The 126,593-nt window shown below is 36.1% G+C and overlaps 4 protein-coding genes and 2 long non-coding RNA genes across 8 annotated transcripts; 3 read left to right on the top strand and 3 right to left on the bottom strand.

Moving 5' to 3' along the window:
* Positions 1-9,206: 9,206 nt before the first annotated feature.
* Positions 9,207-28,767, bottom strand: LOC127105684 (uncharacterized). Of its 2 annotated transcripts, none has more exons than XM_051042885.1 (2): positions 26,918-28,767; positions 9,207-9,545 (listed from the first exon to the last, which is right to left on the bottom strand). In XM_051042885.1, the coding sequence occupies exon 1, from the start codon at positions 28,765-28,767 to the stop codon at positions 27,418-27,420; it is 1,350 nt and encodes a 449-aa protein (XP_050898842.1). In that variant the 3' UTR covers positions 9,207-9,545; positions 26,918-27,417. The 2 variants fall into 2 exon arrangements, with proteins under 2 accessions (XP_050898842.1, XP_050898841.1); XM_051042884.1 differs by lacking the exon at positions 9,207-9,545 and adding an exon at positions 16,867-17,169.
* LOC127105681 (uncharacterized) lies at positions 20,218-35,918 on the bottom strand. The gene is made up of 2 exons (XM_051042881.1): positions 35,380-35,918; positions 20,218-25,062 (listed from the first exon to the last, which is right to left on the bottom strand). The coding sequence occupies exons 1-2, from the start codon at positions 35,778-35,780 to the stop codon at positions 21,051-21,053; spliced, it is 4,413 nt and encodes a 1,470-aa protein (XP_050898838.1). The 5' UTR covers positions 35,781-35,918; the 3' UTR covers positions 20,218-21,050.
* Positions 32,920-35,022, top strand: LOC127105685 (uncharacterized). The gene is made up of 2 exons (XR_007795105.1): positions 32,920-33,416; positions 34,364-35,022. It is a non-coding gene; the product is annotated as an uncharacterized LOC127105685 (long non-coding RNA).
* Positions 35,919-37,450: 1,532 nt separating the features above from the next.
* LOC127105682 (uncharacterized) lies at positions 37,451-53,018 on the top strand. Of its 2 annotated transcripts, none has more exons than XM_051042882.1 (2): positions 37,451-37,534; positions 51,244-53,018. In XM_051042882.1, exon 2 carries the CDS (start codon positions 51,251-51,253, stop codon positions 52,598-52,600), a length of 1,350 nt encoding a protein of 449 aa, XP_050898839.1. In that variant the 5' UTR covers positions 37,451-37,534; positions 51,244-51,250; the 3' UTR covers positions 52,601-53,018. The 2 variants fall into 2 exon arrangements, with proteins under 2 accessions (XP_050898839.1, XP_050898840.1); XM_051042883.1 differs by lacking the exon at positions 51,244-53,018 and adding an exon at positions 48,621-50,395.
* A 12,922-nt stretch (positions 53,019-65,940) lies between these two features.
* On the top strand, positions 65,941-67,050 carry LOC127104180 (uncharacterized). The gene is made up of 2 exons (XM_051041381.1): positions 65,941-66,493; positions 66,605-67,050. Exons 1-2 carry the CDS (start codon positions 65,941-65,943, stop codon positions 67,048-67,050), a joined length of 999 nt encoding a protein of 332 aa, XP_050897338.1.
* A 54,542-nt stretch (positions 67,051-121,592) lies between these two features.
* LOC127105141 (uncharacterized) lies at positions 121,593-124,677 on the bottom strand. Its single transcript, XR_007794912.1, has 5 exons — positions 124,341-124,677; positions 123,697-123,917; positions 123,300-123,566; positions 123,040-123,197; positions 121,593-122,654 (listed from the first exon to the last, which is right to left on the bottom strand). It is a non-coding gene; the product is annotated as an uncharacterized LOC127105141 (long non-coding RNA).
* Between the last annotated feature and the right edge of the window lie 1,916 nt (positions 124,678-126,593).

Raw genomic sequence — 126,593 nt, 5'->3', positions numbered from 1 at the left:
AATATACATGATTTTCTCAGTTACTGGATTTTCGAAATAATCCATTTGTTCTTGAGGTGGGTTATTAACCGCAACTTCCTTGTAGGATGTAGTTTTATTAGAGGAAGAGGAAGCAATATCTTCCTTTTTTGCTGAAGATGCAGGTAATTGCTGCATTTTTCTACCTTTGTAGACGGTAGTCCAATCCCCTATTAGAGGAATGTTTGATTCTGGCTGGGGTAACATTTTGTTACTCCCTCTCCCACCACGGCCATAACCGCGGCCTCTACCCCTATATGGGGTCATCATTTTTTCCCTGCAAAAATTCACGGGTTAAATAATCAGCAAGTGAATTATTTTCACCTTTAATGTGTTGAATATCAAATTCAAACATAGATAATTGCGATTGCCAACTAGCAAAAATTTGCTTAGCAACAAGATTTTTAACATCCTTTTCAATAATTGATTTAGCTGAGCTACAATCAATTTTTAATAAAAATTTTTTGTTAAGAAGATCATCTTGAAATTTTGAAATGCATTTTATAATAGAAAGCATTTCTTTCTTGATAGTTGAATATTTTGCTTGTGTTGGATTCCATTTTCCAGAAGTAAATCTAACCAAAACTTCTTTGGATGTTTCAGGTATAACCTGTTTAAGAATTCCTCCATAGCCTAAGTCTGAAGCATCAGTTTCAACAATTTTGAAATACTTTGGATTAGCAAGAGATAAACAAGGCAAACATTTCACCTTATTTTTAATTCTTTGGACTGCCTGAGAATGTTTTTCAGTCCAAGGGCCAGGATTCTTTTTAAGCCTAGCATGTAATATTGCCGTATCTTTAGCTAGATTTTCATAATAATCTGCTATGTAATTTAGGCTACCAAGAAACCTTTGTAATTGTTTCTTATCTGTAATAATATTAGGGAATTTTGAAGCAAATTCAATACTTCTTTGTATAGGAACTATAGTTCCTTGGTCAATTTCATGTCCTAAAAATCTAACCCTTGTTTGAAAGAGTTTCATCTTAGGACCAGATATTACTAATCCATTATGCTTAATTAATCCTTTGAATATTTTCAAATGTTTAATATGTTGGTCTATAGTTTTTGAAAAAACTAAAACATCATCAATATAAACAATTATAAATTCTGTGTAAGGATTAAAAATATCATTCATAATATTTTGAAATTCAGAAGGGGCATTTTTAAGACCAAAAGGAAGGACATTCCATTCATAATGTCCAAAAGGTACGGTAAAAGCTGTTTTATACTTATCAGATTCATTAATCTGAATTTGCCAATAACCAGATTTCATATCAAATTTAGAGAAGATTAAAGCATTGTTTAATCTATCTAAAAGATCTTTTTTATTAGGAATAGGATATCTAATCCATTTTAACACTTTATTAAGTGGTTTGTAATTAATAACGAGTCTAGGAACCCCACGTTCCTTTTCTGCAGCATTATTGACATAAAAAGCTGTGCAGCTCCAAGGAGACTTGGACTTTCTTATTAATTTTCTCTCTAAAAGAGATTCTATCTCCTTTTTGCATAAATCCAAATACTCATGATTCATTTGAGCAGGCCTAGCCTTAGTGGGAATCTGACTTTCGTTAAAGTCATCAAGATAAGGTAAAGAAATAACATGTTTCTTTCTATCCCAAAAGGCATTAGGTAAATCATTGCATATTTCTTCTCTAAACTGTTGATCAATTAATTTAATTTGATTTTGAATTTCAGGTTTTTTAAGTTGAGAAGTGATGTTTAATAGATCCACTTCTTCTTTAAGAAAACAAATTTGTTTTTCTTTTTTAAGAAGAATATCTTTAACTTCATTAATCATCCTAGTATGAGGATCAGTAATAAATTCAAAAGTAATTCTTTTATTATTAATAATGGAAGTAATTCCCTTTTGATCAACATTAATCAAAGGCATAATTTTATGCAGAAAGGGAGTTCCTAATATAATTCTATGAGTTAAATTTTTTACAAGAATAAAGTGAGTGGGTAAACAAATATCTTTGTTACAAATATAAGCATTAGACAGTTTATAATTAACTGTGAGTTTATCTCCTCCAGCTTGGGTAAGAGATTGGGTAGTTTTATCAAAATATTTAGTGGGAATAATTCCTTCTTGAAGGCAGTTTAAATCAGCGCCACTGTCAATAAGGGCAACTTCATTTTCTAATATGAAATTTCTATTAATAACTAATGTTATTCTAACAAACCATTTTTGAGAAGTTACTCTATCAATGAGAGAAAGGAATCTATCACTAGGTGAAGGATTATTAGTGGAAGCTATTTCTTCAATTTTTGAATTATTGGACTCTAAGAAAGTAAGTCTTTGAGATAAACCATGGTTTTCTTTTTTAATTTGAGCTATCTCATTTTTTAAGAGATTTATTTCTCTATTTAAATCCATAATAGAAACAGGAGTTTCACGGATGTTAGATTGTCTAAATCTAGATAAAACCTCACTTAATTGGTAAGGTGCTTCTGTAGTAACAGGGGATTCTTTTCTAGAGTTTTCTTGGATTAGAACCTCAAGCATTTTTCTTTTAAGATTTGTATCAGAAATGGACTCTATAGCCTTTATAGCTTCATCCTGTTCTGAGGTTAAAACGTTTAACCCATTCATATCAACTATTGATTTCCAGTAATCTAATTGATTACATTGACAATTATTATTGTTAGAAGATTCAGAAGAGCAGTCAGAAGAGGATTCATAAATTATATTAATATCTTCTTCTGAAGAGTAATCTTCAGAATCAGAATTGAGAAGTAATACTTTCTCTAATTGAGAACGTAATTGTTCATCTTCTATTTCATTAAGAGCTTTTTTAGTCCAACATTGGTTGGCATAATGGCCAGATTTGCCACATTTATGACATGTTATGTCAAGCCTTTTGGCTTTTCTTTTACCTTTAGGGTCAAAAGATTTTTCTTTAGGTCTACTTTTATTGTAGTGACTCCTTTTCTTATTCTTATAAGAATTTTTATAAGAATTTTTTGGCTTATCCCTATAAGGTTTATTGCGGAAAATTTTACCTTTTTTCTTTTTATTATCTGGAGATTTTCCAAGATCAAAAGCAAATTGTTCGCAAAATTCACCAAGTTGGTGTTTCTCAGAAAGCTTTTGCTTTTTAAGTTGATTTCTAAGCTTTATGTCATTACATAAATTTAATCCTTCATTAACACAAGTACTAATTATTTGACCATAAGTAAGGTCAGAATAATTTATATTTATTCCATCATTTTTTTGTCTTAAAGATTGTCTAATTTTTTCAGAAAAGAAATGGGGTAATCCATCAATAAATTTTGCTTTCCAGTGCAAAGAATTGGGATTGTTTAATTGATAAACTCTTGAAAGAAAAGTATCCTTATACCATCTAAAGTGGGTAAGAGAAGGACACCTAAGGTTTTGGAGAAGTGTCTGGATCTTTTCTCCAATGGGGACATTGGTTCCTACAAAATGTTGTAAGATGGAAAGACATAGTGTATACACTGCATCTTCTTCTCCTGTGGTGGTCATAGCCACAACAGTGCTTGTACTAGTTCTTGGTTCGTTTTTTACGATTTTTTTGTGATTAAGAATCTCTAATTTTTGAGATTCAGTAAGATAATGGTCCCACCAGCCTCTAAGTTGGCCAACAAATCCTGTTGTTATAAAGGACGCAATTGAACTATCAGAATTTCCGTGTTGCTTACAAACAGTAGAGTACATGATCATCCTATGGATGGTGTCTATAATTTGTTTGTCATTAAGACCATCAACATTCCATTCATAAATGGCTTTTCCTGAATAAGAATTCTGGAAAGGTTCTGATTCCTCAAAAAGCAAATCTTGCGGTGAGGGACGCTTGTAATAATACTTTTCTATAGGCCTTGGGGAATAAACAGGGTTTATACTGTTATTATTATTAATTTCAATGTTACTAATATCTAAATTAGCAAACATATCAGAAAGCTGGTCAATATGGTTATCATTATTATCTTCAGAATAATCTTATAAAAACTTTGGTATCATCGCCTGGACTTGCCAAATATAAGGTATATTTCTTAATTTATCATGAAAATTAGTGGCTAAATTTATGTTGTGAGAGGTTGATTATGCTTAGACAAAACTAGGTGGGTAACTTTTTCTCATAATATATTATTAACTAGCAAACAACTTTTTCAAAGTGTTTTTAAAACTAAAAAGTGTTTTTAGTGTTTTCTTAAACATTCATCTTTTTTCCGGGGAAGGGAGTTGTTGATGATTTCAAAAAAGAAAATTTTTGCTAAAAACATTTTGACATCTTTGATTTGGGAGAAATCCTTCTATCCCTTCGGGTTGATAGTTAAACAATTTGTTGTTTGCTTAGATGACTTTTAATTGGTTGTTGTTTTAGTTAAAATTATGTTATGAATCCAAGTTACCTATTTAGATTTAACTTTGCGTATCAACCAATCACAACATTCTTAGCCTATTGCCCTATGGATTCTGATGATGATAATCATCAAAATAATTTAATAAAAAATGAAGAATTAATTGAATATCCAAAAAATATGGATAAACTCAACAGATGGGTTATACCCTCAGTTCCTTCAAATCAAATTTATAAATTTGGTAAGATAGATGTTTTTTCTCGTTTTGCTGTTAAAACTTTAGAGCAAACGATTCAAATTTCTAAAGAAACTCAGACAATAAAACTGTTAACTAAAAAAGATTTGAAACCTTTTAAAAATTATAATTTTATCCATATTGGATTGGTTCAAATTGCTTTAAAACCTTTAACATTATTGGGTTTAAATTCTAGCATAATGGCTTATGTTAGAGATGGTAGATGTAAAGATTTCAAACAATCTTTAGCTGCTATGGTTGAGACAAGTCTGTGTCATGGACCAGTTTACTTTGATGTCTCACCTAATTTAAATCTATCTTTATCTGATAAAAATTTATTAGATGCTATGCAATTAACAGTTCATACTAATGGTTATAATTTTAAACCTGGAAGTGAAATCATAGCAATATGCTATAGAATCTACTATAAGGTTCTTACTACGCTTAATCCTAAAGCAAAGCATTTATCATTTCCTGGAACCACTACTTTGGTTCAAACAAATTTATTAACATCCAATGTTGCAACCAATAGGTTAATAAAGTGGGATGAAATAAACTTCCCAGAGACATGGTCTCTCCCCCAGGAAATAGATCCTGAACCTATCCTTAATAGGGATATAGACCAAATTATTCAGACTACGGAAGGAGATTTAGAAATAAATTTTACTTCAAAAAGAATAACTAGAATACCCAGGTCTCTATCTGCTAGGCACTCAGTTAGTGAATTTTACACAGCTCCTAGCCAATTACCTAGACCTTCTACTTCTCAAATAAGAGAAGAAATAGAAGTCGTTGAGAATATAAGACTAAGCGAAAATAGAATTCCCCATGGAATTTATCAAAAACCTCATACTCCAAGAGTAGAATCACCTACTCAGTCAGATATGGATTTCCAATTATAATGATTGATTACTCCCCTGGCAGTAAGATGAGACAACTCATCAATGATGAGTTTCAACATGAGAGATACTCTCAATTTAGAAATTGGTTTTTTAAAAAATTTTCAAAACCTGAATTAGCCCAATTTAAAGATGAGTATTACACTCAAATGAACCTTGAGCAGGATTTCGTTCCTTTTGTTAAATGGTTTGTTAATTACTTCATAAATAAAAAGCAAGAAGAAATTCTTGTGTTACAAAGACCTTGGGAAAATATTAGAGGAGAAATAATGGAATCTCCTTTTCCCCCAGAACAAACAATAAGTTTGAATCAAAATACTGAAGCTACCCCTTACCTTAGCCTTCAGTTACAAAGAGTTGAACAAAGTCAAGTTACTCTTAAGGAATTAAATTCAGTTATCAGGTCTCAAAATTATACCAATGCTTATCTTGTTTGCTTAGGAGAACAATTTATCTCCATGGAAAAAGATCTCTTATCAATAAAAGACCTTTTAGAAAAGCAAATAGAGCGTCAAGATATCATTATAAACCACCTAAATAAATCAAAAGACCAAATATCCACATCCACTATTTCGGATGCTCCTATAGTGCAACCTCCTGTTTCCATAGAAGGATTTAAAATGGAAACCAATGGAGAAGAATTTGTTCGTATTTTAGAACAAAAATTAAAGGGACTTAATATCACTGTCATGTCCCATGAAGATTATTCTGAAGATAATAATGATAACCATATTGACCAGCTTTCTGATATGTTTGCTAATTTAGATATTAGTAACATTGAAATTAATAATAATAACAGTATAAACCCTGTTTATTCCCCAAGGCCTATAGAAAAGTATTATTACAAGCGTCCCTCACCGCAAGATTTGCTTTTTGAGGAATCAGAACCTTTCCAGAATTCTTATTCAGGAAAAGCCATTTATGAATGGAATGTTGATGGTCTTAATGACAAACAAATTATAGACACCATCCATAGGATGATCATGTACTCTACTGTTTGTAAGCAACACGGAAATTCTGATAGTTCAATTGCGTCCTTTATAACAACAGGATTTGTTGGCCAACTTAGAGGCTGGTGGGACCATTATCTTACTGAATCTCAAAAATTAGAGATTCTTAATCACAAAAAAATCGTAAAAAACGAACCAAGAACTAGTACAAGCACTGTTGTGGCTATGACCACCACAGGAGAAGAAGATGCAGTGTATACACTATGTCTTTCCATCTTACAACATTTTGTAGGAACCAATGTCCCCATTGGAGAAAAGATCCAGACACTTCTCCAAAACCTTAGGTGTCCTTCTCTTACCCACTTTAGATGGTATAAGGATACTTTTCTTTCAAGAGTTTATCAATTAAACAATCCCAATTCTTTGCACTGGAAAGCAAAATTTATTGATGGATTACCCCATTTCTTTTCTGAAAAATTAGACAATCTTTAAGACAAAAAAATGATGGAATAAATATAAATTATTCTGACCTTACTTATGGTCAAATAATTAGTACTTGTGTTAATGAAGGATTAAATTTATGTAATGACATAAAGCTTAGAAATCAACTTAAAAAGCAAAAGCTTTCTGAGAAACACCAACTTGGTGAATTTTGCGAACAATTTGCTTTTGATCTTGGAAAATCTCCAGATAATAAAAAGAAAAAAGGTAAAATTTTCCGCAATAAACCTTATAGGGATAAGCCAAAAAATTCTTATAAAAATTCTTATAAGAATAAGAAAAGGAGTCACTACAATAAAAGTAGACCTAAAGAAAAATCTTTTGACCCTAAAGGTAAAAGAAAAGCCAAAAGGCTTGACATAACATGTCATAAATGTGGCAAATCTGGCCATTATGCCAACCAATGTTGGACTAAAAAAGCTCTTAATGAAATAGAAGATGAACAATTACGTTCTCAATTAGAGAAAGTATTACTTCTCAATTCTGATTCTGAAGATTACTCTTCAGAAGAAGATATTAATATAATTTATGAATCCTCTTCTGACTGCTCTTCTGAATCTTCTAACAATAATAATTGTCAATGTAATCAATTAGATTACTGGAAATCAATAGTTGATATGAATGGGTTAAACGTTTTAACCTCAGAACAGGATGAAGCTATAAAGGCTATAGAGTCCATTTCTGATACAAATCTTAAAAGAAAAATGCTTGAGGTTCTAATCCAAGAAAACTCTAGAAAAGAATCCCCTGTTACTACAGAAGCACCTTACCAATTAAGTGAGGTTTTATCTAGATTTAGACAATCTAACATCCGTGAAACTCCTGTTTCTATTATGGATTTAAATAGAGAAATAAATCTCTTAAAAAATGAGATAGCTCAAATTAAAAAAGAAAACCATGGTTTATCTCAAAGACTTACTTTCTTAGAGTCCAATAATTCAAAAATTGAAGAAATAGCTTCCACTAATAATCCTTCACCTAGTGATAGATTCCTTTCTCTCATTGATAGAGTAACTTCTCAAAAATGGTTTGTTAGAATAACATTAGTTATTAATAGAAATTTCATATTAGAAAATGAAGTTGCCCTTATTGACAGTGGCGCTGATTTAAACTGCCTTCAAGAAGGAATTATTCCCACTAAATATTTTGATAAAACTACCCAATCTCTTACCCAAGCTGGAGGAGATAAACTCACAGTTAATTATAAACTGTCTAATGCTTATATTTGTAACAAAGATATTTGTTTACCCACTCACTTTATTCTTGTAAAAAATTTAACTCATAGAATTATATTAGGAACTCCCTTTCTGCATAAAATTATGCCTTTGATTAATGTTGATCAAAAGGGAATTACTTCCATTATTAATAATAAAAGAATTACTTTTGAATTTATTACTGATCCTCATACTAGGATGATTAATGAAGTTAAAGATATTCTTCTTAAAAAAGAAAAACAAATTTGTTTTCTTAAAGAAGAAGTGGATCTATTAAACATCACTTCTCAACTTAAAAAACCTGAAATTCAAAATCAAATTAAATTAATTGATCAACAGTTTAGAGAAGAAATATGCAATGATTTACCTAATGCCTTTTGGGATAGAAAGAAACATGTTATTTCTTTACCTTATCTTGATGACTTTAACGAAAGTCAGATTCCCACTAAGGCTAGGCCTGCTCAAATGAATCATGAGTATTTGGATTTATGCAAAAAGGAGATAGAATCTCTTTTAGAGAGAAAATTAATAAGAAAGTCCAAGTCTCCTTGGAGCTGCACAGCTTTTTATGTCAATAATGCTGCAGAAAAGGAACGTGGGGTTCCTAGACTCGTTATTAATTACAAACCACTTAATAAAGTGTTAAAATGGATTAGATATCCTATTCCTAATAAAAAAGATCTTTTAGATAGATTAAACAATGCTTTAATCTTCTCTAAATTTGATATGAAATCTGGTTATTGGCAAATTCAGATTAATGAATCTGATAAGTATAAAACAGCTTTTACCGTACCTTTTGGACATTATGAATGGAATGTCCTTCCTTTTGGTCTTAAAAATGCCCCTTCTGAATTTCAAAATATTATGAATGATATTTTTAATCCTTACACAGAATTTATAATTGTTTATATTGATGATGTTTTAGTTTTTTCAAAAACTATAGACCAACATATTAAACATTTGAAAATATTCAAAGGATTAATTAAGCATAATGGATTAGTAATATCTGGTCCTAAGATGAAACTCTTTCAAACAAGGGTTAGATTTTTAGGACATGAAATTGACCAAGGAACTATAGTTCCTATACAAAGAAGTATTGAATTTGCTTCAAAATTCCCTAATATTATTACAGATAAGAAACAATTACAAAGGTTTCTTGGTAGCCTAAATTACATAGCAGATTATTATGAAAATCTAGCTAAAGATACGGCAATATTACATGCTAGGCTTAAAAAGAATCCTGGCCCTTGGACTGAAAAACATTCTCAGGCAGTCCAAAGAATTAAAAATAAGGTGAAATGTTTGCCTTGTTTATCTCTTGCTAATCCAAAGTATTTCAAAATTGTTGAAACTGATGCTTCAGACTTAGGCTATGGAGGAATTCTTAAACAGGTTATACCTGAAACATCCAAAGAAGTTTTGGTTAGATTTACTTCTGGAAAATGGAATCCAACACAAGCAAAATATTCAACTATCAAGAAAGAAATGCTTTCTATTATAAAATGCATTTCAAAATTTCAAGATGATCTTCTTAACAAAAAATTTTTATTAAAAATTGATTGTAGCTCAGCTAAATCAATTATTGAAAAGGATGTTAAAAATCTTGTTGCTAAGCAAATTTTTGCTAGTTGGCAATCGCAATTATCTATGTTTGAATTTGATATTCAACACATTAAAGGTGAAAATAATTCACTTGCTGATTATTTAACCCGTGAATTTTTGCAGGGAAAAAATGATGACCCCATATAGGGGTAGAGGCCGCGGTTATGGCCGTGGTGGGAGAGGGAGTAACAAAATGTTACCCCAGCCAGAATCAAACATTCCTCTAATAGGGGATTGGACTACCGTCTACAAAGGTAGAAAAATGCAGCAATTACCTGCATCTTCAGCAAAAAAGGAAGATATTGCTTCCTCTTCCTCTAATAAAACTACATCCTACAAGGAAGTTGCGGTTAATAACCCACCTCAAGAACAAATGGATTATTTCGAAAATCCAGTAACTGAGAAAATCATGTATATTGATGATGAAGATATAAAGATAAATCCAAATGATGGTTGGTCCATCAAAACTAGATACCTCGAATCAAGAGGATATCCAGGTCTTCATGGAAAATCTAGGCCCAACCTAGAAATTCTCCTGACTGTTACCGAATCGGTAACAATTACTCACCATTACCAAAACAATAATCCTGAAAGTTTTATAAACTTCAGTAAATGTCACATTAACAAAATTTTGTTACCAAGAGAATGGGGGCTCAACCCAAATGCTGAAAAAGCAATAAGAATTGCGGAAGGAAAGTATATTTACTTTAATTATTGGGACTATGTCCAGGCTTTCACTCAAGCCTTTTATTACCAAAATCCCAAGAACAAGCATTCTTGGTTTTTCTCTATTAATGAAGAGATGGTTAATAAACCCATACCAAATTGGTTTTATGAATGGTGGGCTAAACTTGGTCCATCTTTGGAAATTCTTCCTACAGAAATTCTTAACTTATATAATCCATGGTGTGATAATAGTCCCCTTATTGTAAATATTTTATCTGATAATTTAATCACTGGACAATGTCCATTATTGTTCTTTATTAAATTTCAGATTCCATGGATATGGAGATGGACAATCACCATATCAAGAAACAAATTCAACATTCCCATTTTAGAAAGAAATTTCTTTTATAAATGGTGGAACAAGATTAGTTCAGAAGATGTCAAAAATAAAATTAAATTAATTGAAGAAGAAATAGCTGGAGACCAGAACAATAAGGTCAAGGAACAAAGCTCCCAACCAATGTCTATGGGAAACTTGAAGAACTTCTTCAAGAGAAAATATCCCAATGAATCAGAAGACGAAATTATGGTCAGAATTTTGGATCATATGAAGAACCAATTCTTCTCTACTTTTCCATCGAAAGCATCAAAAGATGAGGATTCATCTATGAAGACAAGCTCTTCCATGGGATCAATGGATTCCCATAATTTTGAAGGTTTAGCAGGAGAAGGTCAAGCAGATGAGGCTACTGCAGAAGATTTCTGGGATGCCATGATTCAATCTTTGAAAGAAAAAAGAAAAGCAAAGAATTAATTTGTGACCTTGTCTAAATATAATGAAGTAAGAATCAATAGACAAAAGGTGAAGGACAAGAAATAATAGAAGAAGAATCTTTCCAAAAGAAAAAGGACAAGAGAATCTTATCTTGTCTTTAATAATTTCTAAGCATAATTGCATGCATTTTCTATCTTTTGTAAAAGACAAGGGAAAAAGAATCTTATCTTGTCTTTAATAATTTCTAGGCATGCATTAGTTTTGTAGTTTCTTGTTAATTGTTGTGACGATGGGGCCCCAAGTGTACCCGACAATAATTATACAAGTTACCGGCTATTGTAAGTTTTAGTTACCGGCTTAAATAGTAAGCCTTTTCTTCCCTATATAAAGGGATTTAAGTTTCATTTGTAAAAACACCTTCGAAGAAAAAATATAAAGTTTCTCAAAATATTGTCTATACCTTTTTCTATATAAACATTCCGATCCTGCTTCCGCTTATAAAAACTTTGGTGAGAGGTTGATTATGCTTAGACAAAACTAGGTGGGTAACTTTTTCTCATAATATATTATTAACTAGCAAACAACTTTTTCAAAGTGTTTTTAAAACTAAAAAGTGTTTTTAGTGTTTTCTTAAACATTCATCTTTTTTCCGGGGAAGGGAGTTGTTGATGATTTCAAAAAAGAAAATTTTTGCTAAAAACATTTTGACATCTTTGATTTGGGAGAAATCCTTCTATCCCTTCGGGTTGATAGTTAAACAATTTGTTGTTTGCTTAGATGACTTTTAATTGGTTGTTGTTTTAGTTAAAATTATGTTATGAATCCAAGTTACCTATTTAGATTTAACTTTGCGTATCAACCAATCACAACATTCTTAGCCTATTGCCCTATGGATTCTGATGATGATAATCATCAAAATAATTTAATAAAAAATGAAGAATTAATTGAATATCCAAAAAATATGGATAAACTCAACAGATGGGTTATACCCTCAGTTCCTTCAAATCAAATTTATAAATTTGGTAAGATAGATGTTTTTTCTCGTTTTGCTGTTAAAACTTTAGAGCAAACGATTCAAATTTCTAAAGAAACTCAGACAATAAAACTGTTAACTAAAAAAGATTTGAAACCTTTTAAAAATTATAATTTTATCCATATTGGATTGGTTCAAATTGCTTTAAAACCTTTAACATTATTGGGTTTAAATTCTAGCATAATGGCTTATGTTAGAGATGGTAGATGTAAAGATTTCAAACAATCTTTAGCTGCTATGGTTGAGACAAGTCTGTGTCATGGACCAGTTTACTTTGATGTCTCACCTAATTTAAATCTATCTTTATCTGATAAAAATTTATTAGATGCTATGCAATTAACAGTTCATACTAATGGTTATAATTTTAAACCTGGAAGTGAAATCATAGCAATATGCTATAGAATCTACTATAAGGTTCTTACTACGCTTAATCCTAAAGCAAAGCATTTATCATTTCCTGGAACCACTACTTTGGTTCAAACAAATTTATTAACATCCAATGTTGCAACCAATAGGTTAATAAAGTGGGATGAAATAAACTTCCCAGAGACATGGTCTCTCCCCCAGGAAATAGATCCTGAACCTATCCTTAATAGGGATATAGACCAAATTATTCAGACTACGGAAGGAGATTTAGAAATAAATTTTACTTCAAAAAGAATAACTAGAATACCCAGGTCTCTATCTGCTAGGCACTCAGTTAGTGAATTTTACACAGCTCCTAGCCAATTACCTAGACCTTCTACTTCTCAAATAAGAGAAGAAATAGAAGTCGTTGAGAATATAAGACTAAGCGAAAATAGAATTCCCCATGGAATTTATCAAAAACCTCATACTCCAAGAGTAGAATCACCTACTCAGTCAGATATGGATTTCCAATTATAATGATTGATTACTCCCCTGGCAGTAAGATGAGACAACTCATCAATGATGAGTTTCAACATGAGAGATACTCTCAATTTAGAAATTGGTTTTTTAAAAAATTTTCAAAACCTGAATTAGCCCAATTTAAAGATGAGTATTACACTCAAATGAACCTTGAGCAGGATTTCGTTCCTTTTGTTAAATGGTTTGTTAATTACTTCATAAATAAAAAGCAAGAAGAAATTCTTGTGTTACAAAGACCTTGGGAAAATATTAGAGGAGAAATAATGGAATCTCCTTTTCCCCCAGAACAAACAATAAGTTTGAATCAAAATACTGAAGCTACCCCTTACCTTAGCCTTCAGTTACAAAGAGTTGAACAAAGTCAAGTTACTCTTAAGGAATTAAATTCAGTTATCAGGTCTCAAAATTATACCAATGCTTATCTTGTTTGCTTAGGAGAACAATTTATCTCCATGGAAAAAGATCTCTTATCAATAAAAGACCTTTTAGAAAAGCAAATAGAGCGTCAAGATATCATTATAAACCACCTAAATAAATCAAAAGACCAAATATCCACATCCACTATTTCGGATGCTCCTATAGTGCAACCTCCTGTTTCCATAGAAGGATTTAAAATGGAAACCAATGGAGAAGAATTTGTTCGTATTTTAGAACAAAAATTAAAGGGACTTAATATCACTGTCATGTCCCATGAAGATTATTCTGAAGATAATAATGATAACCATATTGACCAGCTTTCTGATATGTTTGCTAATTTAGATATTAGTAACATTGAAATTAATAATAATAACAGTATAAACCCTGTTTATTCCCCAAGGCCTATAGAAAAGTATTATTACAAGCGTCCCTCACCGCAAGATTTGCTTTTTGAGGAATCAGAACCTTTCCAGAATTCTTATTCAGGAAAAGCCATTTATGAATGGAATGTTGATGGTCTTAATGACAAACAAATTATAGACACCATCCATAGGATGATCATGTACTCTACTGTTTGTAAGCAACACGGAAATTCTGATAGTTCAATTGCGTCCTTTATAACAACAGGATTTGTTGGCCAACTTAGAGGCTGGTGGGACCATTATCTTACTGAATCTCAAAAATTAGAGATTCTTAATCACAAAAAAATCGTAAAAAACGAACCAAGAACTAGTACAAGCACTGTTGTGGCTATGACCACCACAGGAGAAGAAGATGCAGTGTATACACTATGTCTTTCCATCTTACAACATTTTGTAGGAACCAATGTCCCCATTGGAGAAAAGATCCAGACACTTCTCCAAAACCTTAGGTGTCCTTCTCTTACCCACTTTAGATGGTATAAGGATACTTTTCTTTCAAGAGTTTATCAATTAAACAATCCCAATTCTTTGCACTGGAAAGCAAAATTTATTGATGGATTACCCCATTTCTTTTCTGAAAAAATTAGACAATCTTTAAGACAAAAAAATGATGGAATAAATATAAATTATTCTGACCTTACTTATGGTCAAATAATTAGTACTTGTGTTAATGAAGGATTAAATTTATGTAATGACATAAAGCTTAGAAATCAACTTAAAAAGCAAAAGCTTTCTGAGAAACACCAACTTGGTGAATTTTGCGAACAATTTGCTTTTGATCTTGGAAAATCTCCAGATAATAAAAAGAAAAAAGGTAAAATTTTCCGCAATAAACCTTATAGGGATAAGCCAAAAAATTCTTATAAAAATTCTTATAAGAATAAGAAAAGGAGTCACTACAATAAAAGTAGACCTAAAGAAAAATCTTTTGACCCTAAAGGTAAAAGAAAAGCCAAAAGGCTTGACATAACATGTCATAAATGTGGCAAATCTGGCCATTATGCCAACCAATGTTGGACTAAAAAAGCTCTTAATGAAATAGAAGATGAACAATTACGTTCTCAATTAGAGAAAGTATTACTTCTCAATTCTGATTCTGAAGATTACTCTTCAGAAGAAGATATTAATATAATTTATGAATCCTCTTCTGACTGCTCTTCTGAATCTTCTAACAATAATAATTGTCAATGTAATCAATTAGATTACTGGAAATCAATAGTTGATATGAATGGGTTAAACGTTTTAACCTCAGAACAGGATGAAGCTATAAAGGCTATAGAGTCCATTTCTGATACAAATCTTAAAAGAAAAATGCTTGAGGTTCTAATCCAAGAAAACTCTAGAAAAGAATCCCCTGTTACTACAGAAGCACCTTACCAATTAAGTGAGGTTTTATCTAGATTTAGACAATCTAACATCCGTGAAACTCCTGTTTCTATTATGGATTTAAATAGAGAAATAAATCTCTTAAAAAATGAGATAGCTCAAATTAAAAAAGAAAACCATGGTTTATCTCAAAGACTTACTTTCTTAGAGTCCAATAATTCAAAAATTGAAGAAATAGCTTCCACTAATAATCCTTCACCTAGTGATAGATTCCTTTCTCTCATTGATAGAGTAACTTCTCAAAAATGGTTTGTTAGAATAACATTAGTTATTAATAGAAATTTCATATTAGAAAATGAAGTTGCCCTTATTGACAGTGGCGCTGATTTAAACTGCCTTCAAGAAGGAATTATTCCCACTAAATATTTTGATAAAACTACCCAATCTCTTACCCAAGCTGGAGGAGATAAACTCACAGTTAATTATAAATTGTCTAATGCTTATATTTGTAACAAAGATATTTGTTTACCCACTCACTTTATTCTTGTAAAAAATTTAACTCATAGAATTATATTAGGAACTCCCTTTCTGCATAAAATTATGCCTTTGATTAATGTTGATCAAAAGGGAATTACTTCCATTATTAATAATAAAAGAATTACTTTTGAATTTATTACTGATCCTCATACTAGGATGATTAATGAAGTTAAAGATATTCTTCTTAAAAAAGAAAAACAAATTTGTTTTCTTAAAGAAGAAGTGGATCTATTAAACATCACTTCTCAACTTAAAAAACCTGAAATTCAAAATCAAATTAAATTAATTGATCAACAGTTTAGAGAAGAAATATGCAATGATTTACCTAATGCCTTTTGGGATAGAAAGAAACATGTTATTTCTTTACCTTATCTTGATGACTTTAACGAAAGTCAGATTCCCACTAAGGCTAGGCCTGCTCAAATGAATCATGAGTATTTGGATTTATGCAAAAAGGAGATAGAATCTCTTTTAGAGAGAAAATTAATAAGAAAGTCCAAGTCTCCTTGGAGCTGCACAGCTTTTTATGTCAATAATGCTGCAGAAAAGGAACGTGGGGTTCCTAGACTCGTTATTAATTACAAACCACTTAATAAAGTGTTAAAATGGATTAGATATCCTATTCCTAATAAAAAAGATCTTTTAGATAGATTAAACAATGCTTTAATCTTCTCTAAATTTGATATGAAATCTGGTTATTGGCAAATTCAGATTAATGAATCTGATAAGTATAAAACAGCTTTTACCGTACCTTTTGGACATTATGAATGGAATGTCCTTCCTTTTGGTCTTAAAAATGCCCCTTCTGAATTTCAAAATATTATGAATGATATTTTTAATCCTTACACAGAATTTATAATTGTTTATATTGATGATGTTTTAGTTTTTTCAAAAACTATAGACCAACATATTAAACATTTGAAAATATTCAAAGGATTAATTAAGCATAATGGATTAGTAATATCTGGTCCTAAGATGAAACTCTTTCAAACAAGGGTTAGATTTTTAGGACATGAAATTGACCAAGGAACTATAGTTCCTATACAAAGAAGTATTGAATTTGCTTCAAAATTCCCTAATATTATTACAGATAAGAAACAATTACAAAGGTTTCTTGGTAGCCTAAATTACATAGCAGATTATTATGAAAATCTAGCTAAAGATACGGCAATATTACATGCTAGGCTTAAAAAGAATCCTGGCCCTTGGACTGAAAAACATTCTCAGGCAGTCCAAAGAATTAAAAATAAGGTGAAATGTTTGCCTTGTTTATCTCTTGCTAATCCAAAGTATTTCAAAATTGTTGAAACTGATGCTTCAGACTTAGGCTATGGAGGAATTCTTAAACAGGTTATACCTGAAACATCCAAAGAAGTTTTGGTTAGATTTACTTCTGGAAAATGGAATCCAACACAAGCAAAATATTCAACTATCAAGAAAGAAATGCTTTCTATTATAAAATGCATTTCAAAATTTCAAGATGATCTTCTTAACAAAAAATTTTTATTAAAAATTGATTGTAGCTCAGCTAAATCAATTATTGAAAAGGATGTTAAAAATCTTGTTGCTAAGCAAATTTTTGCTAGTTGGCAATCGCAATTATCTATGTTTGAATTTGATATTCAACACATTAAAGGTGAAAATAATTCACTTGCTGATTATTTAACCCGTGAATTTTTGCAGGGAAAAAATGATGACCCCATATAGGGGTAGAGGCCGCGGTTATGGCCGTGGTGGGAGAGGGAGTAACAAAATGTTACCCCAGCCAGAATCAAACATTCCTCTAATAGGGGATTGGACTACCGTCTACAAAGGTAGAAAAATGCAGCAATTACCTGCATCTTCAGCAAAAAAGGAAGATATTGCTTCCTCTTCCTCTAATAAAACTACATCCTACAAGGAAGTTGCGGTTAATAACCCACCTCAAGAACAAATGGATTATTTCGAAAATCCAGTAACTGAGAAAATCATGTATATTGATGATGAAGATATAAAGATAAATCCAAATGATGGTTGGTCCATCAAAACTAGATACCTCGAATCAAGAGGATATCCAGGTCTTCATGGAAAATCTAGGCCCAACCTAGAAATTCTCCTGACTGTTACCGAATCGGTAACAATTACTCACCATTACCAAAACAATAATCCTGAAAGTTTTATAAACTTCAGTAAATGTCACATTAACAAAATTTTGTTACCAAGAGAATGGGGGCTCAACCCAAATGCTGAAAAAGCAATAAGAATTGCGGAAGGAAAGTATATTTACTTTAATTATTGGGACTATGTCCAGGCTTTCACTCAAGCCTTTTATTACCAAAATCCCAAGAACAAGCATTCTTGGTTTTTCTCTATTAATGAAGAGATGGTTAATAAACCCATACCAAATTGGTTTTATGAATGGTGGGCTAAACTTGGTCCATCTTTGGAAATTCTTCCTACAGAAATTCTTAACTTATATAATCCATGGTGTGATAATAGTCCCCTTATTGTAAATATTTTATCTGATAATTTAATCACTGGACAATGTCCATTATTGTTCTTTATTAAATTTCAGATTCCATGGATATGGAGATGGACAATCACCATATCAAGAAACAAATTCAACATTCCCATTTTAGAAAGAAATTTCTTTTATAAATGGTGGAACAAGATTAGTTCAGAAGATGTCAAAAATAAAATTAAATTAATTGAAGAAGAAATAGCTGGAGACCAGAACAATAAGGTCAAGGAACAAAGCTCCCAACCAATGTCTATGGGAAACTTGAAGAACTTCTTCAAGAGAAAATATCCCAATGAATCAGAAGACGAAATTATGGTCAGAATTTTGGATCATATGAAGAACCAATTCTTCTCTACTTTTCCATCGAAAGCATCAAAAGATGAGGATTCATCTATGAAGACAAGCTCTTCCATGGGATCAATGGATTCCCATAATTTTGAAGGTTTAGCAGGAGAAGGTCAAGCAGATGAGGCTACTGCAGAAGATTTCTGGGATGCCATGATTCAATCTTTGAAAGAAAAAAGAAAAGCAAAGAATTAATTTGTGACCTTGTCTAAATATAATGAAGTGAGAATCAATAGACAAAAGGTGAAGGACAAGAAATAATAGAAGAAGAATCTTTCCAAAAGAAAAAGGACAAGAGAATCTTATCTTGTCTTTAATAATTTCTAAGCATAATTGCATGCATTTTCTATCTTTTGTAAAAGACAAGGGAAAAAGAATCTTATCTTGTCTTTAATAATTTCTAGGCATGCATTAGTTTTGTAGTTTCTTGTTAATTGTTGTGACGATGGGGCCCCAAGTGTACCCGACAATAATTATACAAGTTACCGGCTATTGTAAGTTTTAGTTACCGGCTTAAATAGTAAGCCTTTTCTTCCCTATATAAAGGGATTTAAGTTTCATTTGTAAAAACACCTTCGAAGAAAAAATATAAAGTTTCTCAAAATATTGTCTATACCTTTTTCTATATAAACATTCCGATCCTGCTTCCGCTTTTGAGAAACTTTATATTTTTTCTTCGAAGGTGTTTTTACAAATGAAACTTAAATCCCTTTATATAGGGAAGAAAAGGCTTACTATTTAAGCCGGTAACTAAAACTTACAATAGCCGGTAACTTGTATAATTATTGTCGGGTACACTTGGGGCCCCATCGTCACAACAATTAACAAGAAACTACAAAACTAATGCATGCCTAGAAATTATTAAAGACAAGATAAGATTCTTTTTCCCTTGTCTTTTACAAAAGATAGAAAATGCATGCAATTATGCTTAGAAATTATTAAAGACAAGATAAGATTCTCTTGTCCTTTTTCTTTTGGAAAGATTCTTCTTCTATTATTTCTTGTCCTTCACCTTTTGTCTATTGATTCTTACTTCATTATATTTAGACAAGGTCACAAATTAATTCTTTGCTTTTCTTTTTTCTTTCAAAGATTGAATCATGGCATCCCAGAAATCTTCTGCAGTAGCCTCATCTGCTTGACCTTCTCCTGCTAAACCTTCAAAATTATGGGAATCCATTGATCCCATGGAAGAGCTTGTCTTCATAGATGAATCCTCATCTTTTGATGCTTTCGATGGAAAAGTAGAGAAGAATTGGTTCTTCATATGATCCAAAATTCTGACCATAATTTCGTCTTCTGATTCATTGGGATATTTTCTCTTGAAGAAGTTCTTCAAGTTTCCCATAGACATTGGTTGGGAGCTTTGTTCCTTGACCTTATTGTTCTGGTCTCCAGCTATTTCTTCTTCAATTAATTTAATTTTATTTTTGACATCTTCTGAACTAATCTTGTTCCACCATTTATAAAAGAAATTTCTTTCTAAAATGGGAATGTTGAATTTGTTTCTTGATATGGTGATTGTCCATCTCCATATCCATGGAATCTGAAATTTAATAAAGAACAATAATGGACATTGTCCAGTGATTAAATTATCAGATAAAATATTTACAATAAGGGGACTATTATCACACCATGGATTATATAAGTTAAGAATTTCTGTAGGAAGAATTTCCAAAGATGGACCAAGTTTAGCCCACCATTCATAAAACCAATTTGGTATGGGTTTATTAACCATCTCTTCATTAATAGAGAAAAACCAAGAATGCTTGTTCTTGGGATTTTGGTAATAAAAGGCTTGAGTGAAAGCCTGGACATAGTCCCAATAATTAAAGTAAATATACTTTCCTTCCGCAATTCTTATTGCTTTTTCAGCATTTGGGTTGAGCCCCCATTCTCTTGGTAACAAAATTTTGTTAATGTGACATTTACTGAAGTTTATAAAACTTTCAGGATTATTGTTTTGGTAATGGTGAGTAATTGTTACCGATTCGGTAACAGTCAGGAGAATTTCTAGGTTGGGCCTAGATTTTCCATGAAGACCTGGATATCCTCTTGATTCGAGGTATCTAGTTTTGATGGACCAACCATCATTTGGATTTATCTTTATATCTTCATCATCAATATACATGATTTTCTCAGTTACTGGATTTTCGAAATAATCCATTTGTTCTTGAGGTGGGTTATTAACCGCAACTTCCTTGTAGGATGTAGTTTTATTAGAGGAAGAGGAAGCAATATCTTCCTTTTTTGCTGAAGATGCAGGTAATTGCTGCATTTTTCTACCTTTGTAGACGGTAGTCCAATCCCCTATTAGAGGAATGTTTGATTCTGGCTGGGGTAACATTTTGTTACTCCCTCTCCCACCACGGCCATAACCGCGGCCTCTACCCCTATATGGGGTCATCATTTTTTCCCTGCAAAAATTCACGGGTTAAATAATCAGCAAGTGAATTATTTTCACCTTTAATGTGTTGAATATCAAATTCAAACATAGATAATTGCGATTGCCAACTAGCAAAAATTTGCTTAGCAACAAGATTTTTAACATCCTTTTCAATAATTGATTTAGCTGAGCTACAATCAATTTTTAATAAAAATTTTTTGTTAAGAAGATCATCTTGAAATTTTGAAATGCATTTTATAATAGAAAGCATTTCTTTCTTGATAGTTGAATATTTTGCTTGTGTTGGATTCCATTTTCCAGAAGTAAATCTAACCAAAACTTCTTTGGATGTTTCAGGTATAACCTGTTTAAGAATTCCTCCATAGCCTAAGTCTGAAGCATCAGTTTCAACAATTTTGAAATACTTTGGATTAGCAAGAGATAAACAAGGCAAACATTTCACCTTATTTTTAATTCTTTGGACTGCCTGAGAATGTTTTTCAGTCCAAGGGCCAGGATTCTTTTTAAGCCTAGCATGTAATATTGCCGTATCTTTAGCTAGATTTTCATAATAATCTGCTATGTAATTTAGGCTACCAAGAAACCTTTGTAATTGTTTCTTATCTGTAATAATATTAGGGAATTTTGAAGCAAATTCAATACTTCTTTGTATAGGAACTATAGTTCCTTGGTCAATTTCATGTCCTAAAAATCTAACCCTTGTTTGAAAGAGTTTCATCTTAGGACCAGATATTACTAATCCATTATGCTTAATTAATCCTTTGAATATTTTCAAATGTTTAATATGTTGGTCTATAGTTTTTGAAAAAACTAAAACATCATCAATATAAACAATTATAAATTCTGTGTAAGGATTAAAAATATCATTCATAATATTTTGAAATTCAGAAGGGGCATTTTTAAGACCAAAAGGAAGGACATTCCATTCATAATGTCCAAAAGGTACGGTAAAAGCTGTTTTATACTTATCAGATTCATTAATCTGAATTTGCCAATAACCAGATTTCATATCAAATTTAGAGAAGATTAAAGCATTGTTTAATCTATCTAAAAGATCTTTTTTATTAGGAATAGGATATCTAATCCATTTTAACACTTTATTAAGTGGTTTGTAATTAATAACGAGTCTAGGAACCCCACGTTCCTTTTCTGCAGCATTATTGACATAAAAAGCTGTGCAGCTCCAAGGAGACTTGGACTTTCTTATTAATTTTCTCTCTAAAAGAGATTCTATCTCCTTTTTGCATAAATCCAAATACTCATGATTCATTTGAGCAGGCCTAGCCTTAGTGGGAATCTGACTTTCGTTAAAGTCATCAAGATAAGGTAAAGAAATAACATGTTTCTTTCTATCCCAAAAGGCATTAGGTAAATCATTGCATATTTCTTCTCTAAACTGTTGATCAATTAATTTAATTTGATTTTGAATTTCAGGTTTTTTAAGTTGAGAAGTGATGTTTAATAGATCCACTTCTTCTTTAAGAAAACAAATTTGTTTTTCTTTTTTAAGAAGAATATCTTTAACTTCATTAATCATCCTAGTATGAGGATCAGTAATAAATTCAAAAGTAATTCTTTTATTATTAATAATGGAAGTAATTCCCTTTTGATCAACATTAATCAAAGGCATAATTTTATGCAGAAAGGGAGTTCCTAATATAATTCTATGAGTTAAATTTTTTACAAGAATAAAGTGAGTGGGTAAACAAATATCTTTGTTACAAATATAAGCATTAGACAGTTTATAATTAACTGTGAGTTTATCTCCTCCAGCTTGGGTAAGAGATTGGGTAGTTTTATCAAAATATTTAGTGGGAATAATTCCTTCTTGAAGGCAGTTTAAATCAGCGCCACTGTCAATAAGGGCAACTTCATTTTCTAATATGAAATTTCTATTAATAACTAATGTTATTCTAACAAACCATTTTTGAGAAGTTACTCTATCAATGAGAGAAAGGAATCTATCACTAGGTGAAGGATTATTAGTGGAAGCTATTTCTTCAATTTTTGAATTATTGGACTCTAAGAAAGTAAGTCTTTGAGATAAACCATGGTTTTCTTTTTTAATTTGAGCTATCTCATTTTTTAAGAGATTTATTTCTCTATTTAAATCCATAATAGAAACAGGAGTTTCACGGATGTTAGATTGTCTAAATCTAGATAAAACCTCACTTAATTGGTAAGGTGCTTCTGTAGTAACAGGGGATTCTTTTCTAGAGTTTTCTTGGATTAGAACCTCAAGCATTTTTCTTTTAAGATTTGTATCAGAAATGGACTCTATAGCCTTTATAGCTTCATCCTGTTCTGAGGTTAAAACGTTTAACCCATTCATATCAACTATTGATTTCCAGTAATCTAATTGATTACATTGACAATTATTATTGTTAGAAGATTCAGAAGAGCAGTCAGAAGAGGATTCATAAATTATATTAATATCTTCTTCTGAAGAGTAATCTTCAGAATCAGAATTGAGAAGTAATACTTTCTCTAATTGAGAACGTAATTGTTCATCTTCTATTTCATTAAGAGCTTTTTTAGTCCAACATTGGTTGGCATAATGGCCAGATTTGCCACATTTATGACATGTTATGTCAAGCCTTTTGGCTTTTCTTTTACCTTTAGGGTCAAAAGATTTTTCTTTAGGTCTACTTTTATTGTAGTGACTCCTTTTCTTATTCTTATAAGAATTTTTATAAGAATTTTTTGGCTTATCCCTATAAGGTTTATTGCGGAAAATTTTACCTTTTTTCTTTTTATTATCTGGAGATTTTCCAAGATCAAAAGCAAATTGTTCGCAAAATTCACCAAGTTGGTGTTTCTCAGAAAGCTTTTGCTTTTTAAGTTGATTTCTAAGCTTTATGTCATTACATAAATTTAATCCTTCATTAACACAAGTACTAATTATTTGACCATAAGTAAGGTCAGAATAATTTATATTTATTCCATCATTTTTTTGTCTTAAAGATTGTCTAATTTTTTCAGAAAAGAAATGGGGTAATCCATCAATAAATTTTGCTTTCCAGTGCAAAGAATTGGGATTGTTTAATTGATAAACTCTTGAAAGAAAAGTATCCTTATACCATCTAAAGTGGGTAAGAGAAGGACACCTAAGGTTTTGGAGAAGTGTCTGGATCTTTTCTCCAATGGGGACATTGGTTCCTACAAAATGTTGTAAGATGGAAAGACATAGTGTATACACTGCATCTTCTTCTCCTGTGGTGGTCATAGCCACAACAGTGCTTGTACTAGTTCTTGGTTCGTTTTTTACGATTTTTTTGTGATTAAGAATCTCTAATTTTTGAGATTCAGTAAGATAATGGTCCCACCAGCCTCTAAGTTGGCCAACAAATCCTGTTGTTATAAAGGACGCAATTGAACTATCAGAATTTCCGTGTTGCTTACAAACAGTAGAGTACATGATCATCCTATGGATGGTGTCTATAATTTGTTTGTCATTAAGACCATCAACATTCCATTCATAAATGGCTTTTCCTGAATAAGAATTCTGGAAAGGTTCTGATTCCTCAAAAAGCAAATCTTGCGGTGAGGGACGCTTGTAATAATACTTTTCTATAGGCCTTGGGGAATAAACAGGGTTTATACTGTTATTATTATTAATTTCAATGTTACTAATATCTAAATTAGCAAACATATCAGAAAGCTGGTCAATATGGTTATCATTATTATCTTCAGAATAATCTTCATGGGACATGACAGTGATATTAAGTCCCTTTAATTTTTGTTCTAAAATACGAACAAATTCTTCTCCATTGGTTTCCATTTTAAATCCTTCTATGGAAACAGGAGGTTGCACTATAGGAGCATCCGAAATAGTGGATGTGGATATTTGGTCTTTTGATTTATTTAGGTGGTTTATAATGATATCTTGACGCTCTATTTGCTTTTCTAAAAGGTCTTTTATTGATAAGAGATCTTTTTCCATGGAGATAAATTGTTCTCCTAAGCAAACAAGATAAGCATTGGTATAATTTTGAGACCTGATAACTGAATTTAATTCCTTAAGAGTAACTAGACTTTGTTCAACTCTTTGTAACTGAAGGCTAAGGTAAGGGGTAGCTTCAGTATTTTGATTCAAACTTATTGTTTGTTCTGGGGGAAAAGGAGATTCCATTATTTCTCCTCTAATATTTTCCCAAGGTCTTTGTAACACAAGAATTTCTTCTTGCTTTTTATTTATGAAGTAATTAACAAACCATTTAACAAAAGGAACGAAATCCTGCTCAAGGTTCATTTGAGTGTAATACTCATCTTTAAATTGGGCTAATTCAGGTTTTGAAAATTTTTTAAAAAACCAATTTCTAAATTGAGAGTATCTCTCATGTTGAAACTCATCATTGATGAGTTGTCTCATCTTACTGCCAGGGGAGTAATCAATCATTATAATTGGAAATCCATATCTGACTAAGTAGGTGATTCTACTCTTGGAGTATGAGGTTTTTGATAAATTCCATGGGGAATTCTATTTTCGCTTAGTCTTATATTCTCAACGACTTCTATTTCTTCTCTTATTTGAGAAGTAGAAGGTCTAGGTAATTGGCTAGGAGCTGTGTAAAATTCACTAACTGAGTGCCTAGCAGATAGAGACCTGGGTATTCTAGTTATTCTTTTTGAAGTAAAATTTATTTCTAAATCTCCTTCCGTAGTCTGAATAATTTGGTCTATATCCCTATTAAGGATAGGTTCAGGATCTATTTCCTGGGGGAGAGACCATGTCTCTGGGAAGTTTATTTCATCCCACTTTATTAACCTATTGGTTGCAACATTGGATGTTAATAAATTTGTTTGAACCAAAGTAGTGGTTCCAGGAAATGATAAATGCTTTGCTTTAGGATTAAGCGTAGTAAGAACCTTATAGTAGATTCTATAGCATATTGCTATGATTTCACTTCCAGGTTTAAAATTATAACCATTAGTATGAACTGTTAATTGCATAGCATCTAATAAATTTTTATCAGATAAAGATAGATTTAAATTAGGTGAGACATCAAAGTAAACTGGTCCATGACACAGACTTGTCTCAACCATAGCAGCTAAAGATTGTTTGAAATCTTTACATCTACCATCTCTAACATAAGCCATTATGCTAGAATTTAAACCCAATAATGTTAAAGGTTTTAAAGCAATTTGAACCAATCCAATATGGATAAAATTATAATTTTTAAAAGGTTTCAAATCTTTTTTAGTTAACAGTTTTATTGTCTGAGTTTCTTTAGAAATTTGAATCGTTTGCTCTAAAGTTTTAACAGCAAAACGAGAAAAAACATCTATCTTACCAAATTTATAAATTTGATTTGAAGGAACTGAGGGTATAACCCATCTGTTGAGTTTATCCATATTTTTTGGATATTCAATTAATTCTTCATTTTTTATTAAATTATTTTGATGATTATCATCATCAGAATCCATAGGGCAATAGGCTAAGAATGTTGTGATTGGTTGATACGCAAAGTTAAATCTAAATAGGTAACTTGGATTCATAACATAATTTTAACTAAAACAACAACCAATTAAAAGTCATCTAAGCAAACAACAAATTGTTTAACTATCAACCCGAAGGGATAGAAGGATTTCTCCCAAATCAAAGATGTCAAAATGTTTTTAGCAAAAATTTTCTTTTTTGAAATCATCAACAACTCCCTTCCCCGGAAAAAAGATGACTGTTTAAGAAAACACTAAAAACACTTTTTAGTTTTAAAAACACTTTGAAAAAGTTGTTTGCTAGTTAATAATATATTATGAGAAAAAGTTACCCACCTAGTTTTGTCTAAGCATAATCAACCTCTCACAACATAAATTTAGCCACTAATTTTCATGATAAATTAAGAAATATACCTTATATTTGGCAAGTCCAGGCTCTGATACCAAAGTTTTTATAAGCGGAAGCAGGATCGGAATGTTTATATAGAAAAAGGTATAGACAATATTTTGAGAAACTTTATATTTTTTCTTCGAAGGTGTTTTTACAAATGAAACTTAAATCCCTTTATATAGGGAAGAAAAGGCTTACTATTTAAGCCGGTAACTAAAACTTACAATAGCCGGTAACTTGTATAATTATTGTCGGGTACACTTGGGGCCCCATCGTCACAACAATTAACAAGAAACTACAAAACTAATGCATGCCTAGAAATTATTAAAGACAAGATAAGATTCTTTTTCCCTTGTCTTTTACAAAAGATAGAAAATGCATGCAATTATGCTTAGAAATTATTAAAGACAAGATAAGATTCTCTTGTCCTTTTTCTTTTGGAAAGATTCTTCTTCTATTATTTCTTGTCCTTCACCTTTTGTCTATTGATTCTTACTTCATTATATTTAGACAAGGTCACAAATTAATTCTTTGCTTTTCTTTTTTCTTTCAAAGATTGAATCATGGCATCCCAGAAATCTTCTGCAGTAGCCTCATCTGCTTGACCTTCTCCTGCTAAACCTTCAAAATTATGGGAATCCATTGATCCCATGGAAGAGCTTGTCTTCATAGATGAATCCTCATCTTTTGATGCTTTCGATGGAAAAGTAGAGAAGAATTGGTTCTTCATATGATCCAAAATTCTGACCATAATTTCGTCTTCTGATTCATTGGGATATTTTCTCTTGAAGAAGTTCTTCAAGTTTCCCATAGACATTGGTTGGGAGCTTTGTTCCTTGACCTTATTGTTCTGGTCTCCAGCTATTTCTTCTTCAATTAATTTAATTTTATTTTTGACATCTTCTGAACTAATCTTGTTCCACCATTTATAAAAGAAATTTCTTTCTAAAATGGGAATGTTGAATTTGTTTCTTGATATGGTGATTGTCCATCTCCATATCCATGGAATCTGAAATTTAATAAAGAACAATAATGGACATTGTCCAGTGATTAAATTATCAGATAAAATATTTACAATAAGGGGACTATTATCACACCATGGATTATATAAGTTAAGAATTTCTGTAGGAAGAATTTCCAAAGATGGACCAAGTTTAGCCCACCATTCATAAAACCAATTTGGTATGGGTTTATTAACCATCTCTTCATTAATAGAGAAAAACCAAGAATGCTTGTTCTTGGGATTTTGGTAATAAAAGGCTTGAGTGAAAGCCTGGACATAGTCCCAATAATTAAAGTAAATATACTTTCCTTCCGCAATTCTTATTGCTTTTTCAGCATTTGGGTTGAGACCCCATTCTCTTGGTAACAAAATTTTGTTAATGTGACATTTACTGAAGTTTATAAAACTTTCAGGATTATTGTTTTGGTAATGGTGAGTAATTGTTACCGATTCGGTAACAGTCAGGAGAATTTCTAGGTTGGGCCTAGATTTTCCATGAAGACCTGGATATCCTCTTGATTCGAGGTATCTAGTTTTGATGGACCAACCATCATTTGGATTTATCTTTATATCTTCATCATCAATATACATGATTTTCTCAGTTACTGGATTTTCGAAATAATCCATTTGTTCTTGAGGTGGGTTATTAACCGCAACTTCCTTGTAGGATGTAGTTTTATTAGAGGAAGAGGAAGCAATATCTTCCTTTTTTGCTGAAGATGCAGGTAATTGCTGCATTTTTCTACCTTTGTAGACGGTAGTCCAATCCCCTATTAGAGGAATGTTTGATTCTGGCTGGGGTAACATTTTGTTACTCCCTCTCCCACCACGGCCATAACCGCGGCCTCTACCCCTATATGGGGTCATCATTTTTTCCCTGCAAAAATTCACGGGTTAAATAATCAGCAAGTGAATTATTTTCACCTTTAATGTGTTGAATATCAAATTCAAACATAGATAATTGCGATTGCCAACTAGCAAAAATTTGCTTAGCAACAAGATTTTTAACATCCTTTTCAATAATTGATTTAGCTGAGCTACAATCAATTTTTAATAAAAATTTTTTATTAAGAAGATCATCTTGAAATTTTGAAATGCATTTTATAATAGAAAGCATTTCTTTCTTGATAGTTGAATATTTTGCTTGTGTTGGATTCCATTTTCCAGAAGTAAATCTAACCAAAACTTCTTTGGATGTTTCAGGTATAACCTGTTTAAGAATTCCTCCATAGCCTAAGTCTGAAGCATCAGTTTCAACAATTTTGAAATACTTTGGATTAGCAAGAGATAAACAAGGCAAACATTTCACCTTATTTTTAATTCTTTGGACTGCCTGAGAATGTTTTTCAGTCCAAGGGCCAGGATTCTTTTTAAGCCTAGCATGTAATATTGCCGTATCTTTAGCTAGATTTTCATAATAATCTGCTATGTAATTTAGGCTACCAAGAAACCTTTGTAATTGTTTCTTATCTGTAATAATATTAGGGAATTTTGAAGCAAATTCAATACTTCTTTGTATAGGAACTATAGTTCCTTGGTCAATTTCATGTCCTAAAAATCTAACCCTTGTTTGAAAGAGTTTCATCTTAGGACCAGATATTACTAATCCATTATGCTTAATTAATCCTTTGAATATTTTCAAATGTTTAATATGTTGGTCTATAGTTTTTGAAAAAACTAAAACATCATCAATATAAACAATTATAAATTCTGTGTAAGGAGGTATAGACAATATTTTGAGAAACTTTATATTTTTTCTTCGAAGGTGTTTTTACAAATGAAACTTAAATCCCTTTATATAGGGAAGAAAAGGCTTACTATTTAAGCCGGTAACTAAAACTTACAATAGCCGGTAACTTGTATAATTATTGTCGGGTACACTTGGGGCCCCATCGTCACAACAATTAACAAGAAACTACAAAACTAATGCATGCCTAGAAATTATTAAAGACAAGATAAGATTCTTTTTCCCTTGTCTTTTACAAAAGATAGAAAATGCATGCAATTATGCTTAGAAATTATTAAAGACAAGATAAGATTCTCTTGTCCTTTTTCTTTTGGAAAGATTCTTCTTCTATTATTTCTTGTCCTTCACCTTTTGTCTATTGATTCTTACTTCATTATATTTAGACAAGGTCACAAATTAATTCTTTGCTTTTCTTTTTTCTTTCAAAGATTGAATCATGGCATCCCAGAAATCTTCTGCAGTAGCCTCATCTGCTTGACCTTCTCCTGCTAAACCTTCAAAATTATGGGAATCCATTGATCCCATGGAAGAGCTTGTCTTCATAGATGAATCCTCATCTTTTGATGCTTTCGATGGAAAAGTAGAGAAGAATTGGTTCTTCATATGATCCAAAATTCTGACCATAATTTCGTCTTCTGATTCATTGGGATATTTTCTCTTGAAGAAGTTCTTCAAGTTTCCCATAGACATTGGTTGGGAGCTTTGTTCCTTGACCTTATTGTTCTGGTCTCCAGCTATTTCTTCTTCAATTAATTTAATTTTATTTTTGACATCTTCTGAACTAATCTTGTTCCACCATTTATAAAAGAAATTTCTTTCTAAAATGGGAATGTTGAATTTGTTTCTTGATATGGTGATTGTCCATCTCCATATCCATGGAATCTGAAATTTAATAAAGAACAATAATGGACATTGTCCAGTGATTAAATTATCAGATAAAATATTTACAATAAGGGGACTATTATCACACCATGGATTATATAAGTTAAGAATTTCTGTAGGAAGAATTTCCAAAGATGGACCAAGTTTAGCCCACCATTCATAAAACCAATTTGGTATGGGTTTATTAACCATCTCTTCATTAATAGAGAAAAACCAAGAATGCTTGTTCTTGGGATTTTGGTAATAAAAGGCTTGAGTGAAAGCCTGGACATAGTCCCAATAATTAAAGTAAATATACTTTCCTTCCGCAATTCTTATTGCTTTTTCAGCATTTGGGTTGAGCCCCCATTCTCTTGGTAACAAAATTTTGTTAATGTGACATTTACTGAAGTTTATAAAACTTTCAGGATTATTGTTTTGGTAATGGTGAGTAATTGTTACCGATTCGGTAACAGTCAGGAGAATTTCTAGGTTGGGCCTAGATTTTCCATGAAGACCTGGATATCCTCTTGATTCGAGGTATCTAGTTTTGATGGACCAACCATCATTTGGATTTATCTTTATATCTTCATCATCAATATACATGATTTTCTCAGTTACTGGATTTTCGAAATAATCCATTTGTTCTTGAGGTGGGTTATTAACCGCAACTTCCTTGTAGGATGTAGTTTTATTAGAGGAAGAGGAAGCAATATCTTCCTTTTTTGCTGAAGATGCAGGTAATTGCTGCATTTTTCTACCTTTGTAGACGGTAGTCCAATCCCCTATTAGAGGAATGTTTGATTCTGGCTGGGGTAACATTTTGTTACTCCCTCTCCCACCACGGCCATAACCGCGGCCTCTACCCCTATATGGGGTCATCATTTTTTCCCTGCAAAAATTCACGGGTTAAATAATCAGCAAGTGAATTATTTTCACCTTTAATGTGTTGAATATCAAATTCAAACATAGATAATTGCGATTGCCAACTAGCAAAAATTTGCTTAGCAACAAGATTTTTAACATCCTTTTCAATAATTGATTTAGCTGAGCTACAATCAATTTTTAATAAAAATTTTTTGTTAAGAAGATCATCTTGAAATTTTGAAATGCATTTTATAATAGAAAGCATTTCTTTCTTGATAGTTGAATATTTTGCTTGTGTTGGATTCCATTTTCCAGAAGTAAATCTAACCAAAACTTCTTTGGATGTTTCAGGTATAACCTGTTTAAGAATTCCTCCATAGCCTAAGTCTGAAGCATCAGTTTCAACAATTTTGAAATACTTTGGATTAGCAAGAGATAAACAAGGCAAACATTTCACCTTATTTTTAATTCTTTGGACTGCCTGAGAATGTTTTTCAGTCCAAGGGCCAGGATTCTTTTTAAGCCTAGCATGTAATATTGCCGTATCTTTAGCTAGATTTTCATAATAATCTGCTATGTAATTTAGGCTACCAAGAAACCTTTGTAATTGTTTCTTATCTGTAATAATATTAGGGAATTTTGAAGCAAATTCAATACTTCTTTGTATAGGAACTATAGTTCCTTGGTCAATTTCATGTCCTAAAAATCTAACCCTTGTTTGAAAGAGTTTCATCTTAGGACCAGATATTACTAATCCATTATGCTTAATTAATCCTTTGAATATTTTCAAATGTTTAATATGTTGGTCTATAGTTTTTGAAAAAACTAAAACATCATCAATATAAACAATTATAAATTCTGTGTAAGGATTAAAAATATCATTCATAATATTTTGAAATTCAGAAGGGGCATTTTTAAGACCAAAAGGAAGGACATTCCATTCATAATGTCCAAAAGGTACGGTAAAAGCTGTTTTATACTTATCAGATTCATTAATCTGAATTTGCCAATAACCAGATTTCATATCAAATTTAGAGAAGATTAAAGCATTGTTTAATCTATCTAAAAGATCTTTTTTATTAGGAATAGGATATCTAATCCATTTTAACACTTTATTAAGTGGTTTGTAATTAATAACGAGTCTAGGAACCCCACGTTCCTTTTCTGCAGCATTATTGACATAAAAAGCTGTGCAGCTCCAAGGAGACTTGGACTTTCTTATTAATTTTCTCTCTAAAAGAGATTCTATCTCCTTTTTGCATAAATCCAAATACTCATGATTCATTTGAGCAGGCCTAGCCTTAGTGGGAATCTGACTTTCGTTAAAGTCATCAAGATAAGGTAAAGAAATAACATGTTTCTTTCTATCCCAAAAGGCATTAGGTAAATCATTGCATATTTCTTCTCTAAACTGTTGATCAATTAATTTAATTTGATTTTGAATTTCAGGTTTTTTAAGTTGAGAAGTGATGTTTAATAGATCCACTTCTTCTTTAAGAAAACAAATTTGTTTTTCTTTTTAAGAAGAATATCTTTAACTTCATTAATCATCCTAGTATGAGGATCAGTAATAAATTCAAAAGTAATTCTTTTATTATTAATAATGGAAGTAATTCCCTTTTGATCAACATTAATCAAAGGCATAATTTTATGCAGAAAGGGAGTTCCTAATATAATTCTATGAGTTAAATTTTTTACAAGAATAAAGTGAGTGGGTAAACAAATATCTTTGTTACAAATATAAGCATTAGACAGTTTATAATTAACTGTGAGTTTATCTCCTCCAGCTTGGGTAAGAGATTGGGTAGTTTTATCAAAATATTTAGTGGGAATAATTCCTTCTTGAAGGCAGTTTAAATCAGCGCCACTGTCAATAAGGGCAACTTCATTTTCTAATATGAAATTTCTATTAATAACTAATGTTATTCTAACAAACCATTTTTGAGAAGTTACTCTATCAATGAGAGAAAGGAATCTATCACTAGGTGAAGGATTATTAGTGGAAGCTATTTCTTCAATTTTTGAATTATTGGACTCTAAGAAAGTAAGTCTTTGAGATAAACCATGGTTTTCTTTTTTAATTTGAGCTATCTCATTTTTTAAGAGATTTATTTCTCTATTTAAATCCATAAACAGGAGTTTCACGGATGTTAGATTGTCTAAATCTAGATAAAACCTCACTTAATTGGTAAGGTGCTTCTGTAGTAACAGGGGATTCTTTTCTAGAGTTTTCTTGGATTAGAACCTCAAGCATTTTTCTTTTAAGATTTGTATCAGAAATGGACTCTATAGCCTTTATAGCTTCATCCTGTTCTGAGGTTAAAACGTTTAACCCATTCATATCAACTATTGATTTCCAGTAATCTAATTGATTACATTGACAATTATTATTGTTAGAAGATTCAGAAGAGCAGTCAGAAGAGGATTCATAAATTATATTAATATCTTCTTCTGAAGAGTAATCTTCAGAATCAGAATTGAGAAGTAATACTTTCTCTAATTGAGAACGTAATTGTTCATCTTCTATTTCATTAAGAGCTTTTTTAGTCCAACATTGGTTGGCATAATGGCCAGATTTGCCACATTTATGACATGTTATGTCAAGCCTTTTGGCTTTTCTTTTACCTTTAGGGTCAAAAGATTTTTCTTTAGGTCTACTTTTATTGTAGTGACTCCTTTTCTTATTCTTATAAGAATTTTTATAAGAATTTTTTGGCTTATCCCTATAAGGTTTATTGCGGAAAATTTTACCTTTTTTCTTTTTATTATCTGGAGATTTTCCAAGATCAAAAGCAAATTGTTCGCAAAATTCACCAAGTTGGTGTTTCTCAGAAAGCTTTTGCTTTTTAAGTTGATTTCTAAGCTTTATGTCATTACATAAATTTAATCCTTCATTAACACAAGTACTAATTATTTGACCATAAGTAAGGTCAGAATAATTTATATTTATTCCATCATTTTTTTGTCTTAAAGATTGTCTAATTTTTTCAGAAAAGAAATGGGGTAATCCATCAATAAATTTTGCTTTCCAGTGCAAAGAATTGGGATTGTTTAATTGATAAACTCTTGAAAGAAAAGTATCCTTATACCATCTAAAGTGGGTAAGAGAAGGACACCTAAGGTTTTGGAGAAGTGTCTGGATCTTTTCTCCAATGGGGACATTGGTTCCTACAAAATGTTGTAAGATGGAAAGACATAGTGTATACACTGCATCTTCTTCTCCTGTGGTGGTCATAGCCACAACAGTGCTTGTACTAGTTCTTGGTTCGTTTTTTACGATTTTTTTGTGATTAAGAATCTCTAATTTTTGAGATTCAGTAAGATAATGGTCCCACCAGCCTCTAAGTTGGCCAACAAATCCTGTTGTTATAAAGGACGCAATTGAACTATCAGAATTTCCGTGTTGCTTACAAACAGTAGAGTACATGATCATCCTATGGATGGTGTCTATAATTTGTTTGTCATTAAGACCATCAACATTCCATTCATAAATGGCTTTTCCTGAATAAGAATTCTGGAAAGGTTCTGATTCCTCAAAAAGCAAATCTTGCGGTGAGGGACGCTTGTAATAATACTTTTCTATAGGCCTTGGGGAATAAACAGGGTTTATACTGTTATTATTATTAATTTCAATGTTACTAATATCTAAATTAGCAAACATATCAGAAAGCTGGTCAATATGGTTATCATTATTATCTTCAGAATAATCTTCATGGGACATGACCGTGATATTAAGTCCCTTTAATTTTTGTTCTAAAATACGAACAAATTCTTCTCCATTGGTTTCCATTTTAAATCCTTCTATGGAAACAGGAGGTTGCACTATAGGAGCATCCGAAATAGTGGATGTGGATATTTGGTCTTTTGATTTATTTAGGTGGTTTATAATGATATCTTGACGCTCTATTTGCTTTTCTAAAAGGTCTTTTATTGATAAGAGATCTTTTTCCATGGAGATAAATTATTCTCCTAAGCAAACAAGATAAGCATTGGTATAATTTTGAGACCTGATAACTGAATTTAATTCCTTAAGAGTAACTTGACTTTGTTCAACTCTTTGTAACTGAAGGCTAAGGTAAGGGGTAGCTTCAGTATTTTGATTCAAACTTATTGTTTGTTCTGGGGGAAAAGGAGATTCCATTATTTCTCCTCTAATATTTTCCCAAGGTCTTTGTAACACAAGAATTTCTTCTTGCTTTTTATTTATGAAGTAATTAACAAACCATTTAACAAAAGGAACGAAATCCTGCTCAAGGTTCATTTGAGTGTAATACTCATCTTTAAATTGGGCTAATTCAGGTTTTGAAAATTTTTTAAAAAACCAATTTCTAAATTGAGAGTATCTCTCATGTTGAAACTCATCATTGATGAGTTGTCTCATCTTACTGCCAGGGGAGTAATCAATCATTATAATTGGAAATCCATATCTGACTGAGTAGGTGATTCTACTCTTGGAGTATGAGGTTTTTGATAAATTCCATGGGGAATTCTATTTTCGCTTAGTCTTATATTCTCAACGACTTCTATTTCTTCTCTTATTTGAGAAGTAGAAAGTCTAGGTAATTGGCTAGGAGCTGTGTAAAATTCACTAACTGAGTGCCTAGCAGATAGAGACCTGGGTATTCTAGTTATTCTTTTTGAAGCAAAATTTATTTCTAAATCTCCTTCCGTAGTCTGAATAATTTGGTCTATATCCCTATTAAGGATAGGTTCAGGATCTATTTCCTGGGGGAGAGACCATGTCTCTGGGAAGTTTATTTCATCCCACTTTATTAACCTATTGGTTGCAACATTGGATGTTAATAAATTTGTTTGAACCAAAGTAGTGGTTCCAGGAAATGATAAATGCTTTGCTTTAGGATTAAGCGTAGTAAGAACCTTATAGTAGATTCTATAGCATATTGCTATGATTTCACTTCCAGGTTTAAAATTATAACCATTAGTATGAACTGTTAATTGCATAGCATCTAATAAATTTTTATCAGATAAAGATAGATTTAAATTAGGTGAGACATCAAAGTAAACTGGTCCATGACACAGACTTGTCTCAACCATAGCAGCTAAAGATTGTTTGAAATCTTTACATCTACCATCTCTAACATAAGCCATTATGCTAGAATTTAAACCCAATAATGTTAAAGGTTTTAAAGCAATTTGAACCAATCCAATATGGATAAAATTATAATTTTTAAAAGGTTTCAAATCTTTTTTAGTTAACAGTTTTATTGTCTGAGTTTCTTTAGAAATTTGAATCGTTTGCTCTAAAGTTTTAACAGCAAAACGAGAAAAAACATCTATCTTACCAAATTTATAAATTTGATTTGAAGGAACTGAGGGTATAACCCATCTGTTGAGTTTATCCATATTTTTTGGATATTCAATTAATTCTTCATTTTTTATTAAATTATTTTGATGATTATCATCATCAGAATCCATAGGGCAATAGGCTAAGAATGTTGTGATTGGTTGATACGCAAAGTTAAATCTAAATAGGTAACTTGGATTCATAACATAATTTTAACTAAAACAACAACCAATTAAAAGTCATCTAAGCAAACAACAAATTGTTTAACTATCAACCCGAAGGGATAGAAGGATTTCTCCCAAATCAAAGATGTCAAAATGTTTTTAGCAAAAATTTTCTTTTTTGAAATCATCAACAACTCCCTTCCCCGGAAAAAAGATGAATGTTTAAGAAAACACTAAAAACACTTTTTAGTTTTAAAAACACTTTGAAAAAGTTGTTTGCTAGTTAATAATATATTATGAGAAAAAGTTACCCACCTAGTTTTGTCTAAGCATAATCAACCTCTCACAACATAAATTTAGCCACTAATTTTCATGATAAATTAAGAAATATACCTTATATGCATTTTATAATAGAAAGCATTTCTTTCTTGATAGTTGAATATTTTGCTTGTGTTGGATTCCATTTTCCAGAAGTAAATCTAACCAAAACTTCTTTGGATGTTTCAGGTATAACCTGTTTAAGAATTCCTCCATAGCCTAAGTCTGAAGCATCAGTTTCAACAATTTTGAAATACTTTGGATTAGCAAGAGATAAACAAGGCAAACATTTATACCTTTTTCTATATAAACATTCCGATCCTGCTTCCGCTTATAAAAACTTTGGTATCATCGCCTGGACTTGCCAAATATAAGGTATATTTCTTAATTTATCATGAAAATTAGTGGCTAAATTTATGTTGTGAGAGGTTGATTATGCTTAGACAAAACTAGGTGGGTAACTTTTTCTCATAATATATTATTAACTAGCAAACAACTTTTTCAAAGTGTTTTTAAAACTAAAAAGTGTTTTTAGTGTTTTCTTAAACATTCATCTTTTTTCCGGGGAAGGGAGTTGTTGATGATTTCAAAAAAGAAAATTTTTGCTAAAAACATTTTGACATCTTTGATTTGGGAGAAATCCTTCTATCCCTTCGGGTTGATAGTTAAACAATTTGTTGTTTGCTTAGATGACTTTTAATTGGTTGTTGTTTTAGTTAAAATTATGTTATGAATCCAAGTTACCTATTTAGATTTAACTTTGCGTATCAACCAATCACAACATTCTTAGCCTATTGCCCTATGGATTCTGATGATGATAATCATCAAAATAATTTAATAAAAAATGAAGAATTAATTGAATATCCAAAAAATATGGATAAACTCAACAGATGGGTTATACCCTCAGTTCCTTCAAATCAAATTTATAAATTTGGTAAGATAGATGTTTTTTCTCGTTTTGCTGTTAAAACTTTAGAGCAAACGATTCAAATTTCTAAAGAAACTCAGACAATAAAACTGTTAACTAAAAAAGATTTGAAACCTTTTAAAAATTATAATTTTATCCATATTGGATTGGTTCAAATTGCTTTAAAACCTTTAACATTATTGGGTTTAAATTCTAGCATAATGGCTTATGTTAGAGATGGTAGATGTAAAGATTTCAAACAATCTTTAGCTGCTATGGTTGAGACAAGTCTGTGTCATGGACCAGTTTACTTTGATGTCTCACCTAATTTAAATCTATCTTTATCTGATAAAAATTTATTAGATGCTATGCAATTAACAGTTCATACTAATGGTTATAATTTTAAACCTGGAAGTGAAATCATAGCAATATGCTATAGAATCTACTATAAGGTTCTTACTACGCTTAATCCTAAAGCAAAGCATTTATCATTTCCTGGAACCACTACTTTGGTTCAAACAAATTTATTAACATCCAATGTTGCAACCAATAGGTTAATAAAGTGGGATGAAATAAACTTCCCAGAGACATGGTCTCTCCCCCAGGAAATAGATCCTGAACCTATCCTTAATAGGGATATAGACCAAATTATTCAGACTACGGAAGGAGATTTAGAAATAAATTTTACTTCAAAAAGAATAACTAGAATACCCAGGTCTCTATCTGCTAGGCACTCAGTTAGTGAATTTTACACAGCTCCTAGCCAATTACCTAGACCTTCTACTTCTCAAATAAGAGAAGAAATAGAAGTCGTTGAGAATATAAGACTAAGCGAAAATAGAATTCCCCATGGAATTTATCAAAAACCTCATACTCCAAGAGTAGAATCACCTACTCAGTCAGATATGGATTTCCAATTATAATGATTGATTACTCCCCTGGCAGTAAGATGAGACAACTCATCAATGATGAGTTTCAACATGAGAGATACTCTCAATTTAGAAATTGGTTTTTTAAAAAATTTTCAAAACCTGAATTAGCCCAATTTAAAGATGAGTATTACACTCAAATGAACCTTGAGCAGGATTTCGTTCCTTTTGTTAAATGGTTTGTTAATTACTTCATAAATAAAAAGCAAGAAGAAATTCTTGTGTTACAAAGACCTTGGGAAAATATTAGAGGAGAAATAATGGAATCTCCTTTTCCCCCAGAACAAACAATAAGTTTGAATCAAAATACTGAAGCTACCCCTTACCTTAGCCTTCAGTTACAAAGAGTTGAACAAAGTCAAGTTACTCTTAAGGAATTAAATTCAGTTATCAGGTCTCAAAATTATACCAATGCTTATCTTGTTTGCTTAGGAGAACAATTTATCTCCATGGAAAAAGATCTCTTATCAATAAAAGACCTTTTAGAAAAGCAAATAGAGCGTCAAGATATCATTATAAACCACCTAAATAAATCAAAAGACCAAATATCCACATCCACTATTTCGGATGCTCCTATAGTGCAACCTCCTGTTTCCATAGAAGGATTTAAAATGGAAACCAATGGAGAAGAATTTGTTCGTATTTTAGAACAAAAATTAAAGGGACTTAATATCACTGTCATGTCCCATGAAGATTATTCTGAAGATAATAATGATAACCATATTGACCAGCTTTCTGATATGTTTGCTAATTTAGATATTAGTAACATTGAAATTAATAATAATAACAGTATAAACCCTGTTTATTCCCCAAGGCCTATAGAAAAGTATTATTACAAGCGTCCCTCACCGCAAGATTTGCTTTTTGAGGAATCAGAACCTTTCCAGAATTCTTATTCAGGAAAAGCCATTTATGAATGGAATGTTGATGGTCTTAATGACAAACAAATTATAGACACCATCCATAGGATGATCATGTACTCTACTGTTTGTAAGCAACACGGAAATTCTGATAGTTCAATTGCGTCCTTTATAACAACAGGATTTGTTGGCCAACTTAGAGGCTGGTGGGACCATTATCTTACTGAATCTCAAAAATTAGAGATTCTTAATCACAAAAAAATCGTAAAAAACGAACCAAGAACTAGTACAAGCACTGTTGTGGCTATGACCACCACAGGAGAAGAAGATGCAGTGTATACACTATGTCTTTCCATCTTACAACATTTTGTAGGAACCAATGTCCCCATTGGAGAAAAGATCCAGACACTTCTCCAAAACCTTAGGTGTCCTTCTCTTACCCACTTTAGATGGTATAAGGATACTTTTCTTTCAAGAGTTTATCAATTAAACAATCCCAATTCTTTGCACTGGAAAGCAAAATTTATTGATGGATTACCCCATTTCTTTTCTGAAAAAATTAGACAATCTTTAAGACAAAAAAATGATGGAATAAATATAAATTATTCTGACCTTACTTATGGTCAAATAATTAGTACTTGTGTTAATGAAGGATTAAATTTATGTAATGACATAAAGCTTAGAAATCAACTTAAAAAGCAAAAGCTTTCTGAGAAACACCAACTTGGTGAATTTTGCGAACAATTTGCTTTTGATCTTGGAAAATCTCCAGATAATAAAAAGAAAAAAGGTAAAATTTTCCGCAATAAACCTTATAGGGATAAGCCAAAAATTCTTATAAAAATTCTTATAAGAATAAGAAAAGGAGTCACTACAATAAAAGTAGACCTAAAGAAAAATCTTTTGACCCTAAAGGTAAAAGAAAAGCCAAAAGGCTTGACATAACATGTCATAAATGTGGCAAATCTGGCCATTATGCCAACCAATGTTGGACTAAAAAAGCTCTTAATGAAATAGAAGATGAACAATTACGTTCTCAATTAGAGAAAGTATTACTTCTCAATTCTGATTCTGAAGATTACTCTTCAGAAGAAGATATTAATATAATTTATGAATCCTCTTCTGACTGCTCTTCTGAATCTTCTAACAATAATAATTGTCAATGTAATCAATTAGATTACTGGAAATCAATAGTTGATATGAATGGGTTAAACGTTTTAACCTCAGAACAGGATGAAGCTATAAAGGCTATAGAGTCCATTTCTGATACAAATCTTAAAAGAAAAATGCTTGAGGTTCTAATCCAAGAAAACTCTAGAAAAGAATCCCCTGTTACTACAGAAGCACCTTACCAATTAAGTGAGGTTTTATCTAGATTTAGACAATCTAACATCCGTGAAACTCCTGTTTCTATTATGGATTTAAATAGAGAAATAAATCTCTTAAAAATGAGATAGCTCAAATTAAAAAAGAAAACCATGGTTTATCTCAAAGACTTACTTTCTTAGAGTCCAATAATTCAAAAATTGAAGAAATAGCTTCCACTAATAATCCTTCACCTAGTGATAGATTCCTTTCTCTCATTGATAGAGTAACTTCTCAAAAATGGTTTGTTAGAATAACATTAGTTATTAATAGAAATTTCATATTAGAAAATGAAGTTGCCCTTATTGACAGTGGCGCTGATTTAAACTGCCTTCAAGAAGGAATTATTCCCACTAAATATTTTGATAAAACTACCCAATCTCTTACCCAAGCTGGAGGAGATAAACTCACAGTTAATTATAAACTGTCTAATGCTTATATTTGTAACAAAGATATTTGTTTACCCACTCACTTTATTCTTGTAAAAAATTTAACTCATAGAATTATATTAGGAACTCCCTTTCTGCATAAAATTATGCCTTTGATTAATGTTGATCAAAAGGGAATTACTTCCATTATTAATAATAAAAGAATTACTTTTGAATTTATTACTGATCCTCATACTAGGATGATTAATGAAGTTAAAGATATTCTTCTTAAAAAAGAAAAACAAATTTGTTTTCTTAAAGAAGAAGTGGATCTATTAAACATCACTTCTCAACTTAAAAAACCTGAAATTCAAAATCAAATTAAATTAATTGATCAACAGTTTAGAGAAGAAATATGCAATGATTTACCTAATGCCTTTTGGGATAGAAAGAAACATGTTATTTCTTTACCTTATCTTGATGACTTTAACGAAAGTCAGATTCCCACTAAGGCTAGGCCTGCTCAAATGAATCATGAGTATTTGGATTTATGCAAAAAGGAGATAGAATCTCTTTTAGAGAGAAAATTAATAAGAAAGTCCAAGTCTCCTTGGAGCTGCACAGCTTTTTATGTCAATAATGCTGCAGAAAAGGAACGTGGGGTTCCTAGACTCGTTATTAATTACAAACCACTTAATAAAGTGTTAAAATGGATTAAATATCCTATTCCTAATAAAAAAGATCTTTTAGATAGATTAAACAATGCTTTAATCTTCTCTAAATTTGATATGAAATCTGGTTATTGGCAAATTCAGATTAATGAATCTGATAAGTATAAAACAGCTTTTACCGTACCTTTTGGACATTATGAATGGAATGTCCTTCCTTTTGGTCTTAAAAATGCCCCTTCTGAATTTCAAAATATTATGAATGATATTTTTAATCCTTACACAGAATTTATAATTGTTTATATTGATGATGTTTTAGTTTTTTCAAAAACTATAGACCAACATATTAAACATTTGAAAATATTCAAAGGATTAATTAAGCATAATGGATTAGTAATATCTGGTCCTAAGATGAAACTCTTTCAAACAAGGGTTAGATTTTTAGGACATGAAATTGACCAAGGAACTATAGTTCCTATACAAAGAAGTATTGAATTTGCTTCAAAATTCCCTAATATTATTACAGATAAGAAACAATTACAAAGGTTTCTTGGTAGCCTAAATTACATAGCAGATTATTATGAAAATCTAGCTAAAGATACGGCAATATTACATGCTAGGCTTAAAAAGAATCCTGGCCCTTGGACTGAAAAACATTCTCAGGCAGTCCAAAGAATTAAAAATAAGGTGAAATGTTTGCCTTGTTTATCTCTTGCTAATCCAAAGTATTTCAAAATTGTTGAAACTGATGCTTCAGACTTAGGCTATGGAGGAATTCTTAAACAGGTTATACCTGAAACATCCAAAGAAGTTTTGGTTAGATTTACTTCTGGAAAATGGAATCCAACACAAGCAAAATATTCAACTATCAAGAAAGAAATGCTTTCTATTATAAAATGCATTTCAAAATTTCAAGATGATCTTCTTAACAAAAAATTTTTATTAAAAATTGATTGTAGCTCAGCTAAATCAATTATTGAAAAGGATGTTAAAAATCTTGTTGCTAAGCAAATTTTTGCTAGTTGGCAATCGCAATTATCTATGTTTGAATTTGATATTCAACACATTAAAGGTGAAAATAATTCACTTGCTGATTATTTAACCCGTGAATTTTTGCAGGGAAAAAATGATGACCCCATATAGGGGTAGAGGCCGCGGTTATGGCCGTGGTGGGAGAGGGAGTAACAAAATGTTACCCCAGCCAGAATCAAACATTCCTCTAATAGGGGATTGGACTACCGTCTACAAAGGTAGAAAAATGCAGCAATTACCTGCATCTTCAGCAAAAAAGGAAGATATTGCTTCCTCTTCCTCTAATAAAACTACATCCTACAAGGAAGTTGCGGTTAATAACCCACCTCAAGAACAAATGGATTATTTCGAAAATCCAGTAACTGAGAAAATCATGTATATTGATGATGAAGATATAAAGATAAATCCAAATGATGGTTGGTCCATCAAAACTAGATACCTCGAATCAAGAGGATATCCAGGTCTTCATGGAAAATCTAGGCCCAACCTAGAAATTCTCCTGACTGTTACCGAATCGGTAACAATTACTCACCATTACCAAAACAATAATCCTGAAAGTTTTATAAACTTCAGTAAATGTCACATTAACAAAATTTTGTTACCAAGAGAATGGGGGCTCAACCCAAATGCTGAAAAAGCAATAAGAATTGCGGAAGGAAAGTATATTTACTTTAATTATTGGGACTATGTCCAGGCTTTCACTCAAGCCTTTTATTACCAAAATCCCAAGAACAAGCATTCTTGGTTTTTCTCTATTAATGAAGAGATGGTTAATAAACCCATACCAAATTGGTTTTATGAATGGTGGGCTAAACTTGGTCCATCTTTGGAAATTCTTCCTACAGAAATTCTTAACTTATATAATCCATGGTGTGATAATAGTCCCCTTATTGTAAATATTTTATCTGATAATTTAATCACTGGACAATGTCCATTATTGTTCTTTATTAAATTTCAGATTCCATGGATATGGAGATGGACAATCACCATATCAAGAAACAAATTCAACATTCCCATTTTAGAAAGAAATTTCTTTTATAAATGGTGGAACAAGATTAGTTCAGAAGATGTCAAAAATAAAATTAAATTAATTGAAGAAGAAATAGCTGGAGACCAGAACAATAAGGTCAAGGAACAAAGCTCCCAACCAATGTCTATGGGAAACTTGAAGAACTTCTTCAAGAGAAAATATCCCAATGAATCAGAAGACGAAATTATGGTCAGAATTTTGGATCATATGAAGAACCAATTCTTCTCTACTTTTCCATCGAAAGCATCAAAAGATGAGGATTCATCTATGAAGACAAGCTCTTCCATGGGATCAATGGATTCCCATAATTTTGAAGGTTTAGCAGGAGAAGGTCAAGCAGATGAGGCTACTGCAGAAGATTTCTGGGATGCCATGATTCAATCTTTGAAAGAAAAAAGAAAAGCAAAGAATTAATTTGTGACCTTGTCTAAATATAATGAAGTAAGAATCAATAGACAAAAGGTGAAGGACAAGAAATAATAGAAGAAGAATCTTTCCAAAAGAAAAAGGACAAGAGAATCTTATCTTGTCTTTAATAATTTCTAAGCATAATTGCATGCATTTTCTATCTTTTGTAAAAGACAAGGGAAAAAGAATCTTATCTTGTCTTTAATAATTTCTAGGCATGCATTAGTTTTGTAGTTTCTTGTTAATTGTTGTGACGATGGGGCCCCAAGTGTACCCGACAATAATTATACAAGTTACCGGCTATTGTAAGTTTTAGTTACCGGCTTAAATAGTAAGCCTTTTCTTCCCTATATAAAGGGATTTAAGTTTCATTTGTAAAAACACCTTCGAAGAAAAAATATAAAGTTTCTCAAAATATTGTCTATACCTCCTTACACAGAATTTATAATTGTTTATATTGATGATGTTTTAGTTTTTTCAAAAACTATAGACCAACATATTAAACATTTGAAAATATTCAAAGGATTAATTAAGCATAATGGATTAGTAATATCTGGTCCTAAGATGAAACTCTTTCAAACAAGGGTTAGATTTTTAGGACATGAAATTGACCAAGGAACTATAGTTCCTATACAAAGAAGTATTGAATTTGCTTCAAAATTCCCTAATATTATTACAGATAAGAAACAATTACAAAGGTTTCTTGGTAGCCTAAATTACATAGCAGATTATTATGAAAATCTAGCTAAAGATACGGCAATATTACATGCTAGGCTTAAAAAGAATCCTGGCCCTTGGACTGAAAAACATTCTCAGGCAGTCCAAAGAATTAAAAATAAGGTGAAATGTTTGCCTTGTTTATCTCTTGCTAATCCAAAGTATTTCAAAATTGTTGAAACTGATGCTTCAGACTTAGGCTATGGAGGAATTCTTAAACAGGTTATACCTGAAACATCCAAAGAAGTTTTGGTTAGATTTACTTCTGGAAAATGGAATCCAACACAAGCAAAATATTCAACTATCAAGAAAGAAATGCTTTCTATTATAAAATGCATTTCAAAATTTCAAGATGATCTTCTTAATAAAAAATTTTTATTAAAAATTGATTGTAGCTCAGCTAAATCAATTATTGAAAAGGATGTTAAAAATCTTGTTGCTAAGCAAATTTTTGCTAGTTGGCAATCGCAATTATCTATGTTTGAATTTGATATTCAACACATTAAAGGTGAAAATAATTCACTTGCTGATTATTTAACCCGTGAATTTTTGCAGGGAAAAAATGATGACCCCATATAGGGGTAGAGGCCGCGGTTATGGCCGTGGTGGGAGAGGGAGTAACAAAATGTTACCCCAGCCAGAATCAAACATTCCTCTAATAGGGGATTGGACTACCGTCTACAAAGGTAGAAAAATGCAGCAATTACCTGCATCTTCAGCAAAAAAGGAAGATATTGCTTCCTCTTCCTCTAATAAAACTACATCCTACAAGGAAGTTGCGGTTAATAACCCACCTCAAGAACAAATGGATTATTTCGAAAATCCAGTAACTGAGAAAATCATGTATATTGATGATGAAGATATAAAGATAAATCCAAATGATGGTTGGTCCATCAAAACTAGATACCTCGAATCAAGAGGATATCCAGGTCTTCATGGAAAATCTAGGCCCAACCTAGAAATTCTCCTGACTGTTACCGAATCGGTAACAATTACTCACCATTACCAAAACAATAATCCTGAAAGTTTTATAAACTTCAGTAAATGTCACATTAACAAAATTTTGTTACCAAGAGAATGGGGGCTCAACCCAAATGCTGAAAAAGCAATAAGAATTGCGGAAGGAAAGTATATTTACTTTAATTATTGGGACTATGTCCAGGCTTTCACTCAAGCCTTTTATTACCAAAATCCCAAGAACAAGCATTCTTGGTTTTTCTCTATTAATGAAGAGATGGTTAATAAACCCATACCAAATTGGTTTTATGAATGGTGGGCTAAACTTGGTCCATCTTTGGAAATTCTTCCTACAGAAATTCTTAACTTATATAATCCATGGTGTGATAATAGTCCCCTTATTGTAAATATTTTATCTGATAATTTAATCACTGGACAATGTCCATTATTGTTCTTTATTAAATTTCAGATTCCATGGATATGGAGATGGACAATCACCATATCAAGAAACAAATTCAACATTCCCATTTTAGAAAGAAATTTCTTTTATAAATGGTGGAACAAGATTAGTTCAGAAGATGTCAAAAATAAAATTAAATTAATTGAAGAAGAAATAGCTGGAGACCAGAACAATAAGGTCAAGGAACAAAGCTCCCAACCAATGTCTATGGGAAACTTGAAGAACTTCTTCAAGAGAAAATATCCCAATGAATCAGAAGACGAAATTATGGTCAGAATTTTGGATCATATGAAGAACCAATTCTTCTCTACTTTTCCATCGAAAGCATCAAAAGATGAGGATTCATCTATGAAGACAAGCTCTTCCATGGGATCAATGGATTCCCATAATTTTGAAGGTTTAGCAGGAGAAGGTCAAGCAGATGAGGCTACTGCAGAAGATTTCTGGGATGCCATGATTCAATCTTTGAAAGAAAAAAGAAAAGCAAAGAATTAATTTGTGACCTTGTCTAAATATAATGAAGTAAGAATCAATAGACAAAAGGTGAAGGACAAGAAATAATAGAAGAAGAATCTTTCCAAAAGAAAAAGGACAAGAGAATCTTATCTTGTCTTTAATAATTTCTAAGCATAATTGCATGCATTTTCTATCTTTTGTAAAAGACAAGGGAAAAAGAATCTTATCTTGTCTTTAATAATTTCTAGGCATGCATTAGTTTTGTAGTTTCTTGTTAATTGTTGTGACGATGGGGCCCCAAGTGTACCCGACAATAATTATACAAGTTACCGGCTATTGTAAGTTTTAGTTACCGGCTTAAATAGTAAGCCTTTTCTTCCCTATATAAAGGGATTTAAGTTTCATTTGTAAAAACACCTTCGAAGAAAAATATAAAGTTTCTCAAAATATTGTCTATACCTCCTTACACAGAATTTATAATTGTTTATATTGATGATGTTTTAGTTTTTTCAAAAACTATAGACCAACATATTAAACATTTGAAAATATTCAAAGGATTAATTAAGCATAATGGATTAGTAATATCTGGTCCTAAGATGAAACTCTTTCAAACAAGGGTTAGATTTTTAGGACATGAAATTGACCAAGGAACTATAGTTCCTATACAAAGAAGTATTGAATTTGCTTCAAAATTCCCTAATATTATTACAGATAAGAAACAATTACAAAGGTTTCTTGGTAGCCTAAATTACATAGCAGATTATTATGAAAATCTAGCTAAAGATACGGCAATATTACATGCTAGGCTTAAAAAGAATCCTGGCCCTTGGACTGAAAAACATTCTCAGGCAGTCCAAAGAATTAAAAATAAGGTGAAATGTTTGCCTTGTTTATCTCTTGCTAATCCAAAGTATTTCAAAATTGTTGAAACTGATGCTTCAGACTTAGGCTATGGAGGAATTCTTAAACAGGTTATACCTGAAACATCCAAAGAAGTTTTGGTTAGATTTACTTCTGGAAAATGGAATCCAACACAAGCAAAATATTCAACTATCAAGAAAGAAATGCTTTCTATTATAAAATGCATTTCAAAATTTCAAGATGATCTTCTTAACAAAAAATTTTTATTAAAAATTGATTGTAGCTCAGCTAAATCAATTATTGAAAAGGATGTTAAAAATCTTGTTGCTAAGCAAATTTTTGCTAGTTGGCAATCGCAATTATCTATGTTTGAATTTGATATTCAACACATTAAAGGTGAAAATAATTCACTTGCTGATTATTTAACCCGTGAATTTTTGCAGGGAAAAAATGATGACCCCATATAGGGGTAGAGGCCGCGGTTATGGCCGTGGTGGGAGAGGGAGTAACAAAATGTTACCCCAGCCAGAATCAAACATTCCTCTAATAGGGGATTGGACTACCGTCTACAAAGGTAGAAAAATGCAGCAATTACCTGCATCTTCAGCAAAAAAGGAAGATATTGCTTCCTCTTCCTCTAATAAAACTACATCCTACAAGGAAGTTGCGGTTAATAACCCACCTCAAGAACAAATGGATTATTTCGAAAATCCAGTAACTGAGAAAATCATGTATATTGATGATGAAGATATAAAGATAAATCCAAATGATGGTTGGTCCATCAAAACTAGATACCTCGAATCAAGAGGATATCCAGGTCTTCATGGAAAATCTAGGCCCAACCTAGAAATTCTCCTGACTGTTACCGAATCGGTAACAATTACTCACCATTACCAAAACAATAATCCTGAAAGTTTTATAAACTTCAGTAAATGTCACATTAACAAAATTTTGTTACCAAGAGAATGGGGGCTCAACCCAAATGCTGAAAAAGCAATAAGAATTGCGGAAGGAAAGTATATTTACTTTAATTATTGGGACTATGTCCAGGCTTTCACTCAAGCCTTTTATTACCAAAATCCCAAGAACAAGCATTCTTGGTTTTTCTCTATTAATGAAGAGATGGTTAATAAACCCATACCAAATTGGTTTTATGAATGGTGGGCTAAACTTGGTCCATCTTTGGAAATTCTTCCTACAGAAATTCTTAACTTATATAATCCATGGTGTGATAATAGTCCCCTTATTGTAAATATTTTATCTGATAATTTAATCACTGGACAATGTCCATTATTGTTCTTTATTAAATTTCAGATTCCATGGATATGGAGATGGACAATCACCATATCAAGAAACAAATTCAACATTCCCATTTTAGAAAGAAATTTCTTTTATAAATGGTGGAACAAGATTAGTTCAGAAGATGTCAAAAATAAAATTAAATTAATTGAAGAAGAAATAGCTGGAGACCAGAACAATAAGGTCAAGGAACAAAGCTCCCAACCAATGTCTATGGGAAACTTGAAGAACTTCTTCAAGAGAAAATATCCCAATGAATCAGAAGACGAAATTATGGTCAGAATTTTGGATCATATGAAGAACCAATTCTTCTCTACTTTTCCATCGAAAGCATCAAAAGATGAGGATTCATCTATGAAGACAAGCTCTTCCATGGGATCAATGGATTCCCATAATTTTGAAGGTTTAGCAGGAGAAGGTCAAGCAGATGAGGCTACTGCAGAAGATTTCTGGGATGCCATGATTCAATCTTTGAAAGAAAAAAGAAAAGCAAAGAATTAATTTGTGACCTTGTCTAAATATAATGAAGTAAGAATCAATAGACAAAAGGTGAAGGACAAGAAATAATAGAAGAAGAATCTTTCCAAAAGAAAAAGGACAAGAGAATCTTATCTTGTCTTTAATAATTTCTAAGCATAATTGCATGCATTTTCTATCTTTTGTAAAAGACAAGGGAAAAAGAATCTTATCTTGTCTTTAATAATTTCTAGGCATGCATTAGTTTTGTAGTTTCTTGTTAATTGTTGTGACGATGGGGCCCCAAGTGTACCCGACAATAATTATACAAGTTACCGGCTATTGTAAGTTTTAGTTACCGGCTTAAATAGTAAGCCTTTTCTTCCCTATATAAAGGGATTTAAGTTTCATTTGTAAAAACACCTTCGAAGAAAAAATATAAAGTTTCTCAAAATATTGTCTATACCTCCTTACACAGAATTTATAATTGTTTATATTGATGATGTTTTAGTTTTTTCAAAAACTATAGACCAACATATTAAACATTTGAAAATATTCAAAGGATTAATTAAGCATAATGGATTAGTAATATCTGGTCCTAAGATGAAACTCTTTCAAACAAGGGTTAGATTTTTAGGACATGAAATTGACCAAGGAACTATAGTTCCTATACAAAGAAGTATTGAATTTGCTTCAAAATTCCCTAATATTATTACAGATAAGAAACAATTACAAAGGTTTCTTGGTAGCCTAAATTACATAGCAGATTATTATGAAAATCTAGCTAAAGATACGGCAATATTACATGCTAGGCTTAAAAAGAATCCTGGCCCTTGGACTGAAAAACATTCTCAGGCAGTCCAAAGAATTAAAAATAAGGTGAAATGTTTGCCTTGTTTATCTCTTGCTAATCCAAAGTATTTCAAAATTGTTGAAACTGATGCTTCAGACTTAGGCTATGGAGGAATTCTTAAACAGGTTATACCTGAAACATCCAAAGAAGTTTTGGTTAGATTTACTTCTGGAAAATGGAATCCAACACAAGCAAAATATTCAACTATCAAGAAAGAAATGCTTTCTATTATAAAATGCATTTCAAAATTTCAAGATGATCTTCTTAACAAAAAATTTTTATTAAAAATTGATTGTAGCTCAGCTAAATCAATTATTGAAAAGGATGTTAAAAATCTTGTTGCTAAGCAAATTTTTGCTAGTTGGCAATCGCAATTATCTATGTTTGAATTTGATATTCAACACATTAAAGGTGAAAATAATTCACTTGCTGATTATTTAACCCGTGAATTTTTGCAGGGAAAAAATGATGACCCCATATAGGGGTAGAGGCCGCGGTTATGGCCGTGGTGGGAGAGGGAGTAACAAAATGTTACCCCAGCCAGAATCAAACATTCCTCTAATAGGGGATTGGACTACCGTCTACAAAGGTAGAAAAATGCAGCAATTACCTGCATCTTCAGCAAAAAAGGAAGATATTGCTTCCTCTTCCTCTAATAAAACTACATCCTACAAGGAAGTTGCGGTTAATAACCCACCTCAAGAACAAATGGATTATTTCGAAAATCCAGTAACTGAGAAAATCATGTATATTGATGATGAAGATATAAAGATAAATCCAAATGATGGTTGGTCCATCAAAACTAGATACCTCGAATCAAGAGGATATCCAGGTCTTCATGGAAAATCTAGGCCCAACCTAGAAATTCTCCTGACTGTTACCGAATCGGTAACAATTACTCACCATTACCAAAACAATAATCCTGAAAGTTTTATAAACTTCAGTAAATGTCACATTAACAAAATTTTGTTACCAAGAGAATGGGGTCTCAACCCAAATGCTGAAAAAGCAATAAGAATTGCGGAAGGAAAGTATATTTACTTTAATTATTGGGACTATGTCCAGGCTTTCACTCAAGCCTTTTATTACCAAAATCCCAAGAACAAGCATTCTTGGTTTTTCTCTATTAATGAAGAGATGGTTAATAAACCCATACCAAATTGGTTTTATGAATGGTGGGCTAAACTTGGTCCATCTTTGGAAATTCTTCCTACAGAAATTCTTAACTTATATAATCCATGGTGTGATAATAGTCCCCTTATTGTAAATATTTTATCTGATAATTTAATCACTGGACAATGTCCATTATTGTTCTTTATTAAATTTCAGATTCCATGGATATGGAGATGGACAATCACCATATCAAGAAACAAATTCAACATTCCCATTTTAGAAAGAAATTTCTTTTATAAATGGTGGAACAAGATTAGTTCAGAAGATGTCAAAAATAAAATTAAATTAATTGAAGAAGAAATAGCTGGAGACCAGAACAATAAGGTCAAGGAACAAAGCTCCCAACCAATGTCTATGGGAAACTTGAAGAACTTCTTCAAGAGAAAATATCCCAATGAATCAGAAGACGAAATTATGGTCAGAATTTTGGATCATATGAAGAACCAATTCTTCTCTACTTTTCCATCGAAAGCATCAAAAGATGAGGATTCATCTATGAAGACAAGCTCTTCCATGGGATCAATGGATTCCCATAATTTTGAAGGTTTAGCAGGAGAAGGTCAAGCAGATGAGGCTACTGCAGAAGATTTCTGGGATGCCATGATTCAATCTTTGAAAGAAAAAAGAAAAGCAAAGAATTAATTTGTGACCTTGTCTAAATATAATGAAGTAAGAATCAATAGACAAAAGGTGAAGGACAAGAAATAATAGAAGAAGAATCTTTCCAAAAGAAAAAGGACAAGAGAATCTTATCTTGTCTTTAATAATTTCTAAGCATAATTGCATGCATTTTCTATCTTTTGTAAAAGACAAGGGAAAAAGAATCTTATCTTGTCTTTAATAATTTCTAGGCATGCATTAGTTTTGTAGTTTCTTGTTAATTGTTGTGACGATGGGGCCCCAAGTGTACCCGACAATAATTATACAAGTTACCGGCTATTGTAAGTTTTAGTTACCGGCTTAAATAGTAAGCCTTTTCTTCCCTATATAAAGGGATTTAAGTTTCATTTGTAAAAACACCTTCGAAGAAAAAATATAAAGTTTCTCAAAATATTGTCTATACCTTTTTCTATATAAACATTCCGATCCTGCTTCCGCTTATAAAAACTTTGGTATCAGAGCCTGGACTTGCCAAATATAAGGTATATTTCTTAATTTATCATGAAAATTAGTGGCTAAATTTATGTTGTGAGAGGTTGATTATGCTTAGACAAAACTAGGTGGGTAACTTTTTCTCATAATATATTATTAACTAGCAAACAACTTTTTCAAAGTGTTTTTAAAACTAAAAAGTGTTTTTAGTGTTTTCTTAAACAGTCATCTTTTTTCCGGGGAAGGGAGTTGTTGATGATTTCAAAAAAGAAAATTTTTGCTAAAAACATTTTGACATCTTTGATTTGGGAGAAATCCTTCTATCCCTTCGGGTTGATAGTTAAACAATTTGTTGTTTGCTTAGATGACTTTTAATTGGTTGTTGTTTTAGTTAAAATTATGTTATGAATCCAAGTTACCTATTTAGATTTAACTTTGCGTATCAACCAATCACAACATTCTTAGCCTATTGCCCTATGGATTCTGATGATGATAATCATCAAAATAATTTAATAAAAAATGAAGAATTAATTGAATATCCAAAAAATATGGATAAACTCAACAGATGGGTTATACCCTCAGTTCCTTCAAATCAAATTTATAAATTTGGTAAGATAGATGTTTTTTCTCGTTTTGCTGTTAAAACTTTAGAGCAAACGATTCAAATTTCTAAAGAAACTCAGACAATAAAACTGTTAACTAAAAAAGATTTGAAACCTTTTAAAAATTATAATTTTATCCATATTGGATTGGTTCAAATTGCTTTAAAACCTTTAACATTATTGGGTTTAAATTCTAGCATAATGGCTTATGTTAGAGATGGTAGATGTAAAGATTTCAAACAATCTTTAGCTGCTATGGTTGAGACAAGTCTGTGTCATGGACCAGTTTACTTTGATGTCTCACCTAATTTAAATCTATCTTTATCTGATAAAAATTTATTAGATGCTATGCAATTAACAGTTCATACTAATGGTTATAATTTTAAACCTGGAAGTGAAATCATAGCAATATGCTATAGAATCTACTACAAGGTTCTTACTACGCTTAATCCTAAAGCAAAGCATTTATCATTTCCTGGAACCACTACTTTGGTTCAAACAAATTTATTAACATCCAATGTTGCAACCAATAGGTTAATAAAGTGGGATGAAATAAACTTCCCAGAGACATGGTCTCTCCCCCAGGAAATAGATCCTGAACCTATCCTTAATAGGGATATAGACCAAATTATTCAGACTACGGAAGGAGATTTAGAAATAAATTTTACTTCAAAAAGAATAACTAGAATACCCAGGTCTCTATCTGCTAGGCACTCAGTTAGTGAATTTTACACAGCTCCTAGCCAATTACCTAGACCTTCTACTTCTCAAATAAGAGAAGAAATAGAAGTCGTTGAGAATATAAGACTAAGCGAAAATAGAATTCCCCATGGAATTTATCAAAAACCTCATACTCCAAGAGTAGAATCACCTACTCAGTCAGATATGGATATATATATATATATATATATATATATATATATATATATATATAATATATATATATATATATATATATATATATATATATATATATATATATATTATATAATATATATATATATATATATATATATATATATATATATATATATATATATTATATATATATATATATATATATACCCCATGTTGGGAGGCTGAGTACATTGTGGTGTCTATATGCGTGTGTTAATCTGTATGGTTGATGAACTTGACGAAGAAGTTATGCATCGAATAGAAGGAAGCTACAAATTTAATGATAAAAAACTTTTTCTCTATAAATCTTACCAAGAATCCCATTACACATTGGAGAAGCAAGCATATGGAGATGATATTTCACTACTTTAATAAACATGTGAAATCCGAGTCAAAAACACGGTGTGATTCAGTGTGATCAAATTCTCCCACACTTAAACCTTTGCTTGTCCTTAAGCAAAACTCTTTATAGTTTATGCAAGAAAAACAGTACCAACTAAAGTTAATTCAAGACAAAAAGACTTATAAGTTTATTCAAGGAATGTATCGATAGGTACTAATAAATCGAACTAAGGATATTGTGGTGACACTTCCCGCAAACGCGGTCATAGGCTTCGTTCCTATACAAATCAATCCACATTACCCCACCATACATAGGCCTTCTTTTCTTTTTCTTCAAGTCCTTTTCATTCAGGTGCAATCACATTAAGCCCGTTATCCGTACCTACTCATAGTAAAATGACCAGTTAGTGATTATGATCTTAAGCATGGGGCTCTGGTACATAAGTTGGTGTAACCCCTTTATTTAACCCAATTTTCAATTGTGAGGGATTGGATCGTAATCCACCCTACCAAGTTCAGCACCAGATACCTCTGAACCAACCAACGAATAGGCTTATTATTTTTTCATTTTTCTAAGCATGGGGCTCTGGTACATAAGTTGGTGTAACCCCTTTATTTAACCCAATTTGCAGTTGTGGAGGATTGGATCGTAATCCACCCTACCAAGTTCAGCACCAGATACCTCTGAACCAACCAACAAATAGGCTTATTTTATTTTTCTTCTGCATGTTTCGCATATGTCTTTATTTTGCTGGGTTAAATGACCATATGAGAGTCACCTAGCCCGGATTTTCATACGATTTGAGAACAAAGCAGGAATTTTTGTGATCATTCACTTATTTTCATCGATCCCCTACGTAGAGAATGCTTAAGCCAGAGCTGACTGCAAGTATAAACTACTTAAGGACTTATTTGGAACAAAAATTTGGGGCCGCAACATATGGGGTATCGGTATCGACTCTTATAATCATGAAGCCTACGGTGTTAAGACAATACCGATTTTTAGAAAAAGTTTTCCCAAGTCTTTTACATCCCGTTATAAACCTGTCTTATAGTCTGAATATTCAAGATGCACTATTTTCTTTGCTCAATTTTTTTTTAGGTAAGGTTAAAGAAATGGGGGAAATACGGATACACTACACAAATGACTCGTCAAACACATGTTATTTTATTGAAAGGAAAAGAAAACAACTAAAACACATAAAACATACTAAAAATAAAGGAAAACGATAAAAAGCGATAAAAATAAAGGAAAACGATAAAAAGCTCCTCCCACACTTAAACTGAACATTGACCTCAATGTTTCGATATTAGATAGGGTAGGAGTAACCTGGAAGAGAGAGTGAGAGGACTAAGGGTGATCACTGGTACCGTCACCGTCACCGCCCTGGTCAGGATGCCTAGGTCGACGACGTCTGCTACGAGTACAAAGTCCTTCCTGCAGCTGCTGAGAACGACCTAAGAGAGACCCTTGGGTGGCCTCGATAAGTGCGAAGTGACGCTCGTTAGCCTGACGCTGGCGATGCTGCTTATTAGTGATTGCAAGTAAGGACTCAGTGATAGTCTGATGCGCTTGCTCACTACGCTGCTAGGAAGCTACCATAAAACTCATATTATCTGTCAGTTGTTGGTTTATGGTATTCAGAAGGGTGTCACGCCTTTCCTCATGAGCCAGGTGCTCGCGCCATATTTCCTCGGTGATGTAAAAACCGGGAGTGGTACCTGCAAAATGGTGAGAAGAAAAAGGTGCAGTGTATGCAGGTGATGTAGTAGAAATATCATGAGCAGGTGACTCGTCGCGCTGGTCATACACATCATCAGTCCCTTGCTCATCGTCCATAGGAACTTTAGGTGGCAAAGGACCGGTAAAGGGTGGAGCGTCAAGATCATACGTCCAGTTCCTTGCATGTCGCACATATGTACGCTGAGAGCAAGGTAAAACAACACTGGGTACCGCTGCACCATGTATCATGAGGTGAAAACCACCTGCTCGTCGCACCTTGCATAATTTCATATCTTTCAAAAACTTCAAGTTAATGGTGCGGTGAGGGAGTGGTTCCAAGGTGGCTAACTCAGCGTTGAGGTTTAACGCTCTAGCAATGGAAGTAATTAAACCACCGAAAGAGATGGTTCCTCCCTTTTTAAGAATGGAAGACATATGGGTCAACATAAAAGGAACATGATTGATCCTACGATTAGTGAGACAACTCTGTAAAAATAGCAACTCTCGGGTATTTACTTTGTTAGAATTCTCCCGACCAAATATAGTACATGCCAAAAGGTATCAAAAAATACGTATGGTCGGGTTATGAGTATTAGAAGCTAAAATTCCTTCATATGAAGTCACAACCACATTTGATAATCTATTCCAAAAAGTAAATGCTTCGAGTGCCCACTCAGCATCTAGGGGTATCTCACAGATGGCACCCTCAACATAAGGCATACCTAACAAATCCGCTAAAGCATCGGTAGTGTACTCGTATTCCACATTAAAAATTCTAAAACAAACGATACCTACCGTGCTAGTAGTGCCAGTGTAAACAGTGTAAATTAGGGAACTCAAAAATTCCCTAGTCAGCCTATCATAGGTGGGTGCTTTACTAGCAAAAATATCATGTAATCCTAAAGTATCAAGCATGTGGAAAACACTATGGTATGTGACTAAAGTGTACAAACAATCTTCGTCGACATACTTGGTAGCGAGTGTTGTTCCCCTAAATTTTCCCTCCCCTTTCTCACCTATGTATCTAATCACTTGATCAAGAGATGACTTACATACATCCACAACTCATCCACATGCATCATTCCTCATAGATTCCAAAAAAACTTGGGCCCATAAAGCTAGGGCTCACACAGGTATCAAAGTTCAAAGGCATGGGTTGATCACATCATCAGCATAGCATGTGAAACCCTAATGATGGTGGTGAAAGTTTGACTTCAACAAAGTTGTGATCTAGACAACATAGGGACTTCAAAACCCTAATTTCTCAAGGCAGGATCTCTTGGACCTTCCCTAGGCCTCATCTTGGTCCCCAAAGCCCTAATCAGGAGATGCTAATCAGATGAACTTGGTGGCTTGATTGTGTACCTTTCTTGGAGCATTGGTCTTAGTTCAAAGTCAATGGTGTTATTCATTTGGTTATGGACACATCTTTGATCCTGGTCATCTGAACAATCAAACCCCCTGTGTTTCAAGCCACTTGTTGGTCATGCCATTGGTTCATGGACACTTTGTCAAAACCCTAGCCTTTTGGTCTCATTTGATGGCTTTGTTAATGTACATTATTAGTCAAGTTATTTTTCAAAAGTCCAACATCCAAGTCATAAAACAAGACAGTTTGGAAACCAATTTCAATAATTTTCAAACCATTTCAATCCATTTGATGTCATTTTAAACCATTACATATGATTCCATACAAGAAAATACAAAATTTGACATTTTGACCAAATTGTTGACTTTGGTCAATAGTTGACTTTTTGGTCAACTTTGACCAAAGTCAACCCAAAACCTAATGCCCTAAATTTTCACCCTAATCTATAAACCATTGTCCATTTACAAAGGAAACACAAAGAAAATACATTTTTTGACCATTTGTTGACTTTGGTCAACAGTTGACTTTGGTCAACAATTGACTTTTTGGTCAACTTTGACCAAAGTCAACCCTCACTTGCCCTTGACTATCCAAACTTGGCCTGTCCTTTTTGCTTCAACGGACATCCAATCTTCATGTTTGTTGATGATTTCTTGGTTGCTTCCATTGCAAGTAATGCATGTGGTGCACCATGTCCTTTTAGCTTTTTGAACCATTAACCATTTGCCATTGGCATGCCCCTAATCATTGACCAAGGAGTCCTATAAGAGTCCAACCATTGTCCTTTGCTTATCCTTTGGCTGCAACAAAAACTTGACACATGTGCAACAAAACCATGGATATAGATAGAAGCAGTATGTTGGCCCTACTGCTGCAACAACCCATGTCATATCATGCTGCACCATATTTCCTTACCATAACCAGTTGATCATTAGTTGAATGAAAGCTGCAACTTGGAAACCTTCCTGCAGCAACAGACTAACAAAATCAAATTCAGTCATGATACATGGGCCTAACATACAAACCTGTAACACATGCCAGCTGCAGCACAACATTGCTTGGCCTAATACTCTGCATCAGTACCACAGGAGCATGCTAGTGTACATTGTCTCATGAGAGCTGCAACCAAACTTTCTACCCACAATACAGCACAACAGTCACCAAGAATCACAAAAACAGTCCACAGACCAAACCACAATGCTTGTTGCAGTTGAAGCATCAATGTATCATGTCCATTTTGTGAGATTGAACCAAATTTTGCTAGCAATGTACAGTCCTGCAACACACTCAAAGTCTGGCCAACATTTTGCATCAAAACTTGAAATGCACCTGGGATCAACAACAATGTGTCTTGCAATGCAAAATCCCCAATTGGGTTGCATCATGTTAGCATACCAAACTATTTAAAGTTAAAACCAAACGAAGCAGACTGCAACATGAAGCAAACTTCAATCCATACATCAAACCAGCACCATTGATTGATTTCACAATCTAACAACCAATGGACCAAGCATCTAACCAAACAACTTTTAGAAGTCTGTTGCTAACCTGAACTAGTCTAACACAATTACCATAACCTAATCCCTTCAAACTGCATTTCCATAGTAGTCCTAGTAGACTTATTAACAAACCCATCACCATTCATGACAACAAACTGCAGCAACATCAATTGCAGACATATAACACACACTGCCATGCCAAACAACCCATAATCTAAATCATTCAACAGCCATTACCTTGGTAAGTCATCCAACTAATACACTGCCATGACCACAAATAACACTCAAGCAATGTAAGGATCCAAAACAATTCACCATGCTTCATCTGTATCAGGGTAATGCAATGCCTGTAGTTACCAGCAGTTCCTGCAGCATCCATAACAAGAACCAACAGCCTGCAAAACAATTAATACATTGCCATGGACCTTGAGCAGAAACAAGCCAATGATACATCACATTATCCAAGAAAATAGGAGTTAATGGTTAAGTTGAGATACCTTGATCCAAGCTACATGGCCTTTGGTTTTGATTGAGTCAGAGGGTAGTATCATGCCCCACTGAACTGACATGGAGGTTACATCTTCATAACCTGTCCAAGTGTGAGTAGCTCATGACCTACACACCATCTTCACAGTAGTGGAACACACATCAAAACAACACCTTGTTCCAAACCTGCAACAAAACCATCTGCCACACTTTCATTCATCCAAGTAACCATGGGAAAAGTGTCTTACATCAACATGAACTAAGACAATCCCTAAACCCTGCAGCAAAACCAGTTGAATACCACGGTTTAACCAAGCCATAACAATCCAAAGAAAAGCAAAGCAAGCATGGGCCTGGGTTTGTAAAGCATAACAGCGAAATAACATTGCCAAGTTCCAGTTCACTAACCAAGTTAATGTTGAGGAGTGAACCTGTTCAGCAGGTCATCAGTCAAGCTTCAAGGAAAATCCATTCTAATGCTACCTGCTACAGCCAGTTTGCACATCAAGACCACTAACCTTCATGCTTCATCATTCCAAGCCAAGCCAAGGCCACTTTGAATCAACTTGCAACTTGGACAATAGGTTATCAAAAAAACCATTTCAGCTTAACCTCAATCTCCTGCTAACCTGCAACAGCCAGTTAAAATTCTTTTCATTCATTGATCCGTTAAAAACCAACTTAACTAACTGAGTTGATTCTAACTAACTAAGTTTCACCATAAACTCAGTGAGTTCAATGCAACTAACTCCTAACCTTAACATAACAGACTGCAAGCCTAAACACTTCCAAACCTAAACTCTATTTAAACAGTTCATCTCTCTCATTTTCATCACTTTTGGAACCTTGCGAATTTGTGCACACTCTCTCTGCAACCTCTCTCATCACCCTCACTAAAGCTCTCTCTCTCTCTCTCAAAAGCCATTAAAGCTTCACATTGAAGCTTCAATTTAGCTTGAGCTAAACCACTTCACTCTCTCTGCTATCAATTCCAAAGTTCCAGAAAAAGAAGAAGGAGACGAAAAGAAGAAGAAAAAGGAAGAATCAAGATCAGAAAACTTACCGGCGAATTCTCCGATCATCTTCTCTGGTATGTCATTTACAATTCATTGTCATTTTCTTGCTCTGACTGCACCAAGGCATAGCATTTTGGTTAAGGAACGAAACCTCCATGTGTTAGGATTTGATCTTCATTGAGCGCCATTTAATTTGACTTAGAAAGGCTAGGGTTCTTCCTTTGTCTAGGTTTGATTCAACCAATTCATTGACCGTCGCCCAAATCCCTTACCATAGGCGTATCCAGCGTATCATTATGCATAAATTGGTGGTGATGGTTAGGTATAAGCCAACACCGGGGCCAACATCGGATGCCGGTGCGGCGAGCCAAAGTGACCAACAGTAAGGTTGAGCGCGCACATGGAAATATTTTAACTCTGTTGACTTGTCTAAGTCAACAAAGGTGAGTTGATTGGGCTTAAGTGGATAAGGCCCATGGATTTTGCTTTTCATACACCATTTGTTACTGCTACACCCCCTGATTAGTGAGGGAAATAGGATTGGGCTTGACCAAGCCCATTAGCACCATTGGCTAATTTCCCACGCAGTTTCATTTCTGCACCCCCTGTTTGGAATGTTTGTTGAAGCATTGGGCTCAGACGGCCCATTTCCAGTTTTGCTGAGTGCACCCCTTGTTTTTGGATTTCTCTGGCTGTACAAAAACCAGTGATGGGCTCAGCTAGCAGCCCATTAATCTGAACTCAATTCACACCCCATTTAACAATGACACCCCCTTCTTCAATTTTATTTATTTTCTTTGTTTTTCTTTTATTGTTTTGCATTTTTTAGGCTAATTAGATTGTTGGTTTAATTGGGTTAATAAATCTGGATTTTAGGATTTAATTAGTGTATTAGGATTTAAATAGAATTTTCCTTAGAATTAATTAGAATTTTTCCTTAGAATTTTAATTAGGAATTTTGGTTTGGTTTAATTAGAAACAATTAGGCTTGATTAAATTTAGAGTCATCCCATTAGGATTAGAATTCATCTTTAGAATTTAATCACCTTTAAACCATGGTTAGAATTTGATATATTTCCGCAATTGACCATTTTGCCCTGTTAGGCTTATTTTGGTATTTTTGTGCATAGATTTTAATCATGATTTTAACCAATACTTTGACATGCTCCCTTATGAATTTTAACATAGAATTTCTAATCAAACTTTGACTAACTATAACATGATCCCTTAGAATAGTTAATAACAATTACTAACTTCAATTAGATTAAAAATTTAGTTCCCCACAAAACTAAAACCAAACCCCCTATTAAATTGATCAAAAGAAATTTTGATTAATTAAATCCCTCGAACTTGTATAATCCCCCAGTCTAATTGAGTGACCAAAAGACCCTTGGTCACTTAGTAGGACTTTTCTTCCAAGCTGTGGAGCTCAAGGCCTCAAGACAAGATCTTCATTCAAGGCATCCTCAGTTTATCAAGCAGTGGATTATTCAAGCGCATCAAAGGTGGCGTCTTCAACACTTGTTAAATCAAAGTTAGAAGAGTGTGACACGAGCCTTAAGAAATAGAGAAGGAGTGGGACTGGAGTATTCCTACCCCCATTCTGAGTATCTTTGGGTATGGGACGTATGACCCAATGCTCATCGTATTCACCTCTATTCATAGACTTTAGAACAATTTTAACTATACGATTAACAAGTCTATCTTCACAAAACAAAAACAACAAAAGCAAGGACTAATCAACAACTTATCAATCATGAATCAAGTTGTACGATACGAGCCTTAAGTAATGCAGAAGGAGTGGCACTGGAGTATTCCTACTCCCATTCTGAGTATTTTGGGTATGGGATGTATGACCCAACGCTCATAGTATTCACCTCCATTCATAGACTTTAGTGCAATTCGAATCTAACGATTGATAAGGTCTTCATCTTCAATGCAAGAAACAACTACAAAGACTCTTCTCTCTCCACTTGAAAGTTAGTGTGATTCTCATCATCCAGTAACTATCAAGTCTCTCTCCATTCTATTCAATTCTCAATCATTCATTTCTTTTGCCTCCAATCAATTTCTCTTCAGCCCTAGTAGGCTGAACTACGAAAGCTCTGATTTCCTCATTACACAATGAGGGTACGTAGGCAGGAGAGCCCGGTTTCTTTGCGAGCTACCCTATTTATTAATCAATCATTCTTCATTCATTCAATCAATACCATCTTTTTAAGATCAAATATCATTATTCCTTGGATTCCATTCACATCCTTTTAGGACGCTTAATGAACAATCCATATTTGTGAACCAAGAGTTGTTTGTACTATGTAACAAACACTTAATTCATTCTTTTTCGGTTATTCCACTACAGTGATACCATGCCTCGGGCCCCTCACTTGTTGGTTTACCTTTGCTCTTTGGTTCAGAGTTTATTCCTTCATGGATTCAAGATAGTTCTTCTCTTTGATCTCAAACTGTTTGTTCCCCAACAAGTGATACATTCTCCCTTGCACCCAACAATAATTTCTTGTGGGTCTCATTCTCATCCTTTTAGGACACTTAATGAATAGTCCGCCTTGTGAACCAAGAGTTGTTCGTGCTATGCAATCAAACACTTAATTCATTATTTTTTTGGTTATTCCAATACGATGTTGTAGGCCCTCACGTGTTGGTTCATACCAGTTTTACTCTTGAGTTCGAAGCCAGTTATCTTCGTGAGATCCATCGATACCATTCTGTTGGTGCAAGTTATAATCTTCATCACTGTATATCTCCCTTTCTCTCTTTTCGTAGTTCCGAACTACGATTGCTCTGATTTTCTCATTGCAGAATGAGAATATGTAGGCACGAGGATGCGAATCCTTGGCGAGCATACTTCTAATTATTCATCATTCGCCTTAGGGCATCACCCATATCTTTCATAATCCATTATCTACCCTCGATCATAAATCGTTCATCCAGTGACATACTGTCTCTTTGACATCGAGATACACTTTCTTTGGAATTCCATATATACCCTTTTAGGACGCCTAATGAATAGTCCATTTTTGTACCTAGAGTTGTTTGTACTATGTAATCAAACACTTAATTCCTTCTTTTTCGGCCAACCATATAGTGATATCATGTCTCAGACCCGTCACTTGTGGTTCATGCCACCTTTCCCTCTATGGTACAAATTCCATTTCTCTTATGGATTCCAAAATACTTTGACTTTCAGTTTCAAACTATATTTCTTCAGTCACTTATCACCAGATACTCTATTCTGTGGCTTTGGTCACTTCACTCCATTCATTTCCATGATACCTTCATAGTCTACCTTCTTTCACTCTATGTGATATACCAGTTATCTTTGAGCCAAATACACTATACCTTTGTGCTCCATCTTATACCCCTTTTTGTGAACCAAGAGCCGATTTGTTTGTCTTGTCAGACCTTGTAGCTTAGACAAACATATCCTTACTTACTTTGCGGCCGCATTTAGGCAACCCTTTCTTTTCGATTAATCCAATACGATGTTGTAGGCCCTCACATGTTGGTTCATACCAGTTTTACTCTTGGGTTCACGTTTTCACCCCTTGTTGGAGTTCAAATCATATTATCCTTTGGTTCAGACCATACCTTTGATCACCCTTCTTCTCATCTCCCACCATTAGTTCTTTGAACTACGGAGCTCTGAATTCCTCATTACACTATGAGGATACGTAGGCATGAGGGCCCTAATCCTCACCAAGCAGTTTATCTATTTCTTTTCCTTTTCTCATTCTTTTGCGAGTAATCATTAGATCACACCTATTCGAGCGAGAACAATCAAAACGGTTCCCATGGAGTACCATGGATGTTTGGGGTGCTAATACATTCCCCTTGCATAACCGACTTCCTTACGCAGTATATCTCTTTCCCCGGGGTTTTATTGATGTTTTCCCTTCCCTTTGGGGATAAATAAAGTTCGATAACGACTCTGTTGTATGTTCGAGCGTGCGATATGTTCGGGTATATTTCCGCTAGCTTCAGCTGGCGATTCTGCTGGGGATACTTCGTTACTGGGAGTATTTCCTAGTCGCTAAAAGGAGTCAAGCCTAGTTTAGGTTGTTCCCTCGCTAGTTTAGGTGATTAACTCATAATTATACTCACTTTTATTTATCGCATTCACTTTATATTATGGATATATCTGTTATACTGTTGTTGGGATGGGTTAGATTACATGAGAGGAAAGCTCTATACCCGGGCTTAGTATACACATAGGTTAGACTCGTGGATAGTCGTGTACACCTGCGTTTCGCGCGTTGGGGATCACGAGAACCACACCCAGACTAGATTCACTTGGAAGTACTTTTGTCCTGTGAGTATTCACTACGGTAGGGTATTTTCATTTCGAGTCGATGACTCTGGGACACCTTCTAGGGACCACCTTGGAGCATAGGCCACACCTGTAAGGGGGATATGGGTTTTCATTGTAGGAAACCATAGACTCTACCTACCTTGATACTCATGCTACGTCGAACTTTTGAACTTGCAACATGTGACACTTACAGATTATCCAGAACTTGCCAGGGTTCCGACCCCATGAGACTTATTATCATATCATCATTGCATTATCATTCATCATGACAATTTTTTTTGCATATGCATGTCTTTTCCAGGAATCCAAGAGTCCAGTCTATCCACCAAGCAATTGAAGCGAAGCATGAATCCCGAGAGAAAAAGCATCCACAATTACAAGTTTGTGGAACCTCCATTGGCTGTGTTGAGAGGACTTGGGGCACGTTTAGACCTGACTCACAAAGACGCCTTCAAGGAAACATATGGTAATCTGCTGGGAATTCTAAACACCGAGTTCAACATCACCGATGTGCACACCTTGGTGCAATTCTACGATCCATCCTAAGGTGCTTTACTTTCCAAGATTATCAGCTAGCGCCAACATTGGAAGAGTATTCTCATATTTTGGGTATCAGGATCAAGGACCAAATGCCCTACATCCATACTAAGGAACTTCCTGAATATCGAGAACTTGTTGAAGCTCTACATATGGGAAATGAGGAGATAAAATTGAACCTGAAACCAAAAGGTGGAATCCATGGCTTCACCTCTAAGTTTCTCGTAGACAAAGCTATCACTTTTTCTAAAGCTGGAAGATGGACGACCTTAAACACCCATCTAGCTTTACTCATCTATGGGATTTTCTTGTTTCCGAATATGGAGGAGTTCGTAGACTTGGCTGCCATTCACATCTTCTTGACTCAGAACCCGATTCCCACTCTCTTTGGTGATACTTACTATTCCATCCATGTAAGAACCCATAAGAAGAAAGGGACTATCGTCTGTTGCACCCCTTTGCTGTATAGATGGTTTATTTCGCATCTACCCAGTGAAGGTCCCTTCGTTGAGAACAAATATAATTTGAAATGGTCCCAGAGGATCATGTCCTTAAAAGTTGAAGACATCCCTTGGTATTCTCGAGTGTATGATGGTGTCAAGCTCATCCTCAATTGTGGGGATTTTCCTAATGTGCCTCTTCTTGGTACAAAAGGAGGAATCAACTACAACCCAAGGTTAGCATTGCGACAACTTGAATATCCTATGGTGGACAAACCTAATCTCGAAAGTATAAAAGGTTTTGTTTTGTACGAAGGAGTCGAAGAGTCAGAGTTGATCAAGAAGATTGTCAAGGCTTGGGGGTCGATTTGTCCTCAAGGAAGAGCAGAGATGGGTAAGAAGAATTGTATCACCAAGGAAGCCTACACCAATTGGGTCAAGAGCAGAGTCAGTGAGGTCTTATTGTCGTTCCCTCCCGAACCATCCATGAACCTCCAATCTTCTGAGCTAGAGAACCAGCCAAATTCTGAGATGGATGAATTGAAGAAGGTTATCAAGACTCTAGAGAAAGAGAATGCCGATCTTAGATCTAAGCTTGCTAAGATCTCATTGGAGAAAGAGACCTTGAAATTCAATTTGAATCAGAAGAGAGATCGAGTTCGCCAAGTTGATGATGAGGTACAAACAAAGGTTTTCAAAAGACTCAAAGTGGGTGACACCCTCAAAGGAACTTATGCCAGTCTGATGACCAAAAAGAAGTAGTTAGCCAAAGTCCAATATAGAGCTGGTAAAGCAGAACTAGAACACATGGAGCAAATGAAGAAACTTTAAAGCCTGCTAGAAGCTTGTAAGAAAGAGTTTAATAATGAAAGAAGCCACAACAAACAGCTAGAAGTCACCCTTCTCCAAAACCAGTACGAGCTAAATCAGAGGCTAGAAGAGATCCAAAAGCTGAAGGAGCAATCACATGGGAACTCGAACAACAACAACATACAGTTGAATGAGCGTCCCGAAGACCCCTCCGACCGAGGGAAGACAATTGTGAACAACCCCCCACCTAAAGAAAGTGCGATGTTGGGAAAATGGGGCGTCTGCCTGTCTTCCAAATCACAAGCTTACTATGAGGAGTTGTTATCTAATTGTTTCTAGCCGCTTGTATTTTAGTAGATTGAGGTCTGATCGGACTGATGTCTGATCGGACTGATGTGATCTTCTTGTAGCCTACGAGCATTTTCTTGATGTATTTGTATTATGTTTTATTGACATGGAATAAAAGAGTTTCTCGATTATTGGCTTCATAAACTGTCTCTCTTTATTCGCTTTATAATTGCTTGTGTTAAATAGAGTCGCGGATTCCTTGGAATTTTGTCTTTACAAAAAAAAATAGTAATGTTGAATGCACATATCAAATCCTTTTACATGCATACATGCATCCATGCATATACTTGCCAAAAGCTGTCAGAAAACAAAATGCTTACACTCGCCGTTTTGCTGCAGCAACAACAACGGCTCATCATCCGTACTACACCCGTTCCAGCAAATCTAAGATCATGGCTGAGTACGAAGCCGACAACGCTGCTGTCTGTGAATCCCTTGCTCAGGTGCAAGGAGAGATGAACTTGTTCAGGGGCAACATGGAGACCATCCTTGGGCTCCTCCAATCTTAGAGGAACCTTGCCTCTGCTGCTGCCAACGTCACCCGTGTTGCTAGGGTGACCATCCCTGATACTGTTGCTGGCACTACCGTTGACCCTCCGGCGGAAACTATGGTGCCTAACTCTGGGAACTGCTAGGTGGTCCCCACAGACCCTGCTAGGCTTGCTGCTACCTATCCGTGGGGAATGTCTCCACACCTTGCAGCTAGCCTCGCTAGTGGGTGAGCCTTCTTCCCTCACTCGACTCTTGCCACTACTGCTGGAAACTCTGGTTTCCCTTGGGTTATCCCCACTCTCCAAACTACCCCGGTCATTGTTGTTGACCCGGATGACAACCAGGGCCAGGTCCCTGACGACCTCCCTAATGACGAAGAAGACTACCGAGGCCCGCACCTCCATTTCAACTGCCTAGTCAGGCTCCTCAAGCTGCGAGCATCAGCCAGATCCCCGTCCCTTTTGGCTACCCAGGGGAAGGCTCTGTGCCCATGATGATGAATCCTGCATCCCAGCATATGCAGGCAGGGGCACCTCAGGCCCCCAATGCTCAGCCTGGGATGTAATATTTTCAACCTGCTACTGCTGCTTAGACTGTGCCACCAGATTTCTCTTACCCGCCAATGTGGTTCAACCCGAGCATGCCAACGCCAATCGCTCCTGAAATCTCTCGACCAGCCATTCAGGTCACTCCTCCCATTGTTGATCCGGCCAAACCGGCGATTACCAGCTCTTGGACGATAAAATAAGGGCCATTGAGGGCTTCTCTTATTTCGGCATAGACGCTCGAGACTTTTGCTTGGTCCCGAACATGGTGTTGCCTCAAAAATTCAAGGTGCCCGATCTCCCCCAGTACAAAGGCCTTAGATGTCCCCATAGTCATCTCACTATGTATATCAGGAAGATAGCTTCGCAAATTGATAACGACAACCTCCTGATTCATTGCTTCCAAGATAGCCTGACTGGGGCTTCCTTGGATTGGTATATAAGTTTAGAGCGCTCGAAGATCCGATCATGGAGGGATCTCTCCGAGGCATTTTTGAAACAATACAAGTACAACCTTGACATGGCTCCAACAAGGCTTCAACTACAGAACCAGTAGCAGAGATCTAATGAAACCTTCAAGGAGTATGCTCAACGGTGGCACGAAATCGCGTCTAGGGTTCGACCAGCACTATCTGACAATGAGTTGGTTGACATCTTCATGGGTACGTGTCGCATCCGCGAAAAATAACTGGCGGGCAAAACAAAACAAACAGAGCCGCCACCGTGCGTTATTTATCCCAAAGAGGGAAAGGAAACGCTCGAAGTAAACCTGGAAAGGAAATGGTCTTACGACCGGAGAGATGGGATCGGGAGTCGGTTACGCAAGGGGAAGGTATTAACACCCCTCACGTCTGTCGTACTCGACGGGATCCACGCTCAGAAGGAAAGAATAAGGTTGCTAAAACTGCTCAAACGAATGCACACACACACTGGAATAAGACACAGGTGGAAGAAGAGGGGAACGGGCTCGCTAGGATATCGCATCCTATGCCTATGTATCTCATCTGGAATGAGAATCAGAGCTACCGTAGTTCGGCTAACGCACGCCGAAACAAAACACACGCACAGACGCTGAGACATCAAAGCAAACAAACAAGCGGAAACAGACTGCCAATGGCTGGTCTTACATCCGACTCCAAACAACAAACACAAACGAGGAAACCGAATGCCAATCGTTGGACTTACATCAGACTCCACACAAACAAACACCAACACCAATAGGATACGGAATGCCAATCGCTGGTCTTACATCCATCTCCTAACACACACACAAACGAGGAAACCGAATGCCAATCGCTGGACTTACATCAGACTCCAAGCACACAAACAAACTCAGAAAACCGACTGCCAATTGCTGGACTTACGTCAGACTCCAACACACACAAGAGGGGTAACAAACAAACAAGTTAATAGGGAGTCTGGCACTCGAGCCTAATAACTGTCAAGCAAACACACACAGAAAAAGGAAAAGGGTGCCCGGAGAGATCTCGTACGATCTCCTGCCTACGTACCTCATCTGGTATGAGGATCAGGGCGACGTAGTTCCCCTTAACAGGGAAGAAACTTCTTCTAAACCAGAGACTGGGAAATGACAAACTAGAAGGGAGACTGACTCGAGCCTAATAGTTATCATACAATCCACAATGGTCTTAGGTTGAGGTTTCTATCTAACTTGCACAGGCAGCAAGCTATCCTAAAAGGCACAAGCAAAGTCATACAAACACAAGAGCAAGCACACACACTATATACAAACAGATGGGCTCACACAAGGTTAGGCTTTAGTCAAGGGGTCCTGTCAACCTCGACAAACAAGCCACTGTAACAGGGTGGTGTTAGATCTTAACCCTAACATTGAGAGTTAGGGTGAAGCAGATGAAATGGAGATGAGGGGTGTGCCTCATAGCTCTTATCCCTGGCCTGGGAGAGCTTTTAAACAATAGAAGGTGTGGGAGTTCAGAAAGTAGGAACTCTTCTCCATAAGACTGACACAACATGGATCTTGGGTTAATATCCACAAGGCATCAACACAAGGTGTGTGAGCAAAGTGGATGACACACTGAATAGCAGGGGATGGATTGCACATCCCTTGTATCTGCCAATGTCTCTTCACTTAGGAGGTCTTTGTATGTACAAGGCACAAAGATAAACAAACACAAGCATTGCCTCTTAAGGAGGGCTTCAGACAGGTGCCTGCCCACATAACAGGAAAGGTCTTCCAGACTACATGAAGTCAGAGATATTATACCTAAGTGGTTAAGCAACCAAGCAAAAGAAAGTTCAAATTGAACTTAAGCAACTTATGTACCTGTTGAAACATCACACAAATCAGTTCAACTGTACAGACAAACAGACAATCATGAATATCAAACAGTCAAACCCAATGAGCAAAGGCATAAGCCAACAAGTCAAACTCAAATGAGTTAACAACCCTACAAAACACACAAGGTTAGTAGTCAAAAGTAAGCATCAAATGCTCAAGTGATAGAGCATCAACAACTATGGAACTTGAATGCTCAACCTGAAATCAAAACTCAAACATAAGCAACTAACCACTAGGTCAAGGCCTAGGGTCAAAGATGGAGAAAAAAATTAAAACAGAATCTGAAAATTAACATGAATCAACTTCAAACACATCTTGAAACAATCCAAAAGGTCTCATCTCAATATCAATTACCAAATCCATTTCATGAACCAAACATCGCAAGGTATGCAAGTTGTAACCACATTGTGACATCAGAATGAACAAATGCACATTAATTCAAAAATGATTCAAATAATCTTGGAAAAATTCATGAGTAAACAGGACATACAACATGATCATCACACAAAAAATTAGATGCATTGGACATCATTAGGCATGGCAATCACATTGCATAAGTCAAGACAAGCACAACAAGCACATGTGTGACACAAATTGTCACACCAACTTAGCATAGGCATAAAAAAGAAATGAATCATGGTAAAAACCTAAAACCAAAGCCAAAACACCATTCAACATGTCTAGAAATAGTGTGCAAAGTTTCACATTCATTGGATAATCCACAAGTATTTCACAATCAAATGAAGTTCAAGGCAATCCAAAAGCTCACATGTGACCATCCAGAATGAAAAATCTCAATTAAATCAGAAATGATCCCAAAAATTCCAAACAAATTCAATCTCATTCACAACATTCATATCAAGCCTCACACAAAAAATCAGAACATTTGGAATTCATTTGGCATGGCAAACACATCAATCAAGTTGAACAAGCAAAGGTGTGACACAAATTATCATACCTAACTTAGAAAACTCATAAAACAGAAATGACAAATGGTAAAAATACCAAATCAACACCAAAATTTCAAGTCATGAGTCTGGTTTCAACATGTAAAATTTCAGAAGCATTGGATAAAATCTCAGCATTTCACAAATGATATGGCAAGGCAAGGTACAAAGTGCATACATGTTTACAAACCCTAGCACAAAATAATTTCCAGCCATGCACAATTTATGAAAAAATGATGATAAAATACTAGACAAAAAATTCAACATGATGCAAAAAACCTCATCATTTTTGGATCAAATTTCAATTATTTATGAATTTTGTAAGATGGAGGAAAATTAAAAAACATAAGTGAAGCATGTACATGGCAAAGGAAAAAAAATTAATGAAACATGAGAAATATGCACGGCTGGGAATCGAATGAGGGATGATTTCAAATGTTGGCGCCAGAAGCTGCAAAACGCAGCGTTTCATTTAAACGCTGGCAAGTCCAAGCTGACGTGTGCTCGATCAAACGCGTCTGGACCAGTCATTTGGCCACACAAGCGCATACATGGACCAATGGGAGCGCTGCATGGGAAATGCATGAACCAATCACGTTTAAGCCCTAAAATAAACATGCAGCAACACTTTTCTGTTGCAGGAAAGGAATCAAACCGTGGCCAAAACTCAAACATCATCTTCCTCATCGTGTTCATCATGAACAGTAGAAGTTCATCAATCATCAAGAACTTTTTCTCCAGATTTTGAAATTAAAGACACTAACACGTAGATCTCTCATCATACATCACGAATCTAACATAAACTAAGCATGGATCAAAGCACACAAAGAGAATCGAAGCCATTATCATTTGCACATGAAACTTTAAACTACCATAACTCAGTCAAACATGCATGGATTTCAATGATTCAAAGCTCAGCATACTCAGCATCCTAAGATCTACAACAATGACATGATAATTTTGAGAAAAAGAGAGGTCGATTTGGAACCTCTTTGAAGAACAGCAGTTGGATTTTGATGAATTCAGGCTTTGCAATGCTCCACACTTCTTCTATAACACTTGTATGGATGATTGGAAGATAGATCGAAGCTTAATTGCTCTTGAATCCAACAGAATTTGACATCACCATTGTTGCTTCCATGCTTGCATATGCTTCAAACATGCACGAATTCTCTTGGTTCTTCCTTCAATCTTGCTCCATGATGCTTCCAGATGATGAATTGATCAAGAGAAGTGGATTGTGTTTGAAGAATTTCAAAGAAAATTTGAGAGAAAAAAGTTTGAGAAATTTCTAGATCTGAAAATTGTGATTGTTAATCTCAAAAACAGTTAGGGTTATGGTATATATATGTCATGCTAATCAAGCTTCTAATCATGTTTAGCCAAATGGTAATGATAATTAGTAAAATGAAGTGCAAGTGAAATTTTGGTTTTTCACCTTATGCATGAAAATCATGAATGAACAGTGCACGAATTTGGATTGAATTTCACTTAAAAATCTGTTTTGAAATCATTAGTAATGGCCAAAAGTTCAAATAATTCACCAATTTTAAATATTGAAATTTCCCTCCAAAAATCCAAAAATTTGCAAATGAACATGTGATGATAATTGATGTAATGTGATGCAAGATTTTGAAATTAGAGGTCAAAATAAGAGCAATGCCAAAAGAGCCATCCAATTTGGAGTTTTGGTTGAGAAGTTATGCCCATTTGAAGTTCCATGCACATTTTGTCAAGCTTTGATCATATCTCCTTGACCACATATGAGAAATTGATGATCTTGGACTTTTTGGAAATGGGAGAGAAAGATCTACAACTTTCATGTTCAACAAAATTTCATTTGATGCTTTCTTGATGATGTAATCTTGAGTTGAAAACCTTTCCATTTTTGGCAAATTCAAATTACAAGTCACTTTCTATTTTTGGAAAGTTTTGACTGGACCTCAAATTCATCAATGTTGATTTGTAATGTCAAATGAGACTTGTTTGAACATGAATGAAGTATTTCTAATCACTTCCCACCTCCAAATCCAACAGTTGACCTGACAGTTGACTTTTGTAGTTGACAGAGGACTTGGCCATGCACAGATGATTTGGAGCCTCAACCTCTTGATGAAATAACTCCAAAATGAAACCCTAGCTTATACAAGCTCAATAAAATCATATGATGATCTCCATCTCAAAAAAGACCTCATCTCCTTGAAAAACCCTGACTGGTATAATGCAACTGATTAGGGTTGACCAGAGGTCAAAACCCTAATCCCAAGGAATCTGATCAGGCACAATGAACCTCTTGATGATGATGTACCATTTCAACCAAGATAATACCCAATCTCCTTGAGAAACCAAGAAACCCTAATTGAATCACAAACCCTCAGATGGGTAATGATCAATTTATGAGACCCTCAGGCTTGCATCTCTTAACCTCTCTATCTTCTGTGAAAGACCTAGGAGGATGACTTGCTCATTTCACATGATATGCAAAGATGTAATGCCTAATGTCCTAAAAATGAGATGCAATATGCTAAGCTAGTCCCAAGAGAGGAGGGCAAATTTTGAGGTGTTACAGTACGCTGCAATGGCAGTATTTTGAGAAAATGATTGGCAGTTCATCAACAAACTTCGCCAATATGGTTACTATTGGGGAACTTGTTGAGAGTGGGTTGAAATCAGGGAAGATAACGGACACGACCACTCAGCAGACAATCAACAAAAGACCGTATGGGGGCTTCGCAAAGAAGAAGGAGGGGGAAGCAAACGCTGTAATGGCGATGACTCGCCCCCGATATCAAGTTCCGATGGCTCCTATGTCGTACTATCCTTATATATATGTCGCCGCAGCTCAATACCAGCAACCGCCTTTCCAGTATCAACCACAGAGAAGTAATCGACAATCAACTCCTACCCAGAAAGATCAGAATCAAAAATACAACCGTGACAATAGAGGGCAGAATCAGGGGAAGAATAATAGAGGAAACTATGGCAAGCACACGCAGTACGATAAGATCCCAGTACCTTATACTGACTTGGTACCATATTTGATCCATGTGGGGGCCATTGTGCCAAAAGAAATCCCTCAGGTTGTGCCGCCTTACCATTATAAACATAACCCCAACGCCTCATGCGCCTACCACGCCGGTCACGTGGGACATTCCACCGAAGATTGTTGGCCATTAAAAAACAAAATACAAGACTTGATTGATAGTAAAATCTTGACCTTCTCGGAGGAAAATCCAAACATAAAGACAAATCCTCTACCTAATCATGATGGTCCCACGGTCAGTGTCGTCATTGAAGAAGAAGAACCCGCAGAGCCTGTGAAGTGGGTCGATGAGGTGAAAACTCTGTTATCCGTTGTGTTGAGAAAACTTGAAGAATTTGGGTTTCTAGAAGGAATGCATAATGATAGCTCAGTATGTGAGTCTGATCCAGATGGTTGTGAGCAATTGAGAGAATGTGTCCAAGAATTAAAGAATCAAGGGTTAGTACAATTATCTAAGTCTAAAGCAGCAGAAGAGGTAGTAGTAATTGAACCAATAACAATCGTATACAGGAAGAAGAAGGTTGAAGCTCCTCCCAGGAGGATTCAGTCGATTCATTTCCGTGTTCCAACTCTGTTCCCGTATCAGAATACCAAGGCAGTGTCTTGGAATTATGAGACCACATCGTACTTGGGAGGAAAAGAAATTCGCATTCCTGATACACAGATCGTCAACATCGCTGGAGCGGGAGGCATGACTCGAAGTGGCCATGTATTCGCTCCTAAATACACTCTTAGTGTGTCTCCAGCACCCATAATTGTCTCGCCTAAAGAGAAGGCAACTCATACACTAACTCCGCAAGCAAAGACAACTGTACTCGCCACTCCGACTGTGGCGACTGCTCCGGTATTGACGAGAGTTATTGACAATGATAAAGCTGCAGACGCCGAAGTCTCCAAGGGTAAAGGGCCGATGATTGAAAAAGAGCAGTCTGATGATCACAAGAAGAGTATCACCTTTGAAGAAAGTCAGGAATTCCTCAAACTGATCAGAAAAAGTGACTTCAAGATTGTTGAATAGTTGAATCAGACGCCTTCCAAAATATCAATTTTGTCTTCGCTATTGAGTTCTGAGGCTCATCGCAAAGCATTGCTGAAAGTTCTAAATACCGCTCACGTGATGCAAAATATCACGGTCGATCAATTTGACGACGTGGTTGCCAACATCACCGCCAGTAGGTATCTAGGATTTAATGAAGCAGAGTTACCTCCTGAGGGAAAGGCCCACAATAAAGCACTACATATTTCGATCACGTGTACTGACTCTCTCTTATCACGAGTCCTTGTTGATACTGGATCCTCGCTTAATGTACTGCCAAAATCTACATTAAGCCATTTACAGTTTAAGGGGCCCGAGATGAGGACCAATGCATTGATTGTTAGAGCTTTCGACGGTTCCTGAAGGCAGGTAATTGGGGAGGTCGATTTTCCTATCTGTGTTGGACCACACCAGTTCGATATCACTTTTCAAGTCATGAACATCAACCCAGCCTATAGTTGTTTGTTGGGCCGACCATGGATTCATGTCGCTGGGGTAGTCACTTCTACTTTGCATCAGAAGTTGAAGTACTTGATAGATGACAAACTGGTAATTGTGTGTGGGGAAGAAGATTTGTTGGTCAGTGAACTCTCCTCCTTCAGATATGTTGAAACAGATGAGGGGATCGTCGAGGTTCCGCTCCATTGTCTAGAATTTGAAGATGTCAATTCCGCCTCCGCCAACAATAATCAACCATCCACTACCATCCTATCCTCAACGAAGAGTGCCAAGAAGACATTGGAGTAAGGCCCGCTTCCCGGTTGGGGCAGGGTCGTCAATGTTGCAGAAAAGCGCGACAGGTTTGGTACCGGTTATCACCCGGCAACACGCAAGGTGAGTCCGAAGAAAAAGCAATTCAACCCGGTCAAGTTCAGCAGCACCGACTATCAAAATGACCATACCGTAGCGATCATCGGAGAGTCCAGTGGTAACAAGCCAGGGGCACCCAGCCTCGTTCGCAGATGTCCTCCAGGATTTAAGCTTCCCAATTATACGACCACCGTGATATCTATGGTGTACTCGGAAAAAATGTAATGCATTTTGTTTTCTCCGTCCCTCGTCCTTGCCCGAGGCGAGAGGATAGCTTTTAAGGGCCCCCATGTTTAAAAGTATTATGTGAATAAATAAAAGTACTTTTTGCATGCAAAACTCGTGTTCCCTTTCTTTCAATTATTTTTCATTTTCACTAAAAACAACGAAATGGCAAAAGATTTCTTTTTCTTTTTCCACTTTCTCTCGAAAAAAAAGCATACTAAAATAAGCTCATCATATGCAGAGAAAATAAAATCACTGATTACAACATGGCTAAAATCAACTGTGAATCTGGACTTCCAATCAACCAAGCTGAGGATGACAGTGAGGAAGGTTGCGAATTACCAGTTGAACTAGCACGACTCCTTGAGCACGAAGAGAAAGAGATTCAGCCGTATAAAGAACCAGTGGATGTCATGAACTTGGGTTCTGAAACTGATAAAAAAGAGGTAAAAGTTGGGGCATCTCTCGCCAAGCATGTGCACTCTGAGTTGGTAGATCTGTTGCGTGAATATGTGGACGTCTTCGCTTGGTCGTATTAAGATATGCCAGGCTTAGACACCAGCATTGTTGAACATCATCTACCGCTCAAGCCCGAATGTCCTCCTGTAAAGCAGAAGCACAGAAGGACCAGACCCGATATGGCGCTCATGATCAAGGAAGAGGTTAGAAAGCAGCTAGATGTTGGCTTCTTAGCCATTTCTGAGTATCCGTAGTGGGTTGCTAATATTGTTCCAGTTCCTATGAAAGATGGTAAAGTCAAAATGTGTGTAGACTATCGAGACCTCAATAGAGCCAGCCCAAAGGATGACTTCCATTTGCCTCATGTTGATGTTTTGGTCGATAACACAACTCAATTCTCCGTCTTTTCTTTCATGGATGGGTTCTCCGAGTACAATCAGATAAAGATGTCACCAGACGATATGGAGAAGACAACCTTTATCACACCTTGGGTAACTTACTGCTACAAAGTCATGCCGTTCGACTTGAAGAATGTAGGGGAAACATATCAACGCACCATGGTAACACTCTTTCACGACATGATTCATGAAGAGATCGAAGTTTACGTGGACGACATTATTGCCAAATCCAGAACTGAGGAAGATCACCTGGTTAATCTGAGAAAGTTATTTGTCATACTCCGAAAGTTTAAACTGCGTCTGAATCCAGCCAAATGTACTTTTGGAGTCCGATCAGGTAAACTCCTGGGTTTCATAGTCAGTCAGAAGGGTATTGAGGTTGATCCCGACAAAGTTCGAGTCATCCAAGATATGCCAACTCCCCGAACAGAAAAAGAAGTTTGAGGCTTCCTTGGACGACTTAATTACATCTCCAGATTCATATCTCACTTGACAGCTACTTGCGAAGCGATTTTCAAGTTATTGAGAAAGAATCAATCGATTGTGTGGAACGACGATTGCCAAGAGGCATTCGATAAAATAAAAAAGTACTTGCAAGAACCACCAATCCTGGTACCACCAGTTCCTGGTAGACCCCTCATTATGTACCTGACAGTTTTGGATGAATCTATGGGTTGCGTTTTGGGTCAACATGACGACACAGGCAAGAAAGAACATGCTAGTTACTATCTCAGCAAGAAATCCACTGAATGTGAGACCCGATACTCACTTTTAGAGAAGACTTGTTGTGCCTTGACTTGGGTTACTTGACACCTGAGATAATATATGATTTGCCATACTACTTTATTGATATCCAAGATGGATCCAATAAAGTACATATTTGAAAAACCTGTTGTTATTGGTAGAATTGCCCGGTGGCAAATGCTGCTAACCGAGTATGACATATAATACGTAACTCAGAAAGTAATAAAAGGGAGTATTTTGTCTAACTATCTAGCCCACCTTCCTGTTGAAGGCTACCAACCATTAAAGTTCGACTTTCCAGATGAGGACATCATGTTTATCAGAGATTTTACTATGCCAGGCTTCGAGGTAAGCCCTGAGGAAGGACCCGAACCAGGATCGCGATGGACACTCGTGTTCGACGGTGCTTCCAATGCCCGAGGTCATGGTATAGGTGTTGTTATCACTTCTCCAACTGGTTTCCACATCCCCTTCACCGGTAGATTATGTTTTGACTGCACCAATAATATGGCAGAATATGAAGCATGTATCTACGGTTTAGATGCAACAATCGATTTGAGAATCAAAATCCTCGAGGTATTCAGTGATTCAACTCTTGTAATCAGTCAGGTAAAAGGCGACTGGGAGACTCGAGATAGCAAGTTGATACCCTACAAAGAGAATATCAGAAATTGGATCCCCTATTTTGATGAGATCTCCTTTCATCATATTTATAAGGAATAAAATCAGTTAGCAGACGCTCTAGCTACGCTGGCATCTATGTTCAAAGTCAAATGGAAGAATGAGGCACCATCCATCCAAATTGACCACTTAGATGAACCAGCACATTGTCTAGCAATTAAGGTCGATCCTGACGATAAGCCTTGTTTCTATGACATAAAGACATTTCTGGAGAAACAACAATATCCCGAGGGTATATCCATTATCGATAAGAAATCTCTGAGAAGACTATCTTCTAAGTTCTTCCTAAACGGTGATGTATTATACAAGAGGAATTATGATTCCATACTGCTCAGATGCGTGGATAGACACGAAGCTAGTACAGTCATAAGGTCCATACACGAAGGCTGCGAGGGTGTACATGCGAAGGGTCCTGCTATGGCCAAGAAGATTCTTCGGGCTGGTTATTATTGGACAATAATGGAGGTTGATTTCTACAATTTTGTGAAAAGATGCCATAAGTGCCAAATATATGGTGATAAGATCTTTGTACCACCTACCCCGTTGAATGTTCTAACTTCTCCATGGCCCTTTTTTATGTGGGGTATAGATATGATTGGGATGATTGAACCCAAAGCTTCCAATGGACATCGATTCATCCTAGTCGCTATCGATTACTTCACGAAATGGGTCGAGGCTGCTTCATATGCTAATGTCACTCGACAAGTGGTTACCCGGTTTATCAAGAAAGAGATAATATGTCGCTATGGGATACCTAGCAAGATCATCACTGACAACGCCAGTAACCTCAACAACACTATGATGAGGGAGTTATGCGAAGAATTTAAGATTGAGCACCAGAATTCTTCATCATACCGGGCCAAGATGAATGGTACCGTAGAAGCAGCTAACAAGAATATCAAGAGGATCGTCAAGAAGATGGTCAAGACATACAAGGACTGGCATGAGATGTTACCTTTCGCTTTTCATGGTTACAGAACTTCAGTCTGCACATCCACTGGGGAAACTCTGTACTCTCTGGTTTATGGGATGGAGGCCGTCCTACCAATCGAAGTTGAGATTCCTTCACTTATGGTCATCATGGAAGTAGATCTTGATGAAGCTGAATGGGTTCAATCTCGATATGACCAACTGAATCTAATTGAAGAGAAGTGTTTGACGGCCATCTGTCATGGTCAGTTATACCAAAGACGTCTCAAACAAGCTTTTGATAAGAAGGTTCTTCCTCGGTTGTACCACGTTGGAGACCTCGTGCTCAAGAGATATTTTGCCATTCACTTAGACCCGCGAGGCAAATGGACTTCCAACTATGAGGGACCTTTCGTAGTCAAAAAGGCCTTCTCAGGTGGGTCTCTAATCCTCACAACAATGGATGGGGAAGATTTTCCCTCACTAGTGAATGCAGACATAGTCAAAAAATATTATGCCTAAAAGAAATGATGAAAAGCCCGCTAGATTGACCTCCACATGGTGAATCTAGGCAAAAATGGCTATCCCGATGGACCAAAAAACGATTTGTCCATGCAAAAGTTAGGGAACACATACCAAGCTCCCTAAGTTGAAAACCCGAAAGGGAGGTGTAGCGGGGTATTCATTACCATTAGAGATATTGACTAAATCCAAGGTAAATCATACAAGTCGAGTCGCCACCGCACTTCTATTTATCCAAAGGAATGGTTAGAAAGCGAACAAAAACCTAAAAGTTTTAACAAAAACTAGTAAAAGAGAAACAAAGATATGGGTAAGGGGGTTGGTTATGCAATGGGAAGGTGTTAGGCACCCAAAACATCCTAGGTCTAGGGAGCCCTTTTCACACTTGTTGTAAAGGTTGTTGTTTTGTGAAAAATTTATTTGTGCAAACATGATCGAAGAGATGAGAAAAGAATATACGAGTTTATTTACATTTTTATATTTGGATGGATAAACCCATTGCCTACGTACCATCTTAAAAAGATTAGGATCAAAACCTCGTAGTTCAGGGTAAAAATCTCAAAACAGTTGGTGAATTGATTGGTCTAAAAGCCTTAAGGTCTTTTGTTATCAAAGGGAGAAAACTCAACCAAACCACAAATCCACCATGTGAGGATACCTCCAAAATGCTAGTGAGGGGTTAACCCTATAATAAGCATGGAAGACTCATTGTCCATCACTAAGGATATAGGTGAGTATTACATCTACCACAAGGATAACTCAAACCTAATAGCTAAAGATTATGAAAGATTTTGATCAAGAAGGTGGCCATTGGAACCACAAAAAGACATTTGGATGGGTTATATTTACCAATTAGAAGTATATACAAAATGGTCAAAGTTAACTTAAAAGTTCAATTCAAAGTAAGTGTTATGAAAAGGAAGTTTGAAAATCAAAAGCATAAGGCTTAGGTTTCTAATGTTTGAAAACAATGGTTAAATGTTTGCACAAAAAGTTTTGGCTTGGGTTAGAGTGGAGAGAAGAAGAAGAATGGCTAAGTCCTAAGTAAGTAAAAAGGTGAGGGATAAAGAAACAAAACCACGATGGAGTTCCTCTCTTGAGATCATATTGATGATCCAAGTAGCTCCCATCCTTTGGAATAAGTAATCACAATAATAATAAGCTCAAGCAATCAAACAAGTCTCTTAAGAGATCCTCAATGCATCTTGTATCTTTCACTTTGGATGAACATGGCAATGGTTTCTCCAATTTGAGCTCTCATAGAATTCCCTAGCACAAAAGCACACACATCAAAAGTTCCATGAAGTAAATCAAGAATGGACAAGAGTCAGTTTAGAGATTTGGTCCTTCTAATCCATCTTCATCATTAAGGTCCTTTTACTCCAATTTGCATAGAGAAAATCCTAGAAACTAAGTCCATTTGTCCATTTCTTTGCATTTGGTCCACAACAATCAAAACAAAACATAAGCACAATAATATATACACAATTATGTGCTCAAGTGAGAAAAAGGCAAATGACATTAACATAAACATGTGCTCAAATGAGCAAAGAGAAAAGCAAATGGATAATATGTGCAAGAATAGTAAATTGCATAAAAGTAAAGAGCAAAAAGTAAATGTTAATTGTTAATGTTTAGTGTTAGTAGTTAGCGTGCCATAAGGCGAATTTAGCGCTATGTTAAGCAATCGTAATTGGACTTATGTAGAAGTCACAACTATCTGAGGCCGGTCAATAATAATGTGGGCAACAACACAAGTTAGAAGTCTTAATTAGTGAACCAAGTTCCAACAACTTGCCATGCCAAAAAAGAAAAAGAGAATTGATCTTGTATTGGTTTAAGCCTTTTGCATGATTTAGAAAACAACATATCCTTAATGCAAAGCCATTCACTTGATCAATAGATCAAGATGAATTAGATTTGAATCAAGGAAGATTAAGTCTCCCTAATCAATACTAACTTATCAACCTTCAACTCATTGATCAAAAAGAAAGAAGAAGAAGAAGAAGAAGAAGAAGGAGATGAAGAATGGATAAGAAAAATGGAAAGATCAAAGTGCATAAAGTGGAATAAGATGTACCAATCCATATGTATTGACCAAATGACATTGAAAGTCATAGTCAAACAATGAGATATCAGAAGTGAGATGAAGGTTGGAGATCAAAGAATAAGCAAAAATATTTTTGGCATTTTAATATTAAAGTAAACTTGAATTAAAAATAAAAGAAAGGTCAAACTTCAAAATTACTTCAAATCAACCTTGAAAGGTCCAAGTAATTTATCCCAAGTTCAACAAGGTCAAACTAAGTTTGACAAAAAAAATCAGCATTTTTAAAAGTCAGAAACTATTTTTAATCAATTAAAATTGAATAAAAATAACCTAATTGAACTAAAATCTCAAATAAATCTCAAATCAATTCAAAAATTGATGAGAATATTTTTCATAGACCCATCATCATTCAAATAGGTTAGGAAAATATTTTTGTATTTTTTGAATATCAAGAACTATTTAAAATGAATTAAAAATAACCAGAAAAAAGAAAATTCAAAAAAAATATCAAATGATGAAATAAAAAATAATAAAAATCAGAATCAGAAACTAGAATTTATTTGGAGACTAATGCAATTGGTCCCATAATTTTTGGATTAAAAATGAGAGAGTTATGAATTTTTGAAATAAAAGGGAATTAAAGAAATTAAATCAGAAAATAAGAAATTAGAAAAAACAAGGAGCGTCTGATCAAGCCTTATTAATTGACGTGGCTGATCAAACGCTCCAGAAGCGCGCGCTCATGGTAGGCTTTAGTCCACGCGTAACACTAACAATTATTAAAAGTCATAAGAAGCAAGGGTGGAGATTAGATCTGGAAATAAGAATGGATGACCACGATTGGATCTGGAGACCAGACGATGGCCAGCGCCACCGTCTTCTCCGGCTAGCTCCGGTGAGAGCTCAAATTTGCAGAAGAGCAAATGTGCGCCAAAACACGCGATCCAGGCATCAATCGAAAGAGGAAGTGATGTACATCACTCCTATACCATTCACTTACACTCTAGATTTCTATAAATGGAGAAATCAGAGATGGAAGTATGATGGTGTTCATCATGAACTTCATGTTTTTACAAAATTGAAAGCACAAATCAGATGCCTCTATTGAGAGGACTTCAGCCAAACCAAGGAACTCAAGAAATAAGCAAGGATCAAAGAGTTTCGAAGAGAAAAAGTTCTGATATCCACCTTTGAAATGCAGGTGTGGAGAGCAGGATCCTTCACAACCAAGGCTTGCAATGAGATCTAGTGATGAAGGGGAAGCAAGGCTGAGGAATTATAGGTCTGAAAATCAACCAAGGCAGTTGAAATTCGGATCTGAATTTTTTAGAAGAAAGTTGAAATTCCTTTAGTGATGGCTAGGTTTTGATTTCTGCAGCATTTCAGATTGAACCAGGGATGAATTTTGAATGGAATAGGGTCTCTATTTATAGAGGGAGTGGCAAGGAAAAGATGATCCAATCCGTGTGCATGAACATGGACAATCCTTGCATGGGCTTGCATGATCATGCACAAGGCCCAAAATCAATACCAAATGCAAGCTGAGCTCAGTCTGGAATGAAATGGACGTGTAATTTGCTTTGAATTTGCTTGTGCATGGAGTTTCATCATGAATTCCACAATTGTGCCTAAAACATCATCTCTTCGAAAATGCCATTTGAAAAAATGAAACATAGGCATGTGAGTAATGGTTAGAAAGGTCTTTGTATACGGAACAAATGTTATGTTGGACAAAAACTCATTTGGAATGTGGAAATTTGTGAAAACAGGCCATGAAGTTCAATGCACAAAATATGCCTTTGAGAAATTTGTCAAAATGAACCATCTTCAAGCCCTTCTGTTTTGATGATACAAGCCTTAAATGAAACCATCTCCAACATAAAAATTGTATATCTTTTCAAGAAAATCAAAATAGACTTAAAGTTTGCATCATTTGGATTTTTGATGAAGACGTTATGGGCACTTGAAGTTGGACTTTTTTGCCTTTTAATGCATTTGGTTCAAAGTGACCTATAATGTCTTGTATTATCACATGTATTTACTTTGAGATTTTGAAATTTTGTTCAACATAACACTTGAAGTAGACATCTTAAACTTTCCAATGCATTTGATCCCACCTCAAAATCATAAAAAATGAATGAGTTCTGTCCTTGGGAAGTTGACCCAAAATTAGGGTTTCAGTCAAAATGACCTATAAAGTATTGGAATGGTAGATGACCTTCCAAGCTTCAAATCAATTTGTGATGAACATGAAAGTTGTTCACATTGTCCTTAAGAACATTTTTTATTTTGGGATCATCTCCATTTGACCAAAACATAAAAAGTTAGGTCTCAGTGCATTTCGAAATAGTTAGATGAGTTGACTGATCAACTTCTCAAGGCCATGACTCATATCTTGATGAATTGATGATTGGGGACAATCAAATAAGTTCAAATACGCATGAAATGATGAGTTAAAGAACTTACCTTGATTGCATTTGATCATGGGCTAAGGTTGCTTCAAGAGCAAGACATTGTAGTGCACAGATGAATTAGGGTTTCTCTGGGGAACCAATCTGAAACCCTTTGACTTGCTTTGATCAAAATGATGAATTGAGATGCTAGGGAGGCATATTTGATGAATGTGAGCTATGGGAACCATTACCATGCTTGCTATCACCTCCTCTTGGCCTTATCATTGCAGAAAAGATCCCTTAGAAGCTCTTGACCTTGTGATTCCTCAAGCTACAAACAAAAGATGTTAGTGACATATTTTTGTGCTTTTGGTTAGTAAACAAAATGAGAAAAGCAATGATATACAATTCAAGCATGCTTGGTGATCTCAAACCACTCATAAAAGGCCCCACCCAAAGGCAAAGGGAACCAAGATGCTAATGATCCTTGAGGCAATGCAAATGCAATGTTATGATGCCATGAGGGATCTTAGGGACAAAATTAGGGTCTTACAGATGCCCCTATTTAAGGTCATTCTAGCCGGAGAAGTGAAGGTTAAAATCTTCGTCTCGACGAGGTAGAATGGACTTAAATAATAACAAAGAGACGAATTTTGGTCCCTAAGAGACCTCATGATGCAAATGTATGTATGCAAAAGATAATACTCTGTGGAGATATGTGTCCACAAAGAGGAAAGAAATCCGGAGAAACTGACAATCCACATGAGTAATACACTCAATAGGGAAGAGACTTTGGGGACTCTAATAGGGATAAGAAAGGGTATAAAATGCGTAAGCAGGTCACAACTTAAGATGTGGTGAGAGACACAGGAATAACTCCATGAAAATAAATCAATGGAAAGACTCGAGTTGACTCAAAGGTGCATGTATTAGGGAATATGCCAACACAGCCGAAAACTTATCCGCAACGGATACTTCGGATAAAATCCGGACATAGGTGGAGAAGTCCACTAAGGACTCAGCTGAGAAAGATCCCAACAGAACTCTCCTGGGGAAGCAACGGGGTGAGGTATTACCGGTTACTGGGTAATAAGCTCAAAAGAGACGTGTGATCTGAACACCGGTATAAGGGTGAGAGAACAACATGCTCGGGAAGAATGAATATCTAAGACCAGTATAAGGGTGAGAGATATCAATCAACCAAATCATCTGAGGAAGACCTAGAAAGGTATATCTCAACTCAGGAAAATCTGACTCCACAGGGGACAAAAAAAGTCATAATAGGGAGCAGAAGGAGGGAACACCAGGGATGCTGGTTACTGGGCATATAATAGGTGACCAACCAAAGCGTGAATCGGGGAATATTCCCAAGACACTCATCATCCGAAAAGAGGTCCAAAAGCAAACTCGATTATGGGATGGACATTCAATTCCAAAACAGGGATACGAATCTTACTCAACTGGGGAAGAACAAAAGGCTTCGACCAAAGAGTGCATGAGATATATTATCTATTACTATCAGAACGTAAATAATATACTCGCATGGAAGATTATCCACAACCGGTTACTGGGTTAATAAAGGATAAATCGGCTGATAAAGAAAGACATCGGGATACCGGAACTAGGTATATAATGATGACCATTCAAGGGGAGCAACAAACATTACCGGCAACCAGTATATGAAAGATGACTTGCTGGGGATAAACTGCCTAATCAGAGCAATTATCCAAGAGAATGAGGGAATATCAACACCGAATATTGGATAGTGATAACCGTCAAGAAGGGGATTACATCTACCGGATACTGGGTAGAAAACCACGGAAGAGTAACCATCATCGATTAGGATGAACAAGAAGGTTAACTCTGCAAAGGGGAGAAAATAGGGTTTACAACTACCGGTATAAGGGTAGAAAACCACAGACTCCGCCGAGGATAATACGAATGATTACTAATTACTGAGCAATTATTCATTTATACCACGGGGAAACACAGGAAACAGTCACAAGAGGCCAATTTAGGATCAAACTAAAAAAGGCAAACTGAATCAAGACTCGTCCTAGTGAGGATATAACTCAACAAGGAAACTCATCCCAATATATGTGTCAGGAGGAGGCAAAAACAACCGTCGTCCACGAGGATATAACTCAGTTGGGAATGCGGAAGGAAAGATAAACACTTTCTGCTTAATGGGCTGACTCTATATTGAGGGATCAGACACCGATATCTGCTTGGGAAATGTACTACCAACTAGCAGAGGATAACAAACACAGATATGTGGCAAAGAATGCAACATGAATATCTAAGTGTTTGAAAACTATATGTACGCATGCGTGGTTTATGTATGATGAATACTGACAAACAGACATTTCTAACACAAACAGCTTCAAGGAATAAGTACACGAACTTCCGGTACTACATCTCAAGAGAGAAAGCCAGGTTCATCAGAGAGTATCCAATATGATGAGGGCGAGAGAAACCAGGAAGCAAAGATCCCTATAGGGGATGAATATCGGTCATTCCAGCTGGGGATAGGAGTTATTGCATAGGTAAACATCTTCCGCATAAGCAACTCTACTGGGGAATTCATCCGAGGGATAAAGGGATTCTGGGGATCAACCACCAAGTACCGTGCTCACCAAAGGGAACACATCTGCTGAGGAGGAAAGATCGCTACTCTGCTGAAGGGAAGAGTCACCAAACACTCCACCCAGTAGGATAAACCACAAAAGGCTCTGGAGGAAGAAGATACAGTCATGCCAGGAGTATGAACAAATGTCTTACCCTGTTAGAGATCATACCATTCTTGGGAGAGCACTGAGGATCTCCTAAGTATCCTTTCGTCATTGTGAATGTTCATTTTGTTTAAAAACAAGTTATGAAAAATTCGATTATTCAAAACAATGATATTTTCTCAATTAACGCATGCAAAACGTTTGTTGAATAGAAACAAATAAGAGTGCAAATAATTGGATAAAAGGCTCAAATTTATTTGATGGAATGGTAGTCTGCAAATGGCAAGACTCCATAGATCTTTACAAGTTTGAAATTGGTGATATATATTGGAAAAGGGCTACATTGAACATAATGACCATTTCTCTACCAATTTTGAATTCGCTGTATTCGAAGCTTCGGTTGATGATGAATGAGCAAGAATTTCCGACGGATGACAGTTGTAGAACAAAGTCTTGTCAGGATGCAGTTACTTGCCAAATCCCTAATTTTTGCCTAGATTGCCCCAGGATGAGGTACTCAATCTAGAGGGATACATATATTCATTTTTTTATATGTCTCTAACTTTTGCCTGGACCGCCCTTTCGGGTTTTCAATCCACCGAGACGCTCATTTTTGCCTAAGCCGCCCTTTCGGGTTTTCAACTTAGCGAGCTACTCTGTTTTTATTTCTAGGCGAAGTATTTCTTGACTGCATCTGAATTCACAGGACGAGTGAAATCCTCCCCATCCATAGTTGTAAGTATTAAAGCACCTCCTGAAAAGGTTCTCTTAACAACATACGGACCTTCATAGTTTGGAGTCCACTTGCCCCTGGAATCGGGCACGAAAGACAAGACTCTCTTGAGCACAAGGTCACCTTCTCGGAACACATGAGGCTTGACCTTCTTATCAAAAGCTTTCTTCATTCTTTGTTGATATAACTGACCTTGGCACATGGCAGTCAATCTCTTCTCTTCTATCAAGTTCAGCTGGTCATAACGACTCTGAACCCATTCGGCATCAGTCAACTTGGCCTCCATCAAGACTCTTATTGACGGGATCTCCACCTCTACTTGGAGTACAGCCTCCATACCATAAACAAGAGATAAAGGGGTTGCCCCTGTTGAAGTGCGAACAAATGTGCGATATCCATGTAAAGCAAATGGCAACATCTCATGCCAATCCTTATACGTGACAACCATCTTCTGGATAATTTTCTTGATATTCTTATTAGCAGCTTCAACAGCCCCATTCATCTTAGGTCTGTAAGGAGAAGAATAATGATGTGCGATCTTGAACTCACTACACAGCTCTTTCATCATCTTGTTATTCAAGTTAGATCCATTATTAGTAATGATCTTATCTGGCACACCATAACGGCATATGAGTTGATTCTTGATAAACTTCACGACCACCTGCCTAGTCACATTTGCATACGATGCCGCTTCAACCCACTTGGTGAAGTAATCAAATGCTACGAGAATAAATCTGTGTCTGTTAGACGCTTTTGGCTCTATCATGCCAATCATGTCAATGCCCCACATGGAGAAAGGCCAAGGTGATGAGATCATATTCAAAAGTGTCGAGGGAATATGAATCTTATCAGCATAAATCTGACACTTATGGCATTTCTTCACATATTTGCAGCAGTCAGACTCCATTGTCAGCCAATAGTAGCCTGCTCTCAACATCTTTCTAGCCATGGCATGTCCATTGGAATGAGTACCAAATGAACCCTCGTGGACCTCAGTCATCAACAGGTCTGCTTCGTGTCTATCCACGCATCTGAGCAGAACCATGTCAAAATTTCTCTTATAAAGCACATCGCCATTGAGGTAGAAACTTCCCGATAATCTCCTCAAAGTCTTCCTATCTTTCATAGATGCTCAGGCGGGTAAACCTGGTTCTGAAGGAAACACTTGATATCATAATACCACGGCTTATCATCTTTCACCTCTTCTACTGCAAATACATGAGCTGGTCTGTCCAAGCACATCACAGTGATATTGGGGATTTCATTCCAAAGTTTAACCACAATCATGGAAGCAAGCGTAGCAAGAGCGTCTGCCATCCGATTCTCATCTCGAGGAATATGATGGAAATCAACCTTAGTAAAGAACGTTGAAATCCTCCTCGCATAATCCCTATATGGAATGAGACCAGGCTTATTCGTCTCCCATTCACCCTTAATCTGATTAACAACGAGGGCCGAATCACCATATGCATCAAGATGCTTGATCCTTATATCGATGCATTCCTCCAATCCCATAATACAGGTCTCATACTCAGCCATATTATTCGTGCATTTGAAAGTTAGCCTTGCTGTAAAAGGAATATGTGTGCTCTGAGGAGTAATAATCACTGCCCCAATACCATTTCCATACTGATTTACAGCGCCATCAAATACCATACTCCATCTGGAACCAAGTTCTGGCCCTTCATCGAGTGTAGGCTCATCGCAATCTTTCATTTTCAAATACAAAATCTCCTCATCCGGAAAATCATACTGAACTGGATGATAATCCTCGATCGGCTGATGTGCCAAGTGGTCAGCCAAGATACTACCTTTAATAGCCTTCTGAGCTCGATACTCAATATCATACTCAGACAACAATATCTGCCAACGGGCAATCCTCCCTGTTAAAGCAGGCTTCTCAAAGATGTACTTGATTGGATCCATTCTGGATATCAACCAAGTCGTATGATTTATCATATACTGGCGTAAGCGCTTAGCAGCCCAAGCCAAAGCACAACATGTCTTCTCAAGCATCGAGTATCGAGACTCACAATCAGTGAACTTCTTACTTAAGTAGTAAATAACATACTCTTTCTTCCCTGATTCGTCCTGCTGACCAAGGACACAACCCATTGAGTCTTCAAGAACAGTCAGATACATAATCAATGGTCTTCCTTCCACGGGCGGAGACAGAATCGGAGGCTCAGACAAATACTCTTTAATACTGTCAAAAGCTTTCTGGAAATCCTCGGTCCAATCATGGGACTGATCTTTCCGGAGGATCTTGAATATCGGCGCACATGTGGAAGTCATGTGGGATATGAATCTAGAAATATAGTTCAAGCGGCCAAGAAAACCTCGGACTTGCTTCTCAGTTTTGGGCGCAGGCATCTCTTGTATTGCTTTGACCTTTGCATGATCAACCTCAATACCTCTTTCACTAACAATAAAGCCCAATAACTTGCCGGAACGAACTCCAAATGTACACTTGTTGGGATTCAGACGAAGCTTGTACTTCCTCAAACGCTGAAAAAGCTTCAACAAGTGCTCTACATGTTCAACTTCCGCTCTTGACTTGGCGATCATATCATCAACATATACCTTGATTTCCTTGTGCATCATATCATGAAACAAGGTGGTCATAGCTCGTTGATACGTGGCTCCGGTGTTCTTCAAACCGAAGGGCATCACTCGATAACAGAATTTTCCCCAAGGTGTGATGAATGTTGTCTTCTCCATATCCTCGGGTGCCATTTTAATCTGGTTATATCCGGAAAATCCATCCATAAATGAGAAGACTTTGAATTTAGCTGTATTGTCTACCAACATATCAATGTGTGGTAGGGGAAAATCATCTTTTGGACTAGCTTTATTCAAGTCCCTATAGTCCACACACATCCAGACTTTTCCATCTTTCTTAGGCACGGGCACGATATTGGCCACCCATTGAGGATATGTAGAAGTCACCAGAAACCCTGCATCAATTTGCTTCTGAACCTCCTCTATGATTTTCACTGCCATATCAGGATGAGTTCTCCTGAGCTTCTGCTTCACAGGCACGCACTCAGGTTTCAAAGGTAGGAAATGTTGCACGATATCAGTATCTAGACCCGACATGTCTTCGTATGACCAGGCGAAAACACCGACGTATTCTCGTAGCAATTCAATCAACCCCTTCTTAACAGACTCCTCCAGGAGTGCCCCAATCTTCACTTCTTGCACACAATCTTCAGACCCAAAGTTGATTGTTTCCAGATTCTTAAGATGCGGCTGAATGATCTTCTCTTCATGCTCAAGTAGGCGGGTAATCTTGTCAGGAATCTCTTCAACGTCATCTTCTTCCGCCTCAAATACAGGGAATTCAAAGTTGGGAAATGGTGTTGGTCATTATGTTCAATGGGTTTGATCAACCTGTATAATGGTTTTGGATATGAAAGGCTTTCGAATTCAAACAAGGCAATTCATTATGCAGATGAAAGGATTGATTTTATTCTATTTTTAAGGTTTTATGTGATCACCAATTTCATGCAAAAAAAAGCAAAAAGGGAAAATAGTTGGAAAAACAAACATTTAACATGAACCTATTGAATGAAAATATCATTGTATTTATGCGCCAACAATGTCATCACTCCTCCTTTTGGCATGGGAGGAGGGTTTTTAAACACAATGAACATTACTTCGACTTATGGATGACTGTTGGAATATCCACAGCGACCCAATTATTGCAGATTCCCCCAGGGATGACGAAGTTGCCAGATTCCTTTTCGTCTTCCTCCAGAATGGCAGCAAATTCCTCGCCTTGACTGGTGTGGATGAACCCTCCACTCTTGAACAGTCCTTGGGTGTTGAAAACCCCAGATGAGTAACTTATGCCAGCCCGGGATTTGTTGTCCTCTAGCTTAATCATTTTCCCTAAACCAAAAGTTGCACCACGCTCGATGGCCAACTTTGCATCTTTGTAGGAAGCAAATGAAGGAGTTCTCTTCTCAATAGGTTCAACAATAGATAAAGCTTGGAAAGGAGTTCCAACTTCATCCTTAGCATCTATGTATGAGAAGGAAGACAAATGGCTAACCAGGAGAGCCTTTTCTCCCCCTACCACCACCAGCTTCTTATTCTTCACAAATTTCAGTTTCTGGTGTAGGGTGGATGTCACGGCGCCTGCCTCGTGAATCCATGGTCTGCCTAAGAGACAACTATATGATGGGTGAATATCCATAACCTGAGAGGTAATCTGAAAATCACTCAGTCCGATTTTGACTGGGAGATCAACTTCCCCAATCACAGTTTTGCGAGACCCATCGAAAGCCTTCACAATTACTCCACTTTGCCTCATGGGAGGCCCTTGATATGACAATTTCGAAAGAGTGGTTTTTGGCAATACATTCAATGATGACCCGGTGTCCACCAGCACATTAGACATGGCGTCGTCTTTGCAACCCATAGATATATGTAATGCCAAGTTGTGGTCCCTTCCCTCCTCGGGGAGATCAGAGTCACAGAAACTCAAGTTGTTACAAGCAGTAATATTTGCAACAATGCTATCGAATTGTTCTATCGTGACATCATGATCTACATATGCCACATCCAACACCTTCTACAGAGCCTCTCGGTGTGGTTCTGAATTCAATAGTAATGATAGCACCGATATTTTGGATGGCGTTTGTAGAAGCTGGTCTACAACGTTGTATTCGCTTCTCTTGATGAGCCTTAGTATCTCATCGCAGTCTTCTTTCATATTGCCGCTTGGGCCAACAGAAGCCGGATTCGGAGTGCTCACAACATTCCCAATCGGGCGTTCAACAGAATCATCATTAGCCTGGGGCTTTGGCGGTGCTGAAAATACACGACTGCTGCGGGTCAAACCACTAACATCTGCAATATTAACAATAGATGAGGATGGCAAGGACACCTCTTTCCCACTTTCTATAGCGACAGCGTTGTAGCGATATGGAATTTCTTTTTCGGAAGAGTATGGTACTGGTCCGGCTGGCTTGATGATTAATGCGGGAGAAGCCTTCTGCTTGCTACCATCATACTTGATGATAACAGGTCCGAGGATTCGAAACACTGGAGAAATTACGTTGACCTCGTCAGCATCTTCGTCAACATTTCTAATTTGAAGGATCTCAATAAATCCTTCATCCAGCATTTCTTGAACATCTTTGCGCACCTGGCGACGACCCCTTTGATTGACAGAACAGACTCTGCATCTATCGTGGTCATGCTCATAATGACTATTATCACATAAAAAATGATGCATCTCGACCAGAGACTGTCGAATATGACTGGCATATTTGACTTTGTACTTGCCAGGGCAGCCTTGGACCATGTTGACAGATTTCCCATGCTCGGGCAATGGGTTCTTCTTCATGTTAGGACCTACGTCCTTGAAACACAGAATGCCACACCTCACAAGGTCTTGAACCTTGGTCTTCAAAGGGTAACAATTCTCCACGTCGTAGCCGGGTGCACCAGAATGGTAAACATAGTGTAACTCGAGCTTATACCATCACTGGGGGTTAGCAGGTATAGTCGGTTGGTCTCACGGAGTAATCAACTTCCTCTCTATCAAAGAGGGATATAATTCTGCGTACATCATTGGAATAGGATCGAAGGTGACCCTTTTCCTCTCGTAACTTGTGCTGGTTTGATTACTGTTTCGAGGCTGGTAGGCCTGCTGTTGCGGATGGTGCTGCTGATGTTGATATTGCGGATGTGGTTGCAGATTGTTGTTATGTTCCTGGTACTGTTGATTATCTCTGAAGACAGGTGCTATGTGAGCCACCTAGTGCTGGTTACCGGCGGGACGCACGGTCTTCCTCCTCACAGAGGGTCTTCTTGGTTTTACCTGGGAGGTCACAGCATGTGCCTCTCCATCTTTCTTCTTCGCAAACGCCCCATAACGTTTGGCAGAAGAGCCTTCTTCTCTGGTCAGACGTCCTTCTCTAACCCCTTCTTCTAGATGCATCCCCATATTCACCATCTCGGTGAAGTCAGAAGGAGCGCTAACAATCATCCGCTCATGATAAAAAGAACTCAAGGTCTTCAAAAAGATCTTAGTCATCTCTTTCTCTTCTAGCGGAGGCACGATCTGTGCTGCTAACTCTCGCCACCTCTGGGCATATTCTTTAAATGTTTCCTTGTCCTTATGGGACATGGCCCTCAATTGATCCCTATCGGGAGCCATATCTACATTGTACTTGTACTGCTTGACGAAGGCCTCGCCAAGATCATTGAAGGATCGGATGTTCACACTGTCTAAACCCATGTACCAACGCAGAGCGGCACCGAACAGAATGTCCTGAAAGTAGTGGATGAGAAATTGGTCATTGTCGATCTGAGTCGACATTTTCCTGGCATACATGACCAGGTGGCTGAGAGGACAAGTATTTCCCTTGTATTTTTCAAAGTCAGGGACCTTGAATTTCACAGGGATCTTCACATTAGGGACCAAGCAGAGTTCGGCAGCAGACTTGCCGAAAAGATCCTTTCCTCTGAGAGTTTTCAATTCCTTGCGAAGCTCAAGAAATTGATCATTCATAGCGTCCATCTTCTCATAGACATCTGGGCCTTCAGATGGCTCAGAATGATAGATGGTGTCGTCTACTCTGGGCATAGTATGCACGACAGGAGGAGGAACAGCAAGGACCGGGCTAGATGCCGGTATAGAAGCAAAGGTGGGAGCAGGACCCTCGGGCATGAAATTGGGAGGCATCCCCCATGGGAATCCGGCTGGCATAGCCGTTGGAGCAAAGTGTGCACTGGCTGCAGGCACAGTCGAGGAGACAATCTCTGAGATGACTGTCCTCTGGGGAGGAGTTGAAGGTGTCGGAGAAGACTGGCTTTGAGCAGCCATGAATGATTCCATCAAGGCACTTAATCTGGCCACTTCCTCTTTCAGCCCGCGGTTCTCTTGTTCTAGATGATCCATCAGTCTTGAAATGTTGGCTCTGGTGTAGTACCGGTGAGTCAGCTTGTCTTCAAAATAAATAAAGAACACAGAGTTAGACCACAGGACAAGAAGCCGGGAACAAAACCTGCTTATGCACATGATGCATGCAATGCTCGTGCATATGATTTGTCTTTTATTTCAAAGGAACTTTTAGGGTTCTATTTGCAAAATTTTGGAAATATTAAACATTTATCACATATGGAAATATCTCATCAAATAATATCGGGGAAAAGAAGTACAAAATTGGTAACCATATACAAGAGAAAAGGAAAATAATCATCCTATGGATCCCTAAAAACAATCATCTAAAGCTCGGGACACAGGAAGATAGGATGCACGAAGCCTCTTCACCTCCCTCTCGTAGGCTGCCTCCATATCTGCCTTCTCCTTGGCGAGTCGGTCGTACTTCCTCTTCCAAAACTTGGAAGACTGAGGAAGTAGAGAAGTCCATGCATCATCAGGATCATCAATAACCTGATGTTCGAGGAACTCTATCAAAGCATCCTTCTCCTTGATCTGCTGAAGCAACTCCTCTCGTTCATGGATCCAAGCACGTGACCGGTCTTCGTCTCTCAACTCCTCTACTCCTTGGTTAGGGAGGGTTGAAGGCCCAGCCATAACCAAAGGTGTAGGTGTTGGATACTCGTAAGGCATGAGATACTCAGACGCTCTCTTCCAAACCCAAGCGGTGTAAGGCTCCATAGCAACACAATTCTTAGGATCCAACTCTTTCCTTCCTTTCCTATGAATCTTACGCCAAGCGTGGACCATTATTCCCTTCAAGTTTTGGGGATATTTACCCTCCTGAAAGAACACACCCTCTAACAGAATGTTGTTAGGTTTATCCTTTAGGGGGAACCCAAGCTGACGACGTGCCAAAACAGGGTTGTAGTTAATCCCACCACATGTACCGAGAAGAGGCATATTGGAGAATTCACCACAAGAGTCGATAATCTACACACCATCATACACACGGTTGTACCAAGAGATATCATCATTGGTGAGAGACATAAGTCTCGTGGACCACCGTAGACATCCCTTGTTCTCCTTGAAGGCCACCGTCTGCGGTAAGTGAGAAATAAACCACTTATACAACAGAGGCAGACAACACACAATGGCACCACCACCCTTTGCATTCCTCATATGCAAAGAAAAATAGGTATCACCCAACAGAGTCGGAACGGGATTAAGAGTAGAGAAAATCCTAATAGCGTTCACATCCACAAACTTGTCGATGTTGGGGAACGACACTAGCCCATAGATGAGAAGTACAAATATGGCTTCAAAGGCATCCTCACTCATGGCCTTCCCATATACAATAGCTTGAGCAATGAGGAACTCAGAAGGGAGACCTTGAATTCCACCTTTGGTAGTCATATGAGCACTAACCAGAGATTCATCTATGTGCAACATGTCAGCTATCTCTTGAGAAGTAGGAATATTCTCCAAACCACTGAAAGGCAACTGGTCTAGAATAGGTATACCCACAAGGTAGGCATACTCCTCAAGTGTAGGCAGAAGCTGGAAATCCGGAAAAGTGAAGCAACGGTACAAGGGATCATAAAACTGCACCAACACACTCATCAACCCTTCATCCACCTGAGTAGTCAGAAGAGGAAGAAGCTTCCCAAAACGAGCCTTGAAACCCAAGGGATCTAGTACATAGGAAGTCAGATTCCTTAACTCTTTCAAATCTGGTTGTCTGAAACTGTACTTCTTTGTAGTCCTTCTTGGTCTTTCCATGTCTGAAAATTTTGCAAATAAACCCCTTAAGTTCCTTGAAATTTTTCTCCACTATTGATGATATGGATGCAAATGGGTGCATGAATGCATGAATGCAACAATCACACTCAAGGATCAAGCAAAGCACACCAAACAAAGGTCATGGGATGGATCATATTATCCTTAATATCAATCATCCATTTTGGTGGATTACGGTTTACACCTTATCAACACCCAAGTTCCATTGATATTAAGGACACATGAACGGATCAACCACGAATCAAGGGTTTGTTGCAAGTCACGAGCATGGAGTCTCGGTTAAGAACCACCCAAAAGGAATGTACTAGGGTTTAAACCTACCAAACATGTTCTACAAGAGGTTCCCATAGTCATCATCCCATCTTTCGGATATTATCGGATAAACGACTACTCGTATTCCAAAAATATTCTCAAGAGAGACTCTTATGAGTGTAGCATCGCGTAACAATCGTATCAAATCTTACATTTGAATGACTTTCGCACTATATCCTAAAAATAGGCCAAGATGGGCTTGGTAAACTAAGGTCCTTGGCTTCTAAGGTCTATATTGGAAAGAGTAATGTCTAACCACAACTTACTTGTGTGACATTATTGATCCCAACATGACCTCCACCAAGTGAATGGACTTGCAAGTCAACTTGCTAAGGAATAACTCCACACAAGTCAACAAGACTACGCCATTCTCCTATCCTAAGTGCACTCGAGTCCGGGTATAGAACTCATCTCACAAAGATCACCAAGCATACAAGGAATTAATATCAAGCAATTCAATCATTACATACAATACAATAATCCCAAATTGCACAAAAATATGTCACAAGATAATACAATACAACAAAATATGAAAAGTAGGCAAAACCCTCTAGGAAAATGTCCCCAGTAGAGTCGCCACTTTTCTGTAGCGGGGTATTCGTTACCATTAGAGATATTGACTAAATCCAAGGTAAATCATACAAGTCGAGTCGCCACCGCACCTCTATTTATCCAAAGGAATGGTTAGAAAGCGAACAAAAACCTAAAAGTTTTAACAAAAACTAGTAAAAGAGAAACAGAGATCTGGGTAAGGGGGTTGGTTATGCAATGGGAAGGTGTTAGGCACCCAAAACATCCTAGGTACTCCTAGGGAGCCCTTTTCACACTTGTTGTAAAGGTTGTTGTTTTGTGAAAAATTTATTTGTGCAAACATGATCGAAGAGATGAGAAAAGAATATACGAGTTTATTTACATTTTTGTGTTTGGATGGATAAACCCATTGCCTACGTACCATCTTAAAAAGATTAGGATCAAAACCTCGTAGTTCAGGGTAAAAATCTCAAAACAGTTGGTGAATTGATTGGTCCAAAAGCCTTAAGGTCTTTTGTTATCAAAGGGAGAAAACTCAACCAAACCACAAATCCACCATGTGAGGATAGCTCCAAAATGCTAGTGAGGGGTTAACCCTATAATAAGCATGGAAGACTCATTGTCCATCACTAAGGATATAGGTGAGTATTACATCTACCACAAGGATAACTCAAACCTAATAGCTAAAGGTTATGAAAGATTTTATTCAAGAAGGTGGCCATTGGAACCACAAAAAGACATTTGGATGGGTTATATTTACCAATTAGAAGTATATACAAAATGGTTAAAGTTGACTTAAAAGTTCAATTCAAAGTAAGTGTTATGAAAAGGAAGTTTGAAAATCAAAAGCATAAGGCTTAGGTTTCTAATGTTTGAAAACAATGGTTAAATGTTTGCACAAAAAGTTTTGGCTTGGGTTAGAGTGGAGAGAAGAAGAAGAATGGTTAAGTCTTAAGTAAGCAAAAAGGTGAGGGATAAAGAAACAAAACCACAATGGAGTTCCTCTCTTGAGATCATATTGATGATCCAAGTAGCTCCCATCCTTTGGAATAAGCAATCACAATAATAATAAGCTCAAGCAATCAAACAAGTCTCTTAAGAGATCCTCAATGCATCTTGTATCTTTCACTTTGGATGAACATGGCAATGGTTTCTCCAATTTGAGCTCTCATAGAATTCCCTAGCACAAAAGCACACACATCAAAAGTTCCATGAAGTAAATCAAGAATGGACAAGAGTGAGTTTAGAGATTTGGTCCTTCTAATCCATCTTCATCATTAAGGTCCTTTTACTCCAATTAGCATAGGGAAAATCCTAGAAACTAAGTCCATTTGTCCATTTCTTTGCATTTGGTCCACAACAATCAAAACAAAACATAAGCACAATAATATATACACAATTATGTGCTCAAGTGAGCAAAAGGCAAATGGAATTAACATAAACATGTGCTCAAATGAGCAAAGGGAAAAGCAAATGGATAATATGTGCACGAATAGTAAATTGCATAAAAGTAAAGAGCAAAAAGTAAATGTTAATTGTTAATGTTTAGTGTTAGTAGTTAGCGTGCCATAAGGCGAATTTAGCGCTATGTTAAGCAATCGTAATTGGACTTATGTAGAAGTCACAACTATCTGAGGCCGATCAATAATAATGTGGGCAACAACACAAGTTAGAAGTCTTAATTAGTGAACCAAGTTCCAACAACTTGCCATGCCAAAAAAGAAAAAGAGAATTGATCTTGTATTGGTTTAAGCCTTTTGCATGATTTAAAAAACAACCTATCCTTAATGCAAAGCCATTCACTTGATCAATTGATCAAGATGAATTATATTTGAATCAAGGAAGATTAAGTCTCCCTAATCAATACTAACTTATCAACCTTTAACTCATTGATCAAAAAGAAAGAAAGAAGAAGAAGAAGAAGGAGGAGACGAAGAATGGATAAGAAAAATGGAAAGATCAAAATGCATAAAGTGGAATAAGATGTACCAATCCATATGTATTGATCAAATGACATTGAAAGTCATAGTCAAACAATGAGAAATCAGAAGTGAGATGAAGGTTGGAGATCAAACAATAAGCAAAAATATTTTTGGCATTTTAATATTAAAATAAACTTGAATTAAAAATAAAAGAAAGGTCAAACTTCAAAATTACTTCAAATCAACCTTGAAAGGTCCAAGTAATTTATCCCAAGTTCAACAAGGTCAAACTAAGTTTGACAAAAAAAATCAGCATTTTTAAAAGTCAAAAACTATTTTTAATCAATTAAAAATAAATAAAAATAACCTAATTGAACTAAAATCTCAAATAAATCTCAAATCAATTCAAAAATTGATGAGAATATTTTCATAGACCCATCATCATTCAAATAGGTTAGGAAAATATTTTTGTATTTTTTGAATATCAAGAACTATTTAAAATGAATTAAAAATAACCAGAAAAGAGAAAATTCACAAAAAATATCAAATGATGAAATAAAAAATATTAAAAATCAGAATCAGAAACTAGAATTTATTTGGAGACTAATGAATTGGTCCCATAATTTTTGGATTAAAAATGAGAGAGTTATGAATTTTTGAAATAAAAGGGAATTAAAGAAATTAAATCAGAAAATAAGAAATTAGAAAAAACAAGGAGCGTCTGATCAAGCCTTATTAATTGACGTGGTTGATCAAACGCTCCAGAAGCGCGCGCTCATGGTAGGCTTTAGTCCACGCGTAACACCAACAATTATTAAAAGTCATAAGAAGCAAGGGTGGAGATTAGATCTGGAAATAAGAATGGACGGCCACGACTGGATCTGGAGACCAGACGATGGCCAGCGCCACCGTCTTCTCCGGCTAGCTCCGGTGAGAGCTCAAATTTGCAGAAGAGCAAATGTGCGCCAAAACACGCGATGCAGGCATCAATCAAAAGAGGAAGTGATATACATCACTCCTATACCATTCACTTACACTCTAGATTTCTATAAATGGAGAAATCAGAGATGGAAGTATGATGGCGTTCATCATGAACTTCATGTTTTTACAAAATTGAAAGCACAAATCAGATGCCTCTATTGAGAGGACTTCAGCCAAACCAAGGAACTCAAGAAATAAGCAAGGATCAAAGAGTTTCGAAGAGAAAAAGTTCTGATATCCACCTTTGAAATGCAGGTGTGGAGAGCACGATCCTTCACAACCAAAGCTTGCAATGAGATCTAGTGATGAAGGGGAAGCAAGGCTGAGGAATTATAGGTCTGAAAATCAACCAAGGCAGTTGAAATTCAGATCTGAATTTTTTAGAAGAAAATTGAAATTCCTTTAGTGATGGCTAGGTTTTGATTTCTGCAGCATTTCAGATTGAACCAGGGATGAATTTTGAATGGAATAGGGTCTCTATTTATAGAGGGAGTGGCAAGGAAAAGATGATTCAATCCGTGTGCATGAACATGGACAATCCTTGCATGGGCTTGCATGATCATGCACAAGGCCCAAAATCAATACCAAATGCAAGCTGAGCTCAGTCTGGAATAAAATGGACGTGTAATTTGCTTTGAATTTGCTTGTGCATGGAGTTTCATCATGAATTCCACAATTGTGCCTAAAACTTCATCTCTTCGAAAATGCCATTTGAAAAAATGCAACATAGGCATATGAGTAATGGTTGGAAAGGTCTTTGTATAAGGAACAAATGTTATGTTGGACAAAAACTCATTTGGAATGTGGAAATTTGTGAAAACAGGCCATGAAGTTCAATGCACAAAATATGCCTTTGAGAAATTTGTCAAAATGAACCATCTTCAAGCCCTTCTGTTTTGATGATACAAGCCTCAAATGAAACCATCTCCAATATAAAAGTTGTAGATATTTTCAATACAATCAAAATGGACTAAAATTTTGCATCATTTGGATTTTTGATGAAGACGTTATGGGCACTTGAAGTTGGACTTTTTTGCCTTTTAATGCATTTGGTCCAAAGTGACCTATAATGTCTTGCATTATCACATGTATTTACTTTGAGATTTTGAAATTTTTTTCAACATAACATTTGAATTAGACATCTTAAAATTTCCAATTCATTTGATCCCACCTCAAAATCATAAAAAATGAATGAGTTCTGTCCTTTGGAAGTTGACCCAAAATTAGGGTTTCAGTCAAAATGACCTATAAATTATTGGAATGGGAAATGACCTTCCAAGCTTCAAATCAATTTTTGATGAACATGAAAGTTGTTCACATTGTCCTTAAGAACATTTTTTCTTTTGGGATCATCTCCATTTGACCAACACATAAAACGTTAGGTCTCAGTGCATTTCAAAATAGTCAGATGAATTGACTGATCAACTTCTCAAGGCCATGACTCATATCTTGGTGAATTGATGATTGAGGGAAATCAAATAAGTTCAAATATGCATGAAATGATGAGTTAAATAACTTCCCTTGATTGCATTTTATCATGGGCTGAGGTTGCTTCAAGAGCAAGACATTGTAGTGCACAGGTGAATTAGGGTTTCTCTGGGGAACCAATCTCAAACCCTTTGACTTGCTTTGATCAAAATGATGAATTGAGATGCTAGGGAGGCATATTTGATGGATTAGAGCTTTGGGAACCATTACCATGCTTGCTATCACCTCCTCTTGGCCTTACCATTGCACAAAAGATCCCTTAGAAGCTCTTGACCTTGTGATTGCTCAAGCTACAAACAAAAGATGTTAGTGACATATTTTTGTGCTTTTGGTTAGTAAACAAAATGAGAAAAGCAATGATATACAATTCAAGCATGCTTGGTGATCTCAAACCACTCACAAAAGGTCCCACCCAAAGGCAAAGGGAACCAAGATGCTAATGATCCTTGAGGCAATGCAAATGCAATGTTATGATGCCATGAGGGATCTTAGGGACAAAATTAGGGTCTTACAGGAGGCTTAGGCAAAAAGGATCATCCCGGTGGACAAAAAGAATTGAAAGATCCAGGCAAAAGTTAGGGATAAAGGCATTGACTATGATTCTTGAGTCTACACGCTACAAGCTAGACATCAGAGGGTCAAGGACCGATCCAGTCACCGTCAGCCAAAGCAAGGCCTTGGGATTCATATTATATGGTAGATTAAGGCCAATGTTGTAATCAATGGAGAAAATCATGCAAAAATATTTCCCATTGCCATTTCAATTATTTTTCAATTTTTGCAACGTCCTCATTAAGGGCGTTTGCATCCTTGTACTCAAAATATGTACAAATTCCATAACAATAAAATTCAGTTTATTCTATCCAATGTGTTGTTCTATGTTTTGTATGCAAAATAACCTACTTGTCTTAATCACATAATGCTTTAAAATTCCGGGGAATAATAAAAAAGCTACATTAAAAAAGAAACAATTTGCATTACCGTTGAAATCTGATAAACCTGATAGGTGATCGGTGACTCAACAGTAGTGTTGCTTGGATGCCTGTGACATTCAATTGACTAGAGCACCATGGGGATTCCAACCTTTCAGTGTTCCTTAACAGGAAGGGGATTCCGTGATGGTAGTATTGGCACCAATTGAAACTTCTCAGCAATCATATTCTAATTCTTGATGACGAGTCGAAATCCTTACCACAATAAAGACTCATCCCTGCTGTAAGACCCCAATTTTGGCCCTAAGATCCCTCATGGCCCATATCATGTCATATCATTGCCTCAAGGATCTTTGTGCACCTTAGCTTCCCTCCTAGTGGGTGGGTTATCTTGTGAGTTTGGTTCTTGATCACCAAGCATGTATTGCATTTGTATATCATTGCTTTTCATATGTTTACTAACCAAAAGTACAAAAATATTGTCATCTAACCTTGTTACTTGCAGATGAAGCAAGCTAGGTCAAAACAGTCAAATCATTCATTGAGCAGTGGATGGTGGCCATTCTTGAAGAATTTGGGCACCATGATCATTCATCAAGAGTTCATATAAGTTGTGATATCATTTGGAACCAAGATCTAAAGTGGTAGGGGCTTGGAATTCATCAGAACATGGTTCAGTCAACCAAAACCCTAGCAAAGTCAACTGTGGTCAACTGTGCATTTAATCAGTGATTTGATGGTGAGAATTGGTCTGAGAGGTCTCATTCATGTCCATACAAGCCTCATATAACATGTCAAGCATCCACATTGAAGGATTTGAAGTCAGACAAAAAGTTGCCAAAAATAGTAAGTTGACCTGTAATTGGAAATTGCCAAAAATGGAAAGTTCTTCTCCTCAAAATTACTTCATCATACAAGCTTCAAATGAATTTTTGTCCAACACGAAAGTTGAAGATCTTGTTCTCCCATTTCCAAAAAGTCCAAGAACACTCATTTCTTATTTATGGTTGGCAAGTTATGATCAAACCATTCTCAAGAATTTTTGAACTTCAAAGTGAGATAACTTTCAAACCATTTGGCCAAATTGAGTGAGGTCTTTTGCTACAAGTCACATTTGATATGCTCTATCCAAATCCTTCATCACATTTCACCAAAAACCATCCAATCAAAATGGCCTTTTTCAAGTGCATTGAATTAAAAAGAGAGGGGTGAAAAATGAACTTTCAAATTAAGCTTTGCCAATACATTCTACCAATTGCAAATGTTCAGAAACCTCATTTGGGATGTGTTTAGGCCCATTTTTGCACTGTAGCATGCCATGCACATGCAACTTGAGTGGATTTCACCAATTAACCAAAACACTTCATTAAGCTAATCCAATTACCATTCCACTAACCAAGCTTATGCATTGTTAAACAGAGTATATATGACTCATTTCAGATTGAAAAACCCTAGCCACTATTCACAAACCAGATCTGAACTTCATTTTCTCTCAAAAATTCTCATTCTTCATTTGGAACTTTTTCTGAAAATCTTCAAAGAACTTGTGCTACTGTCCATTGTGCCATCATCTACCAACATCTTTGGAGCCTTAGCAAGCATCATTTCATCACTATAGACCAAGAATCGACACTGTTGCATTCAAACTCCTTTCATGGCAGCTGTGGATTTGGACATTACCAAGCAAGCTTGAGCCACGATTCTCCCTCTATTCATCATTTGGAACATCATTGTGCATCTGTTTCAGCTTGTTGTGACCAAAGAACCCACGAATTCCATACTGCTCTTCAAATCAGGTAAAATTCGAATCACATCTTTGTTAAAATCGTGATATGCTTGTTAAAGATCATTTCATGCTGAATACAATGAACTTTGAATCGTGAGAAATGGTTGAGTATTGAGAGAGAAACATTGATTTAAAGTTTGTTGGTCAAATGTTATTGTGCTTAGTTCTTCCATGTTAGCTCGAGTTAGTGAAAACTAGGGTTAGATTATTAATGTACATTGTTAGCTGATTTGATTGGTATGTCCATTTCCAAAATCTGGGAAATTTGTTCATCACGATGATGAACATGTCACTGTTGCTCATAAACCCTAATTTGTGAACCCAGAAAACATGTTTGATCCTTTAAACCCTGGCTTTGCATGATTTTCGTGTTTGCCTGGCCATGAAGCCAATCAGGCGTGGACACGCCCTTAAGTGAAACGCAGCGTTTCACTTAAGGGACCGGTTTATTACAATTTTGCCACTGCCGGTTATTATTTTATTTAAATCATTTTTCTTTTTCAATATTTATTTCATTTTGTGTCCCAATCTTCAAAAATTCATAAGTTCTTCAATATTTGTCCAAATTTGATGGGAATTTTTGTGAAATGCTCCTCTTGATCTCTAGTTTATTATGGTGATTTTTCCAGATTTTTTGCACGTGTGGATTTTAAAATGTGCTAGGGTTTGTTCATGTATGTCCATTTCGTGTATGTCTTTCCAATTTGCTTGTGAAATGATGATACTTAATCCAATGCCTCTCAAACTGTTTGTGCTTAAACTAGACATGTTCATGGTGATTTTGGTGTAGAGTTTGTAATTTTATCATTGCTGGTTGTGGAGATATGATTTTTTGAATAGAGGTGTGACAATTTGTGTCACACCATTCATGTCCAACTTCATGATTTTAATTACCATGCTTATTGAACTCAATTTGGTCTGGACTTTTGCATGAAGATACTTGTGCATGTTGAGAATGTGTGTGAATTTTTCTGGAATTATTGATGGCATTTCCTATTTGTTTGGAATTTTCTCCCCTGTTTGGTCATTTGTTGACTTTTTGTGACACATGATGCTATATGATTTGTGAAATCCTCATGCATTATTGGATGGACTTGAAATTTGACATGTGATTTGTAGACATCTTAAAGTTTGTCATGGTTTTGGTCCCATTCATTTATCATATGTTGTCTCTATTTTATGATTAATTGAATTTGGTACATGTTTTGATGCTTTGTATGAGTTTGCTTGAACTTTCTTTGAATTTCTGATTTTCATTGACCTACTTCCCTTGATCCAATTGAGCTGAAATTTGGTATGCTTATCATGTTATGGATGATGTTTGATCATGAAATATTTGATGATTTATTGGAATGTTTGTGATTGGATTTGAATTGAGTCTTTCTGTTGACTTCTTTGAGCTTCTATATGACATGCTTTGACCTAATTTGCTTGTGAAATGATAATGATGAATGATATGAATGTGAAACCACTTGGGTTTGTTTCTTAATTGCTTGAACTTGATCTTGGATAGCTTTCACTTGCTGTTTTGGATTTTCTTATCTCTTTTTGACCCTAGGCTTGTCCTAGTGGTCTTGTTGCTCATGTTTGAGTTTGTTTTTTCAGGTTAAGAAGCAAATGCCTTAAGGAGATTTATGCAAGTTGTTTGAGTTTGATTGATTATCATAAACTAACTTGTTTGTTTTGTAGGATGCTTAGCTCACATGCTTTGAGCTTTGTGCATTGCACATTTGACTAATTGTGTTGACTGTTGATCCTTATCTTATATTGGTTTTGAATTTGAATTGTATACTGATTTTGTCTGACTGGTTTCAGGTACCATTAGTTGCTCAGTTCTTTTAAGAACTTTTTTTGCTTTGCTTGATAGCATTTGCATTGAGGTAGAATCTCTTGTCTTCATGTAGTCTGGAAGACCTGGCCTGTTACTTGGCCAGGCAACTGTCTGAAGTCCTCCTTAAGAGGCAATGTTTGTGTTTGTTTACTTTTGTCCCAAGCAGGAAAAGTCCTTTGAATAAGGCAATTGGTAGAACCCAAGAGATATGTAACCTATCTCCTACTATTCTGTGTGTCACTCACCTTGCTGACACCACATGTGTTGATGCATAGTGAGTAAAAGCCCAAGATCTATCGAGTCAATAATCTGTGGAGAGAGTTCCTACTTTCTGAACTGCCACACCTTCTGATATTCAAATGCTCTCCCTGACCAGGGATAAGAGCAATGAGGCACACCCCTCATATCCTTTCATCTGCTTCACCTTGGCTCTCAATGTCAAGGTTAAGAGCACCATTAACCCTATTCCAGTTGGCTTCAATGCCTAACCCTTTGTATGAGCCTGATTGTTTGGTTATAGTGTGTGTTGAATGACTTTAATTGATTGATTGCTTACTTCATATACACATGTCTGCTTGCATGCTTTGTGCATTTATCATCATTAATTGCTCATTAGTGCATGATCATTTCATTTGTCTTTGTGACATATCCTTGTTGATTGCCCATTGAGGACAATTGTAAGACCATTCATTGGCCATTGTTCCTATGATATGGAAGTGAGTATAAGACCATCTCATTGGCCACTCATCTTCTCTTTGCTTGATGCATTTGCATTTGTTGTATGTGAGGATGCAATTGTAAGTCCCTGCAAGTTGGCTTTTGCTTTCCTATGATCATATGTTGGATATTGGTATAAGCCCAGACAGATTGGCATCCGGTATCCAAGTTTCGTTTTGTTTTAGGAGATTGGAATAAGTCCATCTATTGGCTTCCCATATCCTTGTTTCTTTTTTTAGGAGATTGGTGTAAATCCATCTAGTGGTATCCGGTATCCGCTTTGTTTGTGAGATTGGAGTAAGACCATCGAGTGGCATCCGGTATCATTTGTTTACTTATTTTGTTATTGCTCATTGCCTATTCCAAAGGACACACTTGAATCATCTTCTATATGATTTCAAGAGGTGAACCTTCTAGGAAGTTTTACACTCCATTTTCATCCATTCGTCCCCATTTGGTCCTAAACCTTTTCACACATTACTTTCAAACTTGAGATAAATATTGTGCAAACATCTTCATGCTTTCAAATTAAAAACCTGGACCCCAAGTCCTTGACCTTTCAAACTCCATTTCATAACACTTCTTTGAATCAAGCTTAATCATACTTTGACCTCCTTTTATGAATAATCATAATCAACTAACTTCACCCACTCAATTGTTTTGGCTTTGTCCATTGTTAATATCTTTTCATGCATTAGCCATAGGTTTCAATTATCATTGTGGTTGATGTAAATCTTACCCTATCCTTAGTGAGTCGACTATAAGACTTCCGTACTGAAAACAGGGTTAACCCCTCTAGTACGTCGAAGTTATCCTCGCATGGTGGATGTTGGTCTTGGTCGAGTTTTCTCCCATTGATAATGAAAAGCCTTAAGTGTTATTGTTTAAAATTGAACTCACAAACCTTTTGGAAATCTTTTAGCCGAACTACGGCGTTTTGATCCTTACCTTTGATGGAAGGTACGTAGGCAACGGGTTCATCCGTTCGAACACAAAAACAATAAAAATTGTATATTATTTTCTCATCATCCCATTCATGTTTGCACAATAAATATTTCATAACAAATAACAATTTTTATACAACAAGTGTGAAAAGGGCTCCCTAGGAGTACCTAGGACGTAGTGGGTGCCTAACACCTTCCCATTGCGTAATTTACCCCTTACCCAGACTCTCTGATCTTTTTATTAGTTTTCTACGTGTAAAACTTCTTAGGCTTTTGTTCGCTTTTTAGCCAGTCCTTTGGATAAATAAAAGTGCGGTGGCGACTCGATTCATTGTATGCTTTGCTTATGATTTAATCAATAGATCATATAGCGACGAATACACCGCTACAGAAAAGTGGCGACTCTTATGGGGATTAAAATTAGACCTTCCTTGGTGGTATTGCCTACTTTTCACCCTTGTTGTGTGCTATATTGTTATTTGTTATATGACATATTTTGGTACAATTTGGGATGACTGTATTGATTGTAATGTTTGAATTGCTTGATATACAAATGCTGTTTGCTTTGGTGATCTCTGTGAGATGAGTTCTATACCCGAACTCGAGTGCACTCTAGGATAGGAGAATGGCATAGTCTTGTTGACTGGTGTGGAGTATTCCTTAGCCAGTTGACTTGCGAGTCCATTCACTTGGTGGAGGTCATGTTGGATTAATAATGTCACACAAGTTATTTGTGGTTAGGCATTATTCTTTCAATCATGTGCCTTAGAAGCCAAGGACCTTAGTTTACCAAGCCCATCTTGGCCTATTTTTAGGATGTAGTGTGGAGGTCGTTCAGATGTAAGTTCTGATGCGATTGTTACGCGATACTACACTCATAAGAGTTTCTCTTGAGAATATTTTTGGAATACGAGTATTCGTTCCTCCGATAATATTCGAAAGATGGAACGATGATTATGGGAACCTCTGATAGAACATGTCTGGCAGGTTTAAACCCTAGTACACTCCCTTTGGGTGGTTCTTAACCAAGATTCCATGCTCGTGACTCTCAACAAACCCGTGATTCGTGGTTGAGTCGTTCAGACAACCTTAATATCAATGGAACCTGGGTGTTGATCAGGTGTAAAACCTAAATCCCCCAAAACGGATGGTTGATATTAAGGATGTTCGAGCCGGTTCATGTACCGTTAATATCAATGGAACTTGGGTGTCGATAAGGTGAAAACCTAAATCCACCAAAATGGATGATTGATATTAGGGATACAATGAGCTTTCCCATGACCTTTGTCTGGTGTGCCTTGCTTGATCCTTGAGTGTGATTGTTGCATTCATGCATTCATACAGTCATCCGCATCCATATCATCAGATAAAAAGAAAATTTTCAAGGAACTCAAAGGAGTTTATTTGCAAAAAATTTCAAACATGAAAAAACCGGAAAAAAAAATTCACCTGATATATCTGATGAGATATTCTCATATATGATCAAAATGTTAATATTTCAAAGTTTGCAAATAGAACCCTCGAGTTCCTTTGAAATAAAACCAATCATATGCATAAACACTTCATGCATCATTTGCATAAGCGGGTGTTGTTCTCAGCCTGTCCTGTGGTTTGACCCTGTGATCTTCATTTATTTTGAAGACGCACCTCGCCGGTACTATACCAGAGCCATTTCTTCGAGATTGATGGATCATCTTGAGCAAGAGAATTGTGAACTCAAGGAGGAATTTTCCCGACAGAGTGCTTTTGATGAATAGATCCCGGGCTGGCATTGGCTACTGTTCTGGGGCATTTAATGAGCAAGGTTTGTTCACGAGTGGAGGATTCATCCATGTCGATCAACCTGAAGAAGCTGCTGCTATCTTGGAAGAAGATGCAGAGGATCTGAACAATTTTGTTATTCCTGGTGGTGTCTGCCACAATTGGGTCGCTGTAGATGTTCCTACAGTCATCCATAGATCAGAGTAATTGTTCACTTTGTTTAAAACCCTTCTCCCATGCCAAAAGGAGAAGTGATGACATTGTTGGCAGCATTTAATACAATGATGTTTTCATTCAATTAATGCATTGTTAAACATTTGTTTTTCCTTTGTTTTCACTTTTTGCTTTTGCATGAAATCATGATCACAAAAAAAAAACCCATAAAAAACAAGAATAAAAGCAATCCTTTTTCATCTGCATAATGGTTTGCTTGTTTAAATTCTAAAGTTTTTCATTAACCAAAATCATTGTGCAGGGATTTCTAAACCCATTGAACATAATGATTCAACTCCATCTCCCAATCTTGAATTCCTTGTATTTGAGGCAGAGGAAGATGATGTTGAAGGGGATTCCTGATGAGATTACCCGAGCACTTGAGCAATGAAAGCAGATCATTCAGCTGCATCTCAAGAACCCAGCAGCAGTCAGACTTGGGCATTACCAATGTAATGTAAAAAAAAAAAAAAGAAGAGGGTGGAAAATCAAAATCAAATGAAAAATCAGGAAAAAAAATTTTAAAGACAAAAAAAAAAAAAAAAAAAGAAAATGATACCCTTAAATCCCTAGTTGACTGATGCTGAATGGGTTCAGAGTCGTTATGACCAGTTGAATTTGATCGAAGAGAAGAGATTAACTGCCATGTGTCATGGTCAGTTATATCAGCAGAGAATGAAGAAAGCATTCGATAAGAAGGTCAAGCCTCGTGTGTTCCGAGAAGGTGACCTCGTGCTCAAGAAAGTTTTGTCTTTCGCGCCCGATTCCAGGGGCAAGTGGACTCCAAACTACGAGGGTCCATATGTTGTTAAGAGAGCCTTTTCAGGCGGAGCTTTGATGCTTACAACAATGGATGGGGAGGATTTCACTCGTCCTGTGAATTCAGATGCAGTCAAGAAATACTTTGCCTAAAAAAAAAAGTATATGCAAAAGAAAAACAGAATAGCTCGCTAAGTTGAAAACCCGAAAGGGCGGCTTAGGCAAAAATGAGCGTCTCGGTGGAGAACCCGCAAGGGTAATCCAGGCAAAAATTAGAGACTTGGAAAAAAGAGAATATTTGCATCCCGCTAGATTGAGTACCTCACCCTGGGGCAATCTAGGCAAAAATTAGGGATTTGGCAAGTAACTGCATCCTGACAAGACTTTCTGATCACCAGCTGTCTTTTCGTCAGAGGATTCTCAATTCGTCGTCAACTGAAGCTTCGAATACATCGAGATTCAAATTGGTAGAGAAAGGATCATTATGTTCAATGTAGCCCTCTTCCAATATATATCACTGATTTCAAATTTGTACAGATCTATGGAGTCTTGCCATTTGCAGGCTACCATTCCATCAAATGAATTTGAGCTTTTATCCAATTATTTGCACTCTTATTTGTTTCAATTCAACGAATGTTTTGCATGTTTTAATTGATAAAATGTCATTGTCTTAAACGAATCAATTTTTCAAAATTGTTGTTTTAAGCAAAGTGAATATTCACAATGTGAAAGGATGCCCAAAGAATATCTCAGTGCTCTCCCGAGGGTGACATGATCTCCAACAGGTAAGGCATATGGTTCATATTCCTGGCTTGGCTGTATCCTTTTCTCCAGATGTTGTTGTTGGGGTTGTTCCCCAAGCAGAGGTGTTGTTAGGGTTGTTCCCTGAACAAAGCTTCTGTTGAGATTGTGATCCCCAGTAGAGTGGCTCCTATTGCAGAATCTACTTGTGATCAGTTGGCTATGTATATTCTCCCCAAGTAGAGTTGGCTTGTCGCAGAATCTACTTATGTGGTACATTCTCCTTCAGTGGGTTGTTCCCCAACGGAGTTATGTGGAGTTGCTTCTACAGTAGTTCGTGCTTGTGCAATGCACTTTTTGTTTCTCAGTTGACACTGGGATCCCCTGCAGATATCTTGGGATTTCTCTTGTTCCCTAACAGATTCGTCTTGGTGGCTACTTTTGCCTGTTGTGACTTTCTGTGCCCTGATTGGGTTGTTTGTTGATTCATCATTCAGAGATTTGGTTTCCTGATATCTCTGATCCTCTGCTTCCTCAGCAGTACCCGCAGATCTTTGTTTTTTAGCATGTGGATCTCCAGCAGATTGGCTTTCCAGTTGGTTTTCCCCTGGAAGTATAGTACTGGGCGTTTGATTCCTGGACCTGTTGTGTTAGAATTGTCTGTTTTGTCAGCATTCATCAAACATAAATCACGCATATTCATGCATCTTCATAAACATTCAGATATTCATGTTGCATTTCTTGCCATATATCCTTTGTTTGTTGTTCCCTGCTATGGTGATACAGATCTTCTTTATAGATCTCTCTAAGCAGATGTCGGGTGTTAAATCTCTCCATATAGAGTCAGCCCCCGTAAGCAGAAAGAGTCTATCCTTTCCTGCCATTTCCCCACTGAGATACATCCTCGTGGATGACGGTTTCTTCCGTTTCCTCCCAACAGATATATTGGGATGGAGTTTCCTATTTGAGTTATATCCTCATTAGGACAAGTCTTGATTTAGTCCGCCTTTTTGGTTTGATCCTAAATCGGCCCTTTTTCAATTGTCTCTCGTGCTTCCCTGTGGCATAAATGAATAGTAGCTTACTAACCGGCACTCATTCATCTTATCCTCAGTGGAACTTGTGGCCTTCTGCCTACAAACCAGCAGTCGTAAGTCCTATCTTTGCGGTTTTTCTACCCACGAACCGGTAGTTATAAACCCTGTTTTCTCCACTCGCAGAGTTAACTTTGTGCTCATCCCAACCGATGACAGTTACCCTTCTGTGGTTTTCTACCCAATTTCTTTTGGTAGATGTAATCCCCTCTTTGTGGTTATCTTCATTCAATACTTGATGATTGATTTTCCTTCGCTTGGATGAGCTGCTCAGATAAGCACTTATATCCCCAGCAAGTCTTTTGTGGATAATTGTCGTATGCTAGCAATTTTATCCCCAGCGGGTCCTTTCACCCTTTGTCAGTGATTGTGTTCCCCGGATCATTGATTGTCATCAATGCTTCCCCAGCGAGTCTCCTTTCATTTCCCCCCTTTGTTGGTAATGTCTGTTGCTCCCTTTGACTGGTCATCATTATATACCTAGTTTGGTATCCCGATGCCTTTCTTTTCGGATTTTATCCCATAAACAACCTACAACCTGGTTAAGGATAATATTCCATGCGAGGTTATTATTCACGGTCTGCCGGTAATGAATAATATATCTCATGCACTCTTCAGTCGAAGCCTTTCGTGTTTCCCTGGTCGAGTAAGATTCGTTATTTCCCTTTGCGGAATCGAATATTTCTTTGTTGTCAGATAATTGCCGGATGCTTGCAATTTATCCTTTGAGTTGTCTTTCGTTTACCCGGATGCTTGGTATCGATTGTCTCTCTGTTTTGGTTAGTCACATACTTCGGTATCTCTGGTGTCTTTTCCTTTCGAGTATATTATTCACGGTCTGCCGGTAATGAATAATATGTCTCATGCGCTCTTTGGTCGGAATCCTTTGTTGATCTTCCCCAGTCGAGTAAGGGTCGTATTCCTTGTGGAATCGATCGTCCATCCTATAAACAAGTCTTATGTTCTAGCTTTCTTCAGGATGATGAGTGTCTTGGAACACAAACCAATTCACATCTTCAGATTTTTATCCTATAAACAACCTACAACCCGGTTCAGGATAATCTTCCATGTGAGTATTCTATCCACGTTCTGACGGTAATGGATATTATATCTCGTTCACTCTTGGGTCAATCTTTTGATTGTTTTTCTCCGCAGAGTAAGGGTCGTATTCCTTGTGGAGTCGATCGTCCATCCTACAAACAAGTCTGCTGTTCTAGCTTTCTTCAGGATGATGAGTGTTTTGGAACACAAACCAATTCACGATTTCGGATCTTATCCTATAAACAACCTACAACCCGGTTCAGGATAATTTTCCATGCGAGGACATTATCTACGTTTTGACGGCTATAGATAATATATCTCATGCACTCTTTTGTCGAACACTTTATTTATTTCCCCAACTGAGTAAGATTTGCATTCTTTACAGAATCAAATATCCATCCTATAAACAAGTTTGCTTTCGCTCTCTTCAGGATGATGAGTGTTTTGGAACACACACCAATTCACGCTTCGGTCGGTCACCTATTATATACCTCGGTATCCCTGGTGTTCCTTCCTTTCTGCTCCCTATCATGACTTTGGTCCCTTGTGGAGTCAGATTTTCCTGAGTTTATGTACCTTTTCCAGGTCTTTCTCAGATGTTTGGTTGATTGATATCTCTCACCCTTATATCGGTCTTAGATATTCATTCTTCCTGAGTTTGTTACCCTTATACCGGTAACACCTCATTTCTTTGGTGCTTCCCCAGTGGAATTTCCTATTGCTTCTCCCCAGGAGTCAGCTTGTGTCTTTCCAATGGATGTTTGGTTCTCTGGAATTTTCTTTTCCCCAGTGTGAGTTCTTCACTCCCCAGTGAGGTCCCTAGTCTGATTTCTGTTATCTCCTAATCAGAGTCGTGTCTTGTTCACGCTGTGTCAGTTTTGTTTTTCCCCAACTTGGAGTCGTGTCCTGCTCACGCATTCTTTTTCTTTTACTACCCCCTATGAGAGTCTTGTTAGAATCTCTGTTCCTGGTGAGTGTATTACTCCGACGGATCGTCTTTTCTTCTGTGTGAATCATATTCCCCACAGAATTTGTGTCTTTTGCATGCATACATTTGCATCATGAGGTCTCTTAGGGACCAAAATTTGTCTCATTACTGTTATTTAAGTCCATTCTACCGCGTCGAGATGAAGATTTCTAAACTTCACTTCTCCGGCTAGAATGACCTTAAATAGGGGCATCTGTAAGACCCCAATTTTGGCCCTAAGATCCCTCATGGCCCATATCATGTCATATCATTGCCTCAAGGATCTTTGTGCACCTTAGCTTCCCTCCTAGTGGGTGGGTTATCTTGTGAGTTTGGTTCTTGATCACCAAGCATGTATTGCATTTGTATATCATTGCTTTTCATATGTTTACTAACCAAAAGTACAAAAATAGTGTCATCTAACCTTGTTACTTGCAGATGAAGCAAGCTAGGTCAAAACAGTCAAATCATTCATTGAGCAGTGGATGGTGGCCATTCTTGATAAATTTGGGCACCATGATCATTCATCAAGAGTTCATATAAGTTGTGATATCATTTGGAACCAAGATCTCAAGTGGTAGGGGCTTGGAATTCATCAGAACATGGTTCAGTCAACCAAAACCCTAGCAAAGTCAATTGTGGTCAACTGTGCATTTAATCAGTGATTTGATGGTGGGAATTGGTCTGAGAGGTCTCATTCATGTCCATACAAGCCTCATATAACATGTCAAGCATCCACATTGAAGGATTTGAAGTCAGACAAAAAGTTGCCAAAAATAGTAAGTTGACCTGTAATTGGAAATTGCCAAAAATGGAAAGTTCTTCTCCTCAAAATTACTTCATTATACAAGCTTCAAATGAATTTTTGTCCAACATGAAAGTTGAAGATCTTGTTCTCCCATTTCCAAAAAGTCCAAGAACACTCATTTCTCATTTATGGTTGGCAAGTTATAATCAAATCATTCTCAAGAATTTTTGAACTTCAAAGTGAGATAACTTTCAAACCATTTGGCCAAATTGAGTGAGGTCTTTTGCTACAAGTCACATTTGATATGCTCTATCCAAATCCTTCATCACATTTCACCAAAAACCATCCAATCAAAATGGACTTTTTCAAGTGCATTGAATTAAAAAGAGAGGGGTGAAAAATGAACTTTCAAATTAAGCTTTGCCAATACATTCTACCAATTGCAAATGTTCAGAAACCTCATTTGGGATGTGTTTAGGCCCATTTTCGCACTGTAGCATGCCATGCACATGCAACTTGAGTGGATTTCACCAATTAACCAAAACACTTCATTAAGCTAATCCAATTACCATTCCACTAACCAAGCTTATGCATTGTTAAACAGAGTATATATGACTCATTTCAGATTGAAAAACCCTAGCCACTATTCACAAACCAGATCTGAACTTCATTTTCTCTCAAAAATTCTCATTCTTCATTTGGAACTTTTTCTGAAAAAATTCAAAGAACTTGTGCTACTGTCCATTGTGCCATCATCTACCAACATCTTTGGAGCCTTAGCAAGCATCATTTCATCACTGTAGAGCAAGAATCGACACTGTTGCATTCAAACTCCTTTCATGGCAGCTGTGGATTTGGACATTACCAAGCAAGCTTGAGCCACGATTCTCCCTCTATTCATCATTTGGAACATCATTGTGCATCTGTTTCATCTTGTTGTGACCAAAGAACCCACGAATTCCATATTGCTCTTCAAATCAGGTAAAATTCGAATCACATCTTTGTTAAAATCGTGATATGCTTGTTAAAGATCATTTCATGCTAAATACAATGAACTTTGAATCGTGAGAAATGGTTGAGTATTGAGAGAGAAACATTGATTTAAAGTTTGTTGGTCAAATGTTATTGTGCTTAGTTCTTCCATGTTAGCTCGAGTTAGTGAAAACTAGGGTTAGATTATTAATGTACATTGTTAGCTGATTTGATTGGTATGTCCATTTCCAAAATCTGGGAAATTTGTTCATCACGATGATGAACATGTCACTGTTGCTCATAAACCCTAATTTGTGAACCCAGAAAACATGTTTGATCCTTTAAACCCTGGCTTTGCATGATTTTCGTGTTTGCCTGGCCATGAAGCCAATCAGGCGTGGACACACCCTTAAGTGAAACGCAGCGTTTCACTTAAGGGACCGGTTTATTACAATTTTGCCACTGCCGGTTATTATTTTATTTAAATCATTTTTCTTTTTCAATATTTATTTCATTTTGTGTCCAAATCTTCAAAAATTCATAAGTTCTTCAATATTTGTCCAAATTTGATGGGATTTTTTGTGAAATGCTCCTCTTGATCTCTAGTTTATTATGGTAATTGTTCCAGATTTTTTGCACGTGTGGATTTTAAAATGTGCTAGGGTTTGTTCATGTATGTCCATTTCGTGTATGTCTTGCCAATTTACTTGTGAAATGATGATACTTAATCCAATGCCTCTCAAATTCTTTGTGCTTAAACTAGACATGTTCATGGTGATTTTGGTGTAGAGTTTGTAATTTTATCATTGCTGGTTGTGGAGATATGATTTTTTGAATAGAGGTGTGACAATTTGTGTCACACCATTCATGTCCAACTTCATGATTTTAATTACCATGCTTATTGAACTCAATTTGGTCTGGATTTTTGCATGAAGATACTTGAGCATGTTGAGAATGTGTGTGAGTTTTTCTGGAATTATTGATGGCATTTCCTATTTGTTTGGAATGTTCTCACCTGTTTGGTCATTTGTTGACTTTTTGTGACACATGATGCTATATGATTTGTGAAATCCTCATGCATTATTGGATGGACTTGAAATTTGACATGTGATTTGTAGACATCTTAAAGTTTGTCATGGTTTTGGTCCCATTCATTTATCATATGTTGTCTCTGTTTTATGATTAATTGAAGTTGGTACATGTTTTGATGCTTTGTATGAGTTTGCTTCAACTTGCTTTGACTTTCTGATTTTCATTGAACTACTTCCCTTGATCCAATTGAGCTTAAATTTGGTATGCTTATCATGTTATGGATGATGTTTGATCATGAATTATTTGATGATTTATTGAAATGTTTGTGATTGGATTTGAATTGAGTCTTTCTGTTGACTTCTTTGAGCTTCTATATGACATGCTTTGACCTAATTTGCTTGTGAAATGATAATGATGAATGATATGAATGTGAAACCACTTGGGTTTGTTTCTTAATTGCTTTAACTTGATCTTGGATAGCTTTCACTTGCTGTTTTGGATTTTCTTATCTCTTTTTGACCCTAGGCTTGTCCTAGTGGTCTTGTTGCTCATGTTTGAGTTTGTTCTTTCAGGTTAAGAAGCAAATGCCTTAAGGAGATTTATGCAAGTTGTTTGAGTTTGATTGATTATCATAAACTAACTTGTTTGTTTTGTAGGATGCTTAGCTCACATGCTTTGAGCTTTGTGCATTGCACATTTGACTAATTGTGTTGACTGTTGATCCTTATCTTATATTGGTTTTGAATTTGAATTGTATACTGATTTTGTCTGACTGGTTTCAGGTACCATTAGTTGCTCAGTTCTTTTAAGAACTTGTTTTGCTTTGCTTGATAGCATTTGCATTGAGGTAGAATCTCTTGTCTTCATGTAGTCTGGAAGACCTGGCCTGTTACTTGGCCAGGCAACTGTCTGAAGTCCTCCTTAAGAGGCAATGTTTATGTTTGTTTACTTTTGTCCCAAGCAGGAAAAGTCCTTTGAATAAGGCAATTGGTAGAACCCAAGAGATATGTAACCTATCTCCTACTATTCTGTGTGTCACTCACCTTGCTCACACCACATGTGTTGATGCATAGTGAGTAAAAGCCCAAGATCTATCGAGTCAATAATCTGTGGAGAGAGTTCCTACTTTCTGAACTCCCACACCTTCTGATATTCAAATGCTCTCCCTGACCAGGGATAAGAGCAATGAGGCACACCCCTCATATCCTTTCATCTGCTTCACCTTGGCTCTCAATGTCAAGGTTAAGAGCACCATTAACCCTATTCCAGTTGGCTTCAATGCCTAACCCTTTGTATGAGCCTGATTGTTTGGTTATAGTGTATGTTGAATGACTTTAGTTGATTGATTGCTTACTTCATATACACATGTATGCTTGCATGTTTTGTGCATTTATCATCATTAATTGCTCATTAGTGCATGATCATTTCATTTGTCTTTGTGACATATCCTTGTTGATTGCCCATTGAGGACAATTGTAAGACCATTCATTGGCCATTGTTCCTATGATATGGAAGTGAGTATAAGACCATCTCATTGGCCACTCATCTTCTCTTTGCTTGATGCATTTGCATTTGTTGTATGTGAGGATGCAATTGTAAGTCCCTGCAAGTTGGCTTTTGCTTTCCTATGATCATATGTTGGATATTGGTATAAGCCCAGACAGATTGGCATCCGGTATCCAAGTTTCGTTTTGTTTTAGGAGATTGGAATAAGTCCATCTATTGGCTTCCGATATCCTTGTTTCTTTGTTTAGGAGATTGGTGTAAATCCATCTAGTGGTATCCGGTATCCGCTTTGTTTGTGAGATTGGAGTAAGACCATCGAGTGGCATCCGGTATCATTTGTTTACTTATTTTGTTATTGCTCATTGCCTATTCCAAAGGACACACTTGAATCATCTTCTATATGATTTCAAGAGGTGAACCTTCTAGGAAGTTTTACACTCCATTTTCATCCATTCATCCCCATTTGGTCCTAAACCTTTTCACACATTACTTTCAAACTTGAGATAAATATTGTGCAAACATCTTCATGCTTTCAAATTAAAAACCTGGACCCCAAGTCCTTGACCTTTCAAACTCCATTTCATAACACTTCTTTGAATCAAGCTTAATCATACTTTGACCTCCTTTTATGAATAATCATAATCAACTAACTTCACCCACTCAATTGTTTTGGCTTTGTCCATTGTTAATATCTTTTCATGCATTAGCCATAGGTTTCAATTATCATTGTGGTTGATGTAAATCTTACCCTATCCTTAGTGAGTCGACTATAAGACTTCCGTACTGAAAACAGGGTTAACCCCTCTAGTACGTCGAAGTTATCCTCGCATGGTGGATGTTGGTCTTGGTCGAGTTTTCTCCCATTGATAATGAAAAGCCTTAAGTGTTATTGTTTAAAATTGAACTCACAAACCTTTTGGAAATCTTTTAGCCGAACTACGGCGTTTTGATCCTTACCTTTGATGGAAGGTACGTAGGCAACGGGTTCATCCGTTCGAACACAAAAACAATAAAAATTGTATATTCTTTTCTCATCATCCCATTCATGTTTGCACAATAAATATTTCATAACAAATAACAATTTTTATACAACAAGTGTGAAAAGGGCTCCCTAGGAGTACCTAGGACGTAGTGGGTGCCTAACACCTTCCCATTGCGTAATTTACCCCTTACCCAGACTCTCTGATCTTTTTATTAGTTTTCTACGTGTAAAACTTCTTAGGCTTTTGTTCGCTTTTTAGCCAGTCCTTTGGATAAATAAAAGTGCGGTGGCGACTCGATTCATTGTATGCTTTGCTTATGATTTAATCAATAGATCATATAGCGACGAATACACCGCTACACCTGCAAAATCATGCATCATAAAAAATAAGCATACCTCATGCATTGCATAAAACACATCCTCTACACTGGTAATAAAGCCAATTATTTGGTCTAACAAATTTCGGGCACATAGATATTTAATCCTCTTCTACCTTGAATACCCGAAAAGCTTCCGCTATTCCTGTATTCAGGTCTAAGAAGATTAAATAGGGGCAGCTGTTGTACCCCTAAATTTGCCCTCTCCTTTCTCACCTATGTATCTAATCACTTGATCAAGAGATGACTTGCATACATCCATAGCTCATCCACATGCATCATTCCTCATGGATTCAGAAAAAAACTTGGGCCCATAAAGCTAGGGCTCACACAGGTATTAAAGTCCAAAGGCATGGGTTGATCACATCATCAGTATAGCATGTGAAACCCTAATGATGGTGGTGAAAGTTTGACCTTAACAAAGTTGTGATCTAGACAACATACGGCCTTCAAAACCCTAATTTCTCAAGGCAGGATCTCTTGGAGCTTCCCTAGGCCTCATCTTGGTCCCCAAAGCCCTAATCAGGAGATGGTAATCAAATGAACTTGGTGGATACATCTTTGATCCTGGTCATCTGAACAATCATACCCCCTGTGTTTTAAGCCACTTGCTGGTCATGCCATTGGTTCATGGACACTTTGTCAAAACCCTAGCCTTTTGGTCTCATTTGATGGCTTTGTTCATGTACATTATTAGTCAAGTTATTTTTCAAAAGTCCAACATCCAAGTCATAAAACAAGACAGTTTAGAAACCAATTTCAATCATTTTTCAAACCATTTCAATCCATCTCATGTCATTTTAAACCATTACATATGATTCCATACAAGAAAATACAAAATTTGACATTTTGACCAAATTGTTGACTTTGGGCAATAGTTGACTTTTTCGTCAACTTTGACCAAAGTCATCCCAAAACCTAATGCCCTAAATTTTCACCCTAATCAATAAACCATTGTCCATTTACAAAGGAAACACAAAGAAAATATATTTTTGACCATTTGTTGACTTTGGTCAACAGTTAACTTTTTGGTCAACTTTGACCAAAGTCAACCCTCACTTGCCCTTGACTATCCAAACTTGGCCTGTCCTTTTTGCTTCAATGAACATCCAATCTTCATGTTTGTTGATGATTTCTTGGTTGCTTCCATTGCAATTAATGTATGTGGTGCACCATGTCCTTTTAGCCTTTTGAACTATTAACCATTTGCCATTGGCCTGCCCCTAATCATTGACCAAGGAGTCCTCTAACAATCCAACCATTGTCCTTTTCTTATCCTTTTGCTGCAACAAAAACTTCACACATGTGCAATAAAACCATGGATATAGATGGAAGCAGTATGATGGCCCTACTGCTGCAACAACCCATGTCATATCATGTTGCACCATATTGCCTTACCATAACCAATTGATCATTAGTTGAATAAAAGCTGCAACTTGGAAACCTTCCTGTAGCAACAGACTAACAAAAACAAATTCAGTCATGACACATGGGCCTAACATATAAACCTGTAACACATGCCAGCTGCAGCAAAACATTGCTTGGCCTAATACTCTACAGCAGTACCACAAGAGCATGGTAGTGTACATTGTCTCATGAGAGCTGCAACCAAACTCCCTGCCCATAATACAGCATAACAGTCACCAAGAATCACAAAAGAAGTCCACATACCAAACCACAATGCTTGTTGCAGTTGAAGCATCAATGTATTATGTCCATTTTGTGAGATTGAACCAAATCCTGCTAGCAATGTACAGTCCTGCAACACACTCAAAGTATGGCCAACATTTTGCATCAAAACTTGAAATGCACCTGGGATCAGCAAGAATGTGTCCTGCAATGCAAAATCCAAAATTTGGTTGCATCATGTTAGCATACCAAACTATTTCAAGTTAAAACCAAACAAAGCATACTGCAACATGAAGCAAACTTCAATCCATACATCAAACCAGCACCATTGATTGATTTCACAATCTAACAGCCAATGGACCAAGCATCTAACCAAACAACTTTTAGAAGTCTGTTGCTAACCTGAAATAGTCTAACACAATTACCATAACCTAATCCCTTCAAACTGCATTTCCATAGTAGTCCTAGTAGACTTCTTAACAAACCCATCACCATTCATGACAACAAACTGCAACAACATCAATAGCAGACATACAACACATATTTCCATGCCAAACAGCCCATAATCTAAATCATTCAACAACCATTACCTTGGTAAGTCATCCAACTAATACACTGCCATGACCACAAACAACACTCAAGCAATGTAAGAATCCAAAACAATTCACCATGCTTCATCTGCATCAGGGTAATGCAATGCCTGCAGTTACCAGCAGTTCCTGCAACATCTCTAACAAGAACCAACAGCCTGCAAAACAATTAATACATTGCCATGGACCTTGAGCAGAAACAAGCTAATGATACATCACATTATCCAAGAAAATAGGAGTTAATGGTTAAGTTGAGATACCTTGATCCAAACTACATGGCCTTTGGTTTTGATTGAGTCAGAGGGTAGTATCATGCTCCACTGAACTGGCCTGGAGGTTACATCTTCATAACCTGTCCAAGTGTGAGTAGCTCATGACCTACACACCATCTTCACAGCAGTGGAACACACATCAAAACAGCACCTTGTTCCAAATCTGCAACAAAACCATCTGCCACACTTTCATTCATCCAAGTAACCATGGGAAAAGTGCCTTACATCAACATGAACCAAGACAATCCCTAAACCCTGCGGCAAAACCAGTTGAATACCACGGTTTAACCAAGCCATAACAATCCAAAGAAAAGAAAAGCAAGCATAGGCCTGGGTTTGTAAAGCATAATAGTGAAATAACATTGCCATGTTCCAATTCACTAACCAAGTTAATGTTGAGGAGTGAACCTATTCAGCAGGTCATCACTCAAGCTTCAAGGCAAATCCATTCTAATGCTACCTGCTACAGCCAGTTTGCACATCAAGACCACTAACCTTCATGCTTCATCATTCCAAGCCAAGCCAAGGTCACTTTGAATCAACTTGCAACTTGGACAATAAGTCATCAAAAAAACCATTTCAGCTTAACCTTAATCTCCTGCTAACCTGTAGCAGCCAGTTAAAATTCTTTTCATTCATTGATCAGTTAAAAACCAACTTAACTAACTGAGTTGATTCTAACTAACTGAGTTTCAGCATGAACTCAGTGAGTTGAATGCAACTAACTCCTAACCTGAACATAACAGACTCCAAGCCTAAACACTTCCAAACCTAAACTCTATTTAAACAATTCATCTCTCTCATTTTCATCACTTTTGGAACATTACGAATATGTGCACACTCTCTCTGCAACCTCTCTCATCGCCTTTACTAAAGCTCTCTCTCTCTCTCTCTCACTCTCTCTCGAAAGCCATTGAAGTTTCACATTGAAGCTTCAATTTAGCTTGAGCTAAACAACTTTACTCTCTCTGCTATCAATTCTAAAGTTCCAGAAGAAGAAGAAGGAAGAATCAAGATCAGAAAACTTACCGGCGAATTCTACGATCATCTTCTCTGGTATGTCATTTACAATTCATTATCGTTTTCTTGCTCTGACTGCACCAAGGCGTAGCATTTAGGTTAAGGAACGAAACCCCCATTGTGTTAGGAGTTGATCTTCATTGAGCGCCATTTAATTTGACTTAGAAAGGCTAGGGTTCTTTCTTTGTTTAGGTTCGATTCAACCAATTCATTGACCGTTGCCCAAATCCCTTACCATAGGCGTATCCAACGTATCATTATGCATAAATTGGTGGTGGTGGTTAGGTATAAGCCAACACCGGCGCCGGTGACGGACGACGGTGCGGCGAGCCAAAGTGAGCAACAGTAAGGTTGAGCGCGCGCATGGAAATATTTTGACTCTGTTGACTTGTCTAAGTCAACAAAGGTGAGTTGATTGGGCTTAAGAGGATAAGGCCCATGGATTTTGCTTTTCATACACCGTTTGTTACTGCTACACTCCCTGATTAGTGAGGGAGATAAGATTGGGCTTGACCAAGCCCATTAGCACCATTGGCTAATTTCCCACGCAGTTTCATTTCTGCACCCCCTATTTGGAACGTTTGTTGAAGCATTGGGCTCAGACAACCCATTTCCAGTTTCGCTGAGTGCACCCCCTTGTTTTTGGATTTCTATGGCTGTATAAAAACCAGTGATGGGCTCAGCTGGCAGCCCATTAATTTGAACTCAATTCACACCCCATTTAACAATTACACCCCCTTCTCCAATTTTATTTGTTTTCTTTTATTGTTTTGCATTTTTTAGGCTAATTAGATTGTTGGTTTAATTAGGTTAATAAATCTGGATTTTAGAATTTAATTAGCGTATTAGGATTTAAATAGAATTTTCCTTAGAATTAATTAGGATTTTTTCTAAGAATTTTAATTAGGAATTTTGGTTAGGTTTAATTATAAACAATTAGGCTTGATTAAATTTTGAGTCATCCCATTAGGATTAGAATTCATCTTTAGGATTTAATCAACTTTAAACCATGGTTAGAATTTGATATATTTTCGCAATTGACCATTTTTCCCTTTTAGGCTTATTTTGGTATTTTTGTGCATAGATTTTAATCATGATTTTAACCAATACTTTGACATGCTCCCTTTGGAATTTTAACATAGAATTTTTAATCAAACTTTGACTAACTATAACAGGATCCCTTAGGATAGTTTTTAACAATTACTAACTTCAATTAGATCAAAAACTTAGTTCCCCACAAAACTAAAACCAAACCCCCGATTAAATTGATCAAAAGCATATTTGATTAATTAAATCCTTTGAACTTGTATAATCCCCTAGTCTAATTGAGTGACCAAAAGACCCTTGGTCACTTAGTAGGACTTTTCTTCCAAGCTGTGGAGCTCAAGGCCTCAAGACAAGATCGTCATTCAAGGCATCCTCAGTTGTATCAAGTTGTGGATTATTCAAGCGCATCAAAGGTGGCGTCTTCAACACTTGTTAAATCAAAGTTAGAAGAGTGTGACACGAGCCTTAAGCAATAGAGAAGGAGTGGGACTGAAGTATTCCTACCCCCATTCTGAGTATCTTTGGGTATGGGACGTATGACCCAACGCTCATCGTATTCACCTCTATTCATAGACTTTAGCACAATTCTAATTATACGATTAACAAGTCTATCTTCACAAAGCAAAAACAACAAAAGCAAGGACTAATCAACAACTTATCAATCATGAATCAAGTTGTCGATACGAGCCTTAAGTAATGGAGAAGGAGTGGGACTGGAGTATTCCTACCCCCATTCTGAGTATTTTGGGTATGGGACGTATGACCCAGCGCTCATAGTATTCACCTCCATTCATAGACTTTAGTGCAATTCGAATCTAACGATTGATAAGGTCTTCATCTTCAATGCAAGAAACAACTACAATGACTCTTCTCTCTCCACTTGAAAATTAGTGTGATTCTCATCATCCAGTAACTATCAGGTCTCTCTTCATTCTATTCAATTCTCAATCAGTCTATTCAATTCTCAATCATTCATTTCTTTTGCCTCCAATCAATTTCTCTTCAGCCCTAGTAGGTTGAACTATGAAAGCGCTGATTTCCTCATTACACAATGAGGGTACGTAGGCAGAAGAACCCGGTTTCTTCGTGAGCTACCCTATTTATTAATCCATCATTCTTCATTCATTCAATCAATACCATCCTTTTGAGATCAAATATCATTATTTCTTGGATTCCATTCACATCATTTTAGGACGCTTAATGAACAATCCATCT

This window comes from Lathyrus oleraceus, chromosome 7 (assembly GCF_024323335.1).
Source record: "Lathyrus oleraceus cultivar Zhongwan6 chromosome 7, CAAS_Psat_ZW6_1.0, whole genome shotgun sequence".
Taxonomy (NCBI): Eukaryota; Viridiplantae; Streptophyta; class Magnoliopsida; order Fabales; family Fabaceae; genus Lathyrus; species Lathyrus oleraceus.
Note: the sequence above shows the minus strand (reverse complement) of the source record. Positions and strands in the feature narration are given on the sequence as shown.

Bases quoted from the DNA above. Each gene is read 5' to 3' on its own strand.
- LOC127105684 (XM_051042885.1), bottom strand. From the start codon at position 28,767: ATGATGACCCCATATAGGGGTAGAGGCCGCGGTTATGGCCGTGGTGGG.
- LOC127105681 (XM_051042881.1), bottom strand. From the start codon at position 35,780: ATGATTGATTACTCCCCTGGCAGTAAGATGAGACAACTCATCAATGAT. The intron at 25,063-35,379 runs GTCTCAAAATTA...TTCAGTTATCAG, and splicing joins GAATTAAATTCAGTTATCAG to GTCTCAAAATTATACCAATG.
- LOC127105682 (XM_051042882.1), top strand. From the start codon at position 51,251: ATGATGACCCCATATAGGGGTAGAGGCCGCGGTTATGGCCGTGGTGGG.
- LOC127104180 (XM_051041381.1), top strand. From the start codon at position 65,941: ATGCCCTACATCCATACTAAGGAACTTCCTGAATATCGAGAACTTGTT. The intron at 66,494-66,604 runs GTACAAAAGGAG...TTTTGTACGAAG, and splicing joins TCCTAATGTGCCTCTTCTTG to GAGTCGAAGAGTCAGAGTTG.